Source organism: Oncorhynchus tshawytscha, linkage group LG08, assembly GCF_018296145.1.
Source record: "Oncorhynchus tshawytscha isolate Ot180627B linkage group LG08, Otsh_v2.0, whole genome shotgun sequence".
NCBI lineage: Eukaryota > Metazoa > Chordata > Actinopteri > Salmoniformes > Salmonidae > Oncorhynchus > Oncorhynchus tshawytscha.
This window is the reverse complement of record NC_056436.1, coordinates 64,407,322-64,551,500: the sequence shown is the minus strand read 5'-3', so window position 1 is coordinate 64,551,500 and position 144,179 is coordinate 64,407,322. Positions and strand designations below refer to the sequence as shown.

The window sequence follows — 144,179 nt, the reverse complement described above, 5'->3', positions numbered from 1 at the left end:
GATACCTGACTGAGCCACTACACTGGGAGTGTGGGGGATACCTTACTGAGCCAAAACACTGGGAGTGGAGGAGGGGATACCTGACTGAGCCACTACACTGGGAGTGGAGGAGGGGATACCTGACTGAGCCACTACACTGGGAGTGGAGGAGGGGATACCTGACTGAGCCACTACACTGGGAGTGGAGGAGGGGATACCTGACTGAGCCACTACACTGGGAGTGGAGGAGGGGATACCTGACTGAGCCACTACACTGGGAGTGGAGGAGGGGATACCTTACTGAGCCACTACACTGGGAGTGGAGGAGGGGATACCTGACTGAGCCACTACACTGGGAGTGGAGGAGGGGATACCTGACTGAGCCACTACACTGGGAGTGTGGGAGGGGATACCTTACTGAGCCAAAACACTGGGAGAGGAGGAGGGGATACCTTACTGAGCCACTATACTGGGAGAGTAGGAGGGGATACCTTACTGAGCCACTATACTGGGAGAGGAGGAGGGGATACCTTACTGAGCCACTACACTGGGAGAGGAGGGGGGGGATACCTTACTGAGCCACTATACTGGGAGAGTAGGAGGGGATACCTTACTGAGCCACTACACTGGGAGAGAAGGGGGATACCTTACTGAGCCACTATACTGGGAGAGTAGGAGGATACCTTACTGAGCCACTACACTGGGAGAGAAGGGGGAGATACCTTACTGAGCCACTACACATTTGAGAGTGGGAGGATACCTTACTGAGCCACTACACTGGGAGAGTGGGAGGGATACCTTACTGAGCCACTACACTGGGAGTGGAGGAGGGGATACCTGACTGAGCCACTACACTGGGAGTGTGGGAGGGGATACCTTACTGAGCCAAAACACTGGGAGAGGAGGAGGGGATACCTTACTGAGCCACTACACTGGGAGAGTAGGAGGATACCTTACTGAGCCACTATACTGGGAGAGGAGGAGGGGATACCTTACTGAGCCACTACACTGGGAGAGGAGGGGGATACCTTACTGAGCCACTACACTGGGAGAGTAGGAGGATACCTTACTGAGCCACTACACTGGGAGAGTAGGAGGGGATACCTTACTGAGCCACTACACTGGGAGAGGAGGAGGGGATACCTTACTGAGCCACTACACTGGGAGAGGAGGGGGATACCTTACTGAGCCACTACACTAGGAGAGTAGGAAGGGATACCTTACTGAGCCACTACACTGGGAGAGTAGGAGGGGATACCTTACTGAGCCACTACACTGGGAGAGTAGGAAGGGATACCTTACTGAGCCACTACACTGGGAGAGGAGGAGGGGATACCTTACTGAGCCACTACACTGGGAGAGTAGGAGGGGATACCTTACTGAGCCACTACACTGGGAGAGTAGGAGGATACCTTACTGAGCCACTACACTGGGAGAGTAGGAGGATACCTTACTGAGCCACTATACTGGGAGAGTAGGAGGGGATACCTTACTGAGCCACTACACTGGGAGAGTAGGAGGGGATACCTTACTGAGCCACTACACTGGGAGAGTAGGAGGGGATACCTTACTGAGCCACTATACTGGGAGAGGAGGAGGGGATACCTTACTGAGCCACTATACTGGGAGAGTGGGAGGGGATACCTTACTGAGCCACTACACTGGGAGAGGAGGAGGGGACACCTTACTGAGCCACTACACTGGGAGAGTAGGAGGATACCTTACTGAGCCACTATACTGGGAGAGTAGGAGGGGATACCTTACTGAGCCACTACACTGGGAGAGTAGGAGGGGATACCTTACTGAGCCACTATACTGGGAGAGTAGGAGGGGATACCTTACTGAGCCACTATACTGGGAGTGGAGGAGGGGATACCTTACTGAGCCACTACACTGGGAGAGTAGGAGGGGATACCTTACTGAGCCACTACACTGGGAGAGTAGGAGGGATACCTTACTGAGCCACTATACTGGGAGAGTAGGAGGGGATACCTTACTGAGCCACTACACTGGGAGTGGAGGAGGGGATACCTTACTGAGCCACTACACTGGGAGAGTGGGAGGATACCTTACTGAGCCACTACACTGGGAGAGTAGGAGGATACCTTACTGAGCCACTACACTGGGAGAGTAGGAGGATACCTTACTGAGCCACTATACTGGGAGAGGAGGAGGGGATACCTTACTGAGCCACTATACTGGGAGAGTGGGAGGGGATACCTTACTGAGCCACTACACTGGGAGAGGAGGAGGGGACACCTTACTGAGCCACTACACTGGGAGAGTAGGAGGGGATACCTTACTGAGCCACTATACTGGGAGAGTAGGAGGGATACCTTACTGAGCCACTACACTGGGAGAGTAGGAGGGGATACCTTACTGAGCCACTATACTGGGAGAGTAGGAGGGGATACCTTACTGAGCCACTACACTGGGAGAGTAGGTGGGGATACCTTACTGAGCCACTATACTGGGAGAGGAGGAGGGGATACCTTACTGAGCCACTATACTGGGAGAGTGGGAGGATACCTTACTGAGCCACTACACTGGGAGAGGAGGAGGGGATACCTTACTGAGCCACTACACTGGGAGAGGAGGAGGATACCTTACTGAGCCACTACACTGGGAAAGTAGGTGGGGATACCTTACTGAGCCACTATACTGGGAGAGGAGGAGGGGATACCTTACTGAGCCACTATACTGGGAGAGTGGGAGGGGATACCTTACTGAGCCACTACACTGGGAGAGGAGGAGGGGATACCTTACTGAGCCACTACACTGGGAGAGGAGGAGGGGATACCTTACTGAGCCACTACACTGGGAGAGTAGGAGGGGATACCTTACTGAGCCACTATACTGGGAGAGTAGGAGGGGATACCTTACTGAGCCACTACACTGGGAGAGTAGGAGGGGATACCTTACTGAGCCACTATACTGGGAGAGTAGGAGGATACCTTACTGAGCCACTATACTGGGAGTGGAGGAGGGGATACCTTACTGAGCCACTACACTGGGAGAGTAGGAGGGGATACCTTACTGAGCCACTACACTGGGAGAGTAGGAGGATACCTTACGGAGCCACTACACTGGGAGAGAAGGGGGATACCACTGAGCCACTACACTGGGAGAGTAGGAGGGGATACCTTACTGAGCCACTATACTGGGAGAGGAGGAGGATACCTTACTGAGCCACTGTACTGGGAGAGTGGGAGGGATACCTTACTGAGCCACTACACTGGGAGAGGAGGAGGGGATACCTTACTGAGCCACTACACTGGGAGAGTAGGAGGGGATACCTTACTGAGCCACTACACTGGGAGAGTAGGAGGATACCTTACTGAGCCACTACACTGGGAGAGTAGGAGGATACCTTACTGAGCCACTACACTGGGAGAGAAGGGGGATACCTTACTGAGCCACTATACTGGGAGAGTAGGAGGGGATACCTTACTGAGCCACTACACTGGGAGAGAAGGGGGAGATACCTTACTGAGCCACTACACATTTGAGAGTGGGAGGATACCTTACTGAGCCACTACACTGGGAGAGTGGGGAGGATACCTTACTGAGCCACTACACTGGGAGTGGAGGAGGGGATACCTGACTGAGCCACTACACTGGGAGTGTGGGAGGGGATACCTTACTGAGCCACTATACTGGGAGAGAAGGGGGAGATACCTTACTGAGCCACTACACTGGGAGAGGAGGAGGGGATACCTTACTGAGCCACTATACTGGGAGAGAAGGGGGAGATACCTTACTGAGCCACTACACTGGGAGTGGAGGAGGGGATACCTTACTGAGCCAAAACACTGGGAGAGGAGGAGGGGATACCTTACTGAGCCACTATACTGGGAGAGAAGGGGGAGATACCTTACTGAGCCACTACACTGGGAGAGGAGGAGGGGATACCTTACTGAGCCACTATACTGGGAGAGAAGGGGGAGATACCTTACTGAGCCACTACACTGGGAGTGGAGGAGGGGATACCTGACTGAGCCACTACACTGGGAGAGTAGGAGGATACCTTACTGAGCCACTACACTGGGAGAGTAGGAGGATACCTTACTGAGCCACTACACTGGGAGAGTAGGAGGGGATACCTTACTGAGCCACTACACTGGGAGAGTAGGAGGGGATACCTTACTGAGCCACTATACTGGGAGAGTAGGAGGGGATACCTTACTGAGCCACTACACTGGGAGAGAAGGGGGGATACCTTACTGAGCCACTATACTGGGAGAGTAGGAGGATACCTTACTGAGCCACTACACTGGGAGAGAAGTGTGGGGATACCTTACTGAGCCACTATACTGGGAGAGTAGGAGGATACCTTACTGGGCCACTACACTGGGAGAGAAGGGGGGATACCTTACTGAGCCACTACACTGGGAGAGGAGGAGGGGATACCTTACTGAGCCACTACTACCTGGGAGAGGAGGAGGATACCTTACTGAGCCACTACACTGGGAGAGTAGGTGGGGATACCTTACTGAGCCACTACACTGGGAGAGGAGGAGGGATACCTGACTGAGCCACTACACTGGGAGAGTAGGAGGGGATACCTTACTGAGCCACTACACTGGGAGAGTAGGAGGGGATACCTTACTGAGCCACTATACTGGGAGAGGAGGAGGGGATACCTTACTGAGCCACTATACTGGGAGAGTAGGAGGGGATACCTTACTGAGCCACTACACTGGGAGAGGAGGAGGGGATACCTTACTGAGCCACTACACTGGGAGAGTAGGAGGGGATACCTTACTGAGCCACTACACTGGGAGAGTAGGAGGATACCTTACTGAGCCACTACACTGGGAGAGTAGGAGGATACCTTACTGAGCCACTACACTGGGAGAGTAGGAGGATACCTTACTGAGCCACTATACTGGGGAGTGGAGGAGGGGATACCTTACTGAGCCACTACACTGGGAGAGTAGGAGGGGATACCTTACTGAGCCACTACACTGGGAGTGGAGGAGGGGATACCTTACTGAGCCACTACACTGGGAGAGGAGGAGGATACCTGACTGAGCCACTACACTGGGAGAGAAGGGGGGGGAGGGGGGATACCTTACTGAGCCACTACACTGGGAGAGAAGGGGGGATACCTTACTGAGCCACTACACTGGGAGAGAAGGGGGATACCTTACTGAGCCACTACACTGGGAGAGTAGGAGGGGATACCTTACTGAGCCACTACACTGGGAGAGGAGGAGGGGATACCTTACTGAGCCACTACACTGGGAGAGTAGGAGGGGATACCTTACTGAGCCACTACACTGGGAGAGAAGGGGGGGATACCTTACTGAGCCACTACACTGGGAGTGGAGGAGGGGATACCTTACTGAGCCACTACACTGGGAGAGAGGGGGGGATACCTTACTGAGCCACTACACTGGGAGAGTAGGAGGGGATACCTTACTGAGCCACTACACTGGGAGAGGAGGAGGGGATACCTTACTGAGCCACTACACTGGGAGAGTAGGAGGATACCTTACTGAGCCACTACACTGGGAGAGTAGGAGGGGATACCTTACTGAGCCACTATACTGGGAGAGTAGGAGGGGATACCTTACTGAGACACTACACTGGGAGAGGAGGAGGGGATACCTTACTGAGCCACTACACTGGGAGAGTAGGAGGATACCTTACTGAGCCACTACACTGGGAGAGTAGGAGGGGATACCTTACTGAGCCAAAACACTGGGAGAGGAGGAGGGGATACCTTACTGAGCCACTATACTGGGAGAGAAGGGGGGATACCTTACTGAGCCACTACACTGGGAGAGTAGGAGGGGATACCTTACTGAGCCAAAACACTGGGAGAGGAGGAGGGGATACCTTACTGAGCCACTATACTGGGAGAGAAGGGGGAGATACCTTACTGAGCCACTACACTGGGAGAGGAGGAGGGGATACCTTACTGAGCCACTATACTGGGAGAGAAGGGGGATACCTTACTGAGCCACTACACTGGGAGTGGAGGAGGGGATACCTGACTGAGCCACTACACTGGGAGAGTAGGAGGGGATACCTTACTGAGCCACTACACTGGGAGAGTAGGAGGGGATACCTTACTGAGCCACTACACTGGGAGAGTAGGAGGATACCTTACTGAGCCACTACACTGGGAGAGTAGGAGGATACCTTACTGAGCCACTATACTGGGAGAGTAGGAGGATACCTTACTGAGCCACTACACTGGGAGAGAAGGGGGGATACCTTACTGAGCCACTATACTGGGAGAGTAGGAGGGATACCTTACTGAGCCACTACACTGGGGAGAGTGGGGGATACCTTACTGAGCCACTATACTGGGAGAGTAGGAGGATACCTTACTGAGCCACTACACTGGGGAGAAGGGGGGATACCTTACTGAGCCACTACACTGGGAGAGGAGGAGGGGATACCTTACTGAGCCACTACACTGGGAGAGGAGGAGGGGATACCTTACTGAGCCACTACACTGGGAGAGTAGGAGGGGATACCTTACTGAGCCACTACACTGGGAGAGGAGGAGGATACCTGACTGAGCCACTACACTGGGAGAGTAGGAGGATACCTTACTGAGCCACTACACTGGGAGAGTAGGAGGATACCTTACTGAGCCACTATACTGGGAGAGGAGGAGGGGATACCTTACTGAGCCACTATACTGGGAGAGTGGGAGGGGATACCTTACTGAGCCACTACACTGGGAGAGGAGGAGGGGATACCTTACTGAGCCACTACACTGGGAGAGGAGGAGGGGATACCTTACTGAGCCACTACACTGGGAGAGTAGGAGGGGATACCTTACTGAGCCACTATACTGGGAGAGTAGGAGGGGATACCTTACTGAGCCACTACACTGGGAGAGTAGGAGGGGATACCTTACTGAGCCACTATACTGGGAGAGTAGGAGGGGATACCTTACTGAGCCACTATACTGGGAGTGGAGGAGGGGATACCTTACTGAGCCACTACACTGGGAGAGTAGGAGGGGATACCTTACTGAGCCACTACACTGGGAGTGGAGGAGGGGATACCTTACTGAGCCACTACACTGGGAGAGGAGGAGGGGATACCTGACTGAGCCACTACACTGGGAGAGAGGAGGGGATACCTTACTGAGCCACTACACTGGGAGAGAAGGGGGGATACCTTACTGAGCCACTACACTGGGAGAGAAGGGGGGATACCTTACTGAGCCACTACACTGGGAGAGAAGGGGGATACCTTACTGAGCCACTACACTGGGAGAGTAGGAGGGGATACCTTACTGAGCCACTACACTGGGAGAGGAGGAGGGGATACCTTACTGAGCCACTACACTGGGAGAGTAGGAGGGGATACCTTACTGAGCCACTACACTGGGAGAGAAGGGGGGTGGATACCTTACTGAGCCACTACACTGGGAGTGGAGGAGGGGATACCTTACTGAGCCACTACACTGGGAGAGAAGGGGGATACCTTACTGAGCCACTACACTGGGAGAGTAGGAGGGGATACCTTACTGAGCCACTACACTGGGAGAGGAGGAGGATACCTTACTGAGCCACTACACTGGGAGAGTAGGAGGATACCTTACTGAGCCACTACACTGGGAGAGTAGGAGGGGATACCTTACTGAGCCACTATACTGGGAGAGTAGGAGGGGATACCTTACTGAGACACTTTACTGGGAGTGGAGGAGGGGATACCTTACTGAGCCACTACACTGGGAGAGTAGGAGGGGATACCTTACTGAGCCACTACACTGGGAGAGTAGGAGGATACCTTACTGAGCCACTACACTGGGAGAGTAGGAGGGGATACCTTACTGAGCCACTACACTGGGAGAGTAGGAGGATACCTTACTGAGCCACTACACTGGGAGAGTAGGAGGATACCTTACTGAGCCACTACACTGGGAGATAGGAGGGGATACCTTACTGAGCCACTATACTGGGAGAGTAGGGGGATACCTTACTGAGCCACTACACTGGGAGAGAAGGGGGGATACCTTACTGAGCCACTATACTGGGAGAGTAGGAGGATACCTTACTGAGCCACTACACTGGGAGAGTAGGGGGATACCTTACTGAGCCACTATACTGGGAGAGTAGGAGGGGATACCTTACTGAGCCACTACACTGGGAGAGAAGGGGGGATACCTTACTGAGCCACTACACTGGGAGAGTAGGAGGATACCTGACTGAGCCACTACACTGGGAGAGTAGGAGGATACCTTACTGAGCCACTACACTGGGAGAGTAGGAGGGGATACCTTACTGAGCCACTACACTGGGAGAGTAGGAGGGGATACCTTACTGAGCCACTACACTGGGAGAGGAGGAGGGGATACCTTACTGAGCCACTATACTGGGAGAGTAGGAGGGGATACCTTACTGAGCCACTACACTGGGAGAGTAGGAGGGGATACCTTACTGAGCCACTACACTGGGAGAGTAGGAGGGGATACCTTACTGAGCCACTATACTGGGAGAGTAGGAGGGGATACCTTACTGAGCCACTACACTGGGAGAGGAGGAGGGGATACCTTACTGAGCCACTATACTGGGAGAGTAGGAGGGGATACCTTACTGAGCCACTATACTGGGAGAGGAGGAGGGGATACCTTACTGAGCCACTACACTGGGAGAGGAGGAGGGGATACCTTACTGAGCCACTACACTGGGAGAGTAGGAGGGGATACCTTACTGAGCCACTATACTGGGAGAGGAGGAGGATACCTTACTGAGCCACTACACTGGGAGAGTAGGAGGGGATACCTTACTGAGCCACTATACTGGGAGAGTAGGAGGGGATACCTTACTGAGCCACTACACTGGGAGAGTAGGAGGGGATACCTTACTGAGCCACTATACTGGGAGAGTAGGAGGGGATACCTTACTGAGCCACTATACTGGGAGTGGAGGAGGGGATACCTTACTGAGCCACTACACTGGGAGAGTAGGAGGGGATACCTTACTGAGCCACTACACTGGGAGAGTAGGAGGGGATACCTTACTGAGCCACTACACTGGGAGAGTAGGAGGGGATACCTTACTGAGCCACTACACTGGGAGAGTAGGAGGGGATACCTTACTGAGCCACTACACTGGGAGAGTAGGAGGGGATACCTTACTGAGCCACTACACTGGGAGTAGGAGGGGATACCTTACTGAGCCACTATACTGGGAGAGTAGGAGGGGATACCTTACTGAGCCACTACACTGGGAGAGTAGGAGGGGATACCTTACTGAGCCACTACACTGGGAGAGGAGGAGGGGATACCTTACTGAGCCACTACACTGGGGAGAGGAGGATACCTTACTGAGCCACTATACTGGGAGAGTAGGAGGGGATACCTTACTGAGCCACTATACTGGGAGAGTAGGAGGGGATACCTTACTGAGCCACTACACTGGGAGAGTAGGGGGGATACCTTACTGAGCCACTATACTGGGAGAGTAGGAGGGATACCTTACTGAGCCACTATACTGGGAGAGGAGGAGGGGATACCTTACTGAGCCACTACACTGGGAGAGTAGGAGGGGATACCTTACTGAGCCACTATACTGGGAGAGTAGGAGGGGATACCTTACTGAGCCACTACACTGGGAGAGTAGGAGGGGATACCTTACTGAGCCACTATACTGGGAGAGTAGGGGGATACCTTACTGAGCCACTACACTGGGAGAGGAGGAGGGGATACCTTACTGAGCCACTACACTGGGAGAGTAGGAGGGGATACCTTACTGAGCCACTACACTGGGAGAGTAGGAGGATACCTTACTGAGCCACTATACTGGGAGAGTAGGAGGGGATACCTTACTGAGCCACTATACTGGGAGAGTAGGGGGATACCTTACTGAGCCACTACACTGGGAGAGAGGGGGATACCTTACTGAGCCACTATACTGGGAGAGGAGGGGATACCTTACTGAGCCACTACACTGGGAGAGTAGGAGGGGATACCTTACTGAGCCACTACACTGGGAGAGTAGGAGGGGATACCTTACTGAGCCACTACACTGGGAGAGTAGGAGGGGATACCTTACTGAGCCACTACACTGGGAGAGTAGGAGGGGATACCTTACTGAGCCACTACACTGGGAGAGTAGGAGGGGATACCTTACTGAGCCACTACACTGGGAGAGTAGGAGGGGATACCTTACTGAGCCACTACACTGGGAGAGTAGGAGGGGATACCTTCCTGAGCCACTACACTGGGAGAGTAGGAGGGGATACCTTACTGAGCCACTACACTGGGAGAGGAGGAGGGGATACCTTACTGAGCCACTACACTGGGAGAGGAGGAGGGGATACCTGACTGAGCCACTACACTGGGAGAGGAGGAGGGGATACCTTACTGAGCCACTACACTGGGAGAGGAGGAGGGGATACCTGACTGAGCCACTACACTGGGAGAGTAGGAGGGGATACCTTACTGAGGCCTATCTACATCTGCAATGCAGCAAGGAGATTGAGAGGGAGGTGGGGGGATGGGAGAGGAGAGGGTGAGGAGAGGAGACTGAGAGGGAGGTGGGGGGATGGGAGAATGTCAGAACTGTAAAACTCTTCTGATTTGTCCGTATTAACTGAAGTCTTTCCTTTATTGACGAGAGGAGAGGAGAGGAGAGGGGAGAGGGGGAGGGGAGGAGGGGAGAGGAGAGGAGAGGAGAGGAGAGGGAGAGGAGAGGGTGAGGAGGAGAGGGGAGGGGAGGAGAGGAGAGAGAGGAGAGGAGAGGAGAGGAGAGGAGAGAGAGGGGTGAGGAGAGGAGAGGGTGAGGGAGGGGAGGGGTGGGGAGGGGTGGGGAGGAGGGTGGAGGGGAGAGGAGAGGGTGAGGAGAGGAGAGGGAGAGGAGAGGGTGAGGAGAGGGGAGGGAGGGGAGGGGAGGTGAGGAGAGGGAGAGGGGAGAGGAGAGGAGAGGAGAGGAGAGGAGAGGAGAGGAGAGGAGAGGAGAGGGGAGGGGAGGGGAGGGAGGGAGGGAGGGAGGAGAGGAGAGGAGAGGAGAGGGGAGGGGAGGGAGGTGAGGAGAGGAGAGGAGAGGAGAGGAGAGGAGAGGGAGAGAGGAGAGGAGAGGAGAGGGAGAGGAGGAGAGGAGAGGAGAGGGGGAGGGGGGAGGGGGGGAGGGGAGGAGGGGAGAGGGGAGAGGAGGGGAGAGGAGAGGGGAGAGGAGAGGGTGAGGGAGGGGAGGGGAGGGGAGAGGAGGGGAGAGGGGAGAGGAGAGGGAGGAGAGGAGAGGAGAGGAGAGGAGAGGAGAGGAGAGGAGAGGGAGAGGAGAGGAGAGGAGAGGGTGAGGAGAGGAGAGGTGAGGAGAGGGGAGGGGTGGGGAGGGGTGGGGAGGAGGGTGGAGGGGAGGAGAAGGGAGGGGAGGGGAGGGGAGGAGAGGGAGAGGAGAGGAGAGGAGAGGAGAGGAGAGGAGAGGAGAGGAGAGGAGAGGAGAGGAGAGGAGAGGAGAGGAGAGGAGAGGGGAGGGGAGGGAGGAGAGGAGAGGGCGAGGGGGAGAAAAGGTTAACACTGAATTAAAAAAGGAAAGATGTGAGGGTGCAAGTGTTAAGAAGGGCGGGGTGGGTTGTGAGGGAAGAGAACAGCCAATGTTTTCTTCAACACAACACATTTTCATTGGTCAGCGAGAACGGTATGGAAGCAAACATACCAATACGTTTTGATTTACAACCGAACCATCAACTCAGTTTGACTGTAGATGGACCGCTGGACGCAGACATCACCACCCAGACAAAATGCTGATACAAGCAGGTCCAACAAATCAATAGGGATGTGTGTGTGTGCGTGCGCCTGCCTGGCTCTGTCCTAAATGGATTAGATTAGAATGTGGTTCTGTAGTTCTCCTAAAATATATTAGGTTTATCCTCTCCTCTCTCAGAATGAATATACTGTAATAAGTGTCAAAGCTGTCTATGTGAGTACTGTGCTGTGGATTCTGTTTAGAGCTGTCCCTGTCAGTGTTGCACACTGTGTCCTGACTTTGTCTGTGTGTGTGTGTGTTGGCTGTGAACAGTGTGTTGATTAAATCTCTGTGTGTGATCCTGCAGGTGCATGAATACCTCCGCAGCAAGCTTTGCTCCCTGTACGAGAACGACTGCATCTTCGACAAGTTTGAGTGTGTCTGGAACGGCTCAGACAGGTAGATAAAGTGTGTGTGTGTGTGAGTTTGAGTGTGAGTGTGAGAGTGAGAGTGAGAGAGGGTTTGTGAGTGGCTCTTCTAATCCGTTATTTGTTGCTCTGGGAATGAATGTCTGTGCTCATGGCGTTATTCAGCACAAGGGCAGAATAGGACATTCTCAAGGACCTAGGCACATTGACTTCCTTTGTCTCCTCTCAACTCTTCTCTCTCTCTCCCTCCATCCCCCTCTCCCAGTGTGATCATGACTGGGGCCTACAACAATTTCTTCCGGATGTTTGACCGGAACACCAACCGTGACGTGACCCTGGAGGCGTCCAGGGAGAGCAGTAAGCCCCGGGCCGTGCTCAAGCCTCGGCGCGTCTGCCAGGGCGGGAAACGACGCAAGGATGACATCAGCGTGGACAGCCTGGACTTCACCAAGAAGATCCTGCACACGGCCTGGCACCCCACGGAGAACATCATCGCCATCGCTGCCACCAACAACCTGTACATCTTCCAGGACAAACTCAACCAGGAGATGCATGGCTGAGAGAGAGAGCAGGAGGCTGGAGACGTACACACACACACACACACACTGAAGCAAACATTCATTCAGACAGTAAGGCAAGCAAGAACATGTAACATATGCACACACACACACACACACACTCTCTCTCTCTCTCTCTAGATGACAGGGAGATGCTGTAAAGACACACACTCCACAGTTCTCAGTGGATGGACTGGTCCACCCTAGGACCAGACAGGGGGAGCTGGATAACCCAATAAGAATGATGCTGGATTATGGTTTATGGAATTCTAAATCATGGATGTGTTGACTGTTGACCTCTGGATTGTGGCTGATCTGATGGTGTTTGTTTTGCTATTGGTCATTTTTGCATTCTGAGGGGTTTGACCTCTTGACAGGAGGAGCTTTCACATGTGTCTGCCTTTTTCTGATCATCTGCCTCTTCCTCTTCTTCCCCTTCCTCCTCACTCTGTTTCTGTACATGTCTGTGCTCAGTCCTCTCCTACAGTCTGGACTGATTCTTGACGTTGGTGTAAAAAACCCTTTGTGGTTCCTGGTGGTAACTAGTGGAAATGTTTGCGGAATGTTTGAAGTCTAATTATAGTTTTTTTGTTAAATCATGTTACATGTTACATGATTTGAATTATCATTAATGATGATGATGATGGTAAAAGTGATGACAATGACAGTTAATGGTACATGAGACATTAGTCAGTAGGACGTTGGGTTCCACAAGGCTGCCTGTCACACCTAGGTGACATTTAATCCTGATGTTTCAGTTGATTGTGAAGACTGCTGGGGAACTTGGCTGTGTCGTGCTACTTTGCAATGAAACACAAGGAATGAAGCAAAAATCAAGTCCAACAATCAAGCAAAAAATATGCTGCATGATGGATTTTTTTTTTGTTTATATAAATTTACTGGCTGCCTTTCTAACCATAAACAGGCTGTAAAAAGGCTTCTGGAGCTCTGCCTCTACACAGCACTAGTTACCATAGACAACAACAAAGAGCTCTCCTTTTGTTTGTGTTTACCGGACACAAAAAGCATGTTTACCAGTGTTCAGTTTTACGGTGTACATTTGAAATGAATCCCAAATAATACATAGTTTTAAATGAAGATACTGAACCAGGGGTATGGGGAATGTTTTATCAACGTTGTAAACTAAACTGTTAAAGGAATGTTTTATCAACATTGTAATCTAAACCTTTAAAGGAATGTTTTATCAACGCTGTAATTTAAACCTTTAAAGGAATGTTTTATCAACATTGTAATCTAAACTGTTAAAGGAATGTTTTATCAACGTTGTAATCTAAACCTTTAAAAGGAATGTTTTATCAACGTTGTAATCTAAACCTTTAAAAGGAATGTTTTATCAATGTTGTAATCTAAACCTTTAAAGGAATGTTTTATCAACGTTGTAATCTAAACCTTTAAAGGAATGTTTTATCAACGTTGTAATCTAAACCTTTAAAGGAATGTTTTATCAACGTTGTAATCTAAACCTTTAAAGGACTGTTTTATCAGGGTTGTAATCTAAACCTTTAAAGTTATGATTTATCAGGGTTGTAATCTAAACCTTTAAAAGAATGTTTAATCAACGTTGTAATCTAAACCTTTAAAGGAATGTTTTATCAGGGTTGTAATCTAAACCTTTAAAGGGCCTGAATGGTATCTGCTGTATATTCAACTCTTTTTGACATTTCTAGGTTTGTTGTTTCAGATCAAGAACCAAGAGTGCAGAGCCGATCATCTCTGATGATGGTGTTCATGGCAACAAGAGAGAGATTATTAAACTCTTCCCTCTAGCCTTTGAACAAATTCAGATTTTTTTGGAGAAGTTATTGTTAACTTCTGTATTTTTTTGAACATCTGTCACTTGTGTTTGATTTCATGTCCTGCAGCCCTGGCATTGATTCACATATTTTGTGTTCATGTATTTTCAACGGGAAAAAAAATCTCATGAACAATTACGAATATGTTAATGTTATTTTTTTTCTGATTAAAGATTTCAACAATATTGCATCCTATGGGTTAGGGTTAGGCTGTGATGTCTTTCAGCAGCAGCACCACTTCCAGCAGCATACCACCCTGCATACCACTGCTGGCTTGCTCTTGAAGCTAAGCAGGGTTGGTCCTGGTCAGTTCCTGGGTGGGAGACCAGATGCTGCTGGAAGTGGTGTTGGAGGGCCAGTAGGAGGCACTCTTTCCTCTGGTCTAAAATAATATCCAAAATTCCCCAGGGCAGTGATTGGGGACACTACCCTGTGTAGGGTACTGTCTTTCAGATGGGATGTTAAACGGGTGTCCTGACTCTCTGAGGTCATTAAAGATCCCATGGCACATATTGTAGGGGTGTTATCCCTGGTGTCCTGGCTAAATTCCCAATCTGGCCCTCAAACCATAACGGTCACCTAATGATCCCCAGTTTACAATTGGCTCATTCATCCCCCTCCTCTCCCCTGGAACTATTCCCCAGGTTGTTGCTGCAAATGAGAACGTGTTCTCAGTCAATTTACCTGGTAAAACAACAGATAAATAAATAAATAAAAATTAAACTTCTGTAGCTGTTAAATAATCAATTCCAATATGATCACTATTCAATCAGTTAACATTGATGTATAGTGAGTGCTATTAATTTATTCATTGCTGTTTGTGTACTTTATAGGAGTGTAGCTGCAACATTATTCTTCATATGGATCAATATACACTGCTCACAAAAATAAAGGGAACACTTAAACAACACAATGTAACTCCTAGTCAATCACACTTCTGTGAAATCAAACTGTCCACTTAGGAAGCAACACTGATTGACAATAAATTTCACATGCTGTTGTGCAAATGGAATAGACAACAGGTGGAAATTATAGGCAATTAGCAAGACACCCCCAATAAAGGAGTGGTTCTGCAGGTGGTGACCACAGACCACTTCTCAGTTCCTATGCTTCCTGGCTGATGTTCTGGTCACTTTTCGAATGCTGGCGGTGCTTTCACTCTAGTGGTAGCATGAGACGGAGTCTACAACCCACACAAGTGGCTCAGGTAGTGCAGCTCATCCAGGATGGCACATCAATGCGAGCTGTGGCAAGAAGGTTTGCTGTGTCTGTCAGCGTAGTGTCCAGAGCATGGAGGCGCTACCAGGAGACAGGCCAGTACATCAGGAGACGTGGAGGAGGCCGTAGGAGGGCAACAACCCAGCAGCAGGACCGCTACCTCCGCCTTTGTGCAAGGAGGAGCAGGAGGAGCACTGCCAGAGCCCTGCAAAATGACCTCCAGCAGGCCACAAATGTGCATGTGTCTGCTCAAACGGTCAGAAACAGACTCCATGAGGGTGGTATGAGGGCCCGACGTCCACAGGTGGGGGTTGTGCTTACAGCCCAACACCGTGCAGGACGTTTGGCATTTGCCAGAGAACACCAAGATTGGCAAATTCGCCACTGGCACCCTGTGCTCTTCACAGATGAAAGCAGGTTCACACTGAGCACGTGACAGACGTGACAGAGTCTGGAGACGCCGTGGAGAACGTTCTGCTGCCTGCAACATCCTCCAGCATGACCGGTTTGGCGGTGGGTCAGTCATGGTGTGGGGTGGCATTTCTTTGGGGGGCCGCACAGCCCTCCATGTGCTCGCCAGAGGTAGCCTGACTGCCATTAGGTACCGAGATGAGATCCTCAGACCCCTTGTGAGACCATATGCTGGTGCGGTTGGCCCTGGGTTCCTCCTAATGCAAGACAATGCTAGACCTCATGTGGCTGGAGTGTGTCAGCAGTTCCTGCAATAGGAAGGCATTGATGCTGTGGACTGGCCCGCCCGTTCCCCAGACCTGAATCCAATTGAGCACATCTGGGACATCATGTCTGGCTCCATCCACCAATGCCACGTTGTACCACAGACTGTCCAGGAGTTGGCGGATGCTTCAGTCCAGGTCTGGGAGGAGATCCCTCAGGAGACCATCCACCACCTCATCAGGAGCATGCCCAGGCGTTGTAGGGAGGTCATACAGGCACATGGAGGCCACACACACTACTGAGCCTCATTTTGACTTGTTTTAAGGACATTACATCAAAGTTGGATTAGCCTGTTGTGTGGTTTTCCACTTTAATTTTGAGTGTCACTCCAAATCCAGAACTCCATGGGTTGATACATTTGATTTCCATTGATAATTTGTGTATGATTTTGTTGCCAGCACATTCAACTATGTAAAGAAAAAAGTATTTAATAAGAATATTTCATTCATTCAGATCTAGGATGTGTTATTTTAGTGTTCGCTTTATTTTTTTGAGCAGTGTATTTGAACTCGATCACTGAAACAGTCCCGAGGTGGATGAGTCTCTGTGTTGTAGTCTTGACCACCACCTAGTGGTAATACACTGTCATTACAACAATGAAGCCAAATCCGAACTTTGTATGTGTGATTCCAATAACCCTTCAGGAAGGAGAGGTTTACATTTCCATGATTGGTTTATTGGTCACGGTAGAGTAGAGGGTTACAATAGTGACATCACATCCTGTGACAGTGACCTCACCATTAGAGGCCTGCTGCAGACTGGAACTGTGGGATCAGATCAGAACAGAACGGGGCAAAAATCTATTTGGACACAAGTGCACTTTGATACAGGTCAACTATCGGAGGTTGAATATGTCATTCTCTGTAAAGAGAAACGCTGACAGAATTTCAGTAGCCTATACGCTGCTAGGTTAATGTGGCATCAGAACTATTTACCAATGTGATTTGAATAGACAGGGCACTTAATATTCACAACAAGAAGGTTATCAACAAGACAATGATTAAAGCTCAATATTTAAGGAGACAACTGGAACAGTTTAAGTCCATTTGTTTCTCCATCATGATCTTATAATGAAAAACTATTCAAGAACTGTACAATACGTTACAAGTACCTAAAATGAAACTGAATTAAGGCCTCAAACTGTTAAAAAAAGGCAGTTCATTTTGAAAACACAATTCATACGTAAAACACAAACACTACTGAGTATTTTAAATGTAGTTAAAAAGTCCTACTTTTACTTCATATGTAGACTAAGTCAAACAACAGACAAACAAAATGTACAGTAAGGCCTAGATTCAATCAGATCGTTAACCAGCGGATGTTTTGGCGGTGTCAGAGGTGGAACTGCGTTGGAGCTGTCAAATCAGTGAGCGGCTGCTCTTGATCATTGTCACGAAGCCACACCCGTCCCACCCTTCCCACCCGCCACACCCGCCCCACCCGTCACACCCTTCCCACCTGCCACACCCGTCCCACCCGTCACACCCTTCCCACCCGCCACACCCTTTCCACTCGTCACACTCGTCACACCCTTCCCACCAGTCACACCAGTCACACCCGTCACACCCTTCCCACCCGTCACACTCAGGTTAGAAGTTCAGAATGAGAACGTGAAGGCCATATAGAAATAATTACGCTCAAATTGAAAAATCAATCAACTAAATAATGAGGATTTCTGTCAGCCTAATTGAGGTGTGGATTACATCTCATATTCCAGTGTTCCAACTTGTAAAACAAAGCTGCATGGGATTTCTCTTAATGCGACTCCATACAGCCAATGGCAATGTCTGCTAGGTATAATACCAGGAGCCGCTTGTGGATTTGACAGCTCTAACACAGTTATGCGGGTGTCGGCTAGTGCGAATATGATAGAATTTAGTCCTTAGTGTCATGGATACAAACAGCAGGCCTATGTGGATGAATGGCATGCAGAATTAGACATTTGGACTGCATGTCAAGAGCAAGTCAATAAGCTTATCGGCCACAATGTTGATCGGCATTGTCCCACACACTTTGACAGACCGAACGTTGACAGACCGAAAACACTGGCTATGAATGAGGAGGTTGAGGTGGTGTGTGTATTTGTGTGGAAGTGATTGTGTTTGAGGTGTATGAAAGTGTAAAGTTAGTGTAAATTGTCTCCCTCCTTTGTAATCCAGTGGTTTCGTTATGTTATGTGATATTATCCTATCCCACCATGACTAAGCAGCTATGAAAACACTCACACACTACAAACACACACCCATAGTTTAGCCATATGCACAATTCAACTATGATTCTAAGCTGGTTTTACTAGTCTACAGTACACTCCTGATAGTGGTCGACATGATACATTACTTACAATCCATACTGAAATGAGTTCTCTCAGAGTACACTTACACACTGCACATAGTGTACACTTATACACTCCACATAGTGTACAGTCCTCTGCATTTATCCACCACTAGCCTTGGTCTATTCCTCCTCTGCCCTGTGTGGTCTGGGTCTCAGTGTCCTGCTTCAGCCGTGCGGTGAGGAAGGGGTTGAAGAAGAAGTCAAAGGCAAACTGCAGTGCCTCCTGGGCCGTGTGCCTCCAGTCGTGTTCTATCTTATACTGCCTGCCACTGGGCACTCGGGCGTCCGCACACATCAGACAGTGGATGGCCTTCAGCTCAAACACAGGCCACTTGGAGCCCAAGCGTCCTTCTAGAACCGTACTGAACTCTACCAAGCTGCCAGCGCTCAGGTGCAGCAGCACTGGGCCAAACTCACTACTGGCCTTCAGGACGATGTCCTTGGTGGCGTCTTCGTCCTCTATGATGGTCCCGTTCTTACTCTTCCTCTCCAGGGGCATGCCCAAGGTCACCTCGAACTTGTGGCGGTCGAAGTGCTTCACGTGGCACTCATGCTTGGCCAGCTTTTTCAGTTTGCATAAGGGGTCTTCTGGAAGAGGTGCGGGAAGGGCCTGGTGAGGGGCAGTGGGGTCGGTGGTGTTTTCACAGAGGGGATAGGCCTCACCATAGAGACATCTCATCCAGTTCCCTACGGACACAGGAAGTAGGCCGATGATGGACTGGGCTCCGTTCTCAATGTCGGTAATGCGGGCGTATTTGAAGCGTCCTGTCCAGGTGACCCGGTGGCCCTCCAGGTGAGAACACAGGATCTGGGTTTGGGCCATGTTGTATTCCTTCCAGGCCTTGGGCCCACACAGGTTACTGTACTCCGGCCATGTGAGGGTGGAGTTATACACCTGTTCAACACACATTCACATTTGGTTCAACTTTATTTTGAGATTGTTAATGTATTCCATTTAATGCTTTTCATACGCTTACTGTATTCTTTATGTTGTTACATTTGAGCACTGTGAATAGTACTCTGTTGTAAATAGAACTCTGCTGTAAATAGCACTCTGCTGTAAATAGAACTCTGTTGTAAATAGCACTCTGCTGTAAATAGAACTCTGTTGTAAATAGCACTCTGTTGTAAATAGCACTCTGATGTAAATAGCACTCTGTTGTAAATAGCACTCTGATGTAAATAGCACTCTGATGTAAATAGCACTCTGATGTAAATAGCACTCTGATGTAAATAGCACTCTGTTGTAAATAGCACTCTGATGTAAATAGCACTCTGTTGTAAATAGCACTCTGATGTAAATAGCACTCTGTTGTAAATAATACTCTGTTGTAAATAATACTCTGCTGTAAATAATACTATCACCCTGCTGTAAATAATACTCTGCTGTAAATAGAACTCTGCTGTAAATAATACTCTGCTGTAAATAGCACTCTGTTGTAAATAGCACTCTGCTGTAAATAGTACTCTGTTGTAAATAGCACTCTGTTGTAAATAGCACTCTGTTGTAAATAGCACTCTGTTGTAAATAGCACTCTGATGTAAATAGCACTCTGTTGTAAATAGCACTCTGATGTAAATAGCACTCTGTTGTAAATAATACTCTGCTGTAAATAATACTCTGCTGTAAATAATACTATCACTCTGCTGTAAATAATACTCTGTTGTAAATAATACTCTGCTGTAAATAATACTCTGCTGTAAATAGCACTCTGTTGTAAATAGCACTCTGATGTAAATAGCACTCTGTTGTAAATAGCACTCTGATGTAAATAGCACTCTGTTGTAAATAATACTCTGCTGTAAATAATACTCTGCTGTAAATAATACTATCACTCTGCTGTAAATAATACTCTGTTGTAAATAATACTCTGCTGTAAATAATACTCTGCTGTAAATAATACTATCACTCTGCTGTAAATAATACTCTGTTGTAAATAATACTCTGCTGTAAATAATACTCTGCTGTAAATAATACTATCACTCTGCTGTAAATAATACTCTGCTGTAAATAGCACTCTGTTGTAAATAATACTCTGCTGTAAATAGCACTCTGCTGTAAATAATACTCTGCTGTAAATAGCACTCTGCTGTAAATAACACTCTGCTGTAAATAGCACTCTGCTGTAAATAATACTCTGCTGTAAATAGCACTCTGCTGTAAATAATACTATCACTCTGCTGTAAATAGCACTCTGATGTAAATAGCACTCTGCTATAAATAATACTCTGCTGTGAATAATACTCTGCTGTAAATAGCACTCTGCTGTAAATAGCACTCTGCTGTAAATAGCACTCTGCTGTAAATAGCACTCTGCTGTAAATAGCACTCTGCTGTAAATAATACTCTGCTGTGAATAGCACTCTGCTGTAAATAGCACTATCACTCTGCTGTAAATAATACTCTGCTGTAAATAGCACTCTGCTGTAAATAATACTCTGCTCTAAATAGCACTCTGCTGTGAATAATACTCTGCTGTAAATAGCACTCTGCTGTAAATAGCACTATCACTCTGCTGTAAATAATACTCTGCTGTAAATAGCACTCTGCTGTAAATAATACTCTGCTGCCAGCAATTAGATCTGCTTCTGTCATTCAGTTGTTCTTTACTATGTAAATATGCTAGAACCTGTATTTTGTTTTAATTAGCGCTTTGGGCATAATGTAGCATAATGTTGTAAACTACTTCTTGTGATTACCTTCATGCCTTCTGAGCGGTAGACATACATCCAGCAGAACATCATCAAAGCACTTAGCCATACCAGGATGAGCTTCACCACGCTGCTCCGTGACAGGAACCGCGCCACCACCAGCGGGTTCAGGCTGAACCGCATCCACATCCGCAACACAAACGGGACCGTGCAAACAGTCAGAGTCACCAGCATCTTGGTGATCTCCAGAGCCATGAACCACTGGAGGACCTTGAAGAGCAACATGGCCGCCAAGCCCAAGGTGAGGACAGGCAGTGCGAACAGGAAGAGGAGGTAGCCCGCACAGGTCCGAATCAGACCGATGGTGGAGGAGGAGTGGAGCAGGGCCAGGCAGAGCTCACACCAGACAAAGCAGACCATGTAGGGTATGAGGCAGAGGTATGTGCCCCTGAAGCCCCTCCGCTGGGCCATGCGGAACAGCAGGTAGATCAGGTGCCCGTAGAGAAGACAGGGCACGCCCACGTTCAGAGCCACCATCTCTCCTAGCGGCACCGTCACAAACGTTGTGCCTAACACCCGCAGGAACCATACACTATCAGGTAATAGTTGTGTAAGGGCACAGACCCCCGATAACACCTCTGTGAGCAGGGCGCGGCGGGCGAAGAGCTCAGCGGAGGCTTGGAGGCTGAGGAAGGAGGTGACGGTGAAGAACAGGGCCACGGTGGCCAGCTCGGAGCAGGGGATCCAGGTCTTGTCAGCCACGGGGAAGGAGAAGACCACGAAGACCACTGACAGCAGGAAGTAGAGGTACGGCTCCAGGTGGGTCCAGCCGAAGTTAGTCTCAGCTTGCTCTAGGTCCAGGCCGGGCTCAAACGTAACAGCAGTTCTGTAAGGGCCCGGAAGTTCTCCCACGCCTTGGAGTTCTGGAAGAACAACACCAACAGCTCTTTACACACTGAACACTCATTATACAATGGGTGGTTTGGAATTCCCATTGTTAGAGCCTCTCCTGCCCATGATATATGAGACAACATACACATGCCCACGTTCATATAAAGTGGCATCGTTTACATCGTTACCTAGCAACCCACTACCACTACTACTTTTAAAACTACCTGTAAGTCATCATTGAGTTCTGGAAGAACAACACCAACGGCTCTTTACAGATCAAGAACAACACCAACAGCTCTCTACAGAACAAGAACAACACCAACAGCTCTTTACAGAACAAGAACAAGAACAACACCAACAGCTCTTTACAGAAGAAGAACACCAATAGCTCTTTACAGAACAAGAACAACACCGACAGCTCTTTACAGAACAAGAACAACACCAACAGCTCTTTACAGAACAAGAACAACACCAACAGCTCTTTACAGAACAAGAACAACACCAACACACACTGACACACACATCCTATAGCTGTCATGGAATAACTTTTTACATACTGTCATGGGATAACAGTTACATACTATAACCATTTTCATTCTGTTTTCCAAGAAAACACCAAAGGTCAAGTACTCCCTAAATGAGAGTACTTGCTAGTTTGTTACAGGTTATCCTCTTTCAGTTCCTCTGCTCTAAGGCCAGAGCCGTGTGAAGGGTATCCCACCTGGAAGACGCGCAGTGTGCAGATGACCATGGAGAACAAGGACAGGTAGAAGATGAGCAGGGGGATGAGAAAGATGAAGAAGTCGATGGTGAGGTTGCTGATGATGAAGAAGAAGATGAGAGCGTTGATGTGGTGCGTGGGGATGAGGGCACTGAGCCACTGCATGCCCGCCCGGGACGCCCAGTTAATCAGGTGCTCCTTGATCTCCAACAAGGCATGTAGGGGGAACTTCAACACCTAGGGGAGAGGCAGTGGGGAGAGAAAGGGAAATGGAGAGGGAGTGACAGAGAGCGAGACAGAGAGACAGCGAGAGAGAGGGTAAATAGATGAGCAAGATAATTATATCTGTGTGTGAAGATGTTATGAACACATGCATTCCCAGTGAGATAAAAGGTTCAGACCTTCTTGTGAAGGGGCAAGTCATCTGGGTTCTTCACAGCTTCATCATCGTCATCGTCACCGCCGTCCCCAGCCATAGTGGTAGAGGGGGATGCCCTGAGCGTACTTCTTAGTGGTCTCTACAAAGTCATCCAGACCCACGTCATAGCAACTGGCTGCAGAGACACACACAGAGAGAGGTAGTCCTTACTCACTATTACATTACCTTTCCATTTGATTCTATAACACATAAACACACACCAACCTTTGCTGGTGACGAGGCTCTCCAGAACTCTCCTCTGTTTCTGCATGGAGCTGGATATGGGGCCCTGGGTGGCAGCGTCATCTTGGGATGGAGGAATTACAGAGAAACACAAAGTTTTTACTAATGTGCACCGTTTGGTAACATGATGCCTCGCCGTCTTAGACTCCCAAATAGCAACATCCACAAAGGGGCAATAGCAGAGGTTCTCTTGTTGTCTTCTCATTTGAGTTGAAAGTAAAGAAAAATCCCGTTTTGGTTGTCTCCCCTTAGTTAGCTGGCTAACATAGCCAATAAACTAGCTAGCCTTTTAGATTCCCACATCTCCATGTGAAATAATCCGATTTATAATGAAATAATATACTCTGGTAAATATAATATTATTGTACTTGCCAGTGTAACCTACAACATTATCCCAGTTTGATATGCTGCTTGAATGTATTCACTCTCATATCAGCTAAAAATAGAATGTAAACAAAAAGCACATGGCTACAGCTGTTTTTACAGTAACAAACATTGCCTAGAATCACGTACTTATTACTTCCAAACAAAGTACTTTTGGGGGATTCTAATAACGATACAATGTTGTTTGGTTTATTGTTTGAACCGACGCTGAGATTATAGTTGGTTATCAAAGCAAAATATAGTTCTTATTAGATGCAGCAGTCTAATGCCAAGCTCAACCAAAACAGAACAATTTTGAAGTTGAAGTGATTGAGTGTATATTTGTGTCCATATACAGTACCAGTCAAAAGTCTGGACACGCCTACTCATTCCAGGGTTTTTCGTTAGTAGTCACCTGGAATGCATTTCAATGAACAGGTGTGCCTTGTTAAAAGTTCATTTGTATTATGTCTTTCCTTCTTAATGCATTTGAGCCAATCAGTTGTGTTGTGATAACATAGGGGTGGTATAGAGAAGAATGCCCTATTTGTAAAATACCATGTTCATATTATGGCAAAAAGCTCAAATAAGCAAAGAGAAACAGTCCATCATTACATGAAGGTCAGTCAATCCGGAAAATTTCAAGAACTTTGAAAGTTTCTTCAAGTGCAGTCGCAAAAACCATCAAGCGCTATGATGAAACTGGCTCTCATGAGGACCGCCACAGGAAAGGAGGACCCAAGCTGTGTTTGCAATACGGATACTAACATATTGTATACTACATACTTAATGAGTATATACTACATACTATTAGTTAATTTTAGAATACTGTAAACAAACGGTATCCTTTCAGTTGAGCGTACTAGCTCGTCACCTGTCTACTGGAAGTTGATGCTGTTGCTATGCAACCTCTTGCTAGCTAGTTAGCATAACAAATGACATTTTACGACTTCGGATGTGTTCTTAAATTAAATTTGGAGTGCCAGAGTGCGCTCGTAAATTCAGAGCGCTGTCAGATTGTCCGTTTATAAATTCAGAGCACACACACGCTTGGGCCGAGGAGTTGGGTTGATTTGAGCATTCTGACCTAACAACGGCAGTCAAGCACCCAAGCTAACGTTGGCTAGCTTGCTAGCTACTTACAGACATAAATGAGACCAGTCTGACCATTTTACTCGCCCTAGCAGAGATGGTTAGGCAGTTGTCATGTTATCTAGAGTGTTGGTGACTAACTGTGCTGCTGGCAACAATTTAATTACACTTTTTCCCCAGACGTTTACTGACATCGGCCACATTCAATGGGTGTTGAATGCTCGTAAATGCACTTTTCTACGCTCTGGTACACTCAGACGAGTGCTCTGAAATCTGAGTAGATTGCCGGAGCGAATTTACGGAACCACCCGAATGTCCATTGGGAACGCACAACGACTTTTCCATTCAGCTAAGCTAAGAATGACGGGAATAATCAAGTCAACAAACGTTGGGTAGTTAGTTAGCCTATAGTTAATATACTGGCAAGTTTGATGTATAAGTAGCCAACTAACGTTAGGTAGCTAGCTAACATACCGGTACATACTGCTGTAATGATATGCTATGTGGTTGGTAAGGACAGTGTAGCTTTCAAATTGTCAACCAACATAATGTGTAAGGTAACTTATTTGAAAAGTCATTAGTTTATTTCATTCCTCAACATTTTATTAACATTTGTCATAATTAGTTCAAGCAATGAATTAGTTTGCTCCCTCGTACTTCGGCTGCATATTTTCCGCCATTTTCTTAAAATCTGAAAATTATGTGAAGCCACGCCCTTTTCCTGAAAAATTGCGTCATGGGCCCTAAAGTACGAAATAGTGTCCTCTGTATACTTCATATTTTAGTGAGTTTAGTACGACATCCGGATTCTTTTTGCATACTAACTATATGCATACTATGACCAATAAGCATACTCTATTCCTAATTCACATCACAAATACTACAGTTAGTGCTGTTAGTATGAGTATTTGAACACAGCTCCAGAGTTACCTCTGCTGCAGAGGATAAGTTCATTAGAGTTACCAGCCTCAGAAATTGCAGCCCAAATAAATGCTTCACAGAGTTCAAGTAACAGACATCTCAACATCAACTGTTCAGAGGAGACTGTGTGAATCAGGCCTTCATGGTCGAATTACTGTAAAGAAACCACTACTAAAGGACACCAATGAGAAGAAGAGAATTGCTTGGGCCAAAAAACGAGCAATGGTGTAAATCTGTCCTTTGTTCTGATGAATCCAAATTTGAGATTTTTGTTCCAACCACCGTGTCTTTGTGAGAACGGATGATCTCCGCATGTGTGGTTCGTACCGTGAAGCATGGAGGAGGAGGTGGGGGGATGCTTTGCTGGTGACACTGTCTGTGATTTATTTAGAATTCAAGGCACACTTAACCAGCATAGCTACCACAGAATTCTCCAGCGATACGCCATCCCATCTGGTTTGGGCTTAGTGGGACTATCATTTGTTTTTCAACAGGACAATGACCCAAAACACACCTCCAGGCTGTGTAAGGGCTTTTTGACCAAGAAGGAGAGTGATCGTGCTACATCAGATGACCTGGCCTCTGCAATCACCCGACCTCAACCCAATTAAGATGGTTTGGGATGAGTTGGACCGCAGAGTGAAGGAAAAGCAGCCAACAAGTACTCAGCATATGTGTAAACACCTTCAAGATTGTTGGAAAAGCATTCCAGGTGAAGCTGGTTGAGAAAATGCCAAGATTGTACAAAGCTGTCATCAAGGCAAAGAGTGGCTACTTCGAAGAATCTAAAACATAAAACAGTTTTTTGGTTACTACATGATTCCATGTGGATTATTTCATAGTTTTGATGTCTTCACTATTTATCTACAATGTAGAAAATAGTAAAAATAAAGAAAAACCTTTGAATGAGTAGGTGTGTCCAAACTTTTGACTGGTACTCTCAGTGTCAGTGTTCAGTACAGTACCTGGCTCAGTGTTGACGTGTTCCACGTTCTCGAGCATCTCAGACACTGCCACCCTTCTCTTCTTCTCTGGGTTGAGCTTCCAGTACATGACCAGAGCAGCCTTCCTCACTCCTCTCTCAAATCTGGTCTCCGTACACAGCTTCTTCACCTCCTCAAAGTTCTCTGACGTGATGCCTAATGGTAACCACAAACTCAACCTTAGTGCCTCAAAATAAACGCTATGCACTGAAACAATTAGTTCAACATTCCCAATGACAGTTGACTCTTGATAGATTCTTATCGTTTAAGTGCATACTCCATTTAATTGCACACTGTACTTTTTCAGATGCAATTCAAAAATATTATCTTGAATTGCTCTAGTTCGCCATACTGTTCCAGGGTGAAGTTTCCCCTAGGTACAGATCTAGGATCAGCTTCCCCTCCCCCAAATTGTAACCTTAACCATTAGTAGGGGGAAATGCTGAACTGATCTAAGATCAGAGCCTAGGGGTAACTACACCCTACACCTAAACCATGCTTCCTGTTAGTGGTTTAGGCCGTGCCCCCTCACCTTTCCTGGTTGCTAGGCAGCGCTGTAGCATCTTGACTGCGTCCTTGCGGCCCTGTTTGGTGGCCTGCACCAGCCAGCTCACTGCTGTACAGTTGTTCACCTCCTCATCTCTCTCCTCAGCTAGGGCCAAGTAGTACCGGCCCATCTACACACAGACACAATATATAGCACCAACAATATGTGCACATTCAATGAAACTTGCCAGATGTGGGATGATGCAAACAATTCTAATCACACTAAATTAATCTGCAGTTCTGCCCACAATGACATTGGGTCCTTATGAAGACCCGTTGTAGTTCATATGTTAGGACTATTCATGTTTGCTCTGGTGGTCTCTCTGAGGTGGACTATGGGTAATACTCACCCTACTCTGGGCTTTGGCATCTCCAGACTTGGCCCTCTCCTCCAGCTCCTCCACACTCAGCTCCTCCTCTGGCTCCTCTACACAGAGACACAACACCCATCTATTCATCATGATAGTTATTGGCACAAGGTTATTACATGGTGACTGGCAGCATTGATACATACAGTAACAGATGTTGCATAGCATTTTAGGAACCAACAGATGCATACAGTCTGACTCACACAAACAGTAGCAGTCTTGAGCAGTAGTGTTATTCATTCTTCATAGACAGATGCTAACTGCTCACAACAACTGTTACTGAACAGAGCCCACTTGAGTAGCGCCCCCCAACCCCCAACAGACAGTCTCTCTAACCGTTACTGACACCTGTCCTTCTTCCTATCTCCAATACCGTTTGTGTATTTGTGAAGGAAACATCCATCCTTTTCAACATCAAATTCATCATCTCCAGCAACATCATCATCTGTTTTGGAGTCAAAGAGACAGCAGAAGATAAATGTTTCAGATGACATCATCTGTAATCACTGATGACATCATCTGATGTGCATGATCGTGATTTTAAAGAACTATGAGTAGGCAAAGGTTGGTCAAATGTGTTTTAGAGTCCTTGTTATACTATGTAGGCTAAGTGAGGTCTTGCTGTACTGTAGAAAGCTTCTAGAGGTGGTAAATCTGTGTTGTGTCACTAAGGAGCAGAGGGAACCGTCCGCATGTGCTGTGCTTCTACATCCATCCATCCCATCCATGCCATCGATTCCTGGCAGCATTGTGGACCTAGCCCAGCCCTACGCCTCAACCCTAAAATAACAGTTGAATAATAACAGCTACTCCTCACCCCCTGGCACTGACACAACACCAACACATTTATCAGAAATACGTGGTATGGTTATTATTGTTGTCTGAGCTTTGGTGTGTTGTAATGTGTTGTGTTGTAATGTGCTGTGTTGTAATGTGTTGTGTTGTAATGTGCTGTGTTGTAATGTGTTGTGTTGTAATTTGTGTTGTGATGTGTTGTTTTGTAATTTGTGTTGTTGTTGTAATGCGTTGTGTTGTGTTGTAATGCGTTGTGTTGTGTTGTAATGTGTTGCAATAAGTTGTGTTGTAATGTGTTGTGTTGTAATGTGTTGTAATGTGTTGTGTTGTGCTGTTGTCACGCCTGCTCCAGCTCTTCCCGCCTGGCACTCGAGGGCGCCAGGCTCTCCTGCATTACGCACTCCTGCCACCATCATTACGCACACCAGCCTTTTCCCGTCATACACATCAGTGTATTATTGGACTCACCTGGACTCAATCACCTGTTTATTACCTCCCCTATATTTGTCAGTTCCCCATCTTTGTTCCCTGCTGCTGCATTGATTGTCGAATGTCGTTGTTTTGGCCGTGTGCTGACGCTGTGCCTGTCTTGTTTCATGTCTGTTCTTCATTAAATGTTGACTCCCCGTACCTGCTTCTCATCTCCGTCGTCGGTCATTACAGTTGCAGTGTAATGTGTTGTGTTGTAATTTGTTGTGTTGTAATGTGTTGTAATAAGTTGTGTTGTAATGTGTTGTAATAAGTTGTGTTGTAATGTGTTGCGTTGTGATGTGTTGTAATAAGTTGTGTTGTAATGTGTTGTAATAAGTTGTGTTGTAATGCGTTATGTTGTGTTGTAATGTGTTGTGTTGTGTTGTAATGTGTTGTGTTGTAATGTGTTGTAATAAGTTGTGTTGTAATGTGTTGTAATACGTTGTGTTGTAATGTATTGTAATAAGTTGTGTTGTAATGTGTTGTGTTGTGTTGTAATTTGTGTTGTAATAAGTTGTGTTGTAATGTGTTGTAATAAGTTGTGTTGTAATGTGTTGTGTTGTGTTGTAATGTGTTGTGTTGTAATGTGTTGTGTTGTGTTGTAATGTGTTGTAATAAGTTGTGTTGTGTTGTGTTGTAATGTGTTGCAATAAGTTGTGTTGTAATGTGTTGTGTTCCCTGTAATGTGTTGTAATGTGTTGTGTTGTAATAAGTTGTGTTGTAATGTGTTGTAATACGTTGTGTTGTAATATATTGTAATAAGTTGTGTTGTAATGTGTTGTGTTGTGTTGTGTTGTAATGTGTTGTGTTGTGTTGTAATTTGTGTTGTAATAAGTTGTGTTGTAATGTGTTGTAATAAGTTGTGTTGTAATGTGTTGTGTTGTGTTGTAATGTGTTGTGTTGTGATGTGTGTGTGTGTCTCTTTGGCTGTACTCACCTGGCTGAGCTACTGAAGCCTGTCGTAGAGGGGTAGTAGGGGGGCTGACCGGGGTATCTCCAGCAGCACCAGCCCCCCTCCTCTCCTCAGCTGACCGGCTGGCAGCATTGAGCTGGGATCGTCCTGCCTGGGAGACAGGCCTGATGGGCTGCCGCAGGGGGGAGGCAGGAGGGGTGGAGAGGGAGGGCGAGGAAGGAGAGAGAGGGGGACCAGGATGAGAAGAGGAGGAAGATGAGACCGGAGAGGTCGGGACGGATGAGGTGGATATAGGCAGGGTCAAGGTGGGTCTAGTGCCTTGGGTAGATTTAGGGGTAGCTGGGGGAGGGGAGGTGGGGCCAGGTTTCAGGGTGGTTGGGGTGCTGGGGGGTGATGGTTCCATGTCTGTAAGACAGAAGAGGATATAAAATAGTTTAAACTCGGCCTGGTGTAAATAACGTTTAACTTTTATAGATGGAGCTTTTCAGAATCATTCAAAAATCTTGTCAGTAATCAATCAAGGAAGGGACAACGATGCACGAGGGGCGTGCCATCTGGAAGTCCGGGTCTGTTGACACAGCTGCAGCAGAGCGGCCAGGGGAGAGGAGAGAGAGAGTGGCCGCATTGTCAATGTGAGGAGGACACCTGGTGCAGTGACACAACAGCTGCATGACACACTCCGCTCTTCTGCTCCAATCATTTAACTCTCACTGTCTAAGGGAGCCCATAGCTTCCCTTCAGGGCAGAGTGCTAAGATATGTCTCTCAACCCCAAAACATAGCTCTGTGTCAGTTTCACTGTCTTACTTGTCCCGCAAATGTCCATATGGTCCAAGTTCAGCTATCCCAGCCAAACTCTAACCAATAAATTGCCTAAACACCATTCCTACTTCAGACAGCATGAAGATGCTAGCACAATTACAGGAGGTGACAAGCTGGTTGGCATGCAAGAGCTTGAGTGACCATGACGTGCTTTGCTGCAGTGCTGGGGATCTCCCCCAAGCCAATGAGTCCACCAGTAGGAAAGTCATTCAATAACATAGCTAATAAGCAAATGACACAGGTGAATCAATGTCTTAGAATGCATTATTAAAAGTTGGTGACCAGTTTAAAATCTAGTGGAAAACACAATAATATATTATACAAATATGCATTTAGCAAATGTGTTTATCTATAGTGCCTTATGCAGGCACTCGTTTTAAAATCTATTCTTCTGTCAACGACAAAGGAACCATAAATATGACCACGAGCTGGCAGTTCTGACTATGGTACAACCAGTGGTGGAAAAATAACCCAATGAGTAAAATAAAAAATACCTCAATAGAAAATGACTCAAGGAAAAGTGAAAGTCACTTAAGTAAAAGTCTAAAAGTATTTGGTTTTAAATATACTTAAGTGTCAAAAGTAAAAGTATAAATTATTTCACATTCCTTATATTAAGCAAACCAGATGGCACAATTGTTTTACATGTACTTTTTTTTTACAGATAGCCAGTGGCACACCAACACTCGGACTAGATTTACAAACAAAGCATTTGTGTTAGTGAGTCAGTCAGATCAGAGGCAGTAGATGACCAGGGATGTTCTCTTGATAAGTGAGTGAATTGGACGATTTTCCTGTACTGCTAAGCATTCCAAATGTAACGAGTACATTTGGGTGTCAGGGAAAATTTATGTAAAAAATTACATTATTTTATTTAGGAATGTAGGGGGAGTAAACGTAAATATTTTCAAACATTGTAATATTAATGTAAAGTACAGATACCACCAGAAACTACTTAAGTAGTACTTAAATGTTTTATTTACACCACTGAGTACAGCATGTCCAAAACAAAAATGTCAGCGTTATCCTCTCACCTTTGCAGTCAAAGACTCAATCGGTGTTTCGTCTAGTCGATAAGACTCTGTTAGAAATGTCCAGTTTAAGTTGTTCAGGGCCTCGTCATCTCACTCCACAAGCGCATCTGTGATCAAACTCTACTTATATGGATGAGGGGAACTCCTTCAGCTCTACAGACATAATAAACGCCCACTTTCTGCTCCTCCTATGATTGGACGTTGTCATTGACTCATTCGGTGTCTCTTAATTTCATTGGCTAACAGATACAAGAAGTGAAACCATTTCCCGAGCTTTCTCTTTCAGCCATCATCAGTAGATAATCGAAATGCCTGTGGTTCAGACAATACAGTAATTGGCTGATGACATTTGTACATATTTTCGTGGTTTGATGTGCCATAGCCTACATGCATCGATAAGCACCAAACCTCATACGTTCTGTTACGCTTAAAATTGGGAATGCTTCAGTCACACCATGTCATAAGAATTTACATTGTAAATGAATGTCCAGAGTCTTTTTCTTTTCATGTAAACGTTCCACTCAAATTTGCATAGCTCCTACCTCCCTGCTCGATTGCTCTTCCTGGTTACATCATTTGTTGTGGCTATCTCCTTGGTCGCAGGTCTAAGTGCATTTCTAATATCCCGCAATGAACCTTGAGCTGCCTGAGTCCGGCGACAGTCGCAGAGGTATCTCCTATCTCCCTCCACGGGTTCGCTCTCGTCCCGGTCCTATCTACCTCCACGGATTCGCTCTAGTCCCGGTGCCCAGCTTGGGGGCGGGGGTGAACCGGGTAGCCGCGACATTACACCTAGCTCTGGAGCGATACAGGTGTTGTGCCGAAAATCTCCCCCCTGACAGAATTCGCCCCCCCTCTTCTAATTTCCTTAATTCTGTGACCAGAGTCAAATACTTTATGTGGCACACATCAGAGTCAAACACTTTCTATAGAACAAACTGCAACCGAAATTAATTATTAATGTATGTGCGTTATTAAACATAGAGGGAGTCAAATGTTTGCAAGCAATAAACATTTCGGAACAACTATGTCTGAATTATTATCCTTACACTTTCAAAAATACTAGTCGAATAAGACATGGGAGAGATGACGAATTTTGTCAAAGAGATGTATTTCTAGACTAATACAAATCAGTAGCGGATTTAGGTACCGGCGACATGGGCAACCGTCCAGGGAAAGGGGGGTTCTGAAAGGGGTTCGTCCAGGGCGGGCGCGGGTTCTGAAAGGGGTTCGCCCAGGGCGCCACATTGAAACAAATAGCCAAACCGAAAACTGCAGACAATAATGGTTTCTGCTACTAAGTTCAGTGAAACGTAGGCTAAACTGACAACAGAGTGAAGAGCAGAAATCTCAACTAGCAAGCAAGTCGCAGCAATGAAGAACGCGAAGGGGGGGATTCTGGCAGGGGGGAGATTTTCGGCACAACACCGGCCGAGGATGGGACAACACCACCTGTCGCCTTGTCCATCCAGAATGTGGATGATCAGCAGAGGTGGGTCGGGGATGCCAACCTTTTTTGGGTGTTACCACTTGTGGATCTGCCACTGCAATAGGCTACATTAAGACAAAAGGCCAATTCGGATGTTATTTCCCTTTGCAGTTAATTTCATAATGTATTGACTCAGTTCTGATAACCATCTACTGCATTGTATTGCATTTAATTTAATTTAGCTTCTCAGAATTGTATGCGTCCCCACAGAGTCTGACCCTCATGGTACCAGTCAGTCCTACCTGGGTCAGTTGACCTCAGAGGCAAGACCTGAACTGCAGTCAGATGGTAAGAGCAGCCCATTTAAAACAATGTTAAACCTGCATGACTTTATATTGATGATGATTGTGTGTGTTCGTCTGCATATTCACAACAGCACCTCCACAGCCCCTCCTGCTCCAGGATGACATGTCATCTCTCCATACCAGTGTGAAGCTCCTCATAGGGGAATCCCACAGTCCTGCCACCCAGCCCCTGTCTCCCCTCCCTCCCCTGGGCCTGATGGTGTCCCTGGACCCCTGTCTGCGTCTGGAGGAGGACCAGAAACCACTGGAGTTTCATACTCAGATTGAACCAAAAGGTGGAGAGAAAGCAAGAACACTATTCTCCAGACACGCATGCAAATCGTAATGATACTGACAGTGATGATGTTTTTAAATCATAATGATACGGACAGTGATGATGTTTTTAAATCATAATGATACGGACAGTGATGATGTTTTTAAATCATAATGATACGGACAGTGATGATGTTTTTAAATCATAATGATACGGACAGTGATGATGTTTTTAAATCATAATGATACTGACAGTGATGATGTTTTTAAATCATAATGATACGGACAGTGATGATGTTTTTAAATCATAATGATACGGACAGTGATGATGTTTTTAAATCATAATGATACTGACAGTGATGATGTTTTTAAATCATAATGATACTGACAGTGATGATGTTTTTAAATCATAATGATACGGACAGTGATGATGTTTTTAAATCGTAATGATACTGACAGTGATGATGTTTTTAAATCATAATGATACTGACAGTGATGATGTTTTTAAATCATAATGATACGGACAGTGATGATGTTTTTAAATCATAATGATACTGACAGTGATGATGTTTTTAAATCATAATGATACTGACAGTGATGATGTTTTTAAATCATAATGATACTGACAGTGATGATGTTTTTAAATCATAATGATACGGACAGTGATGATGTTTTTAAATCATAATGATACTGACAGTGATGATGTTTTTAAATCATAATGATACTGACAGTGATGATGTTTTTAAATCATAATGATACGGACAGTGATGATGTTTTTAAATCATAATGATACTGATAGTGATGATGTTTTTAATGGCTGCTGTTGTCTTTTGCAATAGAAATGGAAAGATGGCTGGCCGAAGGGGAAGAAGAGGAAACCTCAGAGAGAGTTAAGAGCACCCAGAGCTCCAACAACAGGATGATGCACACACACACACACACACACACACACACACACACACACACACACACACACACACACACACACAAACCAATTGCATAACACAGTTTCTCTGGACGCCTGTAAGGTCGGAGTTCGCCCCCAACGTAAAATACATTTATAAATTAACCCGACTTGCCATGGCTATTGATACGGAGATTTCTGCGCATGTGCACGTTTTTTTTACGTAGCTGCTGCCCACTCTGCTACCTACGTAGCTTCTGCCCACTCTGCTACCTACGTAGCTTCTGCCCACTCTGCTACCTACGTAGCTTCTGCCCACTCTGCTACCTACATATCTTCTGCCCACTCTGCTACCTACGTAGCTTCTGCCCACTCTGCTACCTACGTAGCTTCTGCCCACTCTGCTACCTACGTAGCTTCTGCCCACTCTGATACCTACGTAGCTTCTGCCCACTCTGCTACCTACGTAGCTTCTGCCCACTCTGCTACCTACGTAGCTTCTGCCCACTCTGCTACCTACGTAGCTTCTGCCCACTCTGCTACCTATGTAGCTTCTGCTCAGTGCTTCCACTGCTCCGCTGCCACTTCCCACTCATTAACATGGGGGGGAAACTTCATGTTGTACATTAAAGATTTGGTCGACAATTTAGAAATAGGCATTCCATACACATGCTTGGGCTGCCTAGAACGTTCGGCTGCCCAGAGGTGGAACCACTAGGTAGCCTATTCGCGTGGTACTTGCATGATCATTGAGAAGCAAAATAGCAGTTAGGTCCTGTGTGTGGTTAAAATGCCTATAATTTTTTGGAAGTGGGGAGTTGCATTATTTAGGATGGCACCTTTCCAACAAGTCAGTTTGTAAAATGTCTTCCCTGCCAGAGCTGCCCCAGTCAACTGGAAGTGCTGTAATTGTGAGGTGTAAATGTTTAGGAGCAACAATTTTTATTTATTTATTTTTATTTATCCATTATTTTACAATGGCTCAGCCTGAAGTGGAAGGCCACACAAGCTCACAGAATGGGGCCGATGAGTGCAGAAGTGCGTAGCGCGTAAAAATCGTCTGTCCTCGGTGGCAACACTCATTACCGAGTTCCAAACTGCCTCTGGAAGCAACGTCAGCACAAGAACTGTTCATCAGGAGCTTTATGAAATGGGTTTCCATGGCCAAGCAGCCACACACAAGCCTAAGATCACCATGCGTAATGCCAAGCATCGTCTGGAGTGGTGTAAAGCTCACCACCATTGGACTCTGGAGCAGTGGAAACGCGTTCTCTGGAGTGATGAATCACGCTTCACCATCTGGCAGCCCGAGGGACGGATCTGGGTTTGGCGAATGCCAGGAGAACGCTAACTGCCCCAATGCAGTGCCAACAGAAATGTTTGGTGGAGGAGGAATAACGGTCTGGGGCTGTTCTTCATGGTTCAGGCCCCTTAGTTCCAGTGAAGGAACATTTTGACTCTACAGCATACAATGACATTCTAGACGATTCTGTGCTTCCAACTTTTTTAAAAATCTTTTTTTTTAACCTTTATTTAACTAGGCAAGTCAGTTAAGAACAAATTCTTATTTTCAATGACGGCCTAGGAACAGTGGGTTAACTGCCTGTTCACAGGCAGAACGACAGATTAGTACCTTGTCAGCTCGGGGGTTTGAACTTGCAACCTTCTGGTTCCTTGTCCAACTCTCTAACCACTAGGCTACCCTGCCGCCCCAAAACTTTGGGGAAGGCCCTTTCCTGTTTCGGCATGACAATGCCCCCGTACGTACACAAAGCGAAGTCCATACAGAAATGGTTTGTTGAGATCATTGTGGAAAAACTTGACTGGCCTGCACAGAGCCCTGACCTCAACCCCATCAAACACCTTTGGGATGAATTGGAACACCGACTGCGAGCCAGGCCTAATCGCCCAACCTCAGTGCCCCACCTCGCTAATGTTCTTGTGGCTGAATGGAAGCAAGTCCCTGCAGTAATGTTCCTACATCTAGTGGAAAGCCTTCCCAGAAGAGTGGAGGCTGTTATAGTAGCTAAGGGGGGACCAACTTCATATTAATGCCCATGATTTTGGAAGGAGATGTCCAGATACTTTTGGCCATTTTGATTAACTGTTTAGGATTTTTATGGTTTGTGGTTAGAAGCTGTTAAGAAACCTTTTTGACCGAGACTTGGCACTCCGGTACCACTTGCCGTGTGGTAGCAGAGAGAACAGTCTATGACAAGGGTGGCTGCAGTCCTTGGCAATTTTTGGGCTTTCCTCTGACACTGCCTGGTATAGAGGTCCTGGATGACGTACTGGGCCATATGCACTACCCTCTGAGATAGAGATTTCTGGAGGGGTGGGCGGGGAATGGGTGAAAACTCGACCGCCCCCCGAAATGTAAACTCGTCAGCTCGACAGCCACTACAAAGTATAAACTACCGATCGCTGTCCATGGTGTTGAAATGGCAACATGTCTATGCTGCCGCCCATCATATCGATGATTGGCTTTCTGTGGTGCCAGGGCATGTAGCCTATAGCTTTGCTCTAGCTAATGTTTATTGGGTCGGCCTATTTGTTCATAATTGTAGTATTGGTGATCTATATCCGACTTACCTAGTTAAATAAAAGGTTAAATAAAATACAAATATATGAGTTACTATGCTGTTACTAAGCATGAATGTATGACGGGAGTGTTATGTTACAACACCCAATTGGAAGTGCACATGCTCTTTTCTAACTGTACTGCCGTCTCCTGCCTGGTCATTTTCTCCACAACACAAATATTACAATCATGTTCTCATGTTAAGCCTAATATTTCAGGAAGCTATACACACGGTGTAGCAATGATACCAATCATTTAATTACTTGTTCAGTGACTAAAGTTGGAAATTCAAACATTGCAGATTGTAAAATAAATATTTGATACAACAACATATTAATCAGCTACCAATTATTTTTTTCATTGTATTTATACAACTGTCCTGTATAGGCTACCTGAACCTGCATGACATGAGCTGTTCTCGCGCTCTCTCCCAGCTTGGATAGAAAGTTGTTGTGCATACCAACTAGTCTATTAATGCCAAATAATACAGTCCCTCACAACTAGCTACCTAGGGATTGATTCATTATGCAGTGAAGCCTATAGCTATATACTGTATTTAGCAGCTATTTATACACTTGTAAAAATTACACATCAAATAGCTTATCAATTAGGAAAAAAACTAGACTTGAGGATAAATTCAGCCACTATTTATTGTTGAACTTGCCTACACAAATGGACTGGAACATTCAAGGTAAATTTAATCAAATGAAATGAATTACAACTTGAGAGACCCCAAGTCATCTGAAGTCCTCATTGCTGCTTCTGTCTCTGTCTGTGTCTCTTTCTCTCTTTGTTTCTCTTCTAAAAAAGTATATCTGTGTCTGTGCTTCTCTGTTTTTTCTATGTAGAGGCCCATAGGAGTTATATATATTTTTTTGTGCAAATGTTTTCACCACGGTCTTTAAGTCCAGGTTGCAGGCCCGACTGTTTTCTATGAGTATTGCCAACCCAGACATACTTTCCTGAGACATTGTACATTATATTGTATGTCCATTGCGTTGGACACAATTTAAACTTAGTCTTGAATGATGTATGCAACCACACAACTCAAACGCTGGTTCACCAGTGTGAACGAAATCGCAAACCTCTTCTGTTCAAGCCCTCAACTTGTTGTCCATTAATGGTAATCTGTTTGCATCCGTCAATTGATTGGCATTCCAGTGTCTAGACAACCTGTCCCCAGAGCTTCCTGTACAGTTATTCTCTTTCCCGTAACGTGTTCAGGCCGGCAATTAAGGAGAACAAGAGGCTTCAGAACTGTTGCAGAACTGCTGTATTTGAAACACCACCCCCCCTTTCTGCCCAGTTCCCCTGGTGTTGCTACGGCAATCAAGCTGTTTTTACCCTCCCTGTAACTGTCGCTTCCGCAGAGACATTTCTCTTCTGAACTAAAACTCCTAAAGAAGTACCTGAGAAGCATTAGGCTCTCGCTCTGATATGCGCTTCTGAACACCTGAGTAAGCACCACTCATTGCACTGGCGCCGTCGTAGCCTTGACCACGGCATTTGTTCACCCCTTTCAATCAGTTAAATATTTTCTTTTCCAAGGCCTGAGGCACTCTTTAAGTCACATTCCTGAAGCCCAAGAAACTAACACTTAGCTTCCTAGAACATATGGAAATGAAAAAGGTTTATGAATGACGTTTTGGAGGTTTACTGTCAAAATGATTTCTTCAATGAAACAAATAGACGTGGACACCAGGTGGTGGGCCCTCTGAGCTCATGGGCCCCCTACCTTGTGGGGGCCTGCTGGGGTGTCCGGTATGCCAGTGACATGCACACCTGCACATACACATTACACACACTCTCAAACTCATTCATAAGGAGAGGAGATGTGGAACATAATGAGTTATTCTTATTGTGAAGACCTTCTCTCTCTCTTGAGCTCAGGTATGTTATTTTTGTGAACGAGAAGAGAAGCTGCAGCTGAGAGAGGAGCACCCGGACCTCCCCTTCACTGAGATCAGCCGCATGCTGGGGCTGCAGTGGTCCCAACTGGGCCCCAACGACAAGCAGGTCTGACCCCTCAACCATAACCTTTAATCCCTAACCCCTCCCACCCTTATGCTCTGGCTGTACATTGCAGTGGTCCCAACTTGGCCCCGATGACAAGAAAGTCTGAACCCTGACCTCTAACCCCCAACTTGAAATTCTAACCGAAACATCCTATAACATCCTATATGTCTTCCTGTAGAAGAAGAACCAAGAGGCAGAGAAGGACAAGCAGCATGACATCACAGGGCTGACAGACTACCAGAACACTGAGGCATACAAAGACTTCCTGCGGAAGAAAGCCCTGAGCAGGGGACCAAAGCTCTGTGGTGTGTGTTCAATGCTGTTTGTGTACAATGTTTGTGTAGTGTGTAGCATAGTGCCTAGACTCTAGGGTGTAGTAGTTATGTAATTAGATGAGCTCTATGTTGGTTGCTGTTGATGGTGTTTGTTGATGATTGTTGTTATGTTTTGTTGTCATCAGGACCCCAGGGAGCTGACACTGAGATGGAGGAGGAGACCATGGCTCCGGATCCCATAGATAGTAACTTAACTGCTCCTCTTTCTACACAAGCCATTCTGACCTTCACTTTGACCAGGGACGGGCATCTTTGATGGGGTGGGGGCCACAAAAAACGGAACTCATCATGAGGGGCAGCAGGGGCTCGTGTTCGTACCCCCCTCCTTACGAGCAAAACATTTTAGCTGCCCCCTTCGTGACAGCGAAGAGTTTGTAGTTTCGTTCTTCCAATTCTCCAATTCTGCACATTTTGCCATAGGGCTGAGAGAAACATTTGCAGTTTTACAGCTAATTTCATGCAATTCTGCACATCTTGCAATAGGGTGGAGGCAAATGTTTGCAGTTTTTAATATGATACCTGTTGATCAATGGGCCTTACCCTGGTCGATAATTCGACCAGGCTTAATTACTACAGCTCCCACATTCAAATTTAAGTTGAGACCCCGACTGAGTTCCAAAAACAAACATGTTTTTTGGTGAAATTGGTTCGAGGGCCTCTCTCTCTATCCCCCTCTCTCCCTCTCCCCCACTCTCTCTCTCTGCCACCCCCTCCATCTCTCCCCCACTCTCTCTCTCTGCCACCCCCCTCTCTCTCCCCCTCTCTCAGTCTCTCTCAGGGGTCTGACTGTAGTGATTTGTTCTGTCATACCTGTAATCAGTACTTCAGCTCTCTTCTGCACAACAAGAAAGAACACCTTCTGGGCAAACAACATCTGCAGGCCCTCACAGGTCTCTGTGCGTGTGTGTGTGTGTGTGTCTGTGTGTGTGTGTGTGCGTGCAAGGCGTGCGTACGTGCGTGCGTGCATGCGAGTGAGGTGCATATCAGATTACGTTCTATGTGCAAGCCTTTATCATATTTGGAAACTGATGCAATAGCAGTATTTCACCATTAGATGGGTGTATAGGACTTAGTCAGTCAGGTTCTCTTTTTAAAGTGCTGTTCAGCATAGTTACTCCAATGAACAGAGACACAAATACATTCAAAGCCATAGTCTATACTGTAGGATTTTTGGAGAGTATGGTTTTGACATTGTGTGTGTTTCTGCTCAGAGGAGTTTGAGAAGGACACAGGCAGCCAACAGCAGGCTCCAGAGATGGAGAGAGGCCCTGTGGAGGAGGAAGAGGAGGATGATGAAGAGGAGGCAGAGTTGGCTCGTACGTTGGGTCTGTCCTCGCTGGACTTCAGTGTGCTGCAGGAGCTGCTGCTCAGACACATGAAGCGTAAGAGCTACTGACCAGCACTGACCACATTTATAACTTTGACACAAACAGTTTGCTGGCCTGTCAGCTCCACACCCTCACTCTGCAACCACTGCTGTTCCAAACAGACAGAGGTGACAGAGAGAAAGAGCGGGACATGACAGATGGAGGGAAATAAAAAGAGAGAGACCGAAAGAGTGGGAGAGAGCGAGACAGGAAAGAGGGCAGCAGTTCTATAAATGAAACCTGATTAGTAGATTACTGCATCCAGTTGGAGGGGATGTGGGTGTTTACTGCTCGGGCACTTTCCATTCACACTTTCTGTGTAGTACCTTTGCTCTTGTGTTTCTGAATGCACACACACGCCCACACATGTTTGGTCTTAATGTGCTTTGTGGGGACCTACACATATTTTCCCCATTCAAAATCTGATTTTCCTTAACCCTCAAACCTAACATTAACCCTAACCTTAACTCATAACCCTAACCCTAATTCTAACCCTTACCCTAAAATAGCCTTTGTCCTCTTGGGGACTTGGGAAATGTCCCCACGTGGGAGAATGTTCCTTGTTTAACTATCCTTGTGGGGATTTCCGGTACCCACGAGGATAGTAATATAAGTACACACACACACACACACACACACGCACACACACACACACACACACACACACGTGTTCCCATGGATTGGGTAATAAACTCAAGCCGGAGGTTTGGAATAATTTGCTTGTTATGAGGCCAATCCCTTTCATTGTGCTAATCTCCATCAGGGTGTTAGGTCTTCGCCCAGCCAGGACAGGGAGGGTTACAGATGGAGAACAGCGGGGCTGGAGCTAGCATCAGTTACTTAGTGGTTCATGGTCGAGATCACAGTAGTGTTTTGTTCCAGACAATAGACTCTCTGACCCTCCTATCAGCTCTATCATCCTTTCCTTGTCCCCGTCAGGTGGTGACTGGTTTAAAATGATAGGACAGGGTCCAGCCTCATGTTAGGTATTCACTGTATTGATGTCAGCTATTATACAGTTCATTCAAATCAGGGATCAGGAAGGAATGGCGATTAAGAAAAAGAGAGATGTCGACTATGGTAACAGAAATATGATTTGTATTCAATAGAAAGAGTTACAGTATTTACAGAACTGACGCAGCCCTGTCTCTAGGTAACAGGCTTCTGCAGAAACAGGCTCTGCCCATCGCTGCCCTGACGAATTGATGAGCAGAGCCGCACAGGAAGAAGGGAACCTCAGGTAACCATAGCAACCAGCCAGGGGTCGTGTGAGAACGGACAGTGACTGAGTAGATTAACATCTGTATGTGTCAGCAACATAATGAATGTGGCCCTAGTATCCACTACTTTGTAGGGAAGGGAGCAGTTTTTCAGAATGGAACCAAGCCTGAGTATCACAGCGCCATTTTGACAGGAGTGGTAACTTGTGACTGAGATGCTGCTGTGATAATGATGAAAGATAGGATTTACATGGTGTTTTTCCAAGAGCTCAAAGAGCTTTACATTGTAACAGGAAGCCCAGCTCAGCCAGTGTGCTCATGTGTGATGTAGCTCCCAGCCAGATTGCAGTTTGGAGTGTGACTGTTTGAGGTTGTGGACAGGTGTCTTTTATACTGATAACACGTTCAAACAGGTGCCATTAATACAGGTAACGAGTGGAGGACAGAGGAGCCTCTCAAAGAAGAAGTTACAGGTCTGTGAGAGCCAGAAATCTTGCTTGTTTGTAGGTGACCAAATACTTATTTTCCACCATAATTTGCTAATTAATTCATTAAAATTCCTACAATGTGATTTTCTGGATTTTTTTCTCATTTTCTCTGTCATAGTTGAAGTGTACCTATGATGAAAATTACAGGCCTCTCTCATCTTTTTAAGTGGGAGAACTTGCACAATTGGTGGCTGACTAAATACTTTTTTGCCCCACTGTATGTAAACTTCCGACTTCAACTGTACATATGAAGCATTACATCAATAATGGCAGGCTGCGACAGGGTGGAACTTGGTTTGGAAAGGAGGTGATATTTCAGAGCCTGTACTGTACTGTGAACATTGACTTGGGGGAGAGATAGGGGTCCAGGAGATGATGTGTGTTTGGGGGGAAGGGAGATGGAAAGTGGATGAGAGGTGGGAAGGTATCAGTAGCTTCACTTGATTATCTAAATCTCCATGTAACTCAATCTCTCTCAGGTCCCATCTGAGCACTTTGGACTGTCGCTAAAGAAGCTGGTTTCTAATTAGTTTAAAGCATTAATGCTCATGAATATGTTAAGCTGATAACGTCACACACTCATGAATATGTTGAAATCTTAAGCTGGTTATGTAAAGTGAATTAAGACAGAGGCTTGTTTCTACACTCAGCTCCTTTTAGCACAGACATAGAAATAGAACCAACAGTGTGTAGATCACCAGCAGTGTTTTTACACTCAGCTCCTCTTAGCACAGCCATAGAAATAGAACTGACAGTGTAGATCAGCAGCAGTGTTTTTACACTCAGCTCCTCTTAGCACAGCCATAGAAATAGAACCGACAGTGTAGATCAGCAGCAGTGTTTTTACACTCAGCTCCTCTTTGCACAGCCATAGAAATAGAACCGACAGTGTGTCGATCAGCAGCAGTGTTGTTACACTCAGCTCCTCTTAGCACAGCCATAGAAATAGAACTGACAGTGTAGATCAGCAGCAGTGTTTTTACACTCAGCTCCTCTTAGCACAGCCATAGAAATAGAACCGACAGTGTGTCGATCAGCAGCGGGGTTTCTACACGCTCATCCCATTCCACAACACAAAAGATGAAAAGGGTTAGGCTTGAAATTATACAAAGGCACACCTTCATTATCAGCCAATCTCTCTCTGTCCACCCCGCACTCAAACATCACACTACATCTGATGCCCGATTGCACAGTTTGATGACGTGTCATGCAACCATTGGTTGATGCACTTCAACACCTTGAACTCGACCTGTGGAAGGGCATGCTCCCCAGGCGTTGCTGATGCATGCCAGATCTTACAACACCTGGATAGGTATTTTACGTATCGGCTAACCACATCATATGTTATAGCAATCTGTCAGTCGATTAGACAGTCGATGATGTGGCACACAACCATTGGTTGATGCATGCAACGTCTCAGCAGGGGAACGCGACCTTAGTGTGCTGTCCTCAGCATGAGGCCTAGTCTACCAACCCCAACCAACCTCCTTTGGCCCGGCAGCGATGGGCTGCATATCAAATCAAATCAAATGTTATTTGTCACATACACATGGTTAGCAGATGTTAATGCGAGTGTAGCGAAATGCTTGTGCTTCTAGTTCCGACAATGCAGTAATAACCAACGAGTAATCTAACCTAACAATTCCAAAACTACTACCTTATACACACAAGGGTAAAGGGATAAAGAATATGTACATAAAGAAAAATGAAGGAGTGATGGTACAGAACGGCATAGGCAAGATGCAGTAGATGGTATCGAGTACAGTATATACATATGATATGAGTAATGTAGGGTATGTAAACAAAGTGGCATAGTTTAAAGTGGCTAGTGATACATGTATTACATAAAGATGCAGTAGATGATATAGAGTACAATATATACATATACATATGACATGAGTAATGTAGGGTATGTAAACATTATATTAAGTGGCATTGTTTAAAGTGGCTAGTGATACATTTTTAAAATCAATTTCCATCCATTTCCATTATTAAAGTGGCTGGAGTTGAGTCAGTGTGTTGGCAGCAGCCACTCAATGTTAGTGGTGGCTATTTAACAGTCTGATGGCCTTGAGATAGAAGCTGTTTTTCAGTCTCTCGGTCCCTGATTTGATGCACCTGTACTGACCTCGCCTTCTGGATGATAGCGGGGTGAACAGGCAGTGGCTCCGGTGGTTGTTGTCCTTGATGATCTTTATGGCCTTCCTGTGACATTGGGTGGTGTAGGTGTCACTAAACCGTGCAGAATTCTTTTTTTTTTTTTGTGTTGTGTGTGTGTGTGTGTGTGTGTGTGTGTGTGTGTGTGTGTGTGTGTGTGTGTGTGTGTGTGTGTGTGTGCGCCACTCAGACAGGCCACAGCAGTAGGCAGAGAGCCCGGCAGCTGGGCGTGTGTAATTCATCCATCCAGGTCCAGGGAATCTGTGTCAATCACACCACTGTGGGACTTCAGGCAGACTCTCTCATTTACGCTCACTGTTAGATATACAGGGCATCTGGAAAGTATTCAGACCCCTTGACTATTTCCACATTTTGTTACGTCACAGCCATATTCTCATCGATCTAAACACAACACCCCATAATGACAAAGCAAAAACAGATTTTTAGATTTTTTAAAATTAAAAATAAAATAGTAAAATATCACATTTACATAAGTATTCAGACCCTTAACTCAGTACTTTGTTGAAGCACCTTTGGCAGAGATTACAGCCTAGAGTCTTCTTGGATATGACTCTACAAGCTTGACACAATTGTATTTGGGGAGTTTCTCCCATTCTTCTCTGCAGATCCTCTCAAGCTCTATCAGACTTGGATGGTGAGTGTCGCTGCACAGCTATTTTCAGGTCTCTCCAGAGATGTTTGATCGCGTTCATTTCTGGGCTCTGATTTGGCCACTCAAGGACATTCAGAGACTTGTCCCGAAGTCACTCCGGTATTGTCTTGGCTGTGTGCTTAGGGTTACTGTCCTGTTGGAAGGTGAACCTTCGCCCCAGGTCCTGAGCGCTCTGGAGCAGGTTTTCATCAAGGATCTCTCTGTACTTTGCTCCATTCATCTTTCCCTCGATCCTGACTTGTCTCCCAGTCCCTGCCACTTACGAACATCCCCACAGCATGATGCTGCCACCACCATGCTTCACCGTAGGGATGGTGCCACTTTTCCTCCAGACGTGACGCTTGCCATTCAGGCCAAAGAGTTAAATCTTGGTTTAATCAGACCAGAGAATCTTGTTTATTATGGTCTGAGAGTCCTTTAGTTGCCTTTTGGCAAACTCCAAATGGGCTGTCATGTGCCTTTTACTGAGGAGTGGCTTCTGTCTGGCCACTCCACCATAAAGGCCTAATTGGTGGAGTGCTGCAGAGATAGTTGTCCTTCTGGAAGGTTTTCCCATCTACACAGAGGAAATCTGGAGCTCATCGGGTTCTTGGTCACCAACCACCAACTCCAATTGCTCAACCTGGCCTGGTGGCCAGCTCTAGGAAGAGTATTGGGGGTTCCAAACTTCTTCCAATTAAGAATGAAGGAGGCCACTGGGGACCATCAATGCTGGAAAAAAATGTTGGTTGGTACCCTTCCCCAAATCTGTGTCTCGACACAATCCTGTCTCGGAGCTCTGCGGACAATTCCTTCAATCTCATGGCTTTGTTTTTGCTCTGACATGCACCGTCAACTGTGGGACCATATATAAAGAGGCGTGTGCCTTTCCAAATCTAGTCAAATCAATTGCATTTACCATTGGTGGACTCCAATCAAGTTGTTGAAATATCTCAAGAATGATCAATGGCAACAGGATGCACCTGAGCTCAATGTCGATTCTCATAGCAAAGGGTCTGAATATCTATGTAAATATGTTTTTTATATATACATTTGCCCAAAAATAAAAAATAAACTGTTTTTGCTTCGTCATTATGGGGTATTGTGTGCAGATTGATGAGGGAAAAAAATATTGAATCCATTTTAGAATAAGGCTGTAATGTAACAAATCTGTGGAAAAAGTAAATGGGTCTGAGTGCTTTCCGAATGCACTGTACATACTTATACTGCTAGGTGATGTTCAATTACGCAAACGCTCCTGCTATTCAAACATTCACATAGTCAGTCCAAGTGTGCTGTGGGTGTTGGTTTTTACAGTGAGTATGCAGCTGCATGGATTGTCCTGAACTCCTGCTGGACTGGATGAGCAGGCAGTTACCAGTTATAAGAGAAAAAGGGAAGCAAAAGGAACAGGCTAGGACCCAAAGCTCTGAAGTTTTTTTTGTTGTCACATTCAGTCCACTTCAAAGGGCCACAGGTTAATTGGGTATCATCCATATTCAATGGCCTATTATTAGGATATATGACTGCTGTATTATGCATTATTATGCCTAGTTTAAAGGGGAGGCTTCATGCGCTGACCATTAGGGCTGGGTAGATTACTTTCTAAATGTAATCCGTTACAGTTACTAGTTACCTGTACAAAATGTCAATAAATGTTATATCCCAATAAATTTAAATTCCAATAAATGTTATACCCCTTGATCTTCAAGAATAGGACTTGAAAATAAAGATTAGCCAAATTGTTTTACCTGAACATGACCCCAAAACTAAGGACTTATTAGCCAGCCCTACCCATGTGGTTTATGATTTTGTTGTCATGGAGGGCTGATTGTGCTCATTGATTCGAGTTGAAAAATAAATTCTGTGCACATGGAATGGCATGCTTTGAGGCCTACTGAAAAGTGCTATATACATGTGAAAAATGAATGCCATATGCTGCATTTGCTATAGGCCTATTGTTTTCCTATTTGTTGGTGACACTATGATATGTTGATAATATGCAGCTGTTTAAAGGGCCAATCCACAGATGAAACCAGAACAAAACGGTTGCTGAGGGACGGGCCTGGAGAAATGTAGCCACTCTCAGATGAATAGTGTGGTGGTTCATTTCTTTACTATCAAATGAGGAGAGACAAACTTAGCACACAAGTCAGAGTTATACTTAAACTAAATCTTTAATAGTGAGAGCTTAGCAATAGTGATGCCTGGTCGACGAATCACCGTCTCTGATAATCCGTTGAGAGCGCCAACACAACACAAAGGCTACTGAGATCTTTTATAGCAAAGATCCAACCACCTAGTCTACATAAACCACAGATGTTTGGAACGAGTCACAAGGTGAGACTTTTGAAATGAGAAAGGAGTATCCTGTAGCAAGATAGAATTTGCTATAAATTATCGTTCAGTTTGGCCCCTAAAACAAGGTTCCGATCTCGTTCCTGGTACTCATAAAACAAAAACACCAACTCGACCAATGGCATAAGTCAATTGTCAACTCCAGATACTCCCATCTCAAGTAAAACCCTTTCTTGACCCCACTCCTGGACAAGCTCACTGAGGGGAGTGAGCCTCTAGGTCATACACTATCCCAGGATAAGTGCAACATCAGAGATGACATACAATGGTTCCAGACACTACCACACACATCCCCCAATGCCAAAGGAGGGAGTGACTGTCGCACAGACATTGTGGAGACAAGTCTCTGATTTGTGGTCAGACTCACTCAGGCGGAACACATTTAAATGTGCGCCTTTTTTCAATGCTGATTTTAATGTCATTGAGAAAACAGAAGTGTCAAATATTTTTTTCGTAAACATCCTTTCCATAGGCGGAAATCCCAGGGGGGACACGACCCCCCATCCTGGGAAAAATAATATTAATAATGCGCAATGAAAGCACTTGTGCTGATTATAGACACTTAATAGCGTGTTTTTAAGTTACAAAAGTTACAAAAGATTGCGACCCCCCGCCCTTTGCCTCACAATGGCTTGATCCACTGCCAGTTCCTTATCTGGCAGGTAACAGAGGGTTCGTATCTACTTTTTGAAAGGCACTCAATGCACATAACTGACGTGAGGTTATTCCAGTCAATCGCGCCATAGCAATGTTTTTTTTTATGTTGGCAGGGTTTACACACACACTAGCTGAATTTGCAGAGCTAGCGAGCAAACATTAACTATTAAGCTAGCTAGTACCTATTCCATTTATGTGGCGTCGTCAATAATGGAATCATTGCTATTGTCAGTTTATTCCAAGATCAACATGCAGCTGTAGTGCTTCAAAGTCCCTGTGATCAGGTTAGAGATAAACTGAACTCCCAACTGAACAGAACTACACTCTCTTCTACCATTGTCTTAAATATCTTTAATGGTCTCGTTGCAAAAACTAAATTGTCGCTATGGGACTTTGAAGCACTTGTGCTGATCTTGGAGTAACCCGACAATAGCAAAGTCTATAGCAAACACCACAGAAACGGAATTGGTGCTCGGTAGCTCTGCAAATTCAGCTATTGTTGGAAGCCAGCCAATATGAAACATACTATATTAAAATGACAAAAGGTTGCAGCATATGTTGTGTAAATGGTGAACTCACACAGCTGTCAACTCTTGTCACTGCAATCCATTTCACATTTGCTAGCTACCTTTAAGATCGAAGCCCATATAGAATGATAGAAGATAAGATGATAGAAGCCCATCTCCTACTGTAAATAACCTACACACTGTGTGTGTGTGTGTGTGTGTGTGTGTGTGTGTGTGTGTGTGCAGCTAGCCAGCCTGCCAGGTAGAAAAAAGTAAAAAGACAGAAATCAGAGTATTTTTCAGTACACCAAAACGCAAAGCAAGAATCCTAGTAGCCTAAGACTAGTTGATAAAATGTTCATTAGAAAGAAGTGAAATGCTAATGGAAACATTTCACAATGATGTCATTAGGCAGATCAGGCAACAGAGGGCACACAGACAGCAGAGCTGGGGACAGATGGGCAGGGACAGACTGACAGAGACTGATAGGCAGGGACAGACTGGCAGAGACAGGGAGTCTCAGGTAAGTTTGTTGAGTCTTTGTTTGGCAACATTATGAAAGGTTCTCTTTTTTTTAGACTTGTAAAATAGGGACATAATTGGAAAATGCCATGGATACCCCCACTCTCAACTTAAACTCAACCTTGTTGCCAGCTGCACCAGTATAGGGGACAGTGGCACAGCCACGGCAGGACCAGGTATCAACCTTGTTGCCAGCAGCACCAGTATAGGGGACAGTGGCACAGCCACGGCAGGACCAGGTGTCAACCTTGTTGCCAGCAGCACCAGTATAGGGGACAGTGGCACAGCCACGGCAGGACCAGGTGTCAACCTTGTTGCCAGCAGCACCAGTATAGGGGACAGTGGCACAGCCACGGCAGGACCAGGTGTCAACCTTGTTGCCAGCAGCACCAGTATAGGGGACAGTGTCACAGCCACGGCAGGACCAGGTGTCAACCTTGTTGCCAGCAGCACCTGTATAGGGGACAGTGTCACAGCCACGGCAGGACCAGGTGTCAACCTTGTTGCCAGCAGCACCAGTATTGGGGACAGTGGCACAGCCACGGCAGGACCAGGTGTCAACCTTGTTGCCAGCAGCATCAGTATAGGGGACAGTGGCACAGCCACGGCAGGACCAGGTGTCAACCTTGTTGCCAGCAGCACCAGTATAGGGGACAGTGTCACAGCCACGGCAGGACCAGGTGTCAACCTTGTTGCCAGCAGCAACAGTATAGGGGACAGTGTCACAGCCATGGCAGGACCAGGTGTCAACCTTGTTGCCAGCAGCAACAGTATAGGGGACAGTGGCACAGCCACGGCAGGACCAGGTGTCAACCTTGTTGCCAGCAGCACCAGTATAGGGGACAGTGTCACAGCCACGGCTGGACCAGGTGTCAACCTTGTTGCCAGCAGCACCAGTATAGGGGACAGTGGCACAGCATTGTCCAGTTACCTCAGTGATGGCACAAAACCATATCAGTCACACCCACAATTTATAGAACTGTAAACTCTTGCCAACAGAGTGTTGACGTTTCAAGAGAGATGGTTTGGTGATTTCCCCTGGCTACAATATAATCCATCAATAAAAGGAGTGTTGTGTTTTCACTGTAGCCAAGGGTTTTCAAGCCAGCCATCTTTTGGCCAAAGAGCAGATGCTGCCTTCATTAGTGCAGGATTTAGGAACTGGAGAAAAATTCATTCATTGTAAAATTCAAAACTGCCAAACCCACTGCCACTGTGTAACTGTAACAGCACACCAGCTAAATCCAATCAGTCCCCAGTTATCCAGTGCTTGGGGTAAACAGCAGTGACGAAATGACGAAAGCTACCTTGCACTGTATGAGAAAGCAACAACATTGATTGAATCCATTGAGACACACTCAAGACGATTTGCTGGCAAAGCAGTGCATCACTATAGGACAGCATTTTTTAAGTGTTGGATGGTGTGGAGGTTGTTTGGCAACCGTTTTGACCAGGACAGTCTAAACATTCTGTAAGAGTTGGAAAGAGTGCTTCTCATGGGGTAGTTGGATGAGTCTCTAGATCAGTACCCTGAGCGGAACATAGATTATCTTTCAATGCAGTTGCCTATCTTTCGCAACAAATACCCCTGTAGCAGCAGTTGAGAGGCAGCAGAGGTCCTCAGGAGGCTTCCAGTGGAGGTGCGGGGGTTGGTTGACCAAGTTGAGGTGCTGATCAGAATTTAGTCTGTAATGTACATAAAGACAGGCTGGACAGTCTTGAGGGAAAATATCTACCAGCAATGTGTTGGATCCATTGAAACCCTCAAACATATGTTTGTTTCTTTTGTTCAGTAGTGTGTATAACAGTGGTTCTCAACCTTTTTTCGATACTGGAACCTCTGCATATTTTGAGGCAAGGTTTTGAGTGGTCCTCAGGGACCTCCACCCCTCTATATTATATGTAAAGTTACTGGAACCCCTGCATATTATGAGGCAAGGTTTTGAGTGGTCCTCAGGGACCTCCACCCCTCTATATTATATGTAAAGTTACTGGAACCCCTGCATATTATGAGGCAAGGTTTTGAGTGGTCCTCAGGGACCTCCACCCCCTCTATATTATATGTAAAGGTACTGGAACCCCTGCATATTTTGAGGCAAGGTTTTGAGTGGTCCTCAGGGACCTCCACCCCCTCTATATTATATGTAAAGTTACTGGAATCCTTGTGCTGCTGAATACGTTCATTACACTTTTTTATTTCATGGACCCCTTGCCATTACACCAGGGACCCCTAGGGGTCCACCTACCCTGTTTGAGACCCCCTGCTGTATAGTATGATATATGTTATTTTGTTTAGTAGTTTTTAGTACATGACAGTACACTTACTAATTATTTATTTAATTTAAAATGGCATAATTTGTGTGACATACTTGTCCATAGCTGTTGTTTGAAGAGTTGTGACACTGACTGAACAATAACTAAGTATTTCTGAAGGATATTTTGGTTGATTTGTTTGGGTTTTTCATTGAAGTAGTTATTTCACTTTTAGAACTGTACTTATTCTGAGTGTTTTGTTCTTGTTAAGATGTTGTAATAGACTCAAACCAGCGACACATATTTAATGATTATATAAATGAATCTGAAAAAGTTAAATAAAAAGGTCAGTTCAGTGCGTAGACCAACTTTGTGATGGTCCACCTACTGGCCTTGCTTGGTATTGCTAGTTGTAAATACAAATACCTGCATACATACTGGACTAATAAGGAACACTGCTATAACTATTATTAGTAGGAGTATTATAATGATTTAAACATTTTAACAAGTTGGGACAACCCTTCATTGAACTACTGTACCTATCAATTATCCAGTAGTAGTAATTATGGTTCCTCAATATACATTTAACATATTACAATTTAGGCTATGTGTTACAGCACTACTTTTGGTGTCCCCCTCCGGAATTGCTCTTGAGAAAATTTCATGTAATTGTCCCCTCCAAAGTTGATATCAGATTTTCGCACCTGATCCTTTCTGAATTTAAAAGTAATCCTCGAAGTATTTCAAAAGCATCTGTAATCCGATTACAATATTTTAGCTGGTAACGTAACGGATTTAGTTACCGTTTTTGAAATCCGCGCTCGAATCCCCGAGCTGATAAAGTAAACATATGTCGTTCTGCCCCTGAACAAGGCAGTTAACCCACTGTCCAGGGGCCGTCATTGAAAATAGTAATTTGTTCTTAACTGACTTGCCTAGTTAAATAAAAGGTCAAATAAATCATTATAATAAATAAAACAAATCGCACATTTCTTAGTTCTGACTAACACATGAACCCGACATCATAGGCTACTATCCAGTCTTAATAGCTGGGGAGCGTTCAGCAGGACGTTTTGAACGTTCAGATATATGTATGTTGGTTCTATGTAGAACAAATATGCCTCTCCGATATACGGAATCACGTTAGCTCTATTCACGACATTTCTATCTGCAACGTTCGAAAACGTTTGGCAACTGAACGTGGCCTTGGGACGCTGGATGAAACGTTTTGAAAGCCGACGTCATGTGTAGGCGTGGCGTGTGACAGCGTGCCGGGTGTGCCTTGAGAAACCCACAGCAGAACAGTAAATCCAGTCTGGCCACCACGTTAACGTTTTAGTGGAATTTAGCCTACATTTTGCTCAACGTTACCCTTTGCTGCTAGTTAAAAAGGGGTTAATTAATAGCAGGCTATTTGAGAGGATAAGTTTGTAACTTACCTGCCCGACTGCGGAAAAAAGAGAACGCCCAGCTGCACAGCATCTCTCAAATCGAGGTGAGGTGTGCGCTCTCTCTCTCTCTCTGACGGATGCCGAGGCACCGCTGCCGTAGTGGATGAGAACCAGTCAACCAGAAACGTTTGACATCTCTGTCGGAGCCCCAAACAGACAAGGCTACCTCCCACTTGATGACAGACAACATTTAAGTAAGTGTATATGTTGGCCAGTTGGTCAGCCCCACAGCTCTGCCGGTTTATAAATGTTTTGCTACATGCGCAAACTCTGACAGGCAGGCAGACTGGATTCTACAGACAGCGACGTCCTCTGATATCGAGGTAGTGCTGGCATCGCCTCGCTGTATGGATACATGCGTTTACATTGTGTCTTCTGTACAGAGTCCGTGTAAATCACTGTCTAGACTGCGGATGTTGCAACACGACCATAATAGTATAATATACTGTTCTTCAACTTTTTAGAGACAGGCATATCGGTCATGATGCTGTGGTCTGCAGTCGGTGGCGGTGGCGGTTAATAGCTGATGTGCTGGTGACATGTCCATTTCCAGCTACAGATGTTGAAAAATAAGTTGTGATTTATGGGTCTGGACTGTAGCCAACAACGGCTTGTTAAGGTTGTGTATTACAATGGCTAGTAGCCTATATGACATTGGTGCATGGCATATGGTAGCAAGGCAAAATACACCCGATCATTAGTTAGGCTTTAACATGCTCGTTATGTTACCCATGGATCACCAGCCACAGTCGGTTAGCTACAGGGTGGAAATGACACGAGCACCCGTGGGGCGTGATGCTCAGACCGGTCAGCACGCTCGAGACTCTGGTATTTTGCATGTGCTTATTTGCACGTCATGGGCTGTGCTCTTCATCATGGCACCCACCCATGGCCAATGGTGGAACATTGTGTTTTTATCAGAATGACAGCCTACTACTGACTGATGTGGACGGTTTGTACAGAGCTCCACACAGCCGAGGGCGTGGTTGGACACACATGCCAGCCTGTCAGACCAGCGGCTTAACCCCAGCATACAGGCATTCGGGATGATTTGACAGGTCATTAGAGTTGGCCTAGCCTGCACCCCTCCACCACGCTGTCAAACAGGTTTAGTGTTTGTCGAGAGTGAGACTAACCTACACTACACTACTGTACCTACACTACTGTACCTACACTACTGTACCTACACTACTGTACCTACACTACTGTACCTACACTACACTGCTGTACCTACACTACTGTACCTACACTACACTACTGTACCTACACTACACTACTATACCTACACTACAGTACCTACACTACACTACTGTACCTACACTACTGTACCTACCCTACACTACTTTACCTACACTACTGTACCTACACTACACTACAGTACCTACACTACAGTACCTACACTACACTACTGTACTTACACTACACTACTGTACCTACACTACACTACTGTACCTACACTACTGTACATACACTACAGTACCTACACTACTGTACGTACCTACACTACAGTACCTACACTACTGTACCTACACTACTGTACCTACACTACAGTACCTACAGTACAGTACCTACACTACAGTACCTACACTACAGTACCTACACTACAGTACCTACACTACTGTACCTACACTACAGTACCTACACTACTGTACCTACACTACACTACTGTACCTACACTACAGTACCTACACTACACTACAGTACCTACACTACACTACTGTACCTACACTACAGTACCTACACTACTGTACCTACACTACTGTACATACACTACTGTACCTTCACTACACTACTGTACCTTCACTACACTACAGTACCTACACTACAGTACCTACACTACACTACTGTACCTACACTACACTACAGTACCTACACTACAGTACCTACACTACTGTACCTACACTACAGTACCTACACTACTGTACCTACACTACACTACAGTACATACACTACTGTACCTACACTACTGTACCTACACTACTGTACCTACACTACTGTACCTACACTACACTACTGTACCTACACTACAGTACCTACACTACACTACTGTACCTACACTACTGTACCTACCCTACACTACAGTACCTACACTACAGTACCTACACTACACTACTGTACTTACACTACACTACTGTACCTACACTACACTACTGTACCTACACTACTGTACATACACTACAGTACCTACACTACAGTACCTACACTACACTACTGTACCTACACTACTGTACGTACCTACACTACAGTACCTACACTACTGTACCTACACTACTGTACCTACACTACAGTACCTACACTACAGTACCTACACTACTACACTACAGTACCTACACTACAGTACCTACACTACTGTACGTACCTACACTACACTACAGTACGTACACTACACTACTGTACCTACACTACAGTACCTACACTACAGTACCTAACACTACAGTACCTACACTACACTACACTACTGTACCTACACTACAGTACCTACACTACACTACCTACACAGTACCTACACTACACTACTGTACCTACACTACTGTACCTACACTACACTACTGTACCTACACTACTGTACCTACCTGTACCTACACTACTGTACCTACACTACTGTACCTACACTACACTACTGTACCTACACTACACTACTGTACCTACACTACAGTACAGTACCTACACTACTGTACCTACACTACAGTACCTACACTACAGTACAGTACCTACACTACTGTACCTACACTACAGTACAGTACCTACACTACAGTACCTACACTGTACCTACACTACTGTACCTACACTACAGTACAGTACCTACACTACACTACTGTAGTACACTACACTACACTACTGTACCTACACTACACTACAGTACCTACACTACACTACTGTACACTACACCTACACTACAGTACAGTACCTACACTACACAGTACCTACAGTACCTACACTACTGTACCTACTACACTACTGTACCTACACTACAGTACCTACACTACAGTACCTACACTACTGTACCTACACTACACTACTGTACCTGTACCACTACAGTACCTACAGTACCTACACTACAGTACCTACACTACACTACTGTACCTACACTACAGTACCTACACTACTGTACCTACACTACTGTACCTACACTACTGTACCTACACTACACTACTGTACCTTCACTACACTACAGTACCTACACTACAGTACCTACACTACACTACTGTACCTACACTACTGTACCTACACTACACTACAGTACCTACACTACAGTACCTACACTACTGTACCTACACTACAGTACCTACACTACTGTACCTACACTACACTACAGTACATACACTACTGTACCTACACTACTGTACCTACACTACTGTACCTACAATACTGTACCTACACTACTGTACCTACACTACACTACTGTACCTACACTACAGTACCTACACTACTGTACCTACACTACTGTACCTACCCTACACTACTTTACCTACACTACTGTACCTACACTACACTACACTACTGTACTTACACTACACTACTGTACCTACACTACACTACTGTACCTACACTACAGTACCTACACTACAGTACCTACACTACTGTACCTACACTACTGTACGTACCTACACTACACTACAGTACCTACGCTACAGTACCTACACTACTGTACCTACACTACTGTACCTACACTACAGTACAGTACCTATACTACAGTACAGTACTTACACTACAGTACTTACACTACAGTACCTACACTACTGTACCTACACTACAGTACCTACACTACTGTACCTACACTACACTACTGTACCTACACTACAGTACCTACACTACACTACAGTACCTACACTACACTACTGTACCTACAGTACCTACACTACACTACTGTACCTACACTACTGTACCTTCACTACACTACAGTACCTACACTACACTACTGTACCTACACTACACTACTGTACCTACACTACTGTACCTACACTACACTACAGTACCTACACTACTGTACCTACACTACAGTACCTACACTACTGTACCTACACTACACTACTGTACCTACACTACTGTACCTACCTACACTACTGTACCTACAATACTGTACCTACACTACTGTACCTACACTACTGTACCTACACTACACTACTGTACCTACACTACTGTACCTACACTACAGTACAGTACCTACTCTACACTACAGTACCTACACTACACTACCTACACTACAGTACAGTACCTACACTACACTACTGTACCTACAGTACAGTACCTACACTACAGTACAGTACCTACACTACTGTACCTACACTACAGTACCTACTCTACACTACAGTACCTACACTACACTACCTACACTACTGTACCTACACTACAGTACAGTACCTACACTACACTACTGTACCTACACTACTGTACCTACACTACTGTACCTACACTACACTACTGTACCTATACTACACTACCTACACTACAGTACCTACACTACACTACAGTACCTACACTACACTACTGTACCTACAGTACAGTACCTACACTACTGTACCTACACTACACTACTGTACCTACACTACAGTACAGTACCTACACTACACTACCTACACTACTGTACCTACACTACAGTACCTACACTACACTACTGTACGTACACTACAGTACAGTACCTACACTACAGTACAGTACCTACACTACTGTACCTACACTACACTACTGTACCTACACTACAGTACAGTACCTACACTACACTACCTACACTACTGTACCTACACTACAGTACCTACACTACACTACTGTACCTACAGTACAGTACTACAGTACTGTACGTACACTACAGTAGTGTATATTGCACAAAGCAGCTGGATGCACAGCCATTCCAGTAAAATCACTGGGGAAGCCAAGCCAGAAAAAAAGACACATTACAACAATATGAGGTGTGATAATTGCGTTGTTTGCTCTATAACTTATTCATATGCATTGCGACCGTGATATATGCCTAAAGGCTAAAGCCGAGTCAAAATGAAGACAGTGGCAGAATAAATTCACCACACCTTTGTTTCAGTACAAAACGGGAGAGCAACCTGTCTGGTGAAGTCCACAGCGCATATTGCATGTAACAAAGAGTTACATGACCTGCAGCATGGTAAAGAAAGTTCATGTTTCTGACATTTTCAGACTACTCAATAACTATTGATTTAGAACCATGGAGAATTACTGCAAGTTGCAAAGAACAGGAGCAGCCTCCACTATTCCAGCCTCACTTCTGCTTAGTGTAATACAGTCACAACTAAAAGATAGCAGAAAGAATTTAGTCCAATCAACGTAAACTAAATATAATGTGGCTTCCATGGTTCTGATTTGTGTGTTTGTTCATGCAAGAGGAAAATACATATTGACTCGCTCTACTTCAAATCAAATTTTATTGGTCACATACACATGGTTAGCAGATGTTAATGAGAGTGTAGTGAAATGCTTGTGCTTCTAGTTCCGACCATGTAGTAATATATAAGTAATCTAACAATTTCACAACAACTACCTTATACACACACAAGTGCCCTTGTAGGGAAACGCCAATGCCCTCCTCTCGTTCATGTTTATGAAACGTCTATGACTGTCATACAGTACACACTTGTATTTTTGTTGACCTACTGTAGGCTGCTAAAATGCTTGCTCGCTAGCCTAACTTCCTTTCATGGGCAAAGTTAGCAAGTTTACATTAGCCTTCTACATCTAGCTACATATTGAACGTGCGTCCCGTAATGTATTTTATGGTTGGATGAGTTGGCCGAAAGAATCTCCATTTTAATCATTGGCCAGTACAGATAATTAAGTAAAACCATAAATCCATCCATTGCTAATTTAGGAAAATGACCATTTTAGCTTGCCCCGCCACCAGAGTACAACAACACAACGAGATGCAACAGTTCAAGTTGTTTCTATCGATGACGTATTTCTCTGTGATAGGAGTGAAGCCAAATCCAAACTGGTAAAAAGAAAATCTAACTGGTTTCTCTTGACACTTTTTTTCACAGTTGAGCTCGCTCAGTTTAGCTCAATGCCGACGGGCTATTATTTTATAGGCCAAATGCTCGCTGGCTTCCGGTTGGATTCAATGCTACGAGCAGCAACATCATACTCTTTATAACCAGATAGGGTCAGATATATGGCCTACACATACTTAGACAGAGGGGCGCTGTTTCGCTAGCTCGCATGCTTTCTCCGGTGATGCGAATTGAAGGAAAATGATGAAAATATACATTATTTTATGTTTTATTTTTTCTTGGAAGCCTGGCTTCTCTTGGCATCCATGAGTTTATGCCACTGATGATTTCTCCAAGTGGACACACTACATATGTGGCGTGCTTACATCATTATTGATGGAGGATCGCAGGTGCTTTGGGTGTGTGTGTGCACATGGGGATGAACCCAAATGTGCCATCAGGTTGACTTTTTCCTAATTGGATTGTGGTACGGAAACATCGACCTAGAATAGGGCAACATCTTTAGGGCAACATCTGCCTGCCCTAGACTGTTTGCTCTTTCCTCCTGCCCTAACTCACCCCTTCTCCTCTAACCCTCAAGCTCCTGACAGTAGTCCCCCTTCCCTGTTATCCCTGCCCTTCTAATACATTTAGTATTGCCCTGCTCCGCCTTCCCTCCCTCACATTTCACACGGAGAAGTACTCTCTCCTTGCTTTCAATGCTGGGTCTGTATCCCTGTTCCTCACCTCTGACCTCCTAGCCCTCTCTCCTTAGCCTTGAGAAGGGTTAGAGGTAAGAGAGACCCTCCTAGAAGTAGTCTAATGAAAGCAGTGATGGGTTTCACACCCACAGACACTCAGGCAGCAGTGTGGAGTGGACATTTAGCCCAGTGCATTCAGATTGTGAGATGGAGAGAGGGGGGATGAGAAGCGGGAGATGGAGAGAGAGAGAGAATGAGAGAGAGGGCGAGGCTTAACGAGATTACTGGATGCTCTATCATCTGTGTGTGAGGGGATGAGGAGGGGCGGCTACTGCTGACACACACAGCCAGACACCGATAGACAGACAAACACACACAGATAGACAGACCGTCACATGATGGTCCTACCAATGAGCACCCAACCGCTGTCTATTAACACAGAACAGCCACACCTCTGCTGTACGATCGCACCCTCTCCTATATAAGTCCCATCCATTGCTGCATCACATTCAGCATAGAAGTCCTTTAAATAGACTGAATGGTTAGTGTTGAGCCCTGCGCCCCCTCCCTTCACCAAACACTGCAGCGCCCATCATGACTTGGACTGTTGTGATTATAGTTGTTTGTATACATGGTTGCTGTGTGTGAATGACTAGACGGTAGTTATGTGTTTGTATTGGTCCAGTCATTGTGTATGAACATGGCTGTCAGTGTGGTGTATGGGTACGGGATCATTTTATGAGAGTATTGTGTGGTTTTGACAGTATTATGGTTGTTTGTTGTTTTGAGTGAGTAGCATTGCAATTATAGTGTAGTTGGGTTTCGGTGTGGTGTGTGTGAATTGGATTGCTGTTATGTTTTCTTGCCACGTTACCCTGCTCTGCAGTTACCCAACCTCCCAGCCACTTAACCATAGCCAGTGGTGTAAAGTACTTAAGTAGTACTTTAAAGTATTTTTACTTAAGTAGTTTTTCGGGGTACCTGTACTTTATATTTTTGACTTCTTTTACTTCACTACATTCCTAAAGAAAATCATGTACTTTTTACTCCATACATTTTCCCTGACACCCAAAAGTATTAGTTACAATTTGAATGCTTAGCAGGACAGTAAAAAGGAGTGTTGGAGTGTTCCCCTGGCTGTCAAAGAAAGTTAGCATTTACTTTGTACTTTTACTCAAGTATGACAATTGAGTCCTTTTTCTACCACTGTACTTAAGTACATTTTACTCAAGTAATATTTTACTGGCTTACTTTCATTTTTACTTGAGTCATTTTATATTAAGGTATCTTACTTTTACTCAAGTATGACAATTGAGTCCTTTTCCACCTCTGACCATAGGCCTATCGTTACCCAACCTCCCAGCCACTGAACTGTAGGCCTATCGTTACCCAACCTCCCAGCCACTGAACCGTAGGCCTATCGTTACCCAACCGTAGGCCTATCGTTACCCAACCGTAGGCCTATTGTTACCCAACCGTAGGCTTATCATTACCCAACCTCCCAGCCATTGAACCTTAGGCCTATCGTTACCCAACCTTAGGCCTATCGTTACCCAACCTCCCAGCCATTGAACCTTAGGCCTATCGCTACCCAACCGTAGGCCTATCGTTACCCAACCTTAGGCCTATCGTTACCCAACCTTAGGCCTATCGTTACCCAACCTCCCAACCATTGAACCTTAGGCCTATCGCTACCCAACCTTAGGCCTATCGTTACCCAACCTCCCAGCCATTGAACCTTAGGCCTATCGCTACCCAACCGTAGGCCTATCGTTACCCAACCTCCCAGCCATTGAACCTTAGGCCTATCGCTACCCAACCGTAGGCCTATCGTTACCCAACCTCCCAGCCATTGAACCTTAGGCCTATCGTCACCCAACCTCCCAGCCACTGAACTGGGGCCTGGAGTCTGGCCGGACCTGTTCTGTAAATCCACAGTCTGCTCGTTCTCTCGCTCTCTGCTGCAGCTTTTATCACAGCACAACTTGCTGAGACCACAGACTAGTGTACGTGTAAGAATCCTGTTGGGAGTAATGGACAGTATGTGTTGAGTGTGCATCCTTCCTTCCCTCCCTCTTATAGGTTCATTCACAGCCCAGACAGTGTGGGGTGTAGTATTTGTGTATAAGGGTCTGTGTTATGTGTACTTATTGGATTTTCTCTCGCTGTCTCACTTCAGTCACTTTGGCTAAGTTAATGTTTAACCAATCTCTGTCTGTGTATGTCTGTGGGCTCTGTTCTGCAGACTGGCCATCTGTGTTTGGTCATGAGCTCTCAGCTCCAGGCCAGTCTAAAGGCATCTGCCTTCACTGCTGCACTACTATTGCACTGAACTTATCAGATTATAGCTGCTACAGTCATTTCTGTAGTGTGGAAATACCACCTTTACTACAATGTAGTACAGAGTACACTAATGTCAATTATGGTACCACAATAAAGGCCCACTCAGTACAATGTAGTGTTAACCAAAGTATAGGCCTCAGGGGTGGAAGGCTCCGGAAGGAAGGTGTGTTCTAAATAATACCACATTGTCTGGCGTAGGTTCAGGTTGGTCGTTTGGCCCAGCCGGTTCTGCTCGGGTTCTGGGTTCTCCTGTGTGGTGAGTATCAGTACTGAGGCATAGCTTCAGTTGTTGCTGAGACTGAGAGGCAGTGTCTGGGACTCACATCTGAACTTCTGATGGTAGTGTTTTGGGAATTTGTTCTGTCAGTTCCTAGTGTTTTGGGAATTTGTTCTGGCAGTTCCTAGTGTTTTGGGTATTGCTTCTGTGTGATGCTTGACTGTTTGGAGCATTTGGGCGAGTTCAAAAGGGAAGCCTCTTGGAGAAAAAAAAAGGAAAAAAAAGACCAGTATTCTGCCACTGTGTACTCTGTTTAGGGTCCAATAGTGCTCTCGCTCTGTGTTGTGAAAGTCCTCAGAAGTATTTCCTCATTAAATCACCTTCTCCAACTCTGTTGTGTAATTAAGCTCTTTGTTGTGTTTGATAAGCAGATTGTCTCATTTAACTAGCTAGACCTCAGAGGAGCTGTTCCGTCTTTCGTACTGGCTCCCTTTCATACGACTGACTGATTAAACATGGAACCATGATCACATGATTGCTATAAATAGAGTGTGTGTATACACTAGTGGGTGTATGAATTAGTTGTGTAGACCAGTGAGAGTTATGGCCCTGTTAATGCAGAGGATTTGATGGTAATGGTTCTATATTATAGGTAGTCTCTCTCATGGAATAGGTTTTTAGAGACCTATTCAAATCTAAGTCAAATAACTCCATATGGTTGGAAGAGGTCTGTCTATGTGTCACGTTGTATAAAGACAGGTGCAGGAATACTAAAACATTTTTTTTTCTCTACCCAAAATAGTGTACGTCATGAACATGACAGAGACGAAGCCCAAAACAAACACGTACATATAAACTAGAGGTCGACCCATTATGATTTTTCAACGCCGATACCGATTATTGGAGGACCAAAAAAAGCCGAAGCCGATTTAAAATAAAAAAAACATACATATTTTTATTTATTTATTTGTAATAATGACAATTACAACAACTGTAACGTCCGGGGTGTAGTGGGTGAGAAGTCAGGCGCAGGAAGCAGAGAGTTCAGGGTAGTGCTATACTTTTAATGAACAAAACCGGTGAACATACACCAACCCCACAGAACACAGGGCGCACACCAAAACAAATGCCCCAAACACGGGGGACTTAAACAGTCCAGCAAAACCCAAGAAACTGGGAAAACCGTGACACACAGACGTGTACACACGTACACCAAACAATCCCGCACAACCAGTAGGTGGGCCTGCTGGATAATAAAGCCCGACCAATCAGCCTAAAATGAACACAGGTGAAACCAATAAACAGAAAAGGGGGAAAGGGATCAGTGGCAGCTAGTAGGCCGGTGACAACGACCGCCGAGCACCACCCGAACAGGAAGGGGAGCCACCTTCGGTAGGAGTCGTGACAGTACACCCCCCCGCCCCGACGGGTGGCCCCGCAGTGCAATAAACAACGCAATGCTTGAAGCATTATGAAGAGCTGCTGGCAAACACAGTAAAGTGCTGTTTGAATGAATGCTTACAAGCCTGCTGCTGCCTACCATCGCTCAGTCAGACTGCTCTGTCAAATCATAGACTTAACTATAATATAATAACACAGAAATACGAGCCTTAGGTCATTAATATGGTCAAATCCATAAACTATCATTTCGAAAACAAAACGTTTCTTTCAGTGAAATACAGAACTGTTCTGTATTTTATCTAATGGGTGGCATCCCTAAGTCTAAATATTGCTGTTACATTGCACCACCTTCAATGTTATGTCATAATTACGTAAAGTTCTGGCAAATTAGTTCGCAACGAGCCAGGCTGCCCAAAATGTTGCATATACCCTGACTCTGCGTGCAATGAATGCAAGAGAAGTGACACACTTTCCCTAGTTTAATATTTCCTGCTAACCTGGATTTCTTCATTTCTAAAATAGATGAATGTTAGCAGGCAATATTAACTAAATATGCATGTTTAAAAATATATACATATGTATTGATTTTAAGAAAGGTGTTGATGTTTATGGTTAGGTACACATTGGTGCAATTGATAGTGTTTTTTTCGCGAATGCGCTTGCTAAATCACCCATTTGGCGAAGTAGGCTGTGATTCAATGATAAATTAACAGGCACCGCATCGATTATATGCAACGCAGGACAAGCTAGATAAACTAGTAATATCATCAACCATGTGTAGTTAACTAGTGATTATGTTAAGATTGATTGTTTTTTATAAGATATGTTAATGCTAGCTAGCGCCTTAACTTGGCTCCTTGCTGCACTCACATAACAGGTAGTCAGTCTGCCACGCAGTCTCCTCGTGGAGTGCAATGTAATCGGCCATGATCGGTGTCCAAAAAGGGCGATTACCGATTGTTATGAAAACTTAAAATTGGCCATGCCGATTAATCGGTCGACCTCTACTATAAACTCAGCAAAAAAATAAACGTCCCTTTTTCAGGACCCTGTCTTTCAAAGATAATTCGTAAAAAACCCAATAACTTCACAGATCATCATTGTAAAGGGTTTAAACACTGTTTCCCATGCGTGTTCAATGAACCATAATCTTTTTCTTTTTTTTAACATTTTATTTAACTAGGCAAGTCAGTTAAGAACAAATTCTTATGTTCAATGACGGCCTAGGAACAGTGGGTTAACTGCCTGTTCAGGGGCAGAACGACAGGTTTGTACCTTGTCAGCTCGGGGATTTGAACTTGCAACCTTCCGGTTACTAGCCCAACGCTCTAACCACTAGGCTTGATTAATTAATGAACATGCAACCGTGGAACGGTCGTTAAGACACTAAGAGCTTACAGACGGTAGGCAATTAAGGTCACAGTTATGAAAACTTAGGATACTAAAGAGGCCTTTCTACTGACTCTGGAAAAACACCAAAAGAAAGATACCCAGGGTCCCTGCTCATCTGTGTGAATGTGCCTTAGGCATGCTGCAAGGAGGCATGGGGCCTGCAGATGTGGCCAGGGCAATAAATTGCAATGTCCGTGCTGTGAGACGTCTAACACAGCACTACAGGAAGACAGGATAGACATCTGATCGTCCTCATCCTGACATGACCCTCCAGCATGACAATGCCACCAGCCATACTGCTCGTTCTGTGCATGATTTCCTGCAAGACAGGAATGTCAGTGTTCTGCCATGGCCAGCAAAGAGCCCAGATCTCAATCCCATTGAGCACGTCTGGGACGTGTTGGATTGGAGTGTGAGGGCAAGGTGCATTCCCTCGAGAAATGTCTGGGAACTTGCAGGTGCCTTGGTGGAAGAGTGGGGTAACATCTCACAGCAAGACCTGGCAAGTCTGGTGCAGTCCATGAGGAGATGCACTGCAGTTCTTAATTCAGTACTTAATACCCCAGATACTGACTGACTTCTGATTTGGACCACCCCCCCTTTAGTTTATGGACACATTATTCAATTTCTGTTAGTCTCAGTTTGTCTTAGTTGTTGAATCTTATTATATTCCTACACATTTTTATACATGTTAAGTTTGCTGAAAAAAAACGCAGTTGACAGTGAGAGGATGTTTTTTTTTCTTCTGAGTTTATATGGCACAGGGCTGTAACCCAAACAGAGCGAGGTGTAAACCTCTAATAAATACACAGGAAGAGACCTGTAATAACAAGTGCACACTAACATGGTAACACGCAAGCCGATACAAGAGAGCACAGGTACTCACAAGACCAACGGACATGGAACAATAATCAGCAAGGACAATGGGGAACAGAGGGCACATATATACACATACTAATCAGGGAGAATGTGCGTAATGAGACAAGACAGTCCTGGGTTTCGGGTAATCATCCAGTTCAGTGACGCCTAGAAGGTGGGTGATGTAGACCTCCGGAGCTGGTAAACGGGATGAGCAGCAGTACCGGGGGAATCCGTGACACTATGTAAACGCTAACCCTCATGGGTAGGTTTGAGAGAGTTCTGCTACTATGAGTGGTATTTAGTGTTTGTTTGTCCTTTACCCTCATAAAACAACACAGCTTCCAATATTACATTCCTGCTTTTCACGGGACCTTAAAAAAACCCACACACACACATATAGTCAGTGGGAATGAGGACGGGAACATCTGTTCCAGGGATGTGATGTGGATGTCTTTGATGTTTTACTAGGTTTACCAAGGAGGGGAATCCCTCCCCCATGTGTTACTGGGTTTAATTTCCGTCCAAAACTTGGGCTGGATTCCATTCTGAAATTTGTTTGCCCTTTTCCTTTGACTTAGTATAGTAGACGACAACCTATTGAAGGCTTCCTACTGTTGTCTGTTGTCTTGTGTTTTTTAAAGAACATGTAGGGTCACTTCCAGAGGGAGGGGTTGAGACGAGGGGACGAGTAAAGCTGTCAACAAAGAGACAGTCACTGCTTGAGCCTTGTCATTCACATTCCAAAACATAGATTAGGAAATGTGCAATTGGCCGCAATTGGCCGCTAATTAAAGTACACCCATAAACACACATTGAGCTACCGGCTGAGGCATGCTTCTCTTCCTGTTGGTATTGATTGCGCAAACAATTGATTCAACAAACATAGGATGCCCCTTCCCTTGAAATATGAGCTTAGCTTCTGGACTCATTCTGGTGAGGAATGAATGAATGAATGTATGTGTGTTAGTGTAATTCAATGCTAGTTTTAATAGATATTAGTCTGAATAGATGCTAGTGTTAATAGATGCTAGTGTTAATACAGTATATCACAAAAGTGAGTACACCCCTCACAGTTTAGTAAATATTTGAGTATATCTTTTCATGTCACAACACTGAAGAAATGACACTTTGCTACCATGTAAAGTAGTGCGTGTACAGCTTGTATAACAGTGTAAATTTGCTGTCCCCCTCAAAATAACTCAACACACAGCCATTAATGTCTAAACCTCTGGCAACAAAAGTGAGTACACCCCTAAGTGAAAATGTCCAAATTGGGCCCAATTAGCCATTTTCCCTCCCCGGTGTCATGTGACTCGTTAGTGTTACAAGGTCTCAGGTGTGAATGGGGAGCAGGTGTGTTATATTTGGTGTCATCGCTCTCACACACTGACTGGTCACTGGAAGTTCAACATGGCACCTCAACATGGCACCTCAACATGGCACCTCAACATGGCACCTCAACATGGCACCTCAACATGGCACCTCAACATGGCAAAGAACTCTCTGAGGATCTGAAAAAAAGAATTGTTGCTCTACATAAAGATGGCCTGGGCTATAAGAAGATTGCCAAGACCCTGAAACTGAGCTGCAGCACGGTGGCCAAGACCATACAGCGGTTTACCTGGACAGGTTCCAGTCAGAACAGGCCTCGCCATGGTCGACCAAAGAAGTTGAGTGCACGTGCTCAGCGTCATATCCAGAGGTTGTCTTTGGGAAATAGACTTATGAGTGCGACCAGCATTGCTGCAGAGGTTGAAGGGGTGGGGTTCAGCCTGTCAGTGCTCAGACCATACGCCGTACACTGCATCAAATTGGTCTGCATGGCTGTCGTCCCAGAAGGAAGCCTCTTCTAAAGATGATGCACAAGAAACCTCGCAAACAGTTTGCTGAAGACGAGCAGACAAAAATGTGAGGGGTGTACTCACTTTTGTGATATACTGTAGATGCTAGTGTGAATAGATGCTAGTGTGAATGCAAGTGGTTTGTTCTTTGTGTGTATGACTGTCTCTGTGCATGTTTCTTTCTCTCAATTCATTTCAATTCAAGGGGCTATATTGGCATGGGAAACATATGTTAACATTGTCAATGCAAGTGAAGTAGATAATATACAAAAGTGAAATAAACAATGAAAATGAACAGTAAATATTACACTCAAAATAATGACATTACATATGTCTTATGTATATATACAGTGCTGTAACAATGTGCAAATAGATAAAGTACAAAAGGGAAAATGAATAAACATAAATATGGGTTGTATTTACAATGGTGTTTGTTCTTCACTGGTTGACCTTTTCTTGTGGTAGCAGGTCACACATTTTGCTGCTGTGATGGCACACTGGAATTTCACCCAGTAGATATGGGAGTTGATTAAAATCGGGTTTGTTTTCAAATTATTTGTGGATCTGTGTAATCTGAGGGAAATATGCGTCGCTAATATGTTCATACATTGGGTAGGAGGTTAGGAAGTGCAGCTCAGTGTCCACTTCATTTTGTGGGTAGTGTGCACATAGCCTGTCTTCTCTTGAGTGCCAGGTCTGCCTCTCTCTCTGTCCCTCTCTCTCTCTGTGTGAATGGGAGAATGAGATCCCTGCTCTCCTCTCCACTCTGCTCTGTGACGTTGATGTTTAGGCCAAGGTATGTATAGTTTGTGTGTTCTAGTGCAATGGTGTCTATATTGAATTTGTATTTGTGGTCCTCTCTCTTTCTCTCTCTGTGTGTGAATGGGAGAATGAGATCCCTGCTTTCCCCTCCACTCTGCTCCCTGACATGATCATAGCAACGGAATGGATGGAGGTAGGAAATGTGGGGAGAGGAGGAGGAGGAGGAGGGGGTTCAGTGTGTCCTGGCCTTTGCAAGCTGTTACAACAGACAACTTTCTCCCTCTTTCGATCTTCAAATCTCTATCTCCACTTCTCCTTCCCTCTCCAGCTCCCCCTCTCTCTCTCTCCATCTCTTCCTCCCTTGTATTCTGTCTATCGGTGTGTGGTAGAGAGCTCCCCTACCCCCCAGCAATGCATTTCTGACTCTCAGTCAACCTCGTCTGAGAGATGGTCTTTAGATAAAGAAATCATGTCATCTGTGTGTGTTTAGTGTGAGTGCAACACAGATGTGTGTGTGTGTGTGTGTGTGTGTGTCGAGAGGTCTGAAATCCTCCGGGAGGCTCTTTCCTCCTTCCCAGGGTAATTTGCTGTGGGATGAGTGAAGTTTAAGAGCAAGGGTAGTCTTGGTAACAATTGCTGCCATCTGTGTGAGTAGTGTGTGAGTGTGTGAAAGGATGGAGGAGCAGCCTGCGGGCTTAATGCTTCATTCAACTAAATGTTGAATTATTTATTTAATACTCAGCAGAAAGGGAAGGTTACTGGGTTACACTGGAACACTTCCACAGCATTATGAATCTAGAAAGAGACACTTCAGTCCATTCTCTACGTGGACATTCCAGGACAGGAGGGTACTGTTGCTGTATTCTGTCATACTGTATAATAAAACCTCTCCTGTCTGCAGTCCAACACTTAGACAACATGACTCCCTACAAGAACCTCATTAGAACTACACAGTCGGTTCTGTGTGGCTCACAACACTAGGGTTGTGGGTTTGATCAAATATATGAACTCACTACTGTAAGTCGCTCTGGATAAGAGCGTCTGCTAAATGACAAACAATGTAAAGAGAAGGGCCAGGAGAAGGGGTTAGAGTGGGGCCAGGAGAGAGGATTAGAGTGGGGCCAGGAGAGAGGAGTAGAGTGGGGCCAGGAGAGAGGAGTAGAGTGGGGCCAGGAGAGAGGATTAGAGTGGGGCCAGGAGAGGATTAGAGTGGGGCCAGGAGAGAGGATTAGAGTGGGGCCAGGAGAGAGGATTAGAGTGGGGCCAGGAGAGAGGATTAGAGTGGGGCCAGGAGAGAGGATTAGAGTGGGGCCAGGAGAGAGGATTAGAGTGGGGCCAGGAGAGAGGATTAGAGTGGGGCCAGGAGAGAGGAGTAGAGTGGGGCCAGGAGAGAGGAGTAGAGTGGGGCCAGGAGAGAGGAGTAGAGTGGGGCCAGGAGAGAGGAGTAGAGTGGGGACAGGAGAGAGGATTAGAGTGGGGCGGGATCAGCGGAGGACCGGCAGAAGGGTGGGAGGTTTGAGATGAGGACAAGGGACAGGCTAGCAGGGGTCTGAGGTGAATGTTACTCTCTCTGATAGCAGAAGAGGGCTTCAGGGAGAGGAGAGACTGATTCATTTGTGGTTGTCCCAGACAGTCCAATAATAGAGGGTTCTCCTGGCTGTAGGATTCTCCTGGCTGTAGGGTTCTCTTTGCTGTAGAGCTCTCTCTTTGCTGTAGGGTTCTCTTGGCTGTGTGGTCTCTCTTGTCTGTATGGTCTCTCTTGTCTGTAGGGCTCTCTTGGCTATAGGGCTCTCTCCTTGCTGTAGGGTTCTTTTGGCTGTAGGGCTCTCTCTTGGCTGTAGGGCTCTCTCTTGGCTGTAGGGCTCTCTCTTGGCTGTAGGGCTCTCTTGGCTATAGGGCTTTCTCTTGGCTGTAGGGTTCTCTTGGCTGTAGGGTTCTCTTGGCTGTAGGGTTCTCTTGGCTGTAGGGTTCTCTTGGCTGTAGGGCTCTAGATCATGTGGCTCTCTTGGCTGTAGGGCTCTCTCTTGGCTGTAGGGCTCTCTCTTGGCTGTAGGGTTCTCTTGGCTGTAGGGTTCTCTTGGCTGTAGTGCTCTCCTGCCTATAGGGCTTTCTCTTGGCTGTAGGGTTCTCTTGGCTGTAGGTCTCTCTTGGATTTAGGGCTCTCTTGGCTGTAGGGCTCTCTTGGCTGTAGGGCTCTCCTGCCTATAGGGCTTTCTCTTGGCCGTAGGGTTCTCTTGGCCGTAGGGTTCTCTTGGCCGTAGGGTTCTCTTGGCTGTGGTGTCTTCTTGGCTGTGGTGTCTTCTTGGCTGTGGTGTCCTCTTGGCTGTAGGGCTCTCTCTTGGCTGCAAGGTTCTCTTGGCTGCAAGGTTCTCTTGGCTGGGGTGTCCTCTTGGCTGTAGGGCTCTCTCGGCTTCTCTTGGCTGTAAGATTCTCTTGGTTGTAGAGGGTTCTCCTGGCAGTTGGGTTCTCCTGGCTTTAGGGCTCTCTTGGCTGTAGTAGTGGAGGGTTCTCTTGGCTGTAGGGTTTCTCTTTGCTGTACTAGTAGAGGTTTCTCATGGCTGTAGGGTTTCTCTTGGCTGTAGGGTTTCTCTTTGCTGTACTAGTAGAGGTTTCTCTTGGCTGTAGGGTTTCTCTTTGCTGTACTAGTAGAGGTTTCTCTCTTGGCTGTAGAGGTTTCTCTCTTGGCTGTAGAGGTGTTTCTCTCTTGGCTGTAGAGGTGTTTCTCTTGGCTGTAGGGCTCTCTCTTGGCTGTAGGGCTCTCTCTTGGCTGTAGGGCTCTCTCGGCTTCTCTTTGCTGTGGTAGTAGAGGGTTCTCTTGGCTGTAAGATTCTCTTGGTTGTAGAGGGTTCTCCTGGCAGTTGGGTTCTCCTGGCTGTAGGGCTCTCTTGGCTGTAGTAGTAGAGGGTTCTCTTGGCTGAAGTAGTAGAATGTTATCCTGGCTGTAGAGGGTTCTGTTGGCTGTAGGCTTCTCTTGGCTGTAGTAGTGGAGGGTTCTCTTGGCTGTAGGGTTTCTCTTTGCTGTATTAGTAGAGGTTTTTCTTGGCTGTAGGGGTTCTCTTGGCTGTAGGGTTTCTCTATGCTGTATTAGTAGAGGTTTCTCTTGACTGTAGGGTTTCTCTTGACTGTAGGGTTTCTCTTGACTGTAGGGTTTCTCTTTGCTGTATGAGTAGAGGTTTCTCTTGACTGTAGGGTTTCTCTAGACTGTAGGGTTTCTCTTGACTGTAGGGTTTCTCTTGACTGTAGGGTTTCTCTTGACTGTAGGGTTGCTCTTGGCTGTAGGGTTGCTCTTGGCTGTAGGGTTGCTCTTGGCTGTAGGGTTGCTCTTGGCTGTAGGTTTCTCTTGGCTGTAGGGTTTCTCTTGGCTGTAGTAGTGGAGGGTTCTCTTGGCTGTATTAGTAGAGGTTTCACTTTGCTGTATTAGTAGAGGTTTCTCTTGGCTGTAGGGGTTCTCTTGGCTGTAGGGTTTCTCTTGGCTGTATTAGTTGAGATTTCTCTTGGCTGTAGTAGTGGAGGGTTCTCTTGGCTGTAGGGGTTCTCTTTGCTGTACTAGTAGAGGTTTCTCTCTTGGCTGTAGAGGTTTCTCTCTTGGCTGTAGAGGTTTCTCTTGGCTGTAGGGTTTCTCTCTTGGCTGTAGTAGTGGAGGGTTCTCTTGGCTGTAGGGTTTCTCTTTGCTGTATTAGTAGAGGTTTCTCTTGGCTGTAGGTTTCTCTTGGCTGTAGGGTTTCTCTTTGCTGTACTAGTAGAGGTTTCTCTTGGCTGTAGGGTTTCCCTTGTCTGTAGGGTTTCCCTTGTCTGTAGGGTTTCTCTTGGCTGTAGGGTTTCTCTTTGCTGTATTAGTAGATGGTTCTCTTGGCTGTAGTAGTGGAGGGTTCTCTTGGCTGTAGGGTTTCTCTTTGCTGTATTAGTAGAGGTTTCTCTTGACTGTAGGGTTTCTCTTGGCTGTAGGGTTTCTCTTTGCTGTATTAGTTGAGATTTCTCTTGGCTGTAGTAGTGGAGGGTTCTCTTGGCTGTAGGGTTTCTCTTTGCTGTATTAGTAGAGGTTTCTCTTGGCTGTAGGGTTCTCTTGGCTGTAGTAGTGGAGGGTTTCTCTTGGCTGTAGGGTTTCTCTTGGCTGTAGGGTTTCTCTTGGCTGTAGGGTTGCTCTTGGCTGTAGGGTTGCTCTTTGCTGTATTAGTAGAGGTTTCTCTTGGCTGTAGATTTCTCTTGGCTGTAGGTTTCTCTTGGCTGTAGGGTTCCCTTGGCTGTAGTAGTGGAGGGTTCTCTTGGCTGTAGGGTTTCACTTTGCTGTATTAGTAGAGGTTTCTCTTGGCTGTAGGGGTTCTCTTGGCTGTAGGGTTTCTCTTTGCTGTATTAGTAGAGGTTTCTCTTGGCTGTAGGGTTTCTCTTGGCTGTAGGGTTTCTCTTTGCTGTATTAGTAGAGGTTTCTCTTGACTGTAGGGTTCCTCTTTGCTGTACTAGTAGAGGTTTCTCTTGACTGTAGAGGTTTCTCTTGACTGTAGAGGTTTCTCTTGACTGTAGAGGTTTCTCTTGACTGTAGAGGTTTCTCTTGGCCGTAGTAGTGTAGGGTTTCTCTTGGCTGTATTAGTTGTAGTAGAGGGTTCTCTTGGCTGTAGCGGTAGTGGGTTCTCTTGGCTGTAGCGGTAGAGGGTTCTCTTGGCTGTAGCGGTAGAGGGTTCTCTTGGCTGTAGCGGTAGAGGGTTCTCTTGGCTGTAGCGGTAGAGGGTTCTCTTGGCTGTAGCGGTAGAGGGTTCTCTTGGCTGTAGCGGTAGAGGGTTCTCTTGGCTGTAGTAGTAGAGGGTTCTCTTGGCTGTAGTAGCCCCACATCCAGACTGTCCTGCCAAACAGATTTTCATGCACAATGGAGTCTCTAGCGGATCCCAGGGAGAGGAATTGGATTATGATGAATGGCCCCAATTTTCCAGTGTACTCTCTGTGGGTGTTTGAAAGTGTGTGTGTGTTTGTTCAACAGCCATCACTAGCACAGAGAGGCGGCTGCCTACCGACAGACTTGACATCATTAACTACTTTAATAAATGGAAGACTAGTCACTTTAATAATACCACTTTAAGAATGTTTACATATCTCGCATTACTTATCTCATAAGTATGTAGTGTATACTGTATACTACACTATCTATCTATTGCATCTTAGCCGCTCTGTCAATGCTCATCCATATATTTTATACTTATATATTCCTATCCCATTCCTTTACTAGATTGTGCGTATTAGGTTTTGTGGTGGAATTGTTAGATACTGCTACACTGTTAGATCTAGAAGCACAAGCATTTCGCTACACAATAATATCTGCTAACCATGTGTATGTGACCAATAACATTTGATTTGAAGTGGAGGTGTTTGTTTTGTGAGTGTGTGTGTGTGGGGGGGGGGCACAATGTACGTGAGGATGGCTGGGGGATGGTCCAATGCAACGCTAGGACCCCTTTCCTGAAGTTGGAGAATTTCACATTTTTCAAACACCTGAAACAGCTTTTTCCTGCAATCTAGAGCCATTATCATTATGCTTATTTCTATGTAAAGAATATATATATTTTTTTCTGCATATCTAAGCATGTCTCTTGTGCTGTCTGTATCCTCCTGACTTTTGGTTATTTTTTTAAGAAACTAAATATATACTAAAATCTGGGTTAAATATTGACAGGAATGTGTGTCTAATTCAGTACATTTACTAATTGCTTGCTTTTCTAAAGTCTACCAACCTTGCCAGCAGGAATGCCTTCTAAGATAGTTAGAACAAGCTAGCTACTCTAACTTGATTAGAAATTGCTTCTTGGTAGCTAATTATGAGGTTGGGACATAGGTTCCCAATCTGGGCTAGCTAAAGACAACTTTATAAATATCACGTTCGTTATATGAATCGGACCAAGGCGCAGCGTGGTATGTGTACATTCTTTATTATATTAAGAATGAACACTGAACAAACTAACTAAATGACACGTACAAAGCTATACAAATGAGTGCTGACAGGCAACTACACATAGACAAGAACCCACAAACACCAAAGGGAAATGGCTACTTAAATGATCCCCAATCAGAGACTATGATAAACAGCTGCCTCTGATTGGGAACCATATCAGGCCACCATAAACATACAAATACCTAGACCTACAAAACCCAATACATACAAAAACCCTAGACAATACAAAACCCCTAGACAATACAAAAACTAGCGTAACCACCCTAGTCGCACCCTGACCTAACCAAAATATAAAGAAAACCGATATCTCAGGTCAGGGCGTGACAATAAAATTGCTAGGTGGCTAGTACTATTACAGAGAAACAACAATCAAACGTGTCTGTGTGTTTCTACATCTCAAAATATTTAATATATTTTCCTCAGGCTCCACTGTGATAGGCTATGATTTTATTTTCACACAATGCTTGTTTTTATTTTTTATTTATTTATTTATTTCACCTTTATTTAACCAGGTAGGCTAGTTGAGAACAAGTTCTCATTTGCAACTGCGACCTGGCCAAGATAAAGCATAGCAGTGTGAGCAGACAACACAGAGTTACACATGGAATAAACAATTAACAAGTCAATAACACAGTAGAAAACAAAGGGGGGAGTCTATATACAATGTGTGCAAAAGGCATGAGGAGGTAGGCGAATAATTACAATTTTGCAGATTAACACTGGAGTGATAAATGATCAGATGGTCATGTACAGGTAGAGATATTGGTGTGCAAAAGAGCAGAAAAGTAAATAAATAAAAACAGTATGTGGATGAGGTAGGTGAAAATGGGTGGGCTATTTACCAATAGACTATTTACAGCTGCAGCGATCGGTTAGCTGCTCAGATAGCTGATGTTTGAAGTTGGTGAGGGAGATAAAAGTCTCCAACTTCAGCGATTTTTGCAATTCGTTCCAGTCACAGGCAGCAGAGTACTGGAACGAAAGGCGGCCAAATGAGGTGTTGGCTTTAGGGATGATCAGTGAGATACACCTGCTGGAGCGCGTGCTACGGATGGGTGTTGCCATCGTGACCAGTGAACTGAGATAAGGCGGAGCTTTACCTAGCATGGACTTGTAGATGACCTGGAGCCAGTGGGTCTGGCGACGAATATGTAACGAGGGCCAGCCGACTAGAGCATACAAGTCGCAGTGGTGGGTGGTATAAGGTGCTTTAGTGACAAAACGGATGGCACTGTGATAGACTGCATCCAGTTTGCTGAGTAGAGTGTTGGAAGCCATTTTGTAGATGACATCGCCGAAGTCGAGGATTGGTAGGATAGTCAGTTTTACTAGGGTAAGCTTGGCGGCATGAGTGAAGGAGGCTTTGTTGCGGAATAGAAAGCCGACTCTTGATTTGATTTTCGATTGGAGATGTTTGATATGAGTCTGGAAGGAGAGTTTGCAGTCTAGCCAGACACCTAGGTACTTATAGATGTCCACATATTCAAGGTCAGAACCATCCAGGGTGGTGATGCTAGTCGGGCATGCGGGTGCAGGCAGCGATCGGTTGAAAAGCATGCATTTGGTTTTACTAGCGTTTAAGAGCAGTTGGAGGCCACGGAAGGAGTGTTGTATGGCATTGAAGCTTGTTTGGAGGTTAGATAGCACAGTGTCCAATGACGGGCCGAAAGTATATAGAATGGTGTTGTCTGCGTAGAGGTGGATCAGGGAATCGCCCGCAGCAAGAGCAACATCATTGATATATACAGAGAAAAGAGTCGGCCCGAGAATTGAACCCTGTGGCACCCCCATAGAGACTGCCAGAGGACCGGACAGCATGCCCTCCGATTTGACACACTGAACTCTGTCTGCAAAGTAATTGGTGAACCAGGCAAGGCAGTCATCCGAAAAACCGAGGCTACTGAGTCTGCCGATAAGAATATGGTGATTGACAGAGTCGAAAGCCTTGGCAAGGTCAATGAAGACGGCTGCACAGTACTGTCTTTTATCGATGGCGGTTATGATATCGTTTAGTACCTTGAGTGTGGCTGAGGTGCACCCGTGACCGGCTCGGAAACCAGATTGCTCAGCGGAGAAGGTACAGTGGGATTCGAGATGGTCAGTGACCTGTTTGTTGACTTGGCTTTCGAAGACCTTAGATAGGCAGGGCAGGATGGATATAGGTCTGTAACAGTTTGGGTCCAGGGTGTCTCCCCCTTTGAAGAGGGGGATGACTGCGGCAGCTTTCCAATCCTTGGGGATCTCAGACGATATGAAAGAGAGATTGAACAGGCTGGTAATAGGGGTTGCGACAATGGCGGCGGATAGTTTCAGAAATAGGGGGTCCAGATTGTCAAGCCCAGCTGATTTGTACGGGTCCAGGTTTTGCAGCTCTTTCAGAACATCTGCTATCTGGATTTGGGTAAAGGAGAACCTGGAGAACTTGTTGGCTCTTATACCTAAGGCATTCACTTGATGTAGTAATGAAATGTAACAATGAGTACGGTTAAATGCACACAATAACATGATGACTGTGGATTGTCAGTTTAATATAATAGTTTAAAACGTTTACATGCTTTGCAAGAAGAATCATTTTCCTAGTAATCATATTTCCATGGTCACATCTGAAATCGGGCTTCCTGATGGGATTTAAATCACCAATCAGAATAAACACTACCACCACGACCATGTTATTGTGGGGAAACCTATTTGATTCTGTGTTCAGACGTGAAGTTTGTATGCGAAAACCATTTCTAAAATGCCGACTTTCAGTTTTTCAGAACTTACTTCACTCGCGCTGAAGAGGGAAGATTGTACTACTGGTGCTGCCACATGTGCAGATCAAATACACAGCTGGAAAACTGATTCAGCCTGTTTACATGTCCTAACAATGATAAAATATTGTTCAGAAAACCAGGTGTTTTAATTGGCCTATGCTTACTTCAATTTTGACCTCACGCCGATTTAAGATAAGCAGAGTAAAGTGTTTACATGACTATTGCTGTACTCGGCCTACTGCCATAATCAGTTTAAAATGGAATTATTAGTGTGCATGTAAACATACTCGGTGCTGTTACTAACCTGTTGGTCCTCTCTCTCTCTCTCAAATTCAAATTCATGCTGCTTTATTGGTATGAAAAACATTGTCAATATTGCTAAAGCAACAATGTATACAATATACATTGCAATAAAATGATAAACAATACCGAATAATAATATAAAATGGTAGTAATACAAAATTAAATACAAAAATAATAACAATAAAATGATAACAGTCAATAGTAGATTGTCATCATTACCACTACTCCTACCACCACAATCACTAAACTGTCATCATTACCATTGTCATCATTACCACTACTACTACTACCACCACAATCACTAAACTGTCATCATTACCATTGTCATCATACCACTACTACTACTACCACCACAATCACTAAACTGTCATCATTACCATTGTCATCATTACCACTACTACTACTACCACCACAATCACTAAACTGTCATCATTGTCATCATTACCACTACTACTACTACCACCACAATCACTAAACTGTCATCATTACCATTACCACCCATACCACTACTACTACCACCACAATCACTAAACTGTTATCATTACCATTACCACCCATACCACTACTACTACCACCACCATCACTACACTTCTATCATTACCATTACCATCACCACCATCACTAAACTGCTATCATTACCATTACCACTACTACTACTACCACCACCACTACACTGTTATCATTACCATTACCACCCATACCACTACTACTACCACCACCACTACACTGTTATCATTACCATTACCACCCATACCACTACTACTACCACCACCATCACTACACTTCTATCATTACCATTACCACCCATACCACTACTACTACCACCACCATCACTAAACTGCTATCATTACCATTACCACTACTACTACTACCACCACCACTAAACTGCTATCATTACCATTACCACTACTACTACTACCACCACCACTACACTGTTATCATTACCATTACCACCCATACCACTACTACTACCACCACCATCACTACACTTCTATCATTACCATTACCACCCATACCACTACTACTACCACCACCATCACTACACTTCTATTATTACCATTACCACCCATACCACTACTACTACCACCACCATCACTAAACTGCTATCATTACCATTACCACTACTACTATGGTGTACTTCCGGCGCCGACAGAGATGGCCGCCTCACCGCGTTCCTAGGAAACTATGCAGTTTTTTGTTTTTTACGTGTTATTTCTTACACTAGTACCCCAGGTCATCTTAGGTTTCTTTACATACAGCCGACAAGAACTACTGAATATAAGATCAGCGTCAACTCACCATCAGTACGACCAAGAATATGTTTTTCACGATGCGGATCCTGTTATCGTTCTGCCTTACAACCAGTGTAACCGAGTGGATCACATGCAGCGACCAAAAAAAAAACGACTCAGAAAAAGAGGGAAACGAAGCGGTCTTCTGGTCAGACTCCGGAGACGGGCACATCGTGCACCACTCCCCAGCATTCTTCTTGCCAATGTCCAGTCTCTTGACAACAAGGTTGATGAAATCCGAGCAAGGGTAGCATTCCAGAGGGACATCAGAGACTGTAACGTTCTCTGCTTCACGGAAACATGGCTCACCGGAGAGACGCAATCCGAAGCGGTGCAGCCAGCGGGTTTCTCCACGCATCGCGCCGACAGAAACAAACATCTCTCTGGTAAGAAGACGGGCGGGGGCGTATGCCTTATGGCCAACGTGACATGGTGTGATGAAGGAAACATACAGGAACTCAAATCCTTCTGTTCACCTGATTTAGAATTCCTCACAATCAAATGTAGACCGCATTATCTACCAAGAGAATTCTCTTCGATTATAATCACAGCCGTATATATCCCCCAAGCAGACACATCGATGGCTCTGAACGAACTTTATTTAACTCTCTGCAAACTGGAAACGATTTATCCGGAGGCTGCATTCATTGTAGCTGGGGATTTTAACAAGGCTAATCTGAAAACAAGACTCCCTAAATTTTATCAGCATATTGATTGCGCAACCAGGGGTGGAAAGACCCTGGATCATTGTTACTCTAACTTCCGCGACGAATATAAGGCCCTGCCCCGCCCCCTTTCGGAAAAGCTGACCACGACTCCATTTTGTTGATCCCTGCCTACAGACAGAAACTAAAACAAGAAGCTCCCACGCTGAGGTCTGTCCAACGCTGGTCCGACCAAGCTGACTCCACACTCCAAGACTGCTTCCATCACGTGGACTGGGAGATGTTTCGTATTGCGTCAGACAACAACATTGACGAATACGCTGATACGGTGTGCGAGTTCATTAGAACGTGCGTTGAAGATGTCGTTCCCATAGCAACGATTAAAACATTCCCTAACCAGAAACCGTGGATTGATGGCAGCATTCGTGTGAAACTGAAGGCACGAACCACTGCTTTTAATCAGGGCAAGGTGTCTGGTAACATGACTGAATACAAACAGTGCAGCTATTCCCTCCGCAAGGCTATCAAACAAGCTAAGCGCCAGTACAGAGACAAAGTAGAATCTCAATTCAACGGCTCAGACACAAGAGGTATGTGGCAGGGTCTACAGTCAATCACGGACTACAGGAAGAAACCCAGCCCAGTCACGGACCAGGATGTCTTGCTCCCAGGCAGACTAAATAACTTTTTGCCCGCTTTGAGGACAATACAGTGCCACTGACACGGCCTGCAACGGAATCATGCGGTCTCTCCTTCACTGCAGCCGAAGTGAGTAAGTCATTTAAACGTGTTAACCCTCGCAAGGCTGCAGGCCCAGACGGCATCCCCAGCCGCGCCCTCAGAGCATGCGCAGACCAGCTGGCCGGTGTGTTTACGGACATATTCAACCAATCCCTATACCAGTCTGCTGTTCCCACATGCTTCAAGAGGGCCACCATTGTTCCTGTTCCCAAGAAAGCTAAGGTAACTGAGCTAAACGACTACCGCCCGTAGCACTCACATCCGTCATCATGAAGTGCTTTGAGAGACTAGTCAAGGACCATATCACCTCCACCCTACCTGACACCCTTGACCCACTCCAATTTGCTTACCGCCCAAATAGGTCCACAGACGATGCAATCTCAACCACACTGCACACTGCCCTAACCCATCTGGACAAGAGGAATACCTATGTGAGAATGCTGTTCATCGACTACAGCTCGGCATTCAACACCATAGTACCCTCCAAGCTCGTCATCAAGCTCGAGACCCTGGGTCTCGACCCCGCCCTGTGCAACTGGGTACTGGACTTCCTGACGGGCCGCCCCCAGGTGGTGAGGGTAGGCAACAACATCTCCTCCCCGCTGATCCTCAACACTGGGGCCCCACAAGGGTGCGTTCTGAGCCCCCTCCTGTACTCCCTGTTCACCACGACTGCGTGGCCATGCACGCCTCCAACTCAATCATCAAGTTTGCGGACGACACAACAGTGGTAGGCTTGATTACCAACAACGACGAGACGGCCTACAGGGAGGAGGTGAGGGCCCTCGGAGTGTGGTGTCAGGAAAATAACCTCACACTCAACGTCAACAAAACTAAGGAGATGATTGTGGACTTCAGGAAACAGCAGAGGGAACCCCCCCATCCACATCGATGGAACAGTAGTGGAGAGGGTAGCAAGTTTTAAGTTCCTCGGCATACACATCACAGACAAACTGAATTGGTCCACTCACACAGACAGCATCGTGAGGAAGGCGCAGCAGCGCCTCTTCAACCTCAGGAGGCTGAAGAAATTCGGCTTGTCACCAAAAGCACTCACAAACTTCTACAGATGCACAATCGAGAGCATCCTGGCGGGCTGTATCACCGCCTGGTATGGCAACTGCACCGCCCTCAACCGTAAGGCTCTCCAGAGGGTAGTGAGGTCTGCACAACGCATCACCGGGGGCAAACTACCTGCCCTCCAGGACACCTACACCACCCGATGCTACAGGAAGGCCATAAAGATCATCAAGGACATCAACCACCGAGCCACTGCCTGTTCACCCCGCTGTCATCCAGAAGGCGAGGTCAGTACAGGTGCATCAAAGCTGGGACCGAGAGACTGAAAAACAGCTTCTATCTCAAGGCCATCAGACTGTTAAACAGCCACCACTAACATTGAGTGGCTACTGCCAACACACTGTCAATGACACTGACTCTACTCCAGCCACTTTAATCATGGGAATTGATGGGAAATTATGTAAATATATCACTAGCCACTTTAAACAATGCTACCTTATATAATGTTACTTACCCTACATTGTTCATCTCATATGCATACGTTGATACTGTACTCTATATCATCGACTGCATCCTTATGTAATACATGTATCACTAGCCACTTTAACTATGCCACTTGGTTTACATACTTATCTCATATGTATATACTGTACTCGATATCATCTACTGTATCTTGCCTATGCTGCTCTGTACCATCACTCATTCATATATCCTTATGTACATATTCTTTATCCCCTTACACTGTGTATAAGACAGTAGTTTTTTTGGAATTGTTAGTTAGATTACTTGCTCGTTATTACTGCATTGTCGGAACTAGAAGCACAAGCATTTCGCTACACTCGCATTAACATCTGCTAACCATGTGTATGTGACAAATAAAATTTGATTTGATTTGATTTACTACTACCACCACCACTAAACTGCTATCATTACCATTACCACTACTACCACCACCACTACACTGTTATCATTACCATTACCACCCATACCACTACTACTACCACCACCACTACACTGGTATCATTACCATTACCACCCATACCACTACTACTACCACCACCATCACTACACTTCTATCATTACCACTACTACCACCACCATCACTCAACTGCTATCATTACCATTACCACCCATACCACTACTACTACCACCACCACTACACTGGTATCATTACCATTACCACCCATACCACTACTACTACCACCACCATCACTACACTTCTATCATTACCACTACTACCACCACCATCACTAAACTGCTATCATTACCATTACCACCCATACCACTACTACTACTACCACCACCACCACTACACTGCTATCATTACCATTACCACCCATACCACTACTACTACTACCACCACCACCACTACACTGCTATCATTACCATTACCACCCATACCACTACTACTACCACCACCATCACTAACTGTTATCATTACCATTACCACCCATACCACTACTACTACCACCACAATCACTAAACTGTTATCATTACCACCCATACCACTACTACTACCACCACAATCACTAAACTGTTATCATTAACATTACCATCCATACCACTACTACTACCACCACCATCACTATACTTCTATCATTACCATTACCACCACCACCATCACTAAACTGCTATCATTACCATTACCACTACTACTACTACCACCACCACTACACTGTTATCATTACCATTACCACCCATACCACTACTACTACCACCACCACCACTACACTGTTATCATTACCATTACCACCCATACCACTACTACTACCACCACCATCACTACACTTCTATCATTACCATTACCACCCATACCACTACTACTACCACCACCATCACTAAACTGCTATCATTACCATTACCACTACTACTACTACCACCACCACTAAACTGCTATCATTACCATTACCACTACTACCACCACCACTACACTGTTATCATTACCATTACCACCCATACCACTACTACCACCACCACTACACTGGTATCATTACCATTACCACCCATACCACTACTACCACCACCATCACTAAACTGCTATCATTACCATTACCACTACTACTACTACCACCACCACTAAACTGCTATCATTACCATTACCACTACTACTACTACCACCACCACTACACTGTTATCATTACCATTACCACCCATACCACTACTACTACCACCACCATCACTACACTTCTATCATTACCATTACCACCCATACGACTACCTCTACCACCACCATCACTACACTTCTATCATTACCATTACCACCCATACCACTACTACTACCACCACCATCACTAAACTGCTATCATTACCATTACCACTACTACTACTACCACCACCACTAAACTGCTATCATTACCATTACCACTACTACCACCACCACTACACTGGTATCATTACCATTACCACCCATACCACTACTACCACCACCATCACTAAACTGCTATCATTACCATTACCACCCATACCACTACTACTACCACCACCACTACACTGGTATCATTACCATTACCACCCATACCACTACTACTACCACCACCATCACTACACTTCTATCATTACCACTACTACCACCACCATCACTAAACTGCTATCATTACCATTACCACCCATACCACTACTACTACCACCACCACCACCACTACACTGCTATCATTACCATTACCACCCATACCACTACTACTACCACCACCACCACTACACTGCTATCATTACCATTACCACCCATACCACTACTACTACCACCACCATCACTAACTGTTATCATTACCATTACCACCCATACCACTACTACTACCACCACAATCACTAAACTGTTATCATTACCACCCATACCACTACTACTACCACCACAATCACTAAACTGTTATCATTAACATTACCATCCATACCACTACTACTACCACCACCATCACTATACTTCTATCATTACCATTACTACCACCACCATCACTAAACTGCTATCATTACCACCCTACTACTACTACCACCACCACTATACTGTTATCATTACCATTACCACCCATACCACTACTACTACCACCACCACTACACTGTTATCATTACCATTACCACCCATACCACTACTACTACCACCACCATCACTACACTTCTATCATTACCATTACCACCCATACCACTACTACTACCACCACCACTAAACTGCTATCATTACCATTACCACTACTACCACCACCACTACACTGTTATCATTACCATTACCACCCATACCACTACTACTACCACCACCATCACTACACTTCTATCATTACCATTACCACCCATACCACTACTACTACCACCACCACCACTAAACTGCTATCATTACCATTACCCACTACCACCACCACTAAACTGCTATCATTACCATTACCACTACTACCACCACCACTACACTGTTATCATTACCATTACCACCCATACCACTACTACCACCACCACTACACTGGTATCATTACCATTACCACCCATACCACTACTACTACCACCACCACCACTACACTGCTATCATTACCATTACCACCCATACCACTACTACTACCACCACCATCACTAACTGTTATCATTACCATTACCACCCATACCACTACTACTACCACCACCATCACTAAACTGTTATCATTACCATTACCACCCATACCACTACTACTACCACCACCACCACTAAACTGCTATCATTACCATTACCACTACTACCACCACCACTAAACTGCTATCATTACCATTACCACTACCACCACCACTACACTGTTATCATTACCATTACCACCCATACCACTACTACCACCACCACTACACTGTTATCATTACCATTACCACCCATACCACTACTACTACCACCACCACCACTACACTGCTATCATTACCATTACCACCCATACCACTACTACTACCACCACCATCACTAACTGTTATCATTACCATTACCACCCATACCACACTACTACCACCACCATCACTAACTGTTATCATTACCATTACCACCCATACCACTACTACTACCACCACCACCACTACACTGCTATCATTACCATTACCACCCATACCACTACTACTACCACCACCACCACTACACTGCTATCATTACCATTACCACCCATACCACTACTACTACCACCACCATCACTAACTGTTATCATTACCATTACCACCCATACCACTACTACTACCACCACAATCACTAAACTGTTATCATTACCATTACCACCCATACCACTACTATTTGGAATGATAAACAACAATAATAATAGTAACAACAATAATAGTAATAATAAGTAAGTTACTGTTTACTATGCAGATGTTATGGCAGGCAAATACATATTTAAATACATTGCTCCTTCGCCCATGAGTATTTTGTCTTTTTCTTCTGGGTTTAATAAGTTCAAATTTGCAATAAATGTAGTAATTTCTGTGAATAATGATGATGATGATAATAATTATGATGCTCTCGCTCTCTCTCTCGCTCGCTCTCCCGCTCTCTTTTTGCCTGTCTGCAGGACAGACAGGGATCCCCAACCAATGATGTAGATGAGGATGATGAAGGTACATAGGGAAGGCTGTGTGGGGAGGAAGAGCAGCGCCTGACTCTCCTCTCCTCCACTTTCATCCACTCTGAGCCGTACCGTCTAATTGGGTGGACGGAGCACAATGTCAGCCCCGCATCCCAAGAAGACGCGCGGGAAGGAGAGGACTGAGGTCATGGGTGACTTTGCGCAGACAGCCAATGAGGAGTTTCGGAACAAGCTGATGGACCTCCAGATAGAAATGCAGCAGGAGAAGGGCAAGGTAGGCCCCTCCCCTCTGATGATGATGATAAGGATGCAATTGATGATGTTGATAATGATATCATTATCTGTTGGTCTTTTGTGATCTACTGTTAATGATACTATTAAGAATCATTATCTCTCTTGTTCCTATTCCCTTACAAACGTCACTCTTTCTCTCCTCCTCTTCCTCCCGTTTGTCTCGCTCCTCCCCTATCCTCTATCCCACCCTCCTCTCCCTCCCTCCCCTCTGTCCCACCCTCCTCTCCCTCCCTCTCCTCTGTCCCACCCTCCTCTCCCTCCCTCTCCTCTGTCCCACCCTCCTCTCCCTCCCTCTCCTCTGTCCCACCTCCTCTCCCTCCCTCCCTCTCCTCTGTCCCACCCTCCTCTCTCTCCCTCCCTCTCCTCTGTCCCACCCTCCTCTCCCTCCCTCCTCTCCCTCCCTCTCCTCTGTCCCACCCTCCTCTGTCCCACTCTCCTCTATCCCTCCCTCTCCTCCCCTGGGTAGGTCTCTAAGCTGAGAGAGCGTCTCCAGGAGCAGAGGCAAGCCAGGGAACTAGAACAACACAAACACACGGTGGTCCTCACCGACCTCCGTGCCAAACTGCACGAGGAGAAGCTCCGCGAGCTGGCCGCCGCCCGCGAGGCGTTGGCACGTCAACACGAGTTGGAGCTGGCGCGTACCATTAAGATCCGCGACGGGGAGGTGCAGCGGCTGCAGGGGCTGGTCCACGCACTGAGGGACGGGGCTGCGGACAAGCTGAAGAGTGCCCTGCTAGGGGAGGCCCGGGAGGAGGCCAGGAGGTCCTTTGATGGGGAGAGACTCAGACTACAGCAGGAGGTAGGCTGGCCCGGGGGCTCAATTTGAATCCAACCTGCATTGTGGTATTTGCACAGGTTTTTTTTTCCCCCATGGCCCATCAGAATCCTAGCCTGGTGCGGGTCATGCTACTGTTAATTCCTTCTACTACCAGCTAGACTCTCCTCACAGGCCTTGTTTTCAGAATAAGAAGCTTCAAGCCTGTGTTTAGTCTGGTCTTGAAAGTTGTTGTTCAGAGCATCTTCTTTGTTTCTAAAAGTCATGTGACATTACTATGTCCCCAATCATCTTAATTGCTTCAGGGGGCGTATACTTGAAGTGTATACTAGATGGAAAGTTTAACGCTACACATGCTAGCTGTGTGTGTGTGTTCCCCCCAGGTCCTGAAGCAGGAGACAGCACGGAAGCAGGTTGAGGAGGCTCTGTCTAACACTCTGCAGGCAGACAAGGCCAAAGCAGCCGACCTCCGAACAGCCTACCAGCAGCACCAGGATGAGATCAATCGCATCAAGAGAGACTGCGAGAGAGACATCCGCCGGGTGGTGAGTCGACCGTAACGTGATCATACACCACGTGCCTGTCTGCAAACCGTAACCCCGGCCACAAATCATAACTCCTGATCGATCCTAATCCACATCACACAAAGTCCATGTGTGAGACTGGAGTGTCTGGTCTGGTGAGTGACCTGAAAGTGAACCAAACTTCAAACCAAATTAGGACCATAAATCATTAACCACAGCTAACTGAAATGGGAACCACTCTCTAACAATAGATCTCATTCTGTTCTGCGTATGCACTTCTACTGAAGTTTATCTTTAACTTATTGTAGTAATCTGACGGAGAGCTTGAATTGCACTATGTTGATCTCCAGTTGTATTTAACAGAGACCCAGATAACAGAGCGACTGATTAACTACAGCACAGAAGAACAGTGGAAGAACAGGGCCATAAAAGAGATCTCTGCAGCTGTAAAAGCTTACAGCCACGGCTATAATATTTCACAAGGAAACCGAAAGGGGGATGGGAAGAGGTAAAGGATGAGAGAGGGATGAGAGAAGGGAGTGAGATGAGGACAGGCTGAGAGAAGAACGGGGGGAGTGTGAACTAAGATTCATGAATGAATTTCTCTCAACAATGTTGGTGTCGTATCATTTGTTGGAGCCTTAGTCTGTAGTTGGAGAATAATGAGCTGGTTTGGAAGGAAGAGAGCAATGGGTTGGAGAATAATGAGAGGGTTTGGAAGGAGGAGAGCAATGGGTTGGAGAATAATGAGAGGGTTTGGAAGGACGAGAGCAATGGGTTGGAGAATAATGAGATGGTTTGGAAGGAGGAGAGCAATGGGTTGGAGAATAATGAGATGGTTTGGAAGGAGGAGAGCAATGCTGGTTTGGAGAATAAGCTGGTTTGAGCTGGTTTGGAAGGAGGAGAGCAATGGGTTGGAGAATAATGAGCTGGTTTGGAAGGAGGAGAGCAATGGGTTGGAGAATAATGAGCTGGTTTGGAAGGAGGAGAGTAATGGGTTGGAGAATAATGAGCTGGTTTGGAAGGAGGAGAGCAATGGGTTGGAGAATAATGAGCTGGTTTGGAAGGAGGAGAGCAATGGGTTGGAGAATGAGAGGGAGAACAGCTGGAGATGAGGCTAAAGAGTTCCAGAGTGAAGATGTTACCTTTTCTCTCTGTCTCACTCTCACTGTCACACTGTCTCTCTCCTTCTTCTCTCCATCCTCCCATCTCTCCTCACTATATTTGTCTCTCTCTCTCCTTCTCTTCATCCTCCCATCTCTCCTCACTATATTTGTCTCTCTCCTTCTCTCCATCCTCCCATCTCTCCTCACTATATTTGTCTCTCTCTCTCTCCTTCTCTTCATCCTCCCATCTCTCCTCACTGTATTTGTCTCTCTCTCTCCTTCTCTTCATCCTCCCATCTCTCCTCACTATATTTGTCTCTCTCTCTCTCTCTCCTTCTCTCCATCCTCCCATCTCTCCTCACTATATTTGTCTCTCTCCTTCTTCTCTTCATCCTCCCATCTCTCATTATATTTGTCTCTCTCTCCTTCTCTCCATCCTCCCATCTCTCCTCACTATATTTGTCTCTCTCACTCCTTCTCTCCATCCTCCCATCTCTCCTCACTATATTTGTCTCTCTCACTCCTTCTCTCCATCCTCCCATCTCTCCTCACTATATTTGTCTCTCTCTCCTTCTCTCCATCCTCCCATCTCTCCTCACTATATTTGTCTCTCTCCCATCTGTCCTCTCACTAGATGGATGAGCTGAAGGGGAAGGACCGTGTGGTGTCAGCGTTGGAGAGGGAGCTGGGGGTGCAGGCTGGTTATGCCCAGAAGCTCCAGCTGCAGAAGGAGGCTCTGGATGAGCAGCTGGGTCATGTCAGGGAGGCAGAGAGGCATCACAGCAGCCCCAAGAGAGAGGTGGCCCCTGCCCTGGGGGACACCTCTGACTACCTCAACAACCAGGTGAGGGCAGCCCCATGAAAATACACACGCACGCATGCAATTACTCACAAACACAAGCACGCGTACACACACACACACACACACACAGATCAGTCACTCAATATAGTCTTCGTTCACAGTCGCTGATGTTATTGTCTGTTCCTAAGGCTAGAACTGAGATGGGAAAAATATTCTTCCCATAATGCCCCTTCATCTTGATTACATGCTTCAGCAGATTTTAAAGTGAGGGGAGTTGGTGTCTTTGCCTGTTAAGACTCTGATTGACAACACTGTTTGTGACAACTGAAGTTGTTTCTTATCTTCAATTGTATCTTTAACTTGTGACACTTTGTCTTGTGTGTATTGTGTATTTTTCTGTAATGTTTTATGGACATGCTGCTATTTCCCTGTTTAGCCTTCTTTGCCAGCTCTCCCTCGCAAAATAGGTTTTTTAACCTCAATGGGTTTTACCTGGTTAGATAAAGGTTAAATAAAACATTCTTTTTAAAGGTACACTTGTACACACACACATTTGACTGGTGTGGCATTTTACAAAACACCTGGTGGTCAACTTATTCACACACTGTCTTTATGCCTGATTATCTCCTCCATTTCTCTCTCTCTCGCTCCCCCACTATATATATATATATCCCTCTCGCTCTCTCTCTCTCTATATATATATATCCCTCTCGCTCCCCCACTATATATATATATATCCCTCTCGCTCCCCATATATATATATATATCCCTCTATATCTCCTCTATATATATATATATATATCCCTCTCGCTCTCTCTATATATATATATATATATATCCTCTCGCTCCCCCACTATATATATATATATCCCTCTCGCTCTCCCCACTATATATATATATATCCCTCTCACTCCCCACTATATATATATATATCCCTCTCACTCCCCCACTATATATATATATATCCCTCTCACTCCCCACTATATATATATATATCCTCTCACTCCCCCACTATATATATATATATCCCTCTCGCTCCCCACTATATATATATATATATCCCTCTCACTCCCCCATATATATATATATATCCTCTCTCTCTCTCTCTCTCTATATATATATATATATCCCTCTCTCTCTCTCTCTATATATATATATATATCCCTCTCGCTCTCTCTCTCTATATATATATATATCCCTCTCTCTCTCTCTATATATATATATATCCCTCTCGCTCTCTCTCTCTATATATATATATATATATATATATCCCTCTCGCTCCCCCACTATATATATATATATCCCTCTCGCTCTCCTCTCTATATATATATATATCCCTCTCGCTCTCCCCACTATATATATATATATCCCTCTCGCTCTCTCTCTCTATATATATATATATATATCCCTCTCGCTCTCTCTCTCTATATATATATATATCCCTCTCGCTCCCCACTATATATATATATATATATATCCCTCTCGCTCTCTCTCTCTATATATATATATATATCCCTCTCGCTCCCCCACTATATATATATATATCCCTCTCGCTCTCTCTCTCTCTATATATATTCTATATATATATATATCCCTCTCGCTCCCCGCACTATACATATATATATATCCTCTCGCTCTCTCTCTCTCTCTCTCTATATATATATATATATATATATATATATATATCCCTCTCGCTCCCCCACTATATATATATATATCCCTCTCGCTCTCTCTCTCTATATATATCCCTCTCGCTCCCCTCTTTCTCGCTCTCTCTATATATATACCTCCTCCCCTCTCTCTCTCTCTCTCTCTCTCTCTACCCCCCCGTTCTCTCTCTCTCGCTCTCTCTCTCTATATATCTCCTCCCCCCTCGCTCTCTCTACCCCCCCCTCGCTCTCTCTACCCTCCCCTCGCTCTCTCCCCCCTCCCCTCGCTCTCTCTACCCCCTCGCTCTCTCTACCCTCCCCTCGCTCTCTCTACCCCCTCCCTCTCTCTCTCCCCCCCCCTCGCTATATCTCCCCCCCCTTGCTCTCTCTACCCCCCCCCCTCGCTCTCTACCCCCCCCTCTCTCTCTCTACCCCCCCCCTCGCTCTCTCTCTCTATATATATATATCTCCTCTACCCCCCTCACTCTCTCTACACCCCCCGTTCTCTCTCTCTACCCCCGTTCTCTCTCTCTATATCTATCTCCTCCCCCCGCTCTCTCTCTCTCTCTCTACCCCCCGTTCTCTCTCTCTGTATCTACCCCCGTTCTCTCTCTCTCTCTCTCTACCCCCGTTCTCTCTCTCTCTCTCTCTCTCTATATATATATATCTCCTCCCCCTCACTCTCTCTACACCCCCCCGTTCTCTCTCTCTACCCCCCCGTTCTCTCTCTACACCCCCCGCTCTCTCTCTACCCCCCCGCTCTCTCTCTCTCTAACCCCGTTCTCTCTATATATATATATATATATATCTCCTCCCCCTCACTCTCTCGCTCTCTCTACACCCCCCGTTCTCTCTCTCTACACCCCCGTTCTCTCTCTCTGTATCTCCCCCTCACTCTCTCACTCTCTCTACACCCCCCGTTCTCTCTCTCTCTATATATATCTCTTCCCCCTCACTCTCTCTCTCTACCCCCTCGCTCTCTCTACCCCCCTCGCTCTCTCTCTCAGGATGTGGAAGATATTCGGGATGCGAGGAGGTCCCAGCTGAAGATAGCTGAGCTCCACTCTGTTACCAGGAAGCTGGAGGACAGAAACACCCTGCTGGCAGATGAGAGGAATGAACTGGTGAGTAACACACACCTGCAGAAAATAACTTGGTGGATAACAGAACATTGTAGGGACATTATGGGAACATTTAAGGGATGTTGTGGAAATATACAGGTATGTGAAAATAACTTTTTCTCTTTTTCTCCTTCTATCTCTCTCGCTCTCTCCTTCCATCTCTCCCTTCATCTGTCAGTTAAAGCGTGTGCGTGAGTCAGAGAGTCAGATGAAGCCACTCTTAGATAAATATAAGAGGATGTCGAAGAAGAACAATGATCTCCTTCAGACTCTGCAGCGCATGGAGGAGAAACTCAAGAACCTCAGCAGAGAGAACGCAGAGATGGTGAGGGAACCAGACATAACCTTTTTGGTCTACTTTGCTCATCTCATCTCATGACTAAGAGAGGACGTTGATAAGTGTAACAAAAGTATGGGCTATGCTTTGATGTTTATGACTGGATTAAGAGGAACCACATTGTAGGGAACATGTGAAATGGAGGTCATCTAAGGAAAGGGCAAGAGCCCTACAAGAGATGTTAAGCAGTATCTGTGCCATTCAGTATCTCTGTCGATCGGTATCTGCGTCGATCGGTATCTGCGTCGATCGGTATCTGCGCCATTCAGTATCTCTGTCGATCGGTATCTGCGTTGATCGGTATCTGCGCCATTCAGTATCTCTGTCGATCGGTATCTGCGTTGATCGGTATCTGCGCCATTCAGTATCTCTGTCGATCGGTATCTGCGCCATTCAGCATCTCTGTCGATCGGTATCTGTGCCATTCAGTATCTGCGTTGATCGGTATCTGCGCCATTCAGCATCTCTGTCGATCGGTATCTGCGCCATTCAGATCTCGGTATCTGTGCCATTCAGTATCTCTGTCGATCGGTATCTGCGCCATTCAGTATCGGTATCTGCGCCGTTGATCGGTATCTGTGCCATTCAGTATCTCTGTCGATCGGTATCTGCGTTGATCGGTATCTGTGCCATTCAGTATCTCTGTCGATCGGTATCTGCGCCATTCAGTATCTGCGTTGATCGGTATCTGCGCCATTCAGCATCTCTGTCGATCGGTATCTCATTCAGCATCTCTGTCGATCGGTATCTGCGCCATTCGGTATCTCTGTCGTATCTGCGCCATTCAGCATCTCTGTCGATCGGTATCTGCGCCATTCAGCATCTCTGTCGATCGGTATCTGCGTTGATCGGTATCTGCGCCATTCAGGATCTCTGTCGATCGGTATCTGCGTCGATCGGTATCTGTGCCATTCAGTATCTCTGTCGATCGGTATCTGCGCCATTCAGCATCGGTATCTGCGCAGTATCTCTGTGATCGGTATCTGCGCCATTCGGTATCTGCGCCATTCAGCATCGGTATCTGCGCAGCATCTCTGTCGATCGGTATCTGCGTCGATCGGTATCTGCGCCATTCAGTATCTGCGTTGATCGGTATCTGCGCCATTCAGCATCTCTGTCGATCGGTATCTGCGTCGATCGGTATCTGCGCCATTCGGTATCTGCGCCGATCGGTATCTGCGCCGATCGGTATCTCCTTCAACCTGTGCCATTCAGTATGTGTGTCAATCAGTATTTACATTTCTCCTTGATTACAAAGCCTCACTGCACAATTTAAAGTTATGAGTCACGGTTAAGGAAATCCTGTGTCTCTCTCTCTCTCTCTCTCTCTCTCTCATAATTCAATTCAAGGGTCTTTATTGGCATGGTGAAATGAATAAATCAAAGTGAAATAAACATTAAAGTAAACATTACACTCACAAGTTGTAAAATAGACATTTCAAATGTCATGTCTGTATACAGTGTTGTAATAATGTGCAAATAGATAAAGTAGAAAATGGAAAATTAATAAACATAAATATGGGTTGTATCTACAGTGGTGTTTGTTCTCACTGGTTGCCCTTTTCTTGTGGCAACAGGTCACAAATCTTGCTGCTGTGATAGCACACTGTGGAATTTCACCCAGTAGATATGGGAGTTTATCAAAATGTGATTTGTTTTCGAATTCTTTGTGTCTGCGTAATCTGGTCATACATTGGGCAGGAGGTTAGGAAGTGCAGCTCAGTTTCCACCTCATTTTGTGGGCAGTGTGCACAGCCTGTCTTCTCTTGAGAGCCAGGTCTGCCTACGGAGGCCTTTCTCAATAGCAACGCTGTGCTCACTGAATCTACATAGTCAAAGCTTTCCTTAAGTTTGGGTCAGTCACAGTGGTCAGGTATTCTGCCACTGTGTACTCTCTGTTTAGGGCCAAATAGCTTTCTAGTGTGCTGTTTTTTTGTTAATTATTTCTAATGTGTCAAGAAATTATATTTTTGTTTTCTCATGATTTGGTTGAGTCTAATTGTGTTCCTGTCCTGGGGCTCTGTGGGGTCTGTTTGTGTTTGTGAATAGAGCCCCTGTCACGATCGTTTTTGTAAGAATCGGACCAAAATTCAGCGTGGTTTGGGTTCATCATCTTTTATTATGAGAACCGCCACAAAAACAATCAAGTGCAAAAAAACGAACATGCAGCTTTGTCGTGGTCCAAAGCAACAATACAAAATCAAGATCCCACAACAAACAGGTGGGAAAAGGCTGCCTAAATAAGATCCCCAATCAGAGACCACGATAGACAGCTGCCTCTGATTGGGAACCATACCAAGCCAACCTAGAAATAAAGAAACTAGATTGCCCACCCTAGTCACACTCCGACCTAACCAAAATAGAGAATAAAGTATCTCTATGGTCAGGGTGTGACAGCCCCAGGACCAGCTTGCTTAGGGGACTCTTCTCCAGGTCCATCTCTCTGTAGGTAATGGCTTTGTTAGGTTTTTTTTGGAAGGTTTCGGAATCACTTCCTTTTAGGTGGTTGTACAATTTACAGTCTCTTTTCTGGATTTTGATAATTAGCGGGTATCGGCCTAATTCTGCTCTGCATGCATTATTTGGGTTTTTACGTTGTACACTGAGGATATTTATGCAGAATTCTGCATGCAGAGTCTCAACTTGGTGTTTGTCCCATTTAGTGAATTCTTCGTTGGTGAGCGAACCCCAGACTTCTCAACCATAAAGGGCAATTGGTTCTATAACTGATTCAAGCATTTTTTTGCCAGATCCTAATTATTATGTCAAATTTTATGTTCCTTTTGATGGCATAAAGGCCCTTCTTGCCTTGTCTCTCAGATCGTTCACAGCTTTGTGGAAGTTACCTTTGGCACTGATGTTTAGGCTGAGGTATGCAAAGCATCTCTCTGTCTCTGTCTCCTCTGTCTCTGTCTCGACCTCACACTTGAATCGCTGACCCCTGAGAATGTATCTCTCCTCACCTCCCTCTCTTTCTTTCTCTCTCAGAAGGAGACTGTTCGCACTCGTTCCCAGCAGCCTCACCCCCAGCAGCTGAAGAGGCCTACCTCACTGACAGACCTAAGTCAGGCCCACGAGGAACAGGAAGTAGAGTTCCTTAAGCTGCAGGTTGCCGAGCAACAAGGCATCATTGATGAGCTCACGCAGGTCAGGGAGACACTCTAACATCGACATTGCACTTTACCTGGTCTTTAAATCACCAGAACTTCCAAACAACAGCGCATTGACCGATCCTTATTGTAGGGAGATTAGTGAATGTGGGCACCCACCTAGCTCATGGGTTCTTAAACAAACAGGCAGACATTTTCTTATACTTTACTGCAGTACAATGAAACAGTGGAATAAAATGGCTGCCGTTAGGGTGAGTGTACTGTTGGGTAACATGTTGGCCCTGCCTTCCAGACCCTCTCGCCAGCCAGCCACTCACCACCCACTCTCTCTGCTCTATTCACTTTTAATCAGAGCCTGTTGCTAATTTACTCATTAGCACGGTGATGTTCTGCTGGCTCCTTGCTGCTGATCATAATTCTGGATCGCCCCAACATGTCTGGGTCTGGGGGCAGGTGTTGGATACACAACTCTGTTTACCTTCTCCAACTCTGGTTGTTCCCATAAAGAATCCCACACTTTTTTACCGTGGCTGCATTTTGACAAGCCTAAATCAAATAGTATCCAGATTCTGTCCCCAGGATTCCACACATGGGACGGTCGATGGCCTAGATTAGTACAATTTAGATTGTCAGGTTAAGGATCAGTCCCACATCAATCAGAGCCTTCTCATACAGAAACGATGCATGTTGTCTAAACTCAAAAGGCTAGAAATCCCAAGTTGCTCCTTTCTGCACAGGAATGTGACAGACTGATGCTCTGCAAAAAGACCCGGAGAAAACCCCTCAAGCTACCACCTAAAGTAAGACTACTTCTCCCTCTACCGTACTGTGTGTTTGTATGTGTTTTATAGTGTTTCTTTGTTGTGTTGTATGTTTCCTGTCACACACTGCTGGTCCAGCGGTGTTGTCAATAAGCAAAAGCCTCTTCTCATGATGCTGATGGGCTGGTTCTGTCTGATTGGGGTCAGGTGGGGCATGTGTGTGTGTGGGCGCTCGTGTGCATGCATAGGTTCCTAAGTGCGTGTGACTGTTTAATTGGGCTCAGTTGGGGGAACAATGACACCTGTTTGGTAATCTCTTCCAAACTCAGTCAGAAGGATAGGTAGATGAGGTGTTGATGATCAGGAGAGGAGGAGTGATTCTAGCAATTGGACTGGGTCCTCGAGAGAGAGAGTTAGCAGAGTCGGTGATGTATGTTGCTAAGAGATTTAACACACTCTGCATCTATAACTGGAGCTGGTTACTGGGACTAGCTGAGAATGGAACAGAACACACTTACTGGGAGAGTCTGAATGGAAAAGTACAGTGCTGCTACCTCACAGGCCTGGTAACTATCTTAAAGAGGATTGGTGGATGCTAGTTAACACACCTCTCTGTCTGTGTCTGGTAAGTGGGTGACTGAGACAGCCCGGCCTCAGAGCTCAGTGCCAGAGGACAGTATAGTTCACCTTCGAGGATACTAGCTATGTCAGGAGGTTTATAGTATAGCACCAGTATGTATGAGTATGTCCAGCTCGTCCTCCATCTCCTGCTTCATCTGTCTGTGTACTATGGTCTGTCTCCTTCTCCTGCTTTATCTGTCTGTGTACTATGGTCGGTCTCCTTCTCCTGCTTCATCTGTCTGTGTACTATAGTCTCTCTCCATCTCCCGCTTCATCTGTCTGTGTGTTATGGTCTGTCTCCTCCTGCTTCATCTGTCTGTGTACTATGGTCTGTCTCCTTCTCCTGCTTCATCTGTCTGTGTACTATAGTCTGTTTCCTTCTCCCGCTTCATCTGTCTGTGTGTTATGGTCTGTCTCCTCCTGCTTCATCTGTCTGTGTACTATAGTCTGTCTCCATCTCCCGCTTCATCTGTCTGTGTACTATGGTCTGTCTCCTTCTCCTGCTTCATCTGTCTGTGTACTATAGTCTCTCTCCTTCTCCTGCTTCATCTGTCTGTGTACTATGGTCTGTCTCCTGCTTCATCTGTCTGTACTATGGTCTGTCTCCTCCTGCTTCATCTGTCTGTGTGTTATGGTCTGTCTCCTTCTCCTGCTTCATCTGTCTGTGTACTATGGTCTGTCTCCTTCTCCTGCTTCATCTGTCTGTGTGTTATGGTCTGTCTCCTTGTCCTGCTTCATCTGTCTGTGTGCTATGCTCTGTCTCTCCTTCTCCTGCTTCATCTGTCTGTGTGTTATGGTCTGTTTCATTCTCCTGCTTCATCTGTCTGTGTGTTATGGTCTGTCTCCTTCTCCTGCTTCATCTGTCTGTGTGTTATGGTCTGTCTCCTTCTCCTGCTTCATCTGTCTGTGTACTATGGTCTGCCTCCTTCTCCTGCTTCATCTGTCTGTGTACTATGGTCTGTCTCCTTCTCCTGCTTCATCTGTCTGTGTACTATGGTCTGTCTCCTTCTCCTGCTTCATCTGTCTGTGTGCTATGCTCTGTCTCCTTCTCCTGCTTCATCTGTCTGTGTGCTATGCTCTGTCTCTCCTTCTCCTGCTTTCTGTCTGTGTGTTATGGTCTGTCTCTCCTTCTCCTGCTTTCTGTCTGTGTGTTATGGTCTGTCTCTCCTTCTCCTGCTTTCTGTCTGTGTGCTATGGTCTGTCTCTCCTTCTCTGGGTGTCAGGAGATGACCTTCAAACACGATGGTAAGGACTTTACTGTAGTACAGTGACTATTGAGCTGACTCCGTGGGTTGGTCCTGAGATCAATGGGAAGGACAATACTGTTGAGTTTATAAAATCAATGGGAAGGAGGAAATTAGCCTTTATTTTTTGTGGATGATTTGTGTTTCGTAATCGGATGGTAAGGAATGCGGAAGTGATTGTTCCAAGGTTGATGGACGGTCCACAGTATGTCACAGTGAGTGTTTTGTAGCATCATGGATTGGGGGAGTGTTCTGTAGCATCATGGATTGGGGGAGTGTTCTGTAGCATCATGGATTGGGGGAGTGTTCTGTAGCATCATGGATTGGGGGAGTGTTCTGTAGCATCATGGATTGGGGGAGTGTTCTGTAGCATCATGGATTGGGGGAGTGTTCTGTAGCATCATGGATTGGGGAGTGTTCTGTAGCATCATGGATTGGGGGAGTGTTCTGTGGCATCATGGATTGGGGAGTGTTCTGTAGCATCATGGATTGGGGGAGTGTTCTGTGGCATCATGGATTGGGGGAGTGTTCTGTGGCATCATGGATTGGGGGAGTGTTCTGTAGCATCATGGATTGGGGGAGTGTTCTGTGGCATCATGGATTGGGGGAGTGTTCTGTAGCATCATGGATTGGGTGAGTGTGTGTTGTGGTAAACTGTGGGGTGTTGGGTTGAGCGTGCATAGATTAACACAGAGACAGGAAGGATCTAGTCAGCAAACACAACTTTACTAGGCAATAAAATAAACATAACGAAATCATGTAGGTTTGGCTCGGTCCTTCTTCTCAGCTTCTGCTCTGTCGGCCTCTCTGTTCTCCCCCGCGGTGTGCCACAGTGCTCCTTTTATGTGGCCTCCACGGCTGGTTGGCAAGTTCCCCTAATTACCTCTACTTGGAGCCATCCGTGTCGGGGTGCCCAGCCCGTGTACTCCCAGCAGAGGGAGGCAACGTCGCTCACCTCTATTACCAACCCCCGAGTGTGTGTTTCAAATAGTCTTCTCTCCTATTGTTTTTTTTTTGTGTGTGTGTGTGTGTGTGTGTGTGTGTGTGTGTGTGTGTGTGTAAATCAATATATTACAGCTCATCACTCCCTTTTTCTTTCTCCTCCCTCTCCTTCTCTCGCTCTCTCCTCCTCTCTCTCTATCTCTCCAGAGGCATGTTGTGGAGACATATTTTGGATTTGATGAGGAGTCTGTGGACTCTGAGACGTCGTCTCTGACCTCTTACAACACTGACCTCACAGACTGCACCCCTGCCACGCCCGAGGAGGACCTGGAGGACGTAAGTGTGTGTGTGTTTGACCATGTCACTACCCAGTCCTCTGTAGTTTAGTTGGTAGAGCATGGCTCTTACAATGCCAGGATAGTGGGTTAAATTCCCTGGACCAACCGTGCGTAAAATGTATACATGCATGACTGTAAGTCTCTGGATAAAAGCGTCTGCTATATGGCATGTTATGTATTGTATTCATTCCCCAGGGTGTCTCTCGTGAAGAGTCAGAGCTGCGCTTCAGACAACTGACCAGAGAGTACCAGGCTCTCCAGCGGGCCTATGCCCTCCTACAGGAACAGACTGGGGGGTCACACGATGCTGAGAGAGTGGCCAGGGTGAGTAGCTTTAACCTTTAACCCCTACCGCCTGCCCATGATATCCCTCATTAGACTCCTGATGTGCCCATCACTGTCTCAAAACATGAGATTTTGCCAAGAGGAGTACAAGAACAATGTTCTTCTATCTTAGCAGGCTGCAGGCTGCAGGGTGTGCAGGTTAATGTTATTCTATCTTAGCAGGCTGCAGGCTACAGGGTGTGCAGGTTAATGTTATTCTATCTTAGCAGGCTGCAGGCTGCAGGGTGTGCAGGTTAATGTTATTCTATCTTAGCAGGCTGCAGGCTACAGGGTGTGCAGGTTAATGTTCTTCTATCTTAGCAGGCTGCAGGGTGTGCAGGTTAATGTTATTATATCTTAACAGGCTGCAGGGTGTGCAGGTTAATGTTCTTCTATCTTAACAGGCTGCAGGGTGTGCAGGTTAATGTTCTATCTTAACAGGCTGCAGGGTGTGCAGGTTAATGTTATTCTATCTTAGCAGACTGCAGGGTGTGCAGGTTAATGTTATTATATCTTAACAGGCTGCAGGGTGTGCAGGTTAATGTTATTATATCTTAGCAGGCTGCAGGGTGTGCAGGTTAATGTTATTATATCTTAGCAGGCTGCAGGGTGTGCAGGTTAATGTTATTATATCTTAACAGGCTGCAGGGTGTGCAGGTTCATGTTATTCTATCTTAACAGGCTGCAGGGTGTGCAGGCATTTGTTCTAGCCCAGCACTAACTCACCTGATTGAACTGACTTGACTCTGGTCTCTGATTGGCTACGTTCGCCTTCCCACAGAACCGTGAGCAGCTGCAGGCGGATCTGATTGGGTGCCAGGCGAAGATCGCCGACCTGGAGAAGGCATTGGCTGAGAGGGGGCAGGTAAAAGAGGAAAAGGGCGGGGAGACGACTGGGAGGTCCCTGGCTGCTCCGCTCTCATTGGCCCTGCTGCTTGTCTGTCTTGGGGCTTTGCTTTTGGCCTGGCGCTACGGCTACGCCGACCGGATCTGCCGCAGGATCCTGTGATGTCACAACTCTGCCCTGTGTGTGTGCTCCACTGTCGTTGACAGTATTTGAATGTATATGCTCTATTTTCTCTGGAAAAGATCATCAGGATTTATCTCCTCATGATCATGAGAAAACTGATTGAATGATACGTCCTCATGCTAAACAAATCAGCCAGTCATCAAATTGTACCTAGCATTTACAAATATGACTCTGAAGAAACAAGGTTAATGAAAATATATATATACTGTCATGTCTTAATTATGTAACATTCTGTGGAAATCATCTTCAATCAGTTCCTCTGTAAAGATATATCAATAAGATTATTTCCTTGTATAAGAAATGATATTTGTAAAAGCAGAGTGAAATCCATTTTGAGAAGTGTAGATGGATTTTGGTGTCAAAACTAAACAAATGCACCATGATGCAAATCACATAGATTGTTCAATCTTCTTATTGATTGCTCAGCCTGATATCAATAGACTGAATAGATCTAATACCGAGCAGCGTTTCACAGAGGTCAGAACTCATAGCATCCTCCATCAATCTCTGGTACCTGTTGCATGCCTCACATTTACTGCATGTTGCCTGTTTGTGTCACTGTGGCATTGTTGCACTTTCTGTTGCACTGCTCTCACCTCTAGTGCCTCAATATTCCTGAATCTCTGTTCAGCATGCTGTTCACTGTACCAATACAGATTTCTGAGCACATTTTTCTGTATTTCTGGTCATTTTGATGGTGAACTTTCTCTCTGTTACTTTTTGGCTCAATAAAACCATGTTACAGCAATATATTTTGTGTTTAACTTGTGGTTGCATCACTATTTGAATGCATTATTTAACTTATTTTGGGCTTGTGGGTCTCAGTTCAGACACGGACAGTTTGGGCTAGGACTCACACGGTGTGGCTGAATCTCTTTGGGTTGAGGTGCTCATGCATGTACATTGTGCAGTATCCCCTATGGGTGGCAAGGTGCTCTTATCTCCCTTATCATTCTGTGTTGTGATAATTTAGTTTTCCTCTGAGGTGTGTGTGACCGTATGTTTCTCCAGGACTCTAAGTGGGTGGAGGAGAAGCAGTACCTCATCAGGACCAATCAGGAACTCCACGACAAGGTAAGGTACCTCCTACTCCTCTGTCACTCAACACCGTCCTGTGAGCAATCTGGAAGCAAAGGACACTACAAAATACAAAAATGTGTGTGTGTAGATGTGTGTGTTACAGCAAGCTGAGTGGAAGCTGCAGGCGGCAGTGCAGGACTCGAGGGACCAGAATGAGCTGCTGGAGTTCAGAGTGCTAGAGCTGGAAGTAAGAGAGTGCACCATCAAACTGTCCCCAGGGGGCGACACCAGTCTCCAGTCCCCACGCAAGACCTACATACAGTGACCAAAACACACACACACACACACAAGCGTGCTCGTAGCAGTGGAGGCTGATGGAAGGAGCTATAGGAGGATGGGCTCATTGGAATGGAATATATGGAATGGTATCAAACACACACAAAAAAAAACATGTTGGATTCCGTTACATAAATTCCATTCCATCCATTACAGTGAGCGCATCCTCCTATAGATCCTCCCAACAGCCTCCTGTGGCGCTTTGTACAGAGTACACGCAAGCACACAAACATACCCATTACTGTGCCTCGACCCATTGTATGTACCTTGTATTCTGACCGCCTTACCATCCCCACTGAACTGGAAAAGTGTATTTTTTCAAATTGAAAGATGAATATAATTTTGAATGGAATAAAATGTGTTCAAGTTCACCATCCGCCCATCTTTGTTCATTTGTCTCCTCCTTGCATGTAGTTGTTCTTAAGTTTCTTTATGTTCATTAAAAAGGCAGTCGTATGCACAAACATTCCAATCATCAGGTACACGTGTCCTAAATCTCTTGATTGTTGTCCATAATAGAAGATTATCGACTGCATGGCTTTCCTCCTTTCAGGTTCTGCCTCCAACAACTGATGTAGGATATCTTTAATGAGCTCGTTCATATACTTTTTTAGAATATCTTTCATGATGACTTCATAGGAGATACTCGATCACTTCAAGAAGGTATTAAAGAAACTCTTAATGCACAGAATAAGAATGGGTTGAATGGATCCAAAGAGCCACTCAGTCACTTAAACTCATCCATTTGAACTCCCAGAGTATGTTTTAAAACCCTATTACTTTGGTTTTAAATCATGTTTCTCCACCTAACTCATTTGGACAGATCCTGAGCATGCTATCCTCATCATGTAAGTACTGTACATCATTCAGCTCAGTTCCCAACCATGACCCATTCAGCTCAGTTCCCAACCATGACCCATTCAGCTCAGTTCCCAACCATGACCAGTTCAGCTCAGTTCCCAACCATGACCAGTTCAGCTCAGTTCCCAACCATGACCAGTTCAGCTCAGTTCCCAACCATGACCAGTTCAGCTCAGTTCCCAACCATGACCCAGTTCAGCTCAGTTCCCAACCATGACCAGTTCAGCTCAGTTCCCAACCATGACCAGTTCAGCTCAGTTCCCAACCATGACCAGTTCAGCTCAGTTCCCAACCATGACCAGTTCAGCTCAGTTCCCAACCATGACCAGTTCAGCTAACCAGTTCCCAACCATGACCAGTTCAGCTCAGTTCCCAACCATGACCAGTTCAGCTCAGTTCCCAACCATGACCAGTTCAGCTCAGTTCCCAACCATGACCAGTTCAGTTCCTAACCATGACCAGTTCAGTTCCCAACCATGACCCGTTCAGTTCAGTTCCCAACCATGGCCCATTCAGCTCAGTTCCCAACCATGAACCCATTCAGCTCAGTTCCCAACCATGACCCATTCAGCTCAGTTCCCAACCATGACCCATTCAGCTCAGTTCCCAACCATGACCAGTTCAGTTCCTAACCATGACCAGTTCAGTTCCCAACCATGACCCATTCAGTTCAGTTCCCAACCATGACCCATTCAGCTCAGTTCCTAACCATGACCCATTCAGCTCAGTTCCTAACCATGACCCATTCATGCTCAGTTCCTAACCATGACCCATTCAGCTCAGTTCCTAACCATGACCCATTCAGCTCAGTTCCTAACCATGACCCATTCAGCTCAGTTCCTAACCATGACCCATTCAGTTCCTAACAATGATCCATTCAGCTCAGTTCCTAACAATGATCCATTCAGCTCAGTTCCTAACCATGACCCATTCAGCTCAGTTCCCAACCATGACCCATTCAGCTCAGTTCCCAACCATGACCCATTCAGCTCAGTTCCCAACCATGACCAGCTGTTCCCAACCATGACCAGATCAGTTCCTAACCATGACCAGTTCAGTTCCTAACCATGACCAGTTCAAAGTTCATTTACAAATAACCATGACCAGTTCAGTTCTCTGTAAAGATAACAATAAGATTATCCATTCAGCTCAGTTCCTAACCATGACCCATTCAGCTCAGTTCCTAACCATGACCCATTCAGTTCCTAACAATGATCCATTCAGCTCAGTTCCTAACCATGACCCATTCAGCTCAGTTCCCAACCATGACCCATTCAGCTCACTTCCCAACCATGACCCATTCAGCTCAGTTCCCAACCATGACCCATTCAGCTCAGTTCCCAACCATGACCAGCTCAGTTCCCAAACATGACCAGATCAGTTCCTAACCATGACCAGTTCAGTTCCTAACCATGACCAGTTCAGTTCCTAACCATGACCAGTTCAGTTCCTAACAATGATCCATTCAGCTCAGTTCCCAACCATGACCCATTCAGCTCAGTTCCTAACCATGACCAGTTCAGTTCCTAAAAATGATCCATACAGCTCAGTTCCTAACCATGACCAGCTCAGTTCCTAACAATGATCCATTCAGCTCAGTTCCTAACAATGATCCATTCAGCTCAGTTCCCAACCATGACCCATGACCAGCTCAGTTCCCAACCATGACCCATTCAGCTCAGTTCCCAACCATGACCAGTTCAGTTCTTAACCATGACCAGTTCAGTTCCTAACCATGACCAGTTCAGTTCCCAACCATGACCCGTTCAGTTCAGTTCCCAACCATGACCCATTCAGCTCAGTTCCTAACCATGACCAGTTCAGTTCCTAAAAATGATCCATACAGCTCAGTTCCTAACCATGACCAGCTCAGTTCCTAACAATGATCCATTCAGCTCAGTTCCCAACCATGACCAGTTCAGTTCCCAACCATGACCCGTTCAGTTCAGTTCCCAACCATGACCCGTTCAGTTCAGTTCCCAACCCTGGCTCGTTCAGTTCAGTTCCCAACCCTGGCTCGTTCAATTAATTTCCTGACCCATTCAGTTTCCAACCCTGACCCGTACAGTTCAAAACCCTGACTCATTCAGTTCAGTTCCTAACCATGACCCATTCAGCTCAGTTCCCAACCACAACACATTCAGTTCAGTTCCCAACCCTGACTCATTCAGTTCAGTTCCCAACCCTGACTCATTCAGTTCAGTTCCCAACCCTGGCCCGTTCAGTTCAGTTCAGTTCCCAACCCTTGCTCGTTCAGTTCAGTTCCCAACCCTGGCTCGTTCAGTTCAGTTCCCAACCCTGACCCGTTCAGTTCCAAACCCTGACTCATTCAGTTCAGTTCATAACCATGACCCATTCAGCTCAGATCCCAACCCTGACTCATTCAGTTCAGTTCCCAAACATGACCCATTCAGTTCAGTTCCCAAACATGACCCATTCAGTTCAGTTCCCAAACATGACCCATTCAGTTCAGTCCCCAAACATAACCCATTCAGTTCAGTTCCCAACCCTGACCCATTCAGTTCAGTTCCCAACCCTGACCCGTTCAGTTCAGTTCCCAACCCTGACCCGTTCAGATCAGTTCTCAACCCTGACCCGTTCAGTTCAGTTCTCAACCCTGACCCGTTCAGTTCAGTTCCCAACCCTGACCCGTTCAGTTCAGTTCACAACCCTGACCCGTTCAGTTCCCAACCCTGACCCGTTCAGTTCAGTTCCCAACCCTGACCCGTTCAGATCAGTTCTCAACCCTGACCCGTTCAGTTCCCAACCCATTCAGTACCTGACCCATTCAGTTCAGTTCTCAACCCTGACCTGTCCAGTTCAGTTCTCAACCCTGACCCGTTCAGTTCAGTTCTCACCCTGACCCGTTCAGTTCAGTTCTCAACCCTGACCCATTCAGTTCAGTTCCCAACCCTGACCCATTCACTATCAGTCTCACACACCAGTCTACCCAACCAGAATATTAGTTGTGATTGTACTGTCCCCTTTAGAGGGCTGGCTGTTGTGGTCTGTAAATTAGACTGGGGGGGACTGTTTGTGAGTGTGTAGATGTGGGTGTGAATGAGGGCTGGGTTAACTGTCCTTGTTGTCCATTAGGAGAGGGAACACAGGCTTCCAGCCATGGGATTCCACATGACTACCTTCCCAGAAAACAGCAACAGCGCTCTGCAGATCTTTTGTCACCAGGAGGGAATCAAGGTAACACAAACACACACATTTTCCCTCTCGCAGCGTATGTAAACTGGATGTGTAATCTCTCTTTAGGACGTGGTTATTCCAGATCTGATGAAGAAACTGGATATCCTGGGAGATAATGGGGTGAGTTTAAATTCTCTCCGCTTTTCCTAATACTCTCAGTAAAATGATCTTACTAAAATTCACAATGCTATTTTCTCCCTCAATTAAAACCTTAATAAATACTTTTATCCCTCTCCGATCATCTATATCCATTTCCTGTCTCTTCTTCGTCCCCAGAACTTGCGTAACGAGGAGCAGATTGTTGTCATCCAGGCTGGGATGGTTCTGTCAATGTGTGAGAAGGTCAGTCTCTCCTTCTCCAACAACATTGGAACATTGTTACATTGTTGGAGGCAACCCATCTGCCTCCTCCTCCTCCTCTCCCTCCTCCTTCTCCTCTTCCTCTTCCTCCTTCTCTTCCTCCTCCTCTTTCTTCTTCTCCTCTTCCTCCCCTTCAACTATTCCTCCTTCTCCTCCTTTTCCTCTTCCACCTCCTTCTCGTCTTCCTCCTTCTCGTCTTTCTCCTCCTTTCCTTCTCCTCCTCTTCCTCCTCCTCCTCTTTCTTCTCCTCCTCTTCCTCCTCTTCAACTATTCCTCCTTCTCCTCCTTTTCTTCTTCCACCTCCTTCTCATCCTTCTTGTCTTACTCCCCCTTTTCTTCTCCTCCTCCTTATCTCTGAGCCTGCCTCTTACACCTACTGGACTATTATCTACTGAGTATTTAACTGTACAGTATGTGTTGAGTGTCTCTCTCTCTCTCTCCCTCCCTCCATAGTGGTTAAAGCAGATCGACAGCACAGAGGCAGCCTTGACCCAGAGGATGATTGACCTGGAGAATGAGACGGTGAGAGACCCCCAAAAAAACATCTGACCAAGTATCAGTGGTTTTTCACTGTCTCTGACGTGACACCATTGTCATGGTGATGCAATGATGTGATTTCATATCCTGTGTTGTGCTGTGGCTGTTCCAGGACCAGTTCAGTAAGCAGAAGGGTTTCATGGAGGAGGAGCTGGACTACAGGAAGCAGGCCCTGGATCAGGCCTACATGGTACGACACAGCAACATGATGGGACAGGAGGGTTACTCTACAGCTGTCTCCTGCTTGTAGGAAGCGTCTGCTAAATGGCATATAGTGTATTATAATTATATATGACAATAGTCATTATATTATCAAGATGGCATGCAATAGTTTCATAAAGTATATGTTTTAGACCTAGATGTAGACCCACTGTCAGCCCTCTAAATTATGTAAACCCATCAAACATCACTAACCCACAGACCAAACCCTGCTATTTGAGTTTGTCATGTGTTGTCGGGATACTGCATCTTCTACCTCAATGAACCCGTGTTTGCACGGGGTACTAAAGGACAGAAAGAGACACCCCCTCCTGTCTGGGGAGAATGGCTGTGCATGAACTGTTCAGACACATCCCAAACACTCTCTCAGAACAGTACGATCCCGAGACAGGACGTCTAGTGATTCCCTCAGTGACGTGTGTAATTCTAATGAGACTGTGTATCAAGAGGAACTAAACGTAGACTAGAGATGTGTGAATGTTCCCAGTACAGAGAAGCCTGTATGTTTTACATTCTTCCCATCTCTAACTTGATTTAACAGTCACTACCACCATGAGTCAGGTAACAGGAGTATCTTGCACTCACCATCATTTATTCATTTGATTCACTGTGTGTTTTTGTGTTTTTAGTTCCACTTTATACAGTGTCAATAGAAGCATGTATTTACATGGTCACTACACTGACATTATAAGCCGTAAATAGGCGTAACAGTTGTAAGTATTATGTAACAAAGTGGACTTAGTACCTACACTGTAGTTACCATGAAAAACACACCATTATAGTGACACTAGATATAAAGCGGAACAGTGTTTTCCATCTCGGCCATGGTCACAGTGGCGTACCTGTGTATGTGGCTGTATGGCAGAGGATCGCAGAGCTGGAGGCGACTCTGTATAGCGCTCTGCAGCAGGAGCCGGGGGGGCGTGCGGTCGCAGAGTCTCTGTCGGACAGGCAGAGGGAGGAGCTGGGGCTCGCCGTGGACAAACTGCGGAGACAGATACTCAGGCAGAGCCGCCAGTATGACAGTCAGATCTTACAGGAGCGCCTGAAGCTCCTACAGCAGGCCCAGCAGGTAAGGAAAGGCCTTAACCTGCAGCCGCCACAGAGAAAAGATGCAGTATCCCTCCTGCTTGTGTGTTTGTGTTTCCTTGTATTTTGTATATTCCACCAAACCTCAACATTTCACAGAAGCCCTATCCTTATTCTATTAGTCTTTATGCTCCTAACCTCAACACGACACTCCTAACCTCAACACGACACTCCTAACCTCAACACGACACTCCTAACCTCAACACGACACTCCTAACCTCAACATGACACTCCTAACCTCAACACGACACTCCTAACCTCAACACGACACTCCTAACCTCAACACGACACTCCTAACCTCAACATGACACTCCTAACCTCAACATGACACTCCTAACCTCAACACGACACTCCTCCTAACCTCAACACTCCTTGCTTCAGAAACTAACCATCAACTGTCTAATCAATAACACAATAGGAGTTTACTAAAGACATCAATAACATTCTCCATAACAGACCTGCAGCTGAGACATTTTTCCTAGTCTTCTCTTCATTGGTCTCTCCTCCACCAGCCCTGCTGGGTGCAATACAGGATCTCAACCTAATCCTGTCCCCCAAAACCAGCTATTTTCCAGACCCTGCCTCTCCTCTGGCTGACTCAGCTTCGCGTGGTTATGATCTAAGCAGCTTTTAGGGTTCAGGTCAGCCACGAGAATGTGATCAGTGTGGTTCCAGTGTTTCATAACTCTATCAGGATTACTTACCAGTGGACTGGTTTGCTTCTAGTGAAGGTTTTGGATTTCACGCTTGTCTGAGTCTGTCTCAAAGAGTGTTTAGAGGAGAGGAAAGGAGCAAATGGAAGTGTGTGTGCGTGTGTAGCCAAGACCGAAGGTCGGTCAACAAATCAGCTCATGTGGTCTGGACAAAGATTCACCATTGTTCCACTTGCTCGTTGTCATGGCAGCGGGATTTTTTTAATTTGACGCTCTGCAACAGCTGCCATGGTAACATGGGAGTAGGGCAGCTTCTGGGAATACATGTGGAAAGGGTTGTCGTCACCTTCATTAGCAACTGTTTAACAACCACAACCATTTATTTGTTCTACTTCTAAACTATAATACAGAGCCTGTGGTCAGTAGGAAGTTGACCTCCTGAACCATATGTTCTGTGTTATTTGCCTTACAGAGAATAAGACAGTTGGAAGGCATGATTGACATGCAAAAGAGACAAGTCAAGGAAATTGAAGAAAAGGTATATATGTCATTTCTCTCTCTGTCTAAGAAACATCTATGTAGGTGTTGTGGGCACAGGTGGCTAGTGGAACCTAATTTGGGGAGGCTGGGCTCATGGTAATGGCTGGAAGGAAACAAAATGACTGGTATCAAACACATGGTACCACTCTATTCACTTCATTCCAACTATTATTATAAGCCTCCCTTCACCAGCCTCCTGTGGTTGTGGGTCATGAGAGCAGGCAGTAGGACTCTTCAGTTAGAATTCTGAACAGTAACGTGTCTTCTTCTCTCCTTTTTTTAAACATTATTATGATTTGTTTAGTTCTTCTTCCTCTTTTTGTTTTTCTCTCTAGCTTTTATTATTGGGCCTTAATGACACTGACACGGACCGCCATCAGGTAATGACACAGAGCTACGCAGCCTCCCTCATACTGTGTAATAACAGGATGATGACGCTGACCATCATTTGTCTGTTTCCTCAGGTGCTAAGGCGCTCAGGTGGAGAGTGAGGAAGAAACACACAACATGTTTTTGTTTTTTAATGCTTTTTTTTTATAGATGGTTCACAAACCTTATGGCTTTTTTTGATAAACATGCAGTTTTAACCTGGGATGCAGAACATAACAAAACCATGACTTGGAAAAGTGAACAAATCCCAGAGACATATAAAGAGAGGTATATCAGTGTTTTTTAATAGAAAGGAAGTCTCGCCTACAGTTTCTGCAAGTGGAACAATTAGCCAAACTCTAACGTGAGTTCTAAAAAGCATAAACATTGTGGCTGCAACACTGAAGCGGGTCAATAAGGACAACATTGATTGAGACAGTGCCTCAGATGAATTTATAACCACACAACGAAAGAGTGCAATCGGAGAGGAGGGAGAAAGAGGAGGAGAAGAAGAAGAAGGGGGAAAGATGGGGAGGTGGAAAGAAAGCAGATGGCCTTTCTAACACAGACTAGCCAAGTCCTGGGCACTGGACATTCCCGGAAAGCTCAGCGCATGAAGGTCTCCATGGAAACGTCTGTCACGGCCACATTGAAAGGGTAAGAAGTGAACGCTCTTAGTAGGTTCCGCAGTAGAGACACCAGAGGACTGAGGGGACGGGAGGAGTCTAGACGGTGGAAGACAACAAAGACTCTTCAGTATGTAAGTTACTTTATATTACCACAGCACTGTATTTTACAATTATGACTAACTTTAGGTACCTTGACAAAACAAACCCAATACAAATACTTCCTCCTTCAGCTCTGTTCTGCAGTTCTGAGTTATCCATTGGCTTCACATTGCATTCATTCATTAGCTTAATCAGAGTTACGCAGTAACTTGGCTAACTGGGAGAGATAGGTGATGGGATGAGGGGGAGGGGCTTGTTGTGGTTAGGGGGAGGAGGTGGTGAGGTAACTTTAGACGCATGTCTGAAGCTAGTCAGCTACTTGCTGCAGCCGAGCTGCTGCTCTCATGATTAATGCAATTTGTGTGTGTGTGTGCGTGCGTGTGTGTTACACCACAGCAAAGGGTCAACAAAGAGATGGAAGAGAGGACAAAGAGAGAGAAGCGAAGGGAGAGAAAGAGGGAGGTCAGAGAGGGATATAGAGAAAGAGGAGAGGGGAGGCAGTTTTTGAGAAAGAGAGGGGGTGTGACTGAGGTTGGAGAAGGAGTGCGTTTGTTGGTTTGCTACCGGACAGTGGATGAATGCAGGGAGAGGATCAGTAAGGTTTCTGAATGGAAACCGTTGGTTTGCAGGTTCCAGAGAGGAGGTCACCCATGAACAACAACCATGGAGGGGAACATGATTACAACAGCGGGGACCGGAACCGGAGCTCACTCTGTAACCATGGTAACAGGTCCCACTGGCACCCCGGACCTCCAGGTTCTGACCCACAGAGTGAAGCTTCTAGAGCACAGCCTGAGAGACAACGTCAGCTCCTTCACTGAGTCTGAGAGCGCTCTGCACAGCAGGTGAGGAGCAGGTGACATAGAGACAGGGATCATGTATCACACAGCTACAACATATGGCCACAACCATATCACATTGCACATCCTGTACTCACATGCAGCTTACCAAGCAGCATTTTGCCACAGTAACAGACTGTTGGTTACCTCTTAGCATGATATCACTGTGTGGGGTTTATTTCAAACATTGCAGTCAGTAAGGTATGTGTGCACACTTCTATTTTCTCTTGGACTTATGACAAGCAAAAACAATTTGACAGTAGGATGTCTCATCTCTGTTGAATGCTAATGTAATGCTATGCTAATCATGTAATGCTATGCTAATCATGTAATGCTATGCTATTCATGTAATGCTATGCTTATCATGTAATGCTATGCTAATCATGTAATGCTATCCTAATTGTGTAATACTATGCTAATCGTGTAATGCTATGCTAGTCATGTAATGCTATGCTAATCATGTAATGCTATGAAAATGTAATGTGATCTAATGAGTCATGTTGTCCTCCTGTGCAGGATTAGAGAGTTGGAGGTGTCAGAACAGAGCCTGCTACAGAAGGTGGAGGACCTTACTTCCAACTCAGTCCTCCACTGCCCCAGCATGCTGCAGCGCCAGAGGCTGGATGAGCGGCTCCACACGCTGAGGGAGGAGGTACGCTCCATGGTGAGAGACAGAATTGAGCTTTACATGAGCTTCAATGAGGCATAGCAAACATACGAGTACTGGAAGCTGTACTGTACATGTAGTGTAAGCCTGTTATAACTCAGGTATTAGTGTAGTGTAAACCTGTTGTAACTCAGGTAGTGTAGTGTAAGCTTGTTGTAACTCAGGTATTAGTTTAGTGTAAACCTGTTGTAACTCAGGTAGGGTAGTGTAAACCTGTTGTAACTCAGGTAGTGTAAACCTGTTGTAACTCAGGTATTAGTGTAGTGTAAACCTGTTGTAACTTGGGTATTAGTGTAGTGTAAACCTGTTGTAACTCAGGTATTAGTGTAGGGTAATTTATTGTACTTTATTGTAATTGTAAGAAGAAGGAGAATGCAGGGAGTATGCGAGTATCAGAACTCTATTGTAGCTCAGGTGTAAGTTATTGTAATGTCTCTGTCCCAGTCCCAGGAGAAGGAGCGTGGGGATCGTGTGTGGAGGGAGAGGCTGCGGCGCTGCCAGGCCCAGCTCAGGGCTAAAGAAGAGGAGATGGGCCGCCAGTCTCAGTACTTTGAGCACTTTAAGAGCCAGCTGCACCACAAGCTAGGCCTGGCCAGAGACAGAGAGCAGGGCCTGCAGACCAGACTCCACCAGCTGGAGCGACCGGTGCTGGAGATGAACGTATCTGCTGCCACCTACATAGCCCCTGTCAACACAGCTAGCACCAACTCCGTTACTGCAGACAATGTCAAGTCCGTCATGGTACCAACCTCAGGCCAACAGAGAACAGAGACAAAGAGACTGCCCCACCCAAGGGAGGAAGGAGAAGGAGAGGAGGAGGACGGTGAGGAGAAGACACAGCGGAGACACTACGGACAACAGCTCCAGCAGAAGCAGGGAGCGGATGATAGAGAAATAGAGGGAGAAAGAGAGGGGGAGGAAGGGGAAGATGGTGAGAGTCTGGGGGGTGAGGCTAGACTGAGAAGCTTCATCCTCAGCCTCCAGGAGGACCTCAGGGTTCTGCTGGAGAGGGAGGAGCAGGGGCTGGCGGAGCAGAGGGGGCTGATGGAACAGTTGGAGGAAGCGCAGGAGAACAACCACTTCTTGTCCTGTACGTTGGAGGAGATGAAGACGGTGGTCCACAGACTGAAGCTGACAGAGAGCTCCCTGATGGAGGAGGTGGAGGAGCTGCAAGAGGAGAACCAGAGACTGTGTCAGAGGCTCAGCCACACTCTGAGACAGACCAACCACAGCCTGGGTTCTACTGACCCCAGCCCTGTCTCTACACCCAGCCTGGCTACCTCCCTGCCAAACACCCCTGACCTGGGTCAACCAGTTCCCTGCTCTGTGAACAACACTAACCCGGTGAGTGATGAGGTGAAAGTTCATGTAGAGGGGACTCTGTAAATCAGTGTAAGAGTTGGAGAGTTAAGCCTCAAGAATGTGAATGATTACAATTATAAGCAAACCTTATTTTAGGATTGTAAAATGGATTATAAGGTGGGATTATCATGGGTCCAAAGTGGAATGTTGATCTGACTAACTACAGAGAAACTAACGAGTGTGGCCGGCTTGTGTGTTTGAGACTGGGATCTGCTTTTTGATGAACCTCTAATGTTTAGTGTTCATCATCTATGCAGGTGAAGATGATCCCAGGCCAGGCTTCACTAGACACACACCCCTCTGCTCAACACCATGGAGCAACAGAGAGGTCGCAGGAAAACTCCACTCTGCCTCTGCCCCAGCCGGACCTCCTGAACCTCTCAGGCCACCGTAGCCAGAACCCCGGCCTCATATCCCTGGGTACTAAGAGCGTTGAGGGTCTGGGGGAGTTGACCCTGAGGGACTGGTGTCCTGGTCCTGGGGGCTTCCCCTCTCTCAACCTGGAGGAGGGGACAAGCGAGGAGACTGAGGCCCTGAAAGAGGCTTACAGGAGCATGGGGGGCGACATGGACTCACTCCGGGACCACAGGGACCAGCTGGAGAGCACTCTACGACACACACAGGACCAGCTGCACAGGGTGACCGAGGAGAACGCCCGACTGAAATGTAAACTCAGGGCGCAGGGAGAAACAGGGGCCTACGAGGTGGAGCAGGGGTCCTCGCTTGTAGGCGAGAGCATGACAAATGTCCAGGAAAACAAGGTGTCAACTCCAAACCTCATACCCCAGACTTGCAGAGATCTCACTGCAACTCCATATCAGAATGATACTATCCTAGCCTTAGCCCAGGATGACCTGTCCCTGTATGCCTTAGCCCAAGATGACCTAGCCCTAGCCTTGAACCAGGAGAACCGGGCCCTGGGCAGGCGTATCCAGGAGCTCCTAGCCCACATAGAGAGCCAGGAGGGGGAGAGTGAGAGGGAGCTAGTCCAGCTCAGGCTGCAAGTGTCCCTGCTAGAGAGGGAGAGCACCAGGCTGGAGCAGGAGAACGTGGAGCAGGGAGGTCTCATCACTGAGCTGACCAAGAAGACTGAGGATGACCTCAACACTATCATAGAGCTGCAGGAAAGACGGGTCGAGAGCGGTCAGCTAGGCCTACAGCAGGGTGACAGTGGTTTGACCACTGAGTCAGAGTCAGAGTGCGGTCAACAGGGTGAGCATGCGGTCGGCTCAGTGCACGCTCAACAGGGTCAACCCACAGTAGGGGTTGTGACCAGTTTACAAGGTGATCAGACGCCAGGGTCAGTGAATAGTGGTGTACCACAGGTTGACCACACGGTTGAGTCAGTGTGTAGTCAGCAGGAGGACCGTTTGACCACGGAGTCAACGTGCAGGCTTAGAGAGAAGAGGGACGAGCTGATTGGCTATCTCAGTGATCTCAAAGAGGAAAGAGAACAGGTAGCCCTCTCACTTAGCAGTCAGACAGAGGAGAAACACCAGCTAACACGCTCCATGTGGGTTCTGAAAGAAGAACGCGACCAGATCCATAAGTCACTCTGCGGTTTAAAAGAGGAGAGAGACCAGCTGACAAGGTCCCTCTGTGGTCTGAAAGATGAGAGAGACAAGGTGACGCGGTCAATGTGTGGTTTAAAAGAGGAGAGAGACCAGCTAGTTCAGTCAATGTTTGGACTCCAGGAGGAGAGAGACCAGCCAGTTCAGTCAATGTCTGGACTCCAGGAGGAGAGAGACCAGCTAGTTCAGTCAATGTCTGGACTCCAGGAGGAGAGAGACCAGCTAGTTCAGTCAATGTCTGGACTCCAGGAGGAGAGAGACCAGCTAATTCAGTCAATGTCTGGACTCCAGGAGGAGAGAGACCAGCTAGTTCAGTCAATGTCTAGACTCCAGGAGGAGAGAGACCAGCTAGTTCAGTCAATGTCTGGACTCCAGGAGGAGAGAGACCAGCTAGTTCAGTCAATGTCTGGACTCCAGGAGGAGAGAGACCAGCTAGTTCAGTCAATGTCTGGACTCCAGGAGGAGAGAGACAAGCTCTCGCAGTCTCTCTTCGGCCAAAAAGATGAGAGAGACCAGTTGATGCAGTCAATGTGTGGTTTAAAGGGACAGAGATACCAGCTAACACAGACACTCAGCCGTCTAGAGCAGGAAAGAGACAAGCTGTCATCTCTCAGCCTTCAAACACGGGAGCGGTACCAGGTGGACCAGTTTGTCTCTGATCTAAAAGAAGAGAAAGAGCAGCTAGTTCAGTCAATGGATGTTCTGAGAGAACAGAGAGAACAGCTCACAGAGGAGAGAGACCAGTTGCAGATGGACGTCGCTACTCTACGGTATCAGCTGCTGTTACAGGGGCGGAGCCACAACCAGCAGCCCTCAGAGAACCACGTTGGCAAGGCAACACGCACAAAGGTTGTGGCTACAGCGAGAGGGGGTCAGATGCCAAAAATGCATGATGATGGTGATGTCACTCATAGATGTCTGGCCACGGTCTACTCCTACAAGACCATCCGTTTGGCACAGTCTGCACAGGTAGGAGGGAATCTTTGTACTTGTGTGAGTTGTTATGTATGTTGGCACTGAGTTTCTGTCAGTAGTAGCGTGTCGCAGGGTTGTGTGAGTTATAGCATATCCCCGTATCCAGGACCACTTGGGAGAGAAGGAGGGAACAGATATGGAGCAGAGTGAACTGATGAGGGAGATCGAGTCGCTGGGGTTAGAACTCAGAAGCTCACGAGAGGTACTGAAGAAGACCCAATCAGAGGTGAGTGCTCCTTTCTTCCTGTCTTGGCCAATCAGAGGAGAGGTCAGAACCATGACTGAACAGAATCTGTGTGTGCAGGCTCAAAGGTGGTACCGTGAGCTGGGTGTGTCTGAGGTCAGACGAGAGGAGGCTGAGAAGAGGGCGGGAAAGGCAGCCAATGAGGTGAAGGGGATGAGAGAGGAAACCAAGGAGGTGGAGAAGACAAAGAGGGAAAACCACACACTGAGAGCAGAGGTATGGATAGAGAAAGTATCCCTCTCACTAACCTCCATAGTCATGTCATGATAACCCACTGGCTGTGTCTGTTGTTAGTTGGGAGAGGTGAAGAGCAGACTATTGTGTCTGGAGAGAGAGAAGACCGATGCTCACTCACTGAGGATCAAGATCCAAGAGAAGTTCAGCTTGCTTCAGGCTGAACTCAAAGCCAAGGTGTGTGTTGCTTCAGGCTGAACTCAAAGCCTAGGTGTGTGTTGCTTCAGGCTGAACTCAAAGCCAAGGTGTGTGTGTTGACTAAATCTTTCTATGTGTGTACTGTATACCTGAATTTGTGATCGTTCACGCAGAGTGTTGCTCTGAAGGAGCTGAGTTCAGAGTACACATCTCTGAAGGGAGAGCAGGGCAGCAGAGAGGACTGGAGCAACACACTCACCTTACTGAGGGTGCGCTATGATGACATCAGAAATAAGGTAAACTGCCTTTTGTCAGCTAAGATTGGTAAAGGTTACCCTTAAGTTTACCAATTTAGGTAGAAGGCATCCTTTTGCACAGATTTAGAATCAGTTTAATACTCTACCATCCCCGAATCCCGAGCCTTACCTGTTAGGAAGAAAATTCAAGTCTGACTTGAGATCAGTGTCAAGGAGCAACTTCATCCTAGTCTGATAAAACAACAGCTCTCTGCTTAGTGATGTTTGTTCAAAGACATGCAGAATGAATTGTATTGGAAGAGAGCTTTTACAATATCAACAGAGCTGTATTTGTGGTCAGTGTTTTTGGTTTACTGTAATGCTTTGTTGTTATTTCCAGTCCGTGTATTTAGTCTAATGACTATGTCTCCCCTGACTTTCTCCAGTACAATGTTCTCCTGAGAAAGAGTCAGACGGATCTGGACATAGCTCCTCTAAAGGTGAGGGGGGTGGAGAATGGGGGTAGCCTGTTAGTCTGCTTTGATACATGGTTGTTTGAAGCTAAAATAAGATTTGGTGTTGGACTTGTTTTGACTGACAGCTGTTGTATCCAATGGCAGGCCATGCTGTAACGATTTGGTTTTGATTGACTAATGATCTGTCCAATGACAAGCCAAGCTGCCAGGTTTTTGTTTTGATTGACTGATGATCTGTTCGAAGGCAGGCCAAGCTGCCAGGTTTTGGTTTTGATTGACTGATGATCTGTCCGATGGCAGGCCAAGCTGTCATGCCTGGTGGTGAAGTGCCAGCAGAGGAACAGTCTACTGGTGCAGTTGATGCGAGCCCTGCGTCGGTATGGCTGCCTGGACTACAATCTGACCCAGGAGGCTGAGGACCTGCTTAATGACACAGCACTGCAGGACTACGCCAGCACCTTCACTGCAGCTCTGCAGGAGAACACCCACCTTCTCCCACCTGCAGCCTCAGAACGACCGGAGTGCTCACAGACCTCTGCTGCATCCTCCGCAGCACAGGTAAGAGATGTGGTAACACAGAGGTTTTCAAACCTCTCCTTGGGGACCCCCAGCCGTTCCATATATTCAAGCTATTCCACAGCTAGTACACCGGATTAAACTTGTCAACTAATCAAGCCCTTAACTACTCGATTCGGGTGAGTTAGTGCAGGGCAACAACAAAATTGTGAAATTTCCGCTCCCGAGGAGAGGTTTGAAACGCACCACAGTAACACACCATGTGTCACGGCCTGACCTTAGTTATCCATGTTTTCTTTATGATGTTGGTTAGGTCAGGGTGTGATGAGGGTGGTTTGTTTCGTTTTTGTATTGTCTCTGCGTTTTTGTATGTCTAGGTGTTTATATGTCTATGGTTGCCTAGATTGGTTCTCAGAGGCAGCTGTTTATCGTTGTCTCTGATTGGGGACCATATTTAGGTAGCCATATTCCTTGGTTATTTTGTGGGTTGTTATTCTATGTTTAGTTGCCTGTCTGCACTAGCCATATTAGCTTCACGGTTTGATTTGTTCAGTGTTCGTTCTTTCATTAAAGAAGTATGTACGCTCACCACGCTGCGCCTTGGTCTCCTCCATATGACGACCGTGACACCATGCCACTGCACCGAACCACTAACTCATCTTAGTACAGTGTGAAACCAGTAGTGTAAAGTACTAAAGTAAAAATACTTTAAACTAGTACTTAAGTCGTTTTTTGGGGGAATCTGTACTTTACTATTCATATTTTTGACAACTTTAACTTTTATTTCACTACATTACTAAAGAAAATGATGTACTTTTCCTCCATACATTTTCCCTGACACCCAGAAGTACTCCTGACATTTCAAATGAAATGTTATTTGTCACATACACATGTTTAGCAGATGTTGTTGCAGGTGTAGTGTTTCTAGCTCCAACAGTGTAGTAATATCTAACAATTCACAACAACACCCACAATACACACAACCTAAAAGAAAAATAATGGATTTAAGGAATATATAAATATTAGGATGAGCAATATCGGAGTGGCGTGGACTAAAATACAGTAGAATAGAGTAGTGTATACATACGAGATGAGTAAAGCAAAAATATGTAAACCTTATTAAAGTGACTAGTGTTCCGTTATTAAGGCCTACCATTTTGAATGCTTAGCAGTTCAGGGAACTGGTCCAATTCACGCACTTATCAAGAGAACATCCCTGGTTATCCCTACTGCCTCTGATCTGGTGGACTCACTCAATAATGGAAAAGAGGTCTGAATGTTGCAGTGTGCCTCTGGCTATCTGTAAATAAAAAGATAAAAGAAAATGGTGCCGTCTGGTTGGCTTAATATAAGGCATTTGAAATTCTGTATACTTTTACATTTACTTTTGATACATAAGTATATTTAAAACCAAATACTTTTAGACTTTTACTCAAGTAATATTTTACTTGGTGACTTTCACTTTTACTTGAGTCATTTTCTATTAACGTAACTTTACTTTTTCAAGTATGACAATTGGGTACTTTTCCCACCACTGTGTAATACAGAAACATACCTCACACCAGCTGAAGGGGTTTATAACATAACACACCTGTGTAAGGGGTTTCCCTGGCCATCTCTGAGGGGTTGTGCTCTCTCCCTAGGAGCTGAGTAAAGCTGTGTCTGAAGGCAGTAGGAGGGAACACTTCAGAGTGGGTGTGGCCACAGCAGACTACTGCCCCTCTCCGAACATGCCTCACACTCTACTGCCAATGGTAGTTGGATATAGAAATATTACAACTCTCAGTTTCTGTGGCACACAGTATTCTGTCACAGAGCATTGTTTTAATTAATATAAATACATGACAACAAATGATATCTTGTTGCATGTCTTATACAGTAGGCTTATATTATCAACACATTTCTGTTACAGCTGCCCCTTTCTGCGGGTGAATCAGTCCAAGTTACTGGACTTCCAGACAGACATGGGATGTACCATGCCGAGGTGAAAGGGGAGACTGGCCTGGTCCCTGCCCGTTTCTTAGAGGAGAATGGGAGACCACTCATCCTGACTTCCCCCTCGCCAGAGAGATGTGCCAGTCTGACTAGGAAGCTGACCAGTCCAGGGAAGATAATCAACCTTCACCAGCAGCTGCAGAACACTCTCTCCAACAGCTACCAGGTAGGCCTATAGTACAGCTTCAACAAACTCTATGCTACCTACCTACACAAGTTATTTTAGATTTATTTAACCTTTATTTAGACAGGGAGTCAGACTGAGACCTAGGTCTCTTTTCCAGATGAGCCTGTATAGAACCACAATACACATCAAAATACAATAAACACTTTAAACTGCACATTCATATAAAAACAGCCACATATTAAATATTGAGTAACTTGTTTTCAACGGAAACTTGTAAAAAAAAGTTGTAGTAGAATTATCAAAACACACAATGCTATGCTAACCAGGCTTGAAGGACCGCAAATGTATATTGTTTATGCACAAAGTCCCAATATAGTCTACACAACCATGTCACCCATTCTCTCCCTAGGTTTCCCCTTCCAATACCAGCCCCCAGGTTTATTCCAGTCCCCCTCCAGGACAGGGGTACTCCCCAGGATACCCCAACCACAACCCTGCTGCCCCCAACCGACCAAAGCATACCCTTGTAGCAACTACCCCTATTATTACTAGTACTAGTCTCCTATCTGCCACTGCCCCCACTAAAACTACCAGTGATGGTGCTACCTCTTCTAAGCAGACCCCAAACAGAGCACATCCAACTACCAGCCCTCCTGTCTACACCACCACTACTGCCCTTAGCCGTGGTAAAGAACCCCTCTCTAAAACTGGCTCTGCTGCTGCTACCTCCAATGTTACAACCCCTGTTAATACCCCTCCTACCGCTGTGGCTCGGATTGTTGAAGCACAAACTACCACTGCCTTGTGGAACACTGCCCCCACCAAATCTGCCCCTCCACCTATTACCGCTGGAACTACAGCCCCCACCAAAATGGCCCCCATCACTACTGCTCTTCCCCTTGCTGAGATGTCACGACTGCCTGATGAGGATCATTGCATCAAGAAGCCCCTCTCCAACATCCAGCCTGAACAAGCTAAACCACCCAAACCCAGAGCTATACCAGGTGCAGTAGCCTACACAATACACACTGTTGACTGTACACTTGACGGAAAGCATACGTGTCTGATTGTCTTTGGTCCCGCCCCTCTTAGAACCTCCAGCTGAGGTGAGCTCTGTTGAGGTCATCAGGACAGTGGGACAGAGCAGCCTCATGATTGGTTGGGAGAGACCGCCACTGGATGAGCTGGGCTGCAGCAACGGAACCTTTGTGTATGGATACATGGTAGGCTGCTCCTCTCGCCTTGGATACATTAGAATGTAAATGGATGGCTTTGGTGTTGTTCATTCGGTGCTCTGTGTATGCCTTGTTCATCTCTCTCTCTCTCTCTCTTTCTCCCTCCACAGATCTATGTGGAAGGGGAGTTCCACAAGTCTGTCATGAGCTCTGCATGCACGAAGGTACGGTATGAAGCAGTCCTTTGACAACATGCTCCACCTTTCCTCCTCCTCTTTCTCCTCTTCCTGTTCTAATGATGCAATAATATTCCTCACTGTGTGTGGTGTTTCTACGTCTCATCAGTTGAATGGTTGAAGATGACAGTGTGTATCTGTCCTCTCTTTCAGTGTATTCTGGAGAATCTAGATCTGTCCGGCCCAGTCCACATCAGTGTTCAGACCCTGGGCTCCAACGGTCTCTATGCGGAGAAGGTCCACCTCATCTACAGGGGAAAACACACCCAGTTTAGGACAGATCACACCCGTGCTCCCTGCACAGACCCTGCCTACCGAGACTGCAGGACTCCGCCCACACACCGACACAATGGCTCCACCCAACCAGTGAGTTCTACAGACATGCCCACTTCTAAATTGACACACCCACCACATGATCACTTTTGCCCTGACCATTTTGGGAAACTTATCCTGACCCAACATTTTAATCTTTTAATCTTTTACTGCATATTTCCAGCCACACTCTCCAGTTGAAACCTTACTCACCCGACTCAGCAAGTCCAACGGTCTTGATGTGTTCCTTTTCAGTTACTGTGTTTCATTGAAATCTGTATGAAATAATGAAATGTGATGCATTCATAAATATCTACATTTACAGTCATCTCTTCTGGGCTTGTGTATTAATGTGTGTGTGTCTGTGTGTGTACTCTGCGTGTGTGTGGCGTGCCTTTCAGCTTGTGGCCATCTACAACTACAACCCTCTGAAGGACAGTCCTAACCTCCACCCCAGCAGAGAGCTGGCCCTGAGAGAGGGAGACACCGTCATGCTGCTAGGCAACCCACGCAACGACGGCTTCTGTCAGGCCGAGGTGGGCCAATCAACAACATCCAGTCAACAGTCATTTACCAATCAACTTACAGAATTAACTTGTAGTTTGAATCTCTTTATATCGGATCATCATGTGTATGTACAGGGCATTCTGGAAAGTATTCAGACCCATTGACTTTTTCCACATTTTGTTACGTTACGGCCTTATTCTAAAATGGATTAAATTACAATTTTTCCTCATCAATCTACACACAATACTCCATGATGACATACTGAAAAACAGTTTTTTAGAAATTTTAGCAAATGTATAAAAAAAACAAAAAACAGATACCTTATTTGCGTAAGTATTCAGACATTAGCTATGACAATTGTAATTGAGGGCTGACATCAAAAATGTCCTTGAGTGGCCCAGCCAGAGCCCGGACTTGAACCCGATCAAAAATCTCTGGAGAGACCTGAAAATGGCTGTGCATCGATGTTCCCTATCCAACCTGACAGAGCTCGAGAGGATCTGCAGAGAAGAATGGGAGAAACCTCCCAAATACAGGTGTGCCAAGCTTGCAGCGTTCGTTGCCAAAAGTGCTTTAACAAAGTACTGAATAAAAGTTCTGAACACTTATTTAAATGTGAAATAAATGCAAAAAATGTTTAAAAAAAATAGTTTTGCTTTATCATTATGGGGTATTGTGTGTAGATTGATGAGGAGAATTGAATCCATTTTAGAATAAGGTTGTAACGTAACAAAATGTGGAAAAAGTTGAGGGGTCTGAATGCTTTCTGAATGCACTGTAATTGAACAGATCTGTGTCTGAGATATCTAACAGACTACTATCTAACAGACTACTATCTAACAGACTACTATCTAACAGACTTTCTAAACAGACTGCTATCTAACAGACTTTCTAAACAGACTGCTATCTAACAGACTTTCTAAACAGACTGCTATCTAACAGACTTTCTAAACAGACTGCTATCTAACAGACTTTCTAAACAGACTGCTATCTAACAGACTTTCTAAACAGACTACTATCTAACAGACTGCTATCTAACAGACTGCTATCTAACAGACTACTATCTAACAGACTTTCTAAACAGACTGCTATCTAACAGACTTTCTAAACAGACTACTATCTAACAGTGCTATCTAACAGACTGCTATCTAACAGACTTTCTAAACAGACTACTATCTAACAGACTTTCTAAACAGACTGCTATCTAACAGACTTTCTAAACAGACTACTATCTAACAGACTTTCTAAACAGACTGCTATCTAACAGACTTTCTAAACAGACTGCTATCTAACAGACTGCTATCTAACAGACTTTCTAAACAGACTGCTATCTAACAGACTACTATCTAACAGACTACTATCTAACAGACTACTATCTAACAGACTGCTATCTAACAGACTACTATCTAACAGACTTTCTAAACAGACTGCTATCTAACAGACTTTCTAAACAGACTACTATCTAACAGACTACTATCTAACAGACTTTCTAAACAGACTACTATCTAACAGACTTTCTAAACAGACCGCTATCTAACAGACTACTATCTAACAGACTGCTATCTAACAGACTTTCTAAACAGACTGCTATCTAACAGACTGACTGCTATCTAACAGACTGCTATCTAACAGACTAACAGACTTTTCTAAACAGACTGCTATCTAACAGACTAACAGACTTTCTAAACAGACTGCTATCTAACAGACTGCTATCTAACAGACTAAACAGACTATCTAACAGACTTTTCTAAACAGACTGCTATCTAACAGACTGCTATCTAACAGACTGCTATCTAACAGACTATCTAACAGACTAATCTAACAGACTACTATCTAACAGACTACTATCTAACAGACTACTATCTAAACAGACTGCTATCTAACAGACTACTATCTAACAGACTGCTATCTAACAGACTTTCTAAACAGACTGCTATCTAACAGACTTTCTAAACAGACTGCTATCTAACAGACTTTCTAAACAGACTGCTATCTAACAGACTGCTATCTAACAGACTACTATCTAACAGACTTTCTAAACAGACTGCTATCTAACAGACTTTCTAAACAGACTGCTATCTAACAGACTTTCTAAACAGACTGCTATCTAACAGACTTTCTAAACAGACTGCTATCTAACAGACTTTCTAAACAGACTGCTATCTAACAGACTGCTATCTAACAGACTGCTATCTAACAGACTGCTATCTAACAGACTGCTATCTAACAGACTACTATCTAACAGACTACTATCTAACAGACTTTCTAAACAGACTGCTATCTAACAGACTTTCTAAACAGACTGCTATCTAACAGACTTTCTAAACAGACTGCTATCTAACAGACTTTCTAAACAGACTACTATCTAACAGACTACTATCTAACAGACTACTATCTAACAGACTGCTATCTAACAGACTTTCTAAACAGACTGCTATCTAACAGACTGCTATCTAACAGACTTTCTAAACAGACTGCTATCTAACAGACTTTCTAAACAGACTGCTATCTAACAGACTACTATCTAACAGACTTTCTAAACAGACTGCTATCTAACAGACTTTCTAAACAGACTGCTATCTAACAGACTTTCTAAACAGACTGCTATCTAACAGACTACTATCTAACAGACTACTATCTAACAGACTTTCTAAACAGACTACTATCTAACAGACTTTCTAAACAGACTGCTATCTAACAGACTACTATCTAACAGACTGCTATCTAACAGACTTTCTAAACAGACTGCTATCTAACAGACTGCTATCTAACAGACTGCTATCTAACAGACTACTATCTAACAGACTACTATCTAACAGACTTTCTAAACAGACTGCTATCTAACAGACTACTATCTAACAGACTGCTATCTAACAGACTTTCTAAACAGACTGCTATCTAACAGACTTTCTAAACAGACTGCTATCTAACAGACTGCTATCTAACAGACTACTATCTAACAGACTACTATCTAACAGACTTTCTAAACAGACTGCTATCTAACAGACTACTATCTAACAGACTGCTATCTAACAGACTTTCTAAACAGACTACTATCTAACAGACTTTCTAAACAGACTACTATCTAACAGACTTTCTAAACAGACTGCTATCTAACAGACTACTATCTAACAGACTGCTATCTAACAGACTTTCTAAACAGACTGCTATCTAACAGACTTTCTAAACAGACTGCTATCTAACAGACTTTCTAAACAGACTGCTATCTAACAGACTAACAGACTTTCTAAACAGACTAACAGACTATCTAACAGACTTTCTAAACAGACTGCTATCTAACAGACTGCTATCTAACAGACTGCTATCTAACAGACTGCTATCTAACAGACTGCTATCTAACAGACTGCTATCTAACAGACTGCTATCTAACAGACTTTCTAAACAGACTGCTATCTAACAGACTACTATAAACAGACTGCTATCTAACAGACTTTCTAAACAGACTGCTATCTAACAGACTTTCTAAACAGACTGCTATCTAACAGAACAACAGACTATCTAAACAGACTAACAGACTACTATCTAACAGACTGCTATCTAACAGATCTAAACAGACTGCTATCTAACAGACTTTCTAAACAGACTGCTATCTAACAGACTTTCTAAACAGACTGCTATCTAACAGACTTTCTAAACAGACTGCTATCTAACAACTTTCTAAACAGACTGCTATCTCTAAACAGACTGCTATCTAACAGACTACTATCTAACAGACTACTATCTTTCTAAACAGACTGCTATCTAACAGACTTTCTAAACAGACTGCTATCTAACAGACTTTCTAAACAGACTGCTATCTAACAGACTAAACAGACTGCTATCTAAACAGACTGCTATCTAACAGACTTTCTAAACAGACTGCTATCTAACAGACTTTCTAAACAGACTGCTATCTAACAGACTATCTAACAGACTATCTAACAGACTGCTATCTAACAGACTTCTAACAGACTGCTATCTAAACAGACTGCTATCTAACAGACTGCTATCTAACAGACTGCTATCTAACAGACTGCTTCTAACAGAGATCTAACAGACTATCTAACAGACTGCTATCTAACAGACTATCTAACAGACTGCTATCTAACAGACTTTCTAAACAGACTGCTATCTAACAGACTTTCTAAACAGACTGCTATCTAACAGACTCTATAAACAGACTATCTAACAGACTTTCTAAACAGACTGCTATCTAACAGACTGCTATCTAACAGACTGCTATCTAACAGACTTTCTAAACAGACTGCTATCTATCTAAACAGACTGCTATCTAACAGACTTTCTCTAACAGACTACTATCTAACAGACTTTCTAAACAGACTGCTATCTAACAGACTGCTAACAGACTACTATCTAACAGACTACTACTTTCTACTATCTAACAGACTTTCTAAACAGACTGCTATCTAACAGACTTTCTAAACAGACTGCTATCTAACAGACTATCTAACAGATCTAAACAGACTGCTATCTAACAGACTTTCTAAACAGACTGCTATCTAACAGACTATCTAAACAGACTGCTATCTAACAGACTGCTATCTAACAGACTGCTATCTAACAGACTACTATCTAACAGACTACTATCTAACAGACTTTCTAAACAGACTGCTATCTAACAGACTACTATCTAACAGACTACTATCTAACAGACTACTATCTAACAGACTACTATCTAACAGACTTTCTAAACAGACTGCTATCTAACAGACTTTCTAAACAGACTGCTATCTAACAGACTTTCTAAACAGACTACTATCTAACAGACTTTCTAAACAGACTGCTATCTAACAGACTTTCTAAACAGACTGCTATCTAACAGACTTTCTAAACAGACTGCTATCTAACAGACTGCTATCTAACAGACTTTCTAAACAGACTACTATCTAACAGACTTTCTAAACAGACTGCTATCTAACAGACTATCTAACAGACTTTCTAACAGACTGCTATCTAACAGATCTAACAGACTGCTATCTAACAGACTGCTTCTAAACAGACTGCTATCTAACAGACTGCTATCTAACAGACTACTATCTAACAGACTTTCTAAACAGACTATCTAACAGATCTAACAGACTACTATCTAAACAGACTATCTAACAGACTTTCTAAACAGACTCTATCTAACAGACTGCTATCTAAACAGACTGCTATCTAACAGACTTTCTAAACAGACTGCTATCTAACAGTGCTATCTAACAGACTGCTATCTAACAGACTGCTATCTAACAGACTGCTATCTAACAGACTACTATCTAACAGACTGCTATCTAACAGACTTTCTAAACAGACTGCTATCTAACAGACTTTCTAAACAGACTGCTATCTAACAGACTTTCTAAACAGACTGCTATCTAACAGACTTTCTAAACAGACTCTATCTAACAGACTGCTATCTAACAGACTACTATCTAACAGACTACTATCTAACAGACTTTCTAAACAGACTGCTATCTAACAGACTACTATCTAACAGACTACTATCTAACAGACTACTATCTAACAGACTAGTATCTAACAGACTACTATCTAACAGACTACTATCTAACAGACTTTCTAAACAGACTGCTATCGAACAGACTTTCTAAACAGACTGCTATCTAACAGTGCTATCTAACAGACTGCTATCTAACAGACTTTCTAAACAGACTGCTATCTAACAGACTTTCTAAACAGACTGCTATCTAACAGACTTTCTAAACAGACTGCTATCTAACAGACTTTCTAAACAGACTGCTATCTAACAGACTACTATCTAACAGACTGCTATCTAAACAGACTGCTATCTAACAGACTAAACAGACTATCTAACAGACTAAACAGACTGCTATCTAACAGACTTTCTAAACAGACTGCTATCTAACAGACTTTCTAAACAGACTGCTATCTAACAGACTTTCTAAACAGACTGCTATCTAACAGACTTTCTAAACAGACTGCTATCTAACAGACTTTCTAAACAGACTACTATCTAACAGACTTTCTAAACAGACTGCTATCTAACAGACTGCTATCTAACAGACTGCTATCTAACAGACTGCTATCTAACAGACTGCTATCTAACAGACTACTATCTAACAGACTACTATCTAACAGACTACTATCTAACAGACTAAACAGCTATCTAACAGACTACTATCTAACAGACTATCTATCTAACAGACTGCTATCTAACAGAGACTATCTAACAGACTGCTATCTAACAGACTGCTATCTAACAGACTGCTATCTAACAGACTTTCTAAACAGACTGCTAATCTAACAGACTGCTATCTAACAGACTGCTATCTAACAGACTGCTATCTAACAGACTGCTATCTAACAGACTGCTATCTAACAGACTAAACAGACTATCTAACAGACTTTCTAAACAGACTGCTATCTAACAGACTTTCTAAACAGACTGCTATCTAACAGACTTTCTAAACAGACTGCTATCTAACAGACTTGCTAAACAGACTGCTATCTAACAGACTTTCTAAACAGACTGCTATCTAACAGACTTTCTAAACAGACTGCTATCTAACAGACTTTCTAAACAGACTGCTATCTAACAGACTTTCTAAACAGACTGCTATCTAACAGACTTTCTAAACAGACTACTATCTAACAGACTTTCTAAACAGACTACTATCTAACAGACTTTCTAAACAGACTGCTATCTAACAGACTGCTATCTAACAGACTGCTATCTAACAGACTTTCTAAACAGACTACTATCTAACAGACTTTCTAAACAGACTAACAGACTATCTAACAGACTGCTATCTAACAGACTGCTATCTAACAGACTGCTATCTAACAGACTGCTATCTAACAGACTATCTAACAGACTCTAAACAGACTGCTATCTAACAGACTTTCTAAACAGACTGCTATCTAACAGACTTTCTAAACAGACTGCTATCTAACAGACTTTCTAAACAGACTGCTATCTAACAGACTTTCTAAACAGACTGCTATCTAACAGACTTTCTAAACAGACTGCTATCTAACAGACTACTATCTAACAGACTTTCTAAACAGACTGCTATCTAACAGACTGCTATCTAACAGACTACTATCTAACAGACTACTATCTAACAGACTTTCTAAACAGACTGCTATCTAACAGACTACTATCTAACAGACTACTATCTAACAGACTTTCTAAACAGACTACTATCTAACAGACTTTCTAAACAGACTGCTATCTAACAGACTTTCTAAACAGACTGCTATCTAACAGACTTTCTAAACAGACTGCTATCTAACAGACTGCTATCTAACAGACTGCTATCTAACAGACTGCTATCTAACAGACTGCTATCTAACAGACTACTATCTAACAGACTACTATCTAACAGACTTTCTAAACAGACTGCTATCTAACAGACTTTCTAAACAGACTACTATCTAACAGACTACTATCTAACAGACTACTATCTAACAGACTTTCTAAACAGACTACTATCTAACAGACTTTCTAAACAGACCGCTATCTAACAGACTGCTATCTAACAGACTGCTATCTAACAGACTATCTAACAGACTGACTATCTAAACAGACTGCTATCTAACAGACTGCTATCTAACAGACTGCTATCTAACAGACTTTCTAAACAGACTGCTATCTAACAGACTTTCTAAACAGACTGCTATCTAACCGACTGCTATCTAACAGACTACTATCTAACAGACTTTCTAAACAGACTGCTATCTAACAGACTTTCTAAACAGACTGCTATCTAACAGACTTTCTAAACAGACTGCTATCTAACAGACTTTCTAAACAGACTGCTATCTAACAGACTGCTATCTAACAGACTGCTATCTAACAGACTTTCTAAACAGACTGCTATCTAACAGACTTTCTAAACAGACTACTATCTAACAGACTACTATCTAACAGACTTTCTAAACAGACTGCTATCTAACAGACTTTCTAAACAGACTACTATCTAACAGTGCTATCTAACAGACTACTATCTAACAGACTTTCTAAACAGACTACTATCTAACAGACTTTCTAAACAGACTACTATCTAACAGACTTTCTAAACAGACTACTATCTAACAGACTACTATCTAACAGACTTTCTAAACAGACTACTATCTAACAGTGCTATCTAACAGACTGCTATCTAACAGACTGCTATCTAACAGACTGCTATCTAACAGACTGCTATCTAACAGACTTTCTAAACAGACTGCTATCTAACAGACTTTCTAAACAGACTGCTATCTAACAGACTTTCTAAACAGACTGCTATCTAACAGACTTTCTAAACAGACTGCTATCTAACAGACTACTATCTAACAGACTACTATCTAACAGACTTTCTAAACAGACTGCTATCTAACAGACTTTCTAAACAGACTGCTATCTAACAGACTTTCTAAACAGACTGCTATCTAACAGACTTTCTAAACAGACTGCTATCTAACAGACTGCTATCTAACAGACTACTATCTAACAGACTACTATCTAACAGACTGCTATCTAACAGACTGCTATCTAACAGACTGCTTCTAAACAGACTATCTAAACAGATCTAACAGACTTATCTAACAGACTACTATCTAACAGACTTTCTAAACAGACTACTATCTAACAGACTTTCTAAACAGACTACTATCTAACAGACTTTCTAAACAGACTACTATCTAACAGACTACTATCTAACAGACTTTCTAAACAGACTACTATCTAACAGACTTTCTAAACAGACTACTATCTAACAGACTACTATCTAACAGACTACTATCTAACAGACTACTATCTAACAGACTTTCTAAACAGACTACTATCTAACAGACTTTCTAAACAGACTACTATCTAACAGACTACTATCTAACAGACTACTATCTAACAGACTTTCTAAACAGACTACTATCTAACAGACTTTCTAAACAGACTACTATCTAACAGTGCTATCTAACAGACTACTATCTAACAGACTTTCTAAACAGACTGCTATCTAACAGACTTTCTAAACAGACTGCTATCTAACAGTGCTATCTAACAGACTGCTATCTAACAGACTGCTATCTAACAGACTGCTATCTAACAGCTTCTAAACAGACTGCTATCTAAAACAGACTGCTATCTAACAGACTGCTATCTAACAGACTGCTATCTAACAGACTGCTATCTAACAGACTGCTATCTAACAGACTTTCTAAACAGACTGCTATCTAACAGACTTTCTAAACAGACTGCTATCTAACAGACTGCTATCTAACAGACTACTATCTAACAGACTACTATCTAACAGACTTTCTAAACAGACTGCTATCTAACAGACTACTATCTAACAGACTGCTATCTAACAGACTGCTAACAGACTTTCTAAACAGACTATCTATCTAACAGACTTTCTAAACAGAGCTATCTAACAGACTGCTATCTAACAGACTGCTATCTAACAACTTTCTAAACAGACTGCTATCTAACCGACTGCTATCTAACAGACTTTCTAAACAGACTGCTATCTAACAGACTGCTATCTAACAGACTGCTATCTAACAGTGCTATCTAACAGACTACTATCTAACAGACTTTCTAAACAGACTGCTATCTAACAGACTTTCTAAACAGACTGCTATCTAACAGACTTTCTAAACAGACTGCTATCTAACAGTGCTATCTAACAGACTGCTATCTAACAGACTGCTATCTAACAGACTGCTATCTAACAGACTACTATCTAACAGACTACTATCTAACAGACTTTCTAAACAGACTGCTATCTAACAGACTTTCTAAACAGACTGCTATCTAACAGACTTTCTAAACAGACTGCTATCTAACAGACTTTCTAAACAGACTACTATCTAACAGACTACTATCTAACAGACTTATCTAAACAGACTGCTATCTAACAGACTTTCTAAACAGACTACTATCTAACAGACTGCTATCTAACAGACTGCTATCTAACAGACTACTATCTAACAGACTTTCTAAACAGACTACTATCTAACAGACTACTATCTAACAGACTTTCTAAACAGACTGCTATCTAACAGACTGCTATCTAACAGACTACTATCTAACAGACTTTCTAAACAGACTACTATCTAACAGACTTTCTAAACAGACTACTATCTAACAGACTTTCTAAACAGACTGCTATCTAACAGACTGCTATCTAACAGACTGCTATCTAACAGACTGCTATCTAACAGACTTTCTAAACAGACTATCTAACAGACTTTCTAACAGACTGCTATCTAACAGACTGCTATCTAACAGACTGCTATCTAACAGACTGCTATCTAACAGACTTTCTAAACAGACTGCTATCTAACAGACTGCTATCTAACAGACTGCTATCTAACAGTGCTATCTAACAGACTTCTATCTAACAGACTTTCTAAACAGACTGCTATCTAACAGACTTTCTAAACAGACTGCTATCTAACCGACTGCTATCTAACAGACTTTCTAAACAGACTGCTATCTAACAGATCTAAACAGACTATCTATCTAACAGACTACTATCTAACAGACTTTCTAAACAGACTGCTATCTAACAGACTTTCTAAACAGACTGCTATCTAACAGACTTTCTAAACAGACTGCTATCTAACAGACTACTATCTAACAGACTGCTATCTAACAGACTACTATCTAACAGACTACTATCTAACAGACTTTCTAAACAGACTGCTATCTAACAGACTGCTATCTAACAGACTGCTATCTAACAGACTGCTATCTAACAGACTGCTATCTAACAGACTGCTATCTAACAGACTGCTATCTAACAGACTTTCTAAACAGACTGCTATCTAACAGACTTTCTAAACAGACTGCTATCTAACAGACTGCTATCTAACAGACTGCTATCTAACAGACTTTCTAAACAGACTGCTATCTAACAGACTGCTATCTAACAGACTGCTATCTAACAGACTTTCTAAACAGACTGCTATCTAACAGACTGCTATCTAACAGACTGCTATCTAACAGTGCTATCTAACAGACTACTATCTAACAGACTTTCTAAACAGACTGCTATCTAACAGTGCTATCTAACCGACTGCTATCTAACAGACTTTCTAAACAGACTGCTATCTAACAGACTACTATCTAACAGACTACTATCTAACAGACTTTCTAAACAGACTGCTATCTAACAGACTTTCTAAACAGACTGCTATCTAACAGACTTTCTAAACAGACTGCTATCTAACAGACTACTATCTAACAGACTGCTATCTAACAGACTTTCTAAACAGACTGCTATCTAACAGACTGCTATCTAACCGACTGCTATCTAACCGACTGCTATCTAACCGACTGCTATCTAACCCGACTGCTATCTAACCCGACTGCTATCTAACCCGACTGCTATCTAACAGACTGCTATCTAACAGACTTTCTAAACAGACTGCTATCTAACAGACTGCTATCTAACCGACTGCTATCTAACCGACTGCTATCTAACCGACTGCTATCTAACAGACTGCTATCTAACAGACTGCTATCTAACCGACTGCTATCTAACCGACTGCTATCTAACCCGACTGCTATCTAACCCGACTGCTATCCAAACCGACTGCTATCTAACCAGACTGCTATCTAACCAGACTGCTATCCAAACCGACTGCTATCCAAACCGACTCTATCCAAACCGACTGCTATCCTAACAGCCTGCTATCCTAACAGCCTGCTATCCAAACCGACTGCTATCCAAACCGACTGCTATCCTAACAGCCTGCTATCCTAACAGCCTGCTATCTAACCAGACTGCTATCTAACCAGACTGCTATCCAAACCGACTGCTATCCAAACCGACTGCTATCCTATCAGCCTGCTATCCTAACAGCCTGCTATCCTAACAGCCTGCTATCCTAACAGCCTGCTATCCTAACAGCCTGCTATCCTAACAGCCTGCTATACTAACAGCCTGCTATCCTAACAGACTGCTATCCTAACAGACTGCTATCCTAACAGACTGCTATCCTAACAGACTGCTATCCTAACAGACTGCTATCCTAACAGCCTGCTATCCTAACAGACTGCTATCCTAACAGACTGCTATCCTAACAGACTGCTATCCTAACAGACTGCTATCCTAACAGACTGCTATCCTAACAGACTGCTATCCTAACAGACTGCTATCCTAACAGACGACTATCTTACAGACTACTATCTGGCAGACTGCTATCTAAACAGATGAGTGCAGCTGTACTGTAGATAGCTTACTGAGTGACTATGTGTTTCAGGTGAATGGCAGACGAGGTCTGGCTCCTGTGGCGTTACTAGAGGAAGTTCCTGTTCCAGACAGACATGTAAGCCCCGCCCCTCCCCAATCTTCTCCTGAGAGAGGAGCAGATGATAGGCCACTGTGCCTGCCAATCAGAGAGAGAACAAGATGGGCCGCTGTGACTGTCAATCAGTGAGAGAACAAGATGATGGGCCACTGTGGCTGCCAATCAAAGAATGCTTACCTGCAGAGAGATTATAGTGGCCAGAGCTAATGACATCGTCAAACACTGCCTGCTTGTGACACAAACGTTCATAACCGCTCGCTGCCCAAAGTAATTTGAAATGGAAGGCTACAGTAGAGCATCAGCCTAAATGTGGGAAGTTGTGTGGCCCAGTTTGACATTGTGCTTCGATGGACAGTTCCTTATAGCCTACACAATACTCACTGTGATTGTCGAATCACCTCTAACTGTCACCTCTATCAAAATTATCTCTAATCAATTATCTCTAAATCCCCACTGTTCTGTGTGTAATCTCTCATGGACAGATGCACGTAATATAGCTGGTATTGTAGTGTCTGTCAACAGACTGTGGGATGCGACGACTATCAAGGAACTTGATCAGTGATTTTTCATCACTGATAATTTTGGACAAATCACGATTTCGCATCTTTCGAATTTCGGAAGGGGAAGGGACATTTGGCCCATAGACTTGCCTGTAACTTGCAAAGGCGGGTGGAGCTACTGCCCTGCCTCCGCTGCTTGCTCGAGTCTCTTTTCAAACACATCTTCCCCCAGAAAAGAATTGAGTATCTAACTCAATTATGCAAGATTGTAATTCTGGGTTTCCAAGATTATTCTGTATGTGACAAGTGTCAAAAAGGTCAAAGGTTGGCCTAATGGATCTGACAACCTGTCTGATATCAAGTGCATTCATGGTAATAAAGCTAAGCCATTTTACAGGATCCTTTATCAAGCCAAATAGGATAAAAAGAGGTCCATACCAAAGACTTTGATATTTCAGTCCTTTGTCGTTATACACTGAACAAAAATATAAATGCAAAATGTAAAGTGTTGGTCCCATGTTTCATGAGTTGAAATGAAAGATCCCGGAAATGTTCCATTCACATAAAAAAATCATATCTCTCTAATTTGGTGCAGAAATTTGTTTTACATCCCTGTTAGTGAGCATTTCTCTTTTGGCAAGATAATCCATCCACCTGGCAGGTGTGGCATATCAAGAAGATGATTAAACAGCATGGTCATTACACAGGTGCACCTTGTGCTAGGGACAATAAAAGGCCACACTAAAATGTGCAGTGTTGTCACACAACGCAATGTGATGTCTCAAGTTTTGAGGGAGCGTGCAATTGGCATGCGGACTGCAGGAATGACCACCAGAGCTGTTTCCAGAGAATTCGATGTTTAATTTCTCAACCATAAGCCGCCTCCAACATTGTTTTAGAGAATTTGGCGTGTGGTTTGCTGATGTCAATGTTGGAGGGTTATGGTATGGCGGTGGGATTATGGTATGGGCAGGTGGCGGCGGTGTTATAGTATGGGCAGGCATAAGCTACGGACAACGGAAACAAGTGCATTTTATCTATGGCAATTTGAATGCACAGAGATACCGTGACGAGATCCTGAGGCCCATTGTCGTGCCATTCATCCGCTGCCATCACCTCATGTTTCAGCATGATAATGAACAGCTCCATGACGCAACGATCTGTACACAATTCCTGGAAGTTGGAAATGTCCCAGTTCTTACATGACCTGCATACTCACCAGACATGTCACCCGTTGACCATGTTTGGGATGCTCTGGATTGACGTGCACCACAGTGTGTTCCAGTTCTCGCCAATATCCAGCAACTTTGCACAGCCATTGAAGAGGAGTGGGACAACATTTCACAGGCCACAATCAACAGCCTGATCAACTCTATGCAAAGGAGATGTGTCACGCTGCACGAGGCAAATAATGGTCACACTGGTTTTCTGATCCACTCCGCTACTTTTTTAGGTATCTGTATTCTCGGTCATGTAAAATAAATAGATTAGGGCCTAAATACTTTATTTCAATTGACTGATTTCCTTATATGAACTGTAACTCTGTAAAATCATAGAAATTGTTGCGTGCTGCATTTCTATTTTTGTTTAGTGTATTTACAAAAGCTGATCATGGTTGTTCATCGAATCATGAATTTGATTGAGGTCTGAGATGTTCTACTGTAGAATCTAATCACTCGTTGAAGTCATGTCATTCAGATGGATAGAAATTTGTCACAGATATATATTTTTTGAGATGATTAAAGAACCGGAGGTATGCCATTGGGATGAACAGTACTGTATGGGTGCCTGTGGCTGTGGGTATCAGTCTCCTTTCATTTCCTCAGTCTCTGTCTACAGTCTAACTGAAGTTAATAACCTTTTACTTTTCTGTTCTGATCTGAAATGGAGAAAATACATTCTGTGTGAGACGCATGACTACTACATACTTGTCCCTCCTCTGATTGTGGGAACGGCCATAGGGCCACAAATGTCTGTATCACTCTGTGCATATGTCATTTGATTTCCTAATGATTTCTTTAGACTGTATTAAGAGAATAAATGTTTAGATGACATCAGATATAGTTGTATGTCCTGTATTTTCTGGATTATATTGCGGTGTACATTCTTGATTTTACCACTAGAGGGCAGTCATCGCAAACTTTCCAACATGCTACTCTCAATAGCCAAATAAATCTGTGGGTGTACTTATCTCCTCTCTGTTTAGGGACTATTGAGCAACCCCCCCCCCCTGTGGGATGCAGATAATTGTATATCAAAACTCCCACTGTGTGTTACGTACAAACACTTACATATAGACTTGTTAGGGAATACTCTCACACGCTTTGGAGGCAAGAGTGCCTTTATAACCACCTGCTGTGGTCTGCTGCTGTGTGAACTCCTCAAGGTGTAAAACCCCATAGCTCAGCAGAAAGAAAGTGTGTGTGTATGTGAGTATTCCCTAACAAGTCTACTTGTAAGTGTTTGTACACAACACACGGTGGGAGTTTTGATATACAATCATCTGGGGAGAGAGTTGCTCAATAGTCCCTAAACAGAGAGGAGAGGAGATAAGAACACCCACATCCTCAAACCCACCAACACACACACAGTCGGACGACAACAGAAAAGAGAGAACTTGGTGAATGAGGTATGGGTTGTGGAGGAACTGCAGCATACATTTTTTGACTTATAAAATAAAGTCAAAAAATGATATATACCCATTGATTCTTGAATAATTTAAGGAAGGAACCCTTTTTAAAAATGTTAGCCTAAAATGATATACCCAAATCTAACTGCCTGTAGCTCAGGACCTGAGCGAAAAGTGCAAATCAATCCCAGAACAACAGCAAAGGACCTTGAGAAGATGCTGGAGGAAACAGGTACAAAGTATCTATATCCATAGTAAAACGAGTCCTATATTGACATAACCTGAAAGACCGCTCAGCAAGGAAGAAGCCACTGTTCCAAAACCGCCATTAAAAAGCCAGACTATGGTTTGCAACTGCACATGGGGACACAGATCGTACTTTTTGGAGAAATCTCCTCTGGTCTGACGAAACAAAAATAGAACTGTTTGACCATAATGACCATATTCATGTTTGGAGGAAAAAGAGGGATGCTTGCAAGTCGAAGAACACTGTCCCAACCGTGAAGCACGGGGGTGGCAGCATCATGTTGTGGGTGTGCTTTGCTGCAGGAGGGACTGGTGTACTTCACAAAATAGATGGCTTCATGAGGATGGAAAATTATGTGGATATATTGAAGCAACATCTCAAGACATCAGTCAGGAAGTTAAAGCTTGGTCGCAACTGGGTCTTCCAAATGGACAATGACCCCAAGCATACAGTGGGGCAAAAAAGTATTTAGTCAGCCACCAATTGTGAAAGTTCTCCCACTTAAAAAGATGAGAGAGGCCTGTAATTTTCATCGTAGGTACACTTCAACTATGACAGACAAAATGAGAAAAATAATTCCAGAAAATCACATTGTAGGATTTTTAATGAATTTATTTGCAAATTTACTGCAGACAGAGAAGAGCTCCAACTTCTTAATCATAGCCTCAATTTTGTCCCGCACATTGAATATAGTTGCGGAGAGTCCCTGTAAGCCTAGATTCAGATCATTCAGGCTAGGAAAAACATCCCCCAGACAGGCCAGTCATGTGATAAACTCGTCATCATGCAAGCGAAGCGGTCAAACAAGTGAAAATAATGGTCAGTAAAGAAAACTTCAAGCTCGTCTTTCAATAAAAAAGTGTCAATACTTTGCCCCTTGATAACCAGCATACTTCTGCATGTTGTAAAAGCGTTACATGGTCACTGCCCATATCATTGCATAATGCAGAAAATACATGAGAGTTCAGGGGCCTTGCTTTAACAAAGTTAACCATTTTTACTGTAGTGTCCAAAATGTCTTTCAAGCTGTCAGGCATTCCCTTGGCAGCAAGAGCCTCTCGGTAGATGCTGCAGTGTCCCCAAGTGGCATCGGGATCATCTGCTTGCACGCGCGTTACCACTCCACTATGTCTCCTTGACATGGCTTTTGCACCATCAGTGCAGATACCAACACATCTTGACCACCAAAGTCCATTTGATGTCACAAAGCTGTCCAGGACTTTACAAATAGGATGTCTTCCTTAAAAGTGAGACTCTCTCCAATACAACCCAACATTACAGAGTTATGTGCATCCTTTCAAGCACACCCTTCTCCTTAACCTGTGGTGAGTTGTGTATGCTTCACTACTCTTGCAAAACCTTGTGCATGTGTTTTTATGTCCAGTGCCTTCAGAAAGTATTCACACCCCTTGACTTTTCCAAATGTTGTTGTTGTAACAGACTGAGTATAAGATTGATTCATTTGAGATTGATTCATTTGAGATTGATTCATTTGAGATTGTGTGTCACTGGCCTAGACACGTCACAGAATAAATTGCATTGATGAAATCTGTGTGCAATAATAGTGTTTAACATGATTTTTGAATGACTACCTCATCGCTGTACCCCACACATACAAGTATCTTTAAGGTCCCTCAGCCGAGCAGTGAATTTCAAACACAGACTCACCCACAAAGTTGAGGTTTACCAATGCCTCGCAAAGAAGTGCACCTATTGGTATATGGGTAAAAACAAACAGACATTGAATATCCTGTTGAGTATGGTGCACTTATCAATTACACTTTGGAGGGTGTATCAATACACCCAGTCACTACAAAGATACAGGCGTCCTTCCTAACTCAGTTGCCGGAGAGGAAGGAAACCACTCAGGGAATTCACCATGAGGCCAATGGTCACTTTAAAACTGTTACTGAGTTTATCGGCTATGACAGGAGAACACTGAGCATGGATCAACAACATTGTAGTTACTCCACAATACTAACCTACATGACAGAGTGAAAAGGAGGAAGCCTTTACAGAATAAAAATATTCCAAAACATGTGTCATGTTTGCAATATGGAACTAATGTAAAACTGCAGACAATTTGGCAACGAAATTAACTTTATGTCCTGAATACAAAGTGTAATGTTTGGGGCAAATCCAACACATCACTGACTCCCACTCTTCATATGTTCAAGCATGATGGTGGCTGCATCATGTTATGGGTATGCTTGACATCGGCAAGGATTAGGGAGTTTTTTTGGGATGAAAAGAAACGCAATAGACCTAAGTACAGAAAAACCAGAGGAAAACCTGGTTCAGTCTGCTTTCCAACATGTTTTCACTTTCATTATGGGGTATCGTGTCAATTGAATCCATTTTGAATTCAGCCTGCAGCACAACAAAATGTGGAGTAAGTCCAGGGGTATTAATGCTTTCAGAAGACACGTGTGTGTGTGTGTGTGTCTGCTTGTCAGTGACGGCAACATCTGGGCCCCGGCCCCAGTAGGGATTCTGGGACATGCTGTATAACGCAGACAGGCACCTCTGGAACCTTCCTCACAGCGTGTGTGTGTTTATCTGCACATGTTGGAAAATGTGTTTGTATGAACGAGAACATATCTTTGTCAATTTGTGTGTGTGTGTGTAGCAGTGCAGACAGACAGCTGTCAGCAGGGTGCCCCCAGGAGGGGAGGAGGGGGAGGTGTACGAGAAAAGGAGTGATTGTGGAGGTCCCACAGGGACCCTGTCACCCCATCAAACCCACAGTGATGTGTCCCAAGGGGGATATGGAGACTGGGTGTCTGGAGCTCCAGTTCCAACCCTTCAGGCAGAGCTCGCTGCTCACACCCCACAGTCCAGCTCCCACAATGTGCTTCCCCCTGCAGCATGTCTGGGCCACCCAGCTGGATGGAAGTTGTTTTTTTCAGTTTTTTGGACAAAAACTGTTAATAAACATCATTCCATGTAGGGCATCAAAGGCTAATTGGTTTTCTGATGTTGTTTTCAGTCAAGCAATCAATTATTTTCGTGCCAATCTCTCTCTCTGTGTGTGTGTGTGTGTGTATGTGCGCGTGTGTTGGTGTGTGTGTGTGTGCGTGCGATACCATATGTGTTCTGAGTATGTAAATAAGCTTTTCTGTCGTGATGGGCTTCTTTTGTATTTTTGTGTTTGCAGTGACTTCATTTCTTGGTCCCCCCCTCTGTTTTGTTCTAGTCTTAACTGTCGATCTTGGCTTGTGTTATATTTAGAGGCAGGATGCTATCGGAGCTTACAGCTGTGTATGATTCTGCTCAAACAGATCAACTGCATTCAAAGCAATCTCTTCTCTCTCTCCCTCTCTCTTTCCTTCTATTCCCTTCCCGCCCATATATAGTTCAACGATCCCACTCTCCCTCTCTCTCTTCCTCTCCCTTTTTGCCTCCCTCTCCTATCTTTATCTTACCCATTCCCCCAACTTATCTGTTCTCCTTTTAGTTTTTATCCATCCCCTTCAAACCATTCCTTTGCCAATTTCCCACCTCTCGTCCACCCCTCAGCACCTGTTCCACCCCCTCAGCACCCGTTCCACCCCCTCAGCACCTGTTCCACCTCCTCAGCACCTCTTCCACCCCCTCAGCACCTGTTCCACCCCCTCACCCCCTCAGCACCTGTTCCACCCCTCTCTTCCACCCCCTCAGTTTGATTTCCAGGACCACCCATATATAAAAATGAATGCACGCATGATTACAAGTTGCTTTGGATAAAAGCGACTGCTAAATGGCCTATGTATATTATTATTATTATAATATTAAACAAAATGTTTAAAAACACGTATATTTCTTGAATTGGTATGTAAATGTATCCTTAATCGTATTAATGAATATCAATTAAGGATGTAATAGAAAATGTTTATGCATTTTATGCAAATTCACCCTCAACAATTTCTACAGTTAATAACCACAAACAGAGAAGCTGTGTGTAAACAACTCCTCCCCCTTTCTCTAGTCCACTCATCTGTTCTCCTTCTCTGTTCTCCCTCATCTGTTCTCCTCCACTCATCTGTTCTCCTCCCTCATCTGTTCTCTGTTCTCCACTCATCTGTTCTCCTCCACTCATCTGTTCTCCTCCCTCATCTGTTCTCCTCCCTCATCTGTTCTCATCTCCCTCATCTGTTCTCCTCCACTCATCTGTTCTCCTCCCTCATCTTCCCTCATCTGTTCTCCCCTCATCCCCTCATCTGTTCTCCTCCCCTCATCTGTTCTCCTCCACTCATCTGTTCTCCTCCCTCATCTGTTCTCCTCCACTCATCTGTTCTCCTCCCTCATCTGTTCTCCTCCCTCATCTGTTCTCCTCCCCTCATCTGTTCTCCTCCCCTCATCTGTTCTCCTCCCCTCATCTGTTCTCCTCCCTCATCTGTTCTCCTCCACTCATCTGTTCTCCTCCACTCGTCTGTTCTCCTCCACTCGTCTGTTCTCCTCCACTCGTCTTTCCCCTCCTCTTTAACTGATACCTTATGAGATCTCTCCTTAAATGTTCACCTCTCCTTTCCATCTCATGTTCCAATCTTTCTCATGTTGTTCTGTTGTATCAGTCTGACCCTAACCATGACCTTTTTCAACCAAACAGTTTTTCTCGCCTCCTCTTCTCCCCCATTCTCTTTTCTAATCCCTCTCCTCTCCTCTCCTCTCCCTCCTCTCCTCTCCTCTCCTCTCCTCTCCTCTCCTCTCCTCTCCTCTCCTCTCCTCTCCTCCTCTCTCCTCTCCTCTCCTCTCCTCTCCTCTCCTCTCCTCTCCTCTCCTCCAGGATAGTCACAGAGGTAGTAAACTCGTTTTAGTGTACAGTCAGGGCTCGTTCTGTGTATAAGCAGATATCGAGCCTGAGTGTGTATAAACTACGGGGGTTTATGGAGCATTGGACACATTATACAGCCCCACCGGCATTGGTGCTTCTACTATCCTGAGCTCATTTCCTCACTCAATATTTATTCACCTGCTATTCCAATTTTTTTTAAATGTTGTATGACTAATGACTCAGCTGTGTTGAGATCATTTTCCTCTGGGGATTAATAATGAAGCTTCAATAGTACAGGCATGGAAGCTCTCCATGTTACAAGATTACTGCTCCATCCTTTCTCCTATGCTCTCGAACGCTGTTCTCTCTCTCTCTCTCTCTCTCTCTCTCTCTCATATAGCTGAAGTGATGTTAGTTTAGGAAGAAGAGCTACTGGGTCTGAACCTGAGAGGTGGAGAAGGAGGAGGCAGAGCCTACACTTTAAGGTCCCTGATCTCTTGTGAGAGCAGGCTTAATTAGACCCTATTATGATTGGCTGACCGATTGAAGGTGATGTGAGATTTTAGACTGAGTATGTGTGATATTTGTTGCTTAAGTACAGATTGGAGAACATCCATCCCCTGACTTCATGGCTGTTAGTGTGATAATGGACTGGAATTATACAGAGGCAGAACATATGTGAGCACAGTGTAGGGGGTTGTGTGTGTGAGGGGTAGAGGAAGAGGGAGGAGAGAAAGCAAAAGGGTTGAACAGTATGTCTGCGTTGCCCTGCATTGTTGGGAGCTGCCCACCAGTAGTGGTGGCATAGGTGGTTTGCCATTGTGTTAATTCAGAGGAAGAGTAAAAGGGTGAAAGAGACCATGGAAGAAAGAGGACTAAAATAAAGCAGGATATTATCGGACACTCAGAGCACTGGACTGTCTTTTCAACGTTTCCTCTTGAAGTTTGGAGTCATTTGGGGAGAAGATGTATGATTGTCAAAAGTTGGATTTTATCGCTTACCAATGGTATCAGTTTTTTTTATCTGTGATAATTCTGACTCTCCCTCGCTCTCTCCCTCGCTCTCTCCCTCCCTCGCTCTCTCTCTCTCCCTCTCCCTCGC

At 44.9% G+C, this 144,179-nt stretch overlaps 4 protein-coding genes and 1 pseudogene across 7 annotated transcripts in view; 4 read left to right on the top strand and 1 right to left on the bottom strand.

The window, feature by feature from the left end:
• The window catches only part of LOC112236178 (serine/threonine-protein phosphatase 2A 55 kDa regulatory subunit B gamma isoform-like), a 31,797-nt gene extending 17,164 nt beyond the window's left edge, over positions 1-14,633 (top strand). Inside the window, exons 2-3 of the mRNA XM_042326302.1 lie at positions 12,007-12,098; positions 12,333-14,633. Coding sequence (XP_042182236.1) covers positions 12,007-12,098; positions 12,333-12,627 — 387 coding nt within the window. The 3' untranslated portion in view covers positions 12,628-14,633. The remainder of the gene's footprint in view (positions 1-12,006; positions 12,099-12,332) is intronic.
• A 3,304-nt stretch (positions 14,634-17,937) lies between these two features.
• On the bottom strand, positions 17,938-32,076 carry LOC112236183 (annotated as a pseudogene).
• Positions 32,077-37,163: 5,087 nt separating this feature from the next.
• LOC112236184 (high mobility group protein 20A-like) lies at positions 37,164-40,472 on the top strand. The gene is made up of 3 exons (XM_024404769.2): positions 37,164-39,504; positions 39,683-39,809; positions 39,965-40,472. Exons 1-3 carry the CDS (start codon positions 39,460-39,462, stop codon positions 40,093-40,095), a joined length of 303 nt encoding a protein of 100 aa, XP_024260537.1. The 5' UTR covers positions 37,164-39,459; the 3' UTR covers positions 40,096-40,472.
• Positions 40,473-53,276: 12,804 nt separating this feature from the next.
• LOC112236177 (janus kinase and microtubule-interacting protein 1) lies at positions 53,277-110,526 on the top strand. 2 transcript variants are annotated; one of them, XM_042325814.1, is made up of 23 exons: positions 53,277-53,664; positions 86,148-86,436; positions 86,923-87,255; positions 87,615-87,776; positions 89,496-89,705; positions 92,320-92,436; positions 92,612-92,758; positions 95,762-95,917; positions 96,618-96,680; positions 99,656-99,784; positions 99,982-100,110; positions 100,892-100,975; positions 102,152-102,214; positions 102,309-102,407; positions 106,454-106,555; positions 106,622-106,675; positions 106,832-106,897; positions 107,369-107,437; positions 107,565-107,642; positions 108,537-108,743; positions 109,886-109,951; positions 110,289-110,333; positions 110,418-110,526. In XM_042325814.1, the coding sequence occupies exons 2-23, from the start codon at positions 86,299-86,301 to the stop codon at positions 110,442-110,444; spliced, it is 2,544 nt and encodes an 847-aa protein (XP_042181748.1). In that variant the 5' UTR covers positions 53,277-53,664; positions 86,148-86,298; the 3' UTR covers positions 110,445-110,526. The 2 variants fall into 2 exon arrangements, with proteins under 2 accessions (XP_042181748.1, XP_042181747.1); XM_042325813.1 differs by having other exon boundaries at positions 95,759-95,917.
• Positions 110,527-110,855: 329 nt separating this feature from the next.
• On the top strand, positions 110,856-136,136 carry LOC112236182 (plectin). Of its 3 annotated transcripts, none has more exons than XM_042325812.1 (19): positions 110,857-111,078; positions 111,680-111,895; positions 112,406-112,553; positions 113,001-113,900; positions 114,176-116,458; positions 116,571-116,690; positions 116,769-116,924; positions 117,003-117,119; positions 117,254-117,376; positions 117,763-117,816; positions 118,093-118,350; positions 119,952-120,062; positions 120,221-120,469; positions 120,840-121,434; positions 121,523-121,653; positions 121,776-121,829; positions 121,995-122,207; positions 122,555-122,689; positions 134,901-136,136. In XM_042325812.1, the coding sequence occupies exons 2-19, from the start codon at positions 111,714-111,716 to the stop codon at positions 135,075-135,077; spliced, it is 6,006 nt and encodes a 2,001-aa protein (XP_042181746.1). In that variant the 5' UTR covers positions 110,857-111,078; positions 111,680-111,713; the 3' UTR covers positions 135,078-136,136. The 3 variants fall into 3 exon arrangements, with proteins under 3 accessions (XP_024260535.2, XP_042181746.1, XP_024260534.2); XM_024404766.2 differs by having other exon boundaries at positions 110,857-111,082; XM_024404767.2 differs by lacking the exon at positions 119,952-120,062 and having other exon boundaries at positions 110,856-111,082.
• Positions 136,137-144,179: the final 8,043 nt, after the last annotated feature.

What these genes read in the sequence shown, in the direction of transcription:
- LOC112236182 (XM_042325812.1), top strand. Translation starts at nt 111,714, where the DNA reads ATGGAGGGGAACATGATTACAACAGCGGGGACCGGAACCGGAGCTCAC. An exon ending in ACCACACACTGAGAGCAGAG is followed by an intron (nt 116,925 to 117,002) that starts GTATGGATAGAG and finishes GTCTGTTGTTAG; the next exon opens with TTGGGAGAGGTGAAGAGCAG. An exon ending in CTCACACTCTACTGCCAATG is followed by an intron (nt 120,063 to 120,220) that starts GTAGTTGGATAT and finishes TTTCTGTTACAG; the next exon opens with CTGCCCCTTTCTGCGGGTGA.
- LOC112236184 (XM_024404769.2), top strand. Translation starts at nt 39,460, where the DNA reads ATGCTGGGGCTGCAGTGGTCCCAACTGGGCCCCAACGACAAGCAG. An exon ending in TGGGCCCCAACGACAAGCAG is followed by an intron (nt 39,505 to 39,682) that starts GTCTGACCCCTC and finishes GTCTTCCTGTAG; the next exon opens with AAGAAGAACCAAGAGGCAGA. An exon ending in CAGGGGACCAAAGCTCTGTG is followed by an intron (nt 39,810 to 39,964) that starts GTGTGTGTTCAA and finishes TGTTGTCATCAG; the next exon opens with GACCCCAGGGAGCTGACACT.
- LOC112236177 (XM_042325813.1), top strand. Translation starts at nt 86,299, where the DNA reads ATGTCAGCCCCGCATCCCAAGAAGACGCGCGGGAAGGAGAGGACTGAG. An exon ending in GACTCAGACTACAGCAGGAG is followed by an intron (nt 87,256 to 87,614) that starts GTAGGCTGGCCC and finishes TGTTCCCCCCAG; the next exon opens with GTCCTGAAGCAGGAGACAGC. An exon ending in CCGAGGAGGACCTGGAGGAC is followed by an intron (nt 99,785 to 99,981) that starts GTAAGTGTGTGT and finishes TTCATTCCCCAG; the next exon opens with GGTGTCTCTCGTGAAGAGTC.